The 129374-nt window shown below is 40.9% G+C and overlaps 2 protein-coding genes, 1 long non-coding RNA gene and 1 pseudogene across 3 annotated transcripts; 1 reads left to right on the forward strand and 3 right to left on the reverse strand.

The window, feature by feature from the left end:
* Positions 1-26998: 26998 nt before the first annotated feature.
* Positions 26999-32111, reverse strand: LOC100342303 (olfactory receptor 5V1-like). Its single transcript, XM_008265574.4, has 3 exons — positions 32100-32111; positions 30399-30702; positions 26999-27942 (listed from the first exon to the last, which is right to left on the reverse strand). The coding sequence occupies exons 1-3, from the start codon at positions 32109-32111 to the stop codon at positions 26999-27001; spliced, it is 1260 nt and encodes a 419-aa protein (XP_008263796.3).
* Positions 32112-64058: 31947 nt separating this feature from the next.
* LOC103350079 (protein lin-28 homolog A) lies at positions 64059-115495 on the forward strand. Its single transcript, XR_011390479.1, has 5 exons — positions 64059-65386; positions 74453-74546; positions 92923-94464; positions 108231-108434; positions 109329-115495. It is a non-coding gene; the product is annotated as a protein lin-28 homolog A (long non-coding RNA).
* Positions 64093-65108, reverse strand: LOC100342554 (olfactory receptor 5J3-like). Its single transcript, XM_008264564.3, has one exon. It carries the CDS (start codon positions 65100-65102, stop codon positions 64119-64121), a length of 984 nt encoding a protein of 327 aa, XP_008262786.3. The 5' UTR covers positions 65103-65108; the 3' UTR covers positions 64093-64118.
* Positions 73411-90869, reverse strand: LOC138850357 (olfactory receptor 5J3-like; annotated as a pseudogene).
* Positions 115496-129374: the final 13879 nt, after the last annotated feature.

Consider the following 129374-nt stretch of genomic DNA (forward strand, 5'->3'; position numbering starts at 1 on the left):
TAGAAGAGCTCTCTCTCTCTTTGTCTCCACCTCTCTGTAACTTTGCCTTTAAATAAATAATTAGATTTTAAAAAAAAGAAAAACTAGTAGGAGAACATGTTAGGAGCCTCAGTATGAACTGTCAGTGGCTAGGCCCTGGTTAGTGGTAGGGTAGATGAGATTGTCTTTGGAAATACGAGAGTAAGTCATAGATTGAATGCTAAATGTGCTTTGAGAATTGGTGAAAAATGAATATGGCATGGGAATTAATAATTTCATTTTGGACACAGTAGATTTGGGATTCCTAATAGACATCTATCTAAGTGGAGATATCAAATAGGTTGTAAGTCTTAAGTTCAGGAGAGAGATAAATTTGAGAGTTGTAGACATATGGGTTTCAAAGGTATAGGAATGGGAAAAGCACTCCTAAAAGGGTGGTAGGTGGTTAAAGTACTACCAGTTAGCATTCCCTGTGGTGGGGCATGGGGTGGATTTCTTAGTTTTAATTGTAACTATCTAACCCTGGAAGGTGAAAGAATGTCCAGCAGCTATTTGGTTGATATACATGGAGTGTCCAGGGTAGACTGTCATTGGTGGACAGGAAGCAGATGCCCAAGAAGCTCAGGTGGCTGAGGAAATAGACCATCGATGTGTAGAGGGCAGGGCTAACCTCGTAGCCATTATTGTGAGCATGTTCCCCAGGACAGCTGTCCAGTAAATGACCGAGAAGAGCAGGAAGAACCATCTCTGCAGGTTGGGTGGTTGGAAACGTCAAGGAGGTGAGTTTGGTGGCATTTGTTCGTTCGTTTCAGATGGTGTCAGGATTCTCAACCATCAGAGAAAAGGCATCATCATGAAAAAGTACAGGGAGCACAACAAACGTGTTTGTAAACTTTCTGGGTTATGTCCGGTGATTTTGGTTGCAAAGCAGCCTGGACTATGAAGAGAAGCGTGCTGGGTGGCCCTTAGCAACACCACCGCTTCTGACAGGTCAGACCTTGCTGAAAAGCTACCACAAAGCATACCAAACACCGGGGTTAAAGGAAATGTTTGTTGTTGGGAGGGGGGAAACCCGACAGGCTGGAGGGAGAGGGTGAGGGAGCGAAAAGAGGGCTTGGAGAGAAAACGGGTCTTCTTATAGCTTTGCAGAGGTGAGGAAGTGGAAGCAGCGAGTCCCGTTAGAGGGGGGGTGGAGTTGCCGCTTATGGTTGGCCATTTTGTTGCCTGATTCCTAGTAAGCCAGGCTGGGTCCTGGAGAGGCTGAACTCAGTATACAATGTGGTGGCTGGGTCAGAGCCCAAGGTGGCGTCTGGGGCTTGAGATGGCGCCTCAGATAAGACGGCACCATTTGACTAACACCAGCTCAAGGTCAGGCACCTTCCATGTGGGCTTCCGTGGCTGTGAGAGAATAAGAACAAACACACTAGGTCACACCTGCATTAGTGTTAGTTAGAAAGAGCTTGTTTCCAAGTAGCGCTGCAAAACCTTCCTCTTAGCATTGTCTTCTCAAAATTTATTTATGTAAATATCATTTTATTGTTATTCATGGAATAGGTGTTTATGAATAAAAATGATGTAAAAGGGGCTGGGGTTGTGGTACTGCAGGATAAGCCTCCACTTGCAGTGCTGGCATCTCACATCAGAGTGTCAGTTTGAGTCTGCTATTCCGCTTCCATCCAGCTCCCTGCTAATGTGCCCGCGAAGGCAGCAGAAGATGACCCCCATACTTGGACCCCTGCTACCCACATGGGAAACCCAATTGGAGTTTCTGGCTCCTGGCTTCAGCCTGACCCAGCCCCAGCTGTTGCAGCCATTTGAGGAGTGAATCACTCTCTCACTGTCTCACTGCCTTTCAAATAAATAAATACATAATTATTTAAAAATGTTTAAAATTATGGTATTAAAGATGTTTAGCCCACATAGAATATACATTGCATTTTAGTGTATTCTTTATTTTTAAGATTTTATTTATTGAGAGGTAGAGTTACAGACAGAGAAAGGGAGAGACAGAGAGAGAGGTCTTCCATCGGCTTGTTTACTCCCCAAATGGCTGCAATAGCCAGAGCTGAGCTGATCTGAAGCCAGGAGCAGGGAGCTTCTGCTGGTTCTCCCACACAGGTGCAGGGACCCAAGCATTTGGGCCATCTTCTTCTGCTTTCCCAGGCTACAGCAGAGAGCTGGATCAGAAGAGGAGCAGCCAGGACACGAGCTGGCACCCCTAGGGGATGCCGGCGCCGTAGGCAGAGGCATAACCTACTATGCCACAACACCGGCCCCTAGTGTAATTTTTTCTTTTTTCTTCTCCCCTCACTGGCCCCCTCACCTGTACTCTTTGTGTCTCTTTCCATATATTTCTATTTGTATATCTTTTTTTTTTCCACAAAGGATCTTACTTTTTAGTCAGCGCTGTATTTTTTAAAACTAATATCATAGCACACACATTTTCCCAAAGTGTTCAATAGATTTGAATAAATACTTCCCAGTGGCTGTGCAGTATTGCATTATGTAGAAATACATATAAAATGCATTTTGGGGTAGGCGTTTGCTCTGGCTGGTAAGATATCAGTTGAGGCGCCCTTGTCCCACATCGCAGTGCCTGGGTTTGAGTCCTGGTTCCAGTTCCTGATTCCAGAGTCCGGATGGGAGAGGCCCTGGAGGTAGTGGGGATGGCTCACGTGGCTGGGTCCCTACCACCCACATGGGGACTGGGACTGAGTTCATGGCTGTGGCATCAGCTGTCGTAGGAATTTGGGGAGTGAATCAGCAGATTGGAGTTCTCTGTAGTTCTGTCACTCTCTGCTTCTGAATAAGTAAATAAATAAAAATTTAAAAAGATTCTAAAGTATATTTAATTCATCGTGTGTTGTTGAACATTGTGTTCAGCCGGCGCCGCGGCTCACTAGGCTAATCCTCCGCCTAGCGGCGCCGGCACACCAGGTTCTAGTCCCGGTCGGGGCGCCGGATTCTGTCCCGGTTGCCCCTCTTCCAGGCCAGCCCTCTGCTGTGGCCAGGGAGTGCAGTGGAGGATGGCCCAGGTCCTTGGGCCCTGCACCCCATGGGAGACCAGGAAAAGCACCTGGCTCCTGGCTCCTGCCATCGGATCAGCGTGGTGCGCCGGCCGCATCGCGCTGGCCATGGCGGCTATTGGAGGGTGAACCAACGGCAAAGGAAGATCTTTCTCTCTGTCTCTCTCTCTCTCACTGTCCACTCTGCCTGTCAAAAAAAAAAAAAAAAGAACATTGTGTTCATAATGTTTGAATCATAGAAGTATTGTGAGGAAAATCTTTCACGTAGTTATATATGACCCTTTGCTAATTTTTTTAAGACAAATGATCAGGCTTTGGGTTTTCTTTCTTTTTCTTTTTAAAAGATTTATTTATTCATTTGAAAGTCAGAGTTACACAGAGAGAGAAGGATAGGCAGAGAGAGAGAGAGAGGTCTTCCATCTTCCATCTGCTGGTGCACTCCCCAGTTGGCCGGCAGGAGCTGTGCCAATCCGAAGCCAGGAACCAGGAGCTTCTTCCTGGTCTCCCACATGGATGCAGGGGCCCAAGGACTTGGGCCATCTTCTATTGCTTTCCCAGGCCACAACTGGATGGGAAGTGGAACAGCCAGGACTTGAACCAGCGCCCATATGGGATGCCGACACTTCAGGTGGCAGCTTTACCCACTGTGCCACAGCAGCAGCCCCTGGCTTTGGGTTTTCTAGCAGATCTCTTGAGAATGGCTTTTTGAGGAAATGTTTTTCTTTTGTATAGACATTATTCTTCTCAATAAAACTATTTTTCTTTTCAGAGTAATTCAGATTTCTGAGGTATCTCCATACTGTCTTCCACAGTGGCTGCACCAGTTTACATTCCCACCAACAGTGGATTAGGGTACCTTTTTCCCCATATCCTGGCCAGCATTTGTTGTATGTTGATTTCTGTAGGAAAACTATTCTAACTGGGTGAGGTGAAACCTTATTGTGGGGTCCAGCACTGTGGCTCACTTGGTTAATCTTCCACCTGCAGCGCCGGCATCCCATATGGGCGCCAGGTTCTAGTTCGGTTTCTCCTCTTCTAGTCCAGCTCTCTACTGTGGCCCAGGAGGGCAATGGAGGATGGCCCAAGTGCTTGGGCCCCTGAACCTGCATGGGAGACCAGGAAGAAACACCTGGATCCTGGCTTCGGATTGGCACAGCACCGGCTGTAGCGGCCATTTGGGGAGTGAACCAATGGAAGGAAGACCTTTCTCTCTGTCTCTGTCTCTCACTGTCTATAACTCTACCTGTCAAATAAATTAAAAAAGAAACCTTATTGTGGTTTTATTTGCATTTCCCTGATGGCTAGTGATCCTGAGCATTTTTCATGTGTTTGTTGACCATTTGAATTTGCTCTTTTGAAAAATTCATGTTCAAGTCTTTGCCCATTTCTTAACTGGATTATTTTTGTTGTTGTTGAGTTTTTTGAGCTCTTTACAGATGCTGGATATTAATCCTTTATCAGGTGCATAGTTTTCACTCCCATTCTGTTACTTCTTTACTTTGCTGAATGTTTCTTTTGCAGTGCAGAAGCTTCTCAGATTAATGTAATCCCATTTGTCAATTTTGGCTTTGATTGCCTGTGCTTCTGGTGCCCTTTCCAAGAAATTTTTGCCTATACCAGTGATGCCAATGTCTTGCAGGGTTTCCCCAATGTTATATAGTAATTTGATGGTTTTGGGTAGTAGATTTAGGTCTTTGAGCCCTATTGAGTGGATTTTTGTGTAAAGTGTAAGGTAGGGGTCTTGCTTCATACTTCTGCATGAGGAGTTCCATTTTCCCAGAACCATTTGTTGAAGAGACTGTCCTTGCTTCTGGAATTGATTTTAGATCCTTTGTCAAAGATAAGTTGGTTGTAGATGTGTGGATTGATTTCTGGAGTTTCTATTCTGTTCCATTGGTCTGCACATCTGTTTTTGTGCCAGTACTGGGCTGTTTTGATTATAACTGCCCTGTAGTATGTCTTGAGATATGGTATATGATGCCTCCGGCTTTGTTTTTGTTGTATTAGATTATTTTAGCTGTTCGAGATCTCCTGTGTTTCCATATGAATTTTTGCATTATTTTTTTCTAGATCTGAGAAAAATGTCCCTGGTATTTTATTTGGTATCACATTGAATCTGTAAATTGCTTTTGGTGGTATGGACATTGATGATATTGATTATTCCAATCCATGAACATAGAATACTTTTTTTTTTTTGGTATCTTCTTTCTTTAATGTATTATAATTTTCATCATGCAGATCTTTGACATCTTTGGTTAAATTTATTCCAAGGTATTTGATTGTTTTTGTGGCTATTGTGAATGGGATTAATCTTAGAAGTTCTTTCTCAGCCATGGCATTATCTGTGTATACAAAGGCTATTGATATTTGTGTGTTAATTTGATATCCTGCTGCTTTACCAAACTCTTTTATGAGTTCCAGTAGCCTTTTAATGTAATCTTTTGCTTCCTCTATATAAAGAATCATGTCATCTGCAACTAGGGATAGTTTGACTTCTTCCTTCCCAATTTGTGTCCCTTTGATTTCTTTTTCTTTGTCATAGATTGCCTTGATTGTCTTGAGAGATGTTCCTTCCATACCCAATTTGCTTAAAGTTTTCATCATGAAAGGCTGGTTTTGTTTTTTTTTTTTTGATCAAATGCTTTCTCTGCATCTACTGAGATAATCATATGGTTTCTGTTCTTCAGTTTGCTAATGTGATGTATCAGATTTATTGACTTGTGGATTTGAGTCATTCCTGCATACCAGGGATAAATCCAAGTTGGTCTGGGTGAATGATTTTTCTCATGTGCTGTTGGATTCAGTTGGGAGGATTCCCTTCTTTTCAATTGTTTTGAATAGCTTGAGAAGAATTGGAATTAGATCTTCTTTAAATGTCTGGTAGAATTTGATAGTGAAGCTGTCCTGTCCTGTGCTTTTCTTTTGGTGAGCGTCTTTATTACTGATTCAATTTCCATTTTGTTTATTGAGCTGTTTAAGTTTTCTGTGTCTTCGTGGCTCTGTTTTGGTAGGTTGTGTGTATCTAGCAATCTATCCATTTCTTCTTGTTTCCCTATTTGTTGGAATATGGCTCTTTGTAGTAATTCCTAATGATTCTTTTTATTTCATAGTAAGGGTTTTATAAGAGTGAGGCAGGTGGGTCAGATTTGGAAGGGGTGAATGTGGATGATAGAAGCAGAGGTTGGAAGGAGGGATATTGAAGAGAAAGGAAGAGGAAATTGAGTCAAGATGGAAGCAGACCCTAGAAATTACAACAGGCAAGGAAACAGATATGGCCCTAGAGTCACCAGGGAGAAGACAGCCCTGATGACATCTTTGCTTTGGGGCTCAGAACTTCCAGAACTGGAAGATACTAAGTTTATGTTGCTGTAAATCACTAAGTTGGTGATAGTTTGTTTCAGTGTATCTGGTAAACAAATGCAGTTACTATCACACAGACTGCCTGGCTAGTTATATTTCACCCAGCATCTCCACCTTGAGTTTATTGAATTCTCTTGCAATTTACCAGGATGTAGCTCTGAAATTTGTGATTAATTGCTGCCCAGAGGTTCATGGGTGCCAGCATAGGGGAGTGTATTAGCATGTTTTATAACTAAATCCTACTTTCGGGCTGTTCAAAATGATGTTTCATGTAAATACGTTGTTTGCTGTGTTTCAGAGCCGAGGGACATCATGGTACACTCAGTTGATAAGGACTTATCTGGAAGGCTGTGTCCAGTCTCTGGATGAAGAGGAGGTTAAAGCTATCCTGACATCTGATTTCATGAAGAGTGCTACTGCAGAAAAGACCCTGAAGGCTGGAGCTTAGGGGATCAGGAAATAGTCCCCCAAAATGACTGGACTGTGGCCAAGGATTCCTGGCAGGGACTTGAATCTCATTATTTTTCTATATGAAGAGCAGCAGGGTATCCAGATTTATTTGTGTAAGGCCTGACATCTCTTTCAAAAGCAGGAGTAGTGAACCTGTTTGGTGGATCTGTGGTGGCTGGACCATAGCTGATTGCAGAGCCACAGGCAGGGGAATACAGGAGCATGTGAGTAGGTAGGTAAGTGTGTATTTGTGGTGATGAGTGTATTTGTGGGGTGTTCTTTAGCTTCTATGTCTGGGAACCCTTGTCTATAGGTGAGGGGCTAAGGTCTGAGGTTGAATGGTAGACAAATAGCCTTCAGGTTATGTCAGTCATAAACCATCGATGGCAGGAGTAAAAGGGAGTTAAGGAGGATTTAGCATAAGTATTGCCGTAGCATAAGGGTCCTCAGTATCCCCAGGACACTGCTGAACATCCTCAAGGCTGTGTAGCTTCTGAGATCAGAAGGGCGCTTAGGCTGAGCCTTGAGGGCACCAGCTTATGGGCAACTGCATTGTTTTCCCTGAAGGTCTCTGCCAGGCTGCGGGCTCTGGTGCTGCAACTCCAGATGGCTCTGTCAGGCTCCCACAGCACGTTCCTGCAAGACCAGGTGAGGTGGCCAGGGATCTGCCTCTGGGGTGTAATACTGGGCTGTGGGAACTGCGTGGGGAATCAAGCCCCTGGGTTCTCCTGTACTGAGAACCTCCGAGAGCATTTTCCCACCCTTTCTAGATCATCATGGGCCCTAACGGTCTTCTTGGAAGTCAGGCTTGGGGATGGACGTGAGCAGAGCCGGCTGTGGGGCGTGTGCAAGGAGATTAAGGACCACGCTGTGAGGACATCTGCAGGAGACTGTTCTGGGGTTGCCAGTCTCTGCTGGATCGGGATCTTTCCTGACGACCCGATGAAGTCCAGGGACAGAAAAACGAACTTTCCAGCCATCACAGCACTCTGCACGTGATTTTCAAAGAAGGTCAAAGCTAAGAAACCCTTCAAGTGTTCACTGTGGCCAGTGGACTCTGAGGTTCAAACTTCCTCTTTTACAACTAGAGAGTGGGTAGGCCTAGGCCATATTTGGAGGGGCTGGCCCAAATGTGAAAATAGTGACTTTGGAGTTTGGAGAGGGCCCCTGAAGCTATCGTTTATAAGGTGTCTGTGTGTGTGTGGGGGGGGTCATTTTTTGAGCATCCTGAAATCCATGGGTGGATCTGAATCTGATGACCCAGTTTGGACAACCTTGGAGTAAGGAGGGAATGCCATCAACTGATACAGGGAGTGATTGAGGAGGAACAGGTGTCGGAATGGAGAGGATGGGTTTTCAGAATTGAAGGTGTTGCATAATATCCATGAGGAAATGTCCAGTCGTCACTGACAAATACAGGACAGGCGCTCAGGGGGAAGGCTAGCGATAAATTTAAGAGTCATTGGTATAAAGGTGGGAGTTTCAGTCATCCGAGAAAGTGGTTAGAATGTGAAGCGGAAGCTGAGAACGGAGCCCCTACACATTTGAAATATAGAAAACCTCATCAGAGAAGGACCCAAGTCAGGCTCCCAGCTGCTCACTCCAGTCTCCACAGTAGGCTGCAGGCTTTGAAATCCCCAAGGCTTAGGTACTGATATTTCAGTAAATTCACATCTGAAGTGTTTTTTTTTTTTTTTTTTTTTTTTTTTTTTTTTTTTTGACAGGCAGAGTGGACACAGAGAGAAAGTCTTCCTTTTTTCCGTTGGTTCACCCTCCAATGGCCACTGCGGCCAGTGCATTGCGCTGATCCGAAGCCAGGAGCCAGGTGCTTCTCCTGGTCTCCCATGTGGGTGCAGGGCCCAAGCACTTGGGCCATCCTCCACTGCCTTCCTGGGCCACAGCAGAGAGCTGGACTGGAAGAGGAGCAACTGGGACAGAACCGACGCCCCAACCAGGACTAGAACCCGGGGTGCTGGCACCACAGGCGGAGGATTAGCCTAGTGAGCCACGGCGCCGGCCAGACATCTGAAGTTGATGAGAAATCTCTGTGTAATTGTGGCAGATCCTCTGCAATGAGGATGCTGCTGTTTTGGTCCTTATCTCTGCAGATGAACTGCAAGTTCTTCCTACCTCAGACGCTGGTATTTTACTTTATCTTAGGATATAGGAAATCCCAAGTTACTATCCCAACTTGATCTAAGTGTATTTGTAGAAAGAAAAGAAATCCCTTATGAAAGGACATTTCAGACAGTTACTAAGAGAGATGCTTGCCTTGTTTTTTAAAATTAATTAATTAGTTAATTAATTTGAAAGGCAGAGTTACAGAGAGGCAGAGGCAGAGAAAGAGAGAAGTTGGGAGGAGGAAGGGAGGGAGAGAGGTCTTCCATCCACTGGTTCACTCACCAAATGGCTTCAATGCCTGGAGCTGGGCTCATCCAAAGCCAGGAGTCAGGAGCTTCCTCTGGGCCTCCCACATGGGTGCCAGGGTCTAAGAGCTTAGGCCATCTTCTACTGCTTTCCCAAACCATAGTAGAGAGCTGGATCAGAAGTACATCAGCCAGGACTCGAACCAGTGCCCATATGGGATGCCAGCACAGCAGATGGCAGCTTTACCCACTATGCCACAGTGCCGGGCCCACCTCGTTCTTACATAACTGAATTAACATTCAGTGGTCAAAGATGGTTGGCTTTTGGAATTAATCACACTGCTTATTTCAAATGCCTTTATTTGTGTTTTTTACTTATGTAAAGGTAGACCCTGAAAAATAATAATAGGCCTAGCAATGATGGAAGTAAACCCTTATATAGAACTCACTGTTCTGAATAGCAATATGAATTCAGTTAGCCTTCACATCAATAATAGAAAATAAATAAATCATGACCCTCATTTACAGATGAGAAAAATGACACACAGAGAAATGGAAGAAGGCACCCATGTTCACTTGGCTAGTGTTAGGGCAGGGAAATAAACCTCACTCGTCAGGCTCCAGCATCTGTGCTGTCAATGGATCCTCTGTTAGACTTGTCACCTCTAGATCAAGTTCATTACAAACCCCCAAATCCATGAGAAAATAAAACCTAGACCATTGCTTTGAAAACATACATTTTCAAGTGCCTGAATTCAGCTGAGTTCTTCCAAATTGTGCTGTAAGCATGGATGCATGTTAGACAGTATCAACAATATACTAGTGGAGCACTTGCAAGGTGCTAGGATGTTCTAGTTCCTTCACATGTATTAACTTGTTAATCCTGTGACAATCTCAAGGTTGATTATTATTATCCTGAATTTGTGGGTGTGGAATTCAAAGTATAACAATGTTATTAATAATAATAATACCTTATATTGTTCGATTATAAAATGCTGTGCTTTAAAAGTACTTTGAAATATTCAAATATTCAAATCAATTATATAATAAGGCATGCTTTCTTATCACTTACTCTAAGCACTCAGCATACACAGTTAATAGGCAGATATAGCTTTCATTAAAAACTCCAAGTCTTGGGGCCAGAACTGTGCTGTAGAGGGTAAAGCCACTGCCTGTGACTCCTGCATCCCTACGGGCACCAGTTCGAGTCCTGGCGGCTCCATTTCTGATCTAGCTCCCAGCTAATGTGCCTGGGAAAGCAGCAGAAGATGGTCCTGGTCCTTAGGCCCCTGCACCCATGTGGGAGACCCAAAGGAAGTTCTTGCCTTTGGCCTGGCCCCGCCCTGGCCATTGTGGCCATTTGTGGAGTGAACCAGCAGACGGAAGATCTCTGTCTCTGTCTGTCTCTCTCTCTCTATTTATAACTCTGACTTTAAATAAATTTCAAAAAAAAAAAAAAATCTCCAAGTCTCAGAACCTTGAGAATCTAATTCACAATTTAATAGAAACTTGATTCTGAAGTGAGAATTAAATAATTCTTAAAAATAAATTTAAATGGCAAGTATACAGTAAGTCTAGAGGCCTTAAGGAAGAAATTAATAATTTGTCAAAATATGAACTATCTGGTGAGTAACCTTGAGGGGTTACTCCACTTATTGATGTCAGTATGTTCAGGTTCCCAGTCACAGCTTATTTTATTTGTAAATCCACAAGTTTTCTCAACTTATCCATTGCATGATTACATTATTTGGAAAATCAGCAAATTATTATTGAATTGTAATGACTTCCTCATCCTCATATTTGACTGAGGCAAGTATGTGTTGGAATAGAAGCTTTTTTATTGTTGCTTTTTTTTTGCTATTCAATTTCTTATTAATTTGAGCAAGCATTTTATTCGTTTTAGGGAGTCATGAGCTCCTCATTACTAAGTTGATAAAGTAGACGCTGTTCTACCACATCTGGTGAGATCACTCCTAACAGTTCCTACCAACCGTGAGTTTTTGTTGTCATACTTAGATGCTCATGTAATATAAATATAGTGTTATTTATAATACCGTAAGAGTCTGAAAAATTCATTTCTTCTGAGTAGATCAGGCCAATCAGTTATTCATGATGAGCAGCCAGAGGGCTCCTGACACTGGTTTCAAATCATCTTATGAACTGGTATTTTTAGGATTAGGAATTCTCTGATAAACCCATACATCTGTAAGAAGCACAGGGATTTTCTTGAGCTGTGGTCATCCTAACCACCTGTGAACAGACCTGGCTCTCCATCTCGGTGCCCTGGAGATCTCTTCTGTGCTCTGATATGGCACATTGCTACAATGGATCACTCTCCTTAATGTGGGTATCAAATCAGACTCTGGATGGTTGGCTGTTGAAATTCTCTAGTACAACCTGGGTTGGCTACTTGCCTTATCACCATTTCTTGATTCCCCTCCTAACTTAGGCAAACTTGCTCCCTACCAGCCTGTGGCTGACAGTGGTTACTGAGCCAAAGTCAGTCTGCCCTGTGAGCTGTGGTCTCCAGCTCTAGTGACCTACAGAGTCAAGCCTCTCTCTGGAGATCTGTGTACAAACATCGGCCCCTAGACAGCCACACTAGAAAGTGCTGCAACTATGTCTAGGAGAAGACAGTCTGAGTGTTTATTTGTTCATTCATTCAACAGCATGCACTGAACACCTGTTTTATGTCAGGCCCACTTTAACCACTGGAGTAGTAAAATGAGAGAATTCCTGGCCTCTGGAAACTCACAGATGTAATGTTGATTATGCCGCTGTGTGGTTCTGTATCCCACGACGCTAGTGTCTGTGTTTCTGGACTCTGCTCCTTACTGTTTGTTGAAGGCTGGTCTGAGCACCCTTCATGTTGTTCCCATGCTGTGCATGCTACAGCCCTCTCTTTGAGGCTCATTGAACCAATAGCATATTTTGGTGCCGTGTCTGGATTTCTGGACACTAACCACAGCCCACGTGTTTACTTAGACTCTGCCCATGGATGTGCTCCTCCGTTTGGACAAGAGTACTTTGATACAAACTTTGTTCCTGGGCTTCTTATCACACCTTCTCTTTCCTTTTGCCTTGCCAACCTAAACTGACCTGTGCATGTCATCAGAGCTATGGTTCTAACAATACAGCACCTGCTCGGTGTCAACCCACGCTCTGACTGCAACTGCTTTCCTGAAAGCTGTGCCTTCTGTCTTCCCTATAGCTTCCTGTAGTCCACAGTTCCCCTGGTATTCTGCTTGCCATTACCCACCACCTGGTACTAATACCAGTTCCCTCTGGCGTATAAGGAAAGAAAAAGAGAAAACCAGCAACTCTTCGGGGCATCTTGTGCCTTCAGGACAGAGGGAAGGCAGTAGGCTTGGATAATCTTGAAATGTCTCACTGCAACAAAACTAGGACAAGAGCATCTGACAGTTTCAGATTTAGATGTCAAAAATATAGACACCATTAATAATTTATGTTATTTCTGCTCACTAAGGAACTGTAGTGCTTTTTAGGAGACCTTAGAAATGACATAATGGAGGCATGTAAATTGTATGAAGTCTGGGCACAGCCAAAAGGAATTGAAAATAGAAATGTGGTGAGATTTGACTTCTGTAGCTAGCTATTTTTTAAATGTCTGAACCTAGCAAAAAAGATATCTTTTACTAATTCATAGAATTACCAGTAGATTTTGTGAGGGAACATACCTTTCCCCTGCCCCCCAAACAAAAGCACCAAGGCAACTGCTTGATATGTTCCCAGTTAATGTCAAAGTAAACCTTGTGTTATTCAAAACATGTGTTACAGGCAGTTCCCAACTCACAAATGGGTTTTGTTTACAAAACCTCATTTATAAAATCTGTAAAATATTAAAAAAGAAACCCTCAGAATGGAGTATAGCCCTAACTGTAAGAGCTAAAACTTTACAACTCTTAGAAAAAAAAGCATAGAAATAAATCTTAATGACTTTGGGTTAAGCAGTAGTTTTTTAGGTGTGATACCAAAAGAATTTACAGTAAAAGAACAAATAGATAAATTGGACTTCATAAAATTAAAATATTTTATGCTTTGGGGCCAGTGCTCTGGCCTATTGGACAAAGTCACGTCCCATATAGGCACTGGTTTATGTCCCAGCTGCTCCACTTCCAATCTAGCTCCCTGATAATAGAAGAGAAGCGGAAGATGACCCAAGTGCTTGAGCCCCTGCACTCATCTGGGAGACCTGAAAGAGGCTCCTGGCTTCAGCCTGACCCAGTCCTGGCTGTGGCAGTCATTTGGGGGAGTGAATCAGCAGATGGAGGACCTCGCTCGCTCTCTCCTTCTGTCTCTCTGTAATTCTGCCTGTCAAATAAATAAAATAAATCTTTAAAAAACAACTTTTATGCTTCAAGGGACACCATCAAGAAAGCAAATAGACAAATCACAGAAAGAGAAGAAATATTTGTCAACACATATCTGATAAGGAACTTGTATCTAGAATATATAAAGAAAAATTTCTGGTATACATGTCTCCAATGAAGATATACGAATAGCCAATAAGTATATAAAGAGATGTTAAACATCTTTACCCTCAGATAAACAAAAAAAAAAAAACTACAATGAAATGTCACTTTACACCTGGTAAGATAGCCATGGTATAATCAAAAAGAGAAGTAGTAAGTATTGGTGAGGACAGGGAGGAGTTGGAACACTTGTATATTACTGGTGGGATTGGAAAATAGTGTAGCTGCTTTGGAAAAATAGCTTGGCAATTCTTCAAAAGAATACAATCCAGAAATTTCACTCCTGGGTATATAATGTCCCCCATAGAAATGAAAATATATCTCCAAACATTTTTTTAAATAAAGATTTATTTATTTATTTATTTGAAAGTGAGAGAGGAGAGAGAGAGGGAGAATGAACAAACAAGCTTCCTTCCATTGGTCCACTCCCCAAATGGCCACAATGACTGGGGCTGGGCCAGGCCAAAGCCAGGAGCCAGGAACCTCTTCTGGGTCTCCCATGTGGGTGCAGGGGCCCAAGCACTTGGGCCATCTTCCACTGCTTTCCCAGGTGCATTAGCAGGGAGCTGGATTGCAAGTAGAGTAGTCAGGACTGGAACCAACACCCATATGGGATGCTGATACTGCAGGTGACAGCCTAACTCACTATGCCTTAGAAGCATTATTCTTGCTAATGTCAAAGTGGAAACATCCAGATGCCCATTAATAGCCTAATGGATAAACAAAATGTGGTAACCTATGCAAGGGAATATTACTTGGCAATAAAAAGGAATGAAATAATGATATGTGCCACAGTGTGGACTTTGAGCACATCATGCTATGTGATAGGCAGACACAAAAGGCCTTTGTTGTATGATTGCATTGACATGACGTCTAGAATAGCTGTTGCCTAGGGCTGAAGGTGGGAATGGGAATTGATAGTAAATGGAAATCAGGTGTTGATATGATGAAAATGTTGGTAAAATTGGATTCTAGTAATGTTTGCACAGCTCTGCAAATTTACTAAAAAGCATTGACCTGTATTAGTTCATAAGGGTAAATTTTATAGCCAGAGTTGTTTCAGTGAAACCATTAAAAAGTCACATCCTTTTCTTCTAAATTTTATAAACAAATTCTCTAAAAAATCTAACTCTTTGAAATATAAATTTTGGCCATGTCTTAAAAATATGCATGTATTCAATCATACAGTTTTTTTCCCTAAAGATTTATTTATTTGAAAGGCAGAGTGACAGAGCCGGGGAGGGGGGGAGAGATCTTGCATCTGCTGGTTCACTTCTCAAAGGCCACAACAGTCAGGGCTGGGCCAGGCTGAAGCCAGTTTCAAACTATGTGAAGGAAACATTGATAGGCTTAAAGGTAATACAGAAAACTCAAAATTTACATGAAGGTTTGAGCAAATCGCTAGCTCTTCTGATATTTATATCCCACCGTACCTAATAACTGTGGAATAAACACTCTGAGTGCACATGAAACTAAGAACTTCCAGGGCCGGCACTGTGGCGAAGTGGGCTAAGCCTCTTTCTGTGGTGCTGGCATCCCTTATGGGTGCCGTTCCTGTCCTGACTGCTCCTCTTCTGATCCAGCTCTCTGCTACGGCCTGGGAAAGCAGTGGAAAATGGTGCAAATGCTTGGGCTCCTATACCCACGTGGGAGACTGGAAGAAGCTCCTGGCTCCCAGCTCCTCTTCAGATCAGCCCAGGTCTGGCCATTTAGGGAGAGAACCAGCAGATGGAAGACCTTTCTGTCTGTAACTCTACCTCTCAAATTAACAAAACAAAACAAAACAACAACTAAGAACTTTCCATTGTATCAAAAAAATTAAAGCCCAAAAAAATGAGTGGAAAAATATTTTCCAAGAAGAAACTTTCGATTTCCTTGGCCAGTTTTTTATTTCACTGGTTTCTGCCAAAATAGACCATATATTGGGTCATAAAACCAGTCTTAATAAATTTAAAATTATTGTAACCACATAAAGTACATTTATGACCACAGTAGAATTAATCTAGAAATGAATAACAAAAGTATAAGTAGAAAAATCACAAAATATTAGGAAATTAATATGCTTCTATAAACCCAGAGATCAAAAAATGAATAATAAATTTTAAATATTTTGTACAGAATGCTATACAAATGGTTATACAAGTAAAATATATAAAAATTGTGGTGCTAAAACATTGTGTTTAAAATATTTCTTGGAAAAACATTGAAAGTTTTAAATGCCTATTCAGTAGTCCCCCTTTACCTGCAGTTTCATTTTATGCAGTTTCAATTACTTATGGTCAAGCTTACCTGAAAATACTAGATGGAAAATTTCAGATTGAAACAGCTTATATGTTTTAAATTATACACCATTTTGAGTAGCATCTTGAAATTTCACAGCATCTCACTTGGTCCCATCCAGGACATGAATCATCCCTGTGTCTAGGGTATCCATACTGTATGCACTACCCACCTGTTAGTCACTTAGTAGTTGTCTCAGTTTAGCTTGACTGTTTCTATATTGTACTGCTTGTGTTCAAGTAAGCATTATTGGACTTAACAATGCCCCCAAAGTGCAAGGGTGGTGACACTGGAGACGGGGATATGCCAAAGAGAAGCTGGCATAAGTAAAAGGTGAGAATACAAGGTATTTTGAGAAGGAGTAAGAGACCACATTCACATAATGTTTATCATAGTATATTGTTCTGTTCTGCTATTATTTATTTTTCCCATCTTCCTGTGTTAGTTTATAAATTAAATTCTATTGTGTAAATGGATATATAGGAAAAACCTAATATATACAGTTTGGTACTATCTGCAGTTCAGATACACACTTGGAGGTCTTGAAACATCCCTAGTGGATAAGGGATAAGGGATGTACTGCATCTTGTTTGAAGTATCAAAATTTTGTAAAATTCTTACCCAGCTGGGGTTACTCAGCAGTCTTTAATTGGCCATTCCAACCTTCTATCAGATTATTTAACTGTGGTTAATAAGGCACATGATAAGAACTTTGGCTGCAAAGGATTGTAATCCAGGTCCTTTGCGTTTTGACCCTGCCTGGTAACTGAATGCCAATCTGATTGTCAAGTTTTTTTTCCTTCAATATTGTACTTAAAACCCCTAGTGCCACAAGGTTCTTTGGGTTCTTTCTCTCTTGGAAGCACCCCTCTCCATGCTGCTCTGGTGGAGGTCTTTGACTCTAATAAATCTTTTTAAAACTCAAAAAAAAAAAGAACTTTGGCTGCAATAATTTTTCAATGCAATGAGATCCTGGTCCACTAAACTGTGTCATGTGTGATAATATCATGACAACTAAAGCATTCCACAAGTTCATGCAAGGGTACTGATGGAAGTAAAATGTCTATTTCACTATGAAAATCTCTGCCCTTTCTATGATGGAAGTGGTCTAATATAATCAATCTTCCACTGGTGAGAACAGGGTCATATGAGGGACTGTAGGTTGGTTTCCACTATTGGCAAATTGTGCATTCAACCTTGGTGGTAGTCAGCCTTGATGAAGGGAAGCCAAAGCATGAGCCTGTGCATCCTATCTCTCTTTGTCATCATGACTGCATCTATTGAGCAAGCACTGTGTGGGTTAGGAAAAATTGATTTCTACAAAGCATGCTATATTTTCCATTTGATTATTGAGAGAACGGTGCTCTATAATTGCACTTTTATGAGTTTTCCCGTGAGAGGCATAAGTCATCATAATCAGTACTCATTCCGAGAGGTTCTTTCACCTCTCTCTCTCTCTTGAGATCCTCCTGCTGGGAACATTCCATCCTTATTCTCTGACCATCAATACAAATCATTGGTTACTCCCTGTGAAGTGCATCAATTCATATTTCTGATAACTGCTCTTTCTAGGGAGGAGAAATCACCATTACTGCTTAAATTCTGCCTAATGGGAAGATTTGTTTCCCATCATCCTTCAAGGCCACTCCTAAGTGTGATCACAATGCCATATCGTTCATCCTGGCTAGTATCAGAGTATCCTGTGGAACTATCTGTAAACCAGTTCCCAAATTATTTTCTTCCATAAGCTGCCTTTAGAGAACTCCCTGTAAGGCCATTGGTGAATATTGGATGAAGTGCCAGTGCAGAAGAGTACGTAAAGAATGTGGAAATCTTTTTTTCTTTAAAAATTTTATATTTTATTTAAAAGAGAAATATATATGTATGTGTATGTGTGTGTATATATATATATGTATATATATATAGATGGAGAGAGAGAGAGATCTTCTATTTGCTGATTTACTTCCCAAATGCTTACAGCAGCCAGGACAAAAACCAGGAACCTGGAACTCCATCCAGGTCTCCCATGCTGGTGGCAAAGATTCAAGTGCTTGAACCATCACCTGCTACCTCCCAGGATTGCATTAGTAGGAAGCTGTATGGGAAGTGGAATAGCCACTCTGATGTAGGTCCTTGATATAGGATGAGGGCATTCCATGTGCTGAAAACTGCTGTACCAAATGCCTGCCTCAGGAGTGAGGAAATCTGAACCAGTTGCTCATGTGGCTAATTTATGAATTTAGGTATATTTTGTTTGTTTTTTAATTTATTTTTTAAGGAATACAAATTTCAGAAGTACAACTTTAGGGATTTAGTTATTCTACTCACCATACCTACCCTCCCACCCACACTCCCAACCCACCTCCTCTCCCTTCTCCCTTGCCAGTTCCATTCTCCATTAAGATTCATTTTCAATTAACTTTTTACACAGAAGACCAACTCTGTACTAAGTAAAGATTTCAACAACTTGCATATACACAGACACATACATACACACACAAACTGTTTCAGAACAAGTTTTTCAGTTAACTCTCATAACTCATTGAGGACAGAGGTCCTTCATGGGGAGTTAGTGCACAGTGACTCCTGTTGTTAATTTAGCAATTAACACTCTTATGTATGACATCAGTGACCACCTGAGGCTCTTGACATGAGCTACCTAGGCTATGGAAGTTTTTTGAGTCCATAAACTCTAGCAGTATTTAGACAAAGTCATAAGCAAAGTGGAAGTTCTCTCTTCCATTTAGAGAAAAGTACATCTTTCTTTGATGGCCACTTCTTTCCACTGGGATCTCACTCAGAGATCTTTCATGTAGAACATTTTTTGCCAGAGTGTCTTGGCTTTCCTTGCCTGAAATGCTCTCACTGGCTTTTCAGCCAGATCAGGAAGCCTTAAGGGCTGATTCTGAGGTCAGAGTGTTACTTAAAGCAATTGTTATTCTATGAGTGTGCTGTGTGGACTGCTTTCCATGTTGGAACATTCTTTCCTTTTTAATCCTATCTATTATTATTACCAGGCACATATATTTATATGATCACTTTAACACTTAATCCTATCTATATGTTCACTTTAACACTTAATATGATCACTTTAGCAATTAAGATGGCATTTTTACCACCAAGCTTAATGAGATTTGGAATCCCATGGAAAATTTTTAACTGTACCCTTAGAAGTAAGTCTGTAGGAACATATGCAGAACTATACAGCTTTACAGTTGCAAACTTCTTCCTCCCTTTCTTATTCCCACTCTTATTTTTTACTGAGATCTATTTTTCAATTGACTTTATACACATATGATTAATTCTATTATAGTAAAGAGTTTAACAAATAGTATGAAGGAAAAAAAAGAATGAAGAAAGAACAACAACAGCAACAAAAAACCCAAACTGTTCCTCAACAGTCAAGACAAGGGCAGCTTAAGTCATTCCTTCTCAAAGTGTCAATTTTACTTCTATGGATTTCATTTTAGGTGCTCTGTTAGTTCTCACAGATCAGGGAGAACATATGGTATTTGTCCCTTTGGGACTGGCTTATTTCACTAAGTATAATGTTTTCCAGATTCATCCATTTTATTGTAAATTACTGGATTTCTTTCTTTTTTCTTTTTTTTTTTTTTACTACTGTGTGGTATTCCATGGTGAACATATCCCATAATCCCATAATTTCTTTTTCCAGTCTTCTGTTGATGGGCATTTAGGTTGATTCCAGGTTTTAGCTATTGTGAATTGGGTTGCAATAAATATGGAGGTGCAAATAACTCTTTTGTTTGTTGATTTCATTTCCCTTGGGTAAATTCCCAGGAGTGGGATGGCTGGGTTGTATGGTAGGGCTATATTCAGATTTTTGAGAAATCTCATAATGTCTTCCATAATGGCTTTACCAGTTTACATTGCCACGAACAGTGGATTAGAGTACCTTTTGCCCACATCCTTGCCAGCATTTGTTGTTTGTTGATTTCTGAATGAAAGTCATTCTAACTGGGGTGAGATGAAACCTCATTGTGGTTTTGATTTGTATTTTCCTGACATCTAGTGATCCTGAGCATTTTGTTCATGTGTCTGTTGGCCATTTGGATTTCTTCTTTTGAAAAATGTCTGTTTAAGTCCTTGGCCCATCTCTTATGTGGGTTGTTTGTTTTGTTGTTGTGGAGTTTTTTTTTTATCTCTTTGTAGGTTCTGGTTATTAATTTTTTATAGGTTGCATAGTTTGCAAATAATTTCTCCCATTCTGTCGGTTGCCTCTTAACTTTTCTATTTCTTTTATTTAAAAAATGATTTATTTATTTATTTGAAAGTCAGAGTTACACAGATACACAGAGAGAAGAGAGGCAGAGAGAGAGAGAGAGGTCTTCCATCTGATGGTTCACTCCCCAGTTGGCCACAATGGCCAGAGCTGCGCCAATCTGAAGCCAGGAGCCAGGAGCTTCTTCCAGTCTTCCACATGAGTTCAGAGGCCCAAGGACTTGGGCCATCTTTTACTGCTTTCACAGGCCATAGCAGAGAGTTGGATCGGAAGAGGAGCAGCGGGACTAGAACCAACACCCATATGGGATGCCAGTGCTTCAGGCAAGGGCATTAACCTGCTGCACCACAGTGCTGGCCTCTCCTGACTATTTATTTTGCCATACAGAAACTTTTAAATTTGAAGTAATCCTAGTTTTTAATTTTGGCTTTGATTGCCTGTGCCTTTGGGTCTTTTCAAGGAATTCTTTGCCTTTGCCAGTGTCTTACAGAGTTTCCCCAATGTTCTCAAATAATTTGATGATATCATGGTGTAGATTAGATCTTTAATCCATCCATGTTGAATGGATTTTTGTGTATGGTATAATGTAGGGGTCTTGCTTCATCATTCTGTATGTGGAAATACAGTTTTCCCAGCACCGTTTGTTGAAGAGACTGTCCTTGCTCCAGGGATTGGTTTTAGCTCCTTGATTAAAGTTTTGTAATTCTCACTGTAGAGATCTTTGATATCCTTGGTTAAGTGTATTCCAAGGTTATTGATTTTTTTGTAGCTATTGTGAATGGGACTGATCTTAGAAATTGTTTCTCAGCTGTGGCTGTGTCTGTGTATACAAAGGCTGTTGATTTCTGTGTATTGACTTTATATCCTGCTACTTTACCAAACTCTTCTATGAGTTCCAATCTCTTAGTGCAGTCTTTTGGATCCCCTATATATAGAATCATGTCATCTGCAAATAGGGATAGTTTTACTTCCTCCTTTCTAATTTGTATTCCTTTGATTTATTTTTCTTGCCTAATGGCTCTGGCTAAAACTTCCAGTACTATATTGAATAGCAATGGTGAAAGTGGGCATCCTTGTTTAGTACCAGATCTCAGTGGGAATGCTTTCAACTTTTCCCCATTCAATAGGAGGCTGGCCATGGGTTTGTCATAAATTGCCTTGATTGTGTTGAGGAATGTTCCTTCTAAACCTAAGTGGCTTAGAATTTTCATCATGGAAAGGTGTTGTATTTTATCAAATGCTTTCTCTGCATCTATTGATATAATCATATGGTTTTTGGCCTTCAGTTTGTTAATGTGATGTATCACATTGATTAATTTGTGAATGTTGAACCATCCCAGCATACCAGGGATAAATTTCACTAGGTCTGGGTGGATGATCTTTCTGATGTGTTGTTGGATTCGATTGACTAGAATTTTGTTGAGGATATTTGCATCTATATTCATCAGGGAAATTGATCTGTAATTCTCTTTCTCTGTTGCATCTTTTTCAGGTTTAGGAATTAAGGTGAAGCTGGCTTCATAGAAAGAATTTAGGAGAATTCCTTTCCTTTCAATTGTTTTTAATAACTTCAGAAGAATTGGAGTTAGTTCTTTAAAAATCTGGTAGTATTCAACAGTGAATCCATCTGGCCCTGGGCTTTTCTTTGTTGGGAGGGCTTTTATTACTGATTCAGTTTCCTTCTTGGTTATGGGTCTGTTTAGGTTTTTTATGTCTTCATGGCTCCATTTAGGTAGTTTGTTTGTGTCTGGGAATCTATCCCTTTCTTCTAGGTTTTCCATTTTGTTGGCATACAGCTCTTTGTAGTAATTTCCAATGACTGTTTTTATTTCTGTGGTGTCTGTTGTTACATTTCTTTTTTTCAGCTCTAATTTTATTGATTTGGGTTTTCTATCTCCTTTTTTTTGTTAGTTGGGCAATGGTGTGTCAATTTTGCTTTTTTTTTTTCAGAAAATGAGTTCTTCATTTTGCTGATCTTTTCTATTTCTTTTTTTGTCTCAATTTTTTTAATTTCTTCTCTAATTTTAGTTATTTCTTTCTCATACTAGTTTTGGGTTTGGTCTGCTGCTGTTTTTTTATATCCTTGAGATGCATTGATAGCTCAATTATTTGGTGTCTTTCAAATTCTTGATGTAGGCATCCATTGCTATAAACTTTCCTTTTAACACCACTTTTGCTTTATACCAAAAGTTTTGATATATTGTGTTGTCATCTTCATTTCCAGATTTTTTTATTTCTCTTTTGATTTCTTCTATGACCCACTGTTCATTCAGGAACATATGGTTCAGTCTCCATGTGTTTGTATATGTTCTAGAGATTCCTGAGTTGTTGATTTCCAGCTTCACTCCATTATGGTCTGAGAAGATGCATGATATGATTTTGATTTTTTTTGAATTTGCTGAGACTTGCTTTATGGCCTAGTATGTGGCCTATATAGGAGAAATTCCCATGAACTGGTGAGAAGAATGTGTATTCTGCAACTGTAGAATGGAGACTTCTGTAGATATCTATTAGGTCCATTTGGTCTATAGTGTCGATTAAGTCTGCTGTTTCCTTGCTGATTTTCTGTCTGGTTGATCTTTCCATTGCTGAAAGTGGGAGTACTGAACTCCTCCATTACTATTGTATTTGAGTCTATGTCTCCCTTTAGGTCCCTTAACATTTCTTATAAATAGCCAGGTGCCCTGTAATTAGGTTCATAAACATTTATGATGGTTACATCTTTATTTTGAATTGATCCCTTAATCATTACATAATGCCCTTCTTTGTCTTTTAATCATTTTTGTGTTAAAGTCTATTTTGTCTGATATTAGGATGGCCACACCAGCTGTTTTTTGGTTTCTGTTAGCATGTCCAGGTTTGGCATAGTAAATGTCTTTTTTTTTTTTTAAATCAGAAGAGAAGTTTATTCTGCTCAGCTGAGCTCCTCTCCTCGAAGGAGACCAGTACCTGAGCACGTCCCAGTGGATATATATTCATCCACTATGTCCCAAGGACCACACAAAGAATCTGTGTAGTCCTTAGTGTAAGCTCTGATTCCCCAGCGATGTCCTTCACCAGGTAACCAGGAAGCCCTGAGTGTGTAGTCTCCCACAGTGACTGCCCAAAGTCCCAGCCACAGCACGAGTCCTCCCACACAGCATCAGTTTTTTTCACAGTCCTGGAACACAAGCCTCCCACATCCATGAGCTCCCAGCACCCTGTTAGTTCTCCCCACCAAAATCAGGAGTCTCCACTTGGCTGGTTGCCAGGTGTGGACATGAGCTGGCACAGCTGTTACACATGTCCAAAATGATGCTGTTCTATCGACTTGTTACAGGACACTGTTGTGATCAGGGAGAGAGAAACGTGTCCCTCCTTTTTTTATTCACTAGTTTGGCAGGTACATCATCTCTCAAGGGCTCCAAGCTGGGTTCCCTCTAGGTTCTTCCTGCAGCTTTATTGGTCTGGTCTCACCTCACTTTCCAATGCTGGTGCATAGGCTCTTGGCTGCTGGAGTCCTGAGTTGTGGGCATCCATACATTCCACATAGATTCACCATGTCCCTCTAATTTGCCCAGAGTTTCCTTTGCTGTTTTCTCTCTAACTCTTCCCTGAGACTGCACTCTCTCCACTTTTTAAAAGCTATCTTCTAGACTAGAGCAGTAAGCTCCCTCCCTACTCTGCCATCTTGGAACTCCCTTTAGGCATAGTTTGAGCCTATTGTACATACCACTTCACTTGATTTTGTTGTGCTGCTTCACTCAGCCCTATCTGTGGTTGGTGGGTCAGAGAACATGTAATTCATATGTACACCTCAGATAATTTTGTCACTTTGTATCCCATGGCCAGGTGTTTAGTATCTTTGATGCCCCAATAGCAGCCATGAGCTGTTTCACAAAAGAAGTGTATTTGCAGAAAAGGACATGACTTTGCTCTAAATTCTAGAAGTGTATTTGCTTTAAACTCTACAACTCCCTCCTGGGCTCTGGGAAGCTTTGTATGGCATTCCACATGCCAGAGACCCTACAAACATCGTTGGATCTGTGAGTTCAAGGGACCTGAGGTGAGAACTTACTCTGGGGGTAACTTCTTCTTGGAACGACTGAAGCAATGATTGTAGTCATCAGACTTAAGAGCTTTTCACATTATATAGAACAGATACTACTTTAGTGGGGCATCCATTTCAGTCATGCACCTCATAATGATGTTTTGCACATATAATAGTATGTACCATGTAGTGTAGATGAATAGGAGGCTATACCACTAGGTTTGTATAAGTACAATCTATAATGTTTGCACAGTGATGAAATCACCTAATGAAGTATTCCTCAGGACATATCCCCATTATTTAGTCAGACACGACCGTATTTCAGATCTACAGACACCATGATCATTTAGCCACTGCCAAGGATCTCTGCAGATTAAAATGTTCTGGTTACTGCTCAGCCACATGGCCTCTACCGCTTCAGAATCCCATCATCCCCACAGCACTCAGGGGGCCCACTTCAGTGATGGCCTCTCTAGTGCCACCCCCAGTCTGCAGAGGATAGCTACTGCAAACCTTACAAGGAGACTGCTGCTCCCTTGACCAGTGCATTTGAAGCCTTGGTATAGGGTACATGCTCTGGTCCCTCCTTGAGTACTTTGTTCGTGGGACTAGGGTAAGGGTGGGGTCATATAAAATATCTCCAATCCGATGTTCTTATTTCCTGAAACCTTTGGATCTCACTCTTTGCCTTAGACCAAGGATGCTCTGGTGTCTGAATTTTATTGAATGTAAGTCACCACTGATTCTAGATTTCAGTCAACCAATGAAAGAAACTGTTAAATTGAACTCAACAATTGTAGTAAGTGCACCCACTGAATATATTGATGACTCAGCAATATGTTCTGTTTTCTTTGATCTAGCACCCTTATGACCTGTTGTCATACATATGCTTAAGGCTTCTATCAGTGAAAAATAGTAAAATGTTGATTTTTTTTGTGTGAGCCTTATTATCTTCAGGGCTATTCCTTGTGCCATTACCCTTGGGTAGTCTGGGATTAGATCCCTACCAGGAGTCTGGTAGCAATGAGGGATGATGGATGAGGATCTTAAAGAAGGGCAGGCAGTACAGTGCAGCAGTTTAAGCTGCTGCTTCAGAGCCCTTCATCCCATATCAGAGTGCCTAGCTCAGGTCCTGGCTATGCTGCACTTCCAATCCTGCTTCCTAAAAATGCACCTGAGAGGCAATGGATGATATTCCAAGTGTTTGGGTTCCTGGCCCCCATGTGGGAGACCCAGATGGAGTTCCTGGCTCCTGGATTTGGCCCAGCCCAGTCCCAGTTGTTGTGGGTCCTTGGGGAACGAATCAATGGAAAGAAGATCTCTTTGCCTTTGTCCTTCTCTCTCTGTCACTTTGCCTTTCAAATAAAATATTTTTTTTAAAAAAGCATAAGCATTACTTATAATTGCCTCAATGAGGTCATTGTAGTTTTTTCAACTTGGAGAAAGATGATGTCCTCAGATAGGAGAGGATTGTCTGCTTATGAGGGCAAGGAAGCTTAGGGAGACTAAGGCTTCAAGATTATAACATCTGTCCAATTTTAATTAGGGTTCCTTTCATTTTCCAGTCAATTGACACTTCAGAGACCTGGAGAAACTGTGGATTTACAATTTACTTGGTAATTCTGAAATCCACAGAATCAGATTTTTATTATGATACTAAGCTTTATCAGTTTCAAGAGATAAAAGATTTTTTGATTTTTGGCTTTGACTTGAGGGAAAAATTTAATGCTGAGCCTGTCATTTTCTTCCTGTAAATTTCTCATCGTCATCAGTAAGTAATCATGTAGTCTTTGTTCCCACCGTCCAAGTCTATTGCAGCAGTGCCTGGGTCTTCCAAAGCTTGGGTTGCAGTGGACATTTTATTTCAGATAATGAGTGCTGATAATTTTAAGTATCTGTTTTGTTAGTGCACACCACTAACTCTAGGATTTCCATTGCCCATTTGCTGCGATGTCATCAATACATTCCAACTGTCTCAGGTCACACAGCCAATCCCACCTTTGAAAATCTGTTTCCTAGAACCACTCCTGTTAAAAGTGCTACAACAATGAATGTCCAGAGAGGACATACAAAAACTACTCCAGATATTTCAACCAATGGGGATTTAGCACAGGAAATGTAATATTGTTGGGAGGACTAGAAGAGAGAAAAGGTAGAGATCATATTACCCTCTATATGGAAGTGTCTAACTTCTCTATAGGAAGACATTCATCCCTTACTTTTGCGACCTTTCAGGGACAGCAGTGGAAGGGGACCACAGACAATAGCAGTCGCCACCCTTGAGGTCTGTCCTTGTACCTGCAGTACCACTGCTGCTAAGAAATCAGAAAATGACAATTTCATCTCTTCCTCCTCCTCCTCTGCTACCTTCTCCCCCTCCACCTCTCTTATCTCCCACCTACCTAAAATGCAACTCTTATTTATTCCATTCTCTTTCTGCCCTCAACCATATGATACCTATTGGCAGAATCTGAGCTGGAAAACTTCTGGAAAGGGAGTTTGGGAAATAATGATTCTAGGCTTTCTACTCTTGTGTTGTGGGCAGAATGCAGGATATGGACGGTATTGAAAATCAACCCAAAAGAGCTGACACGTCTTGATTTGGCAAAATGAGAAAAGGGTACTTGGAAAGATCAATCTGAGGAATGGGTTATAAAGTAACTGAAAAATGTAGACATAGTCTTCCCAAAACTATGTACAAATCCCTTGGATGTTTTTTCAGCTTGTTATATATCTCAATTCAAGGGCTATTGTCCTAGGCACTGATGGTGTCAGACAATGTGCACTCTAGCCAGCTTCCTCAGGGCACCCTTGACCTCCTTGTTCCTCAGGCTGTAGATGATGGGGTTCAACATGGGGGTCACAACACAGAAGAGCACAGAGACCAAGATGTCCATGTCCAGGGAGTAGCCTTCACTGGGTTTGTCATAGTTGAAGTTGGCTGTTCCAAAGAAGACCACCACCACAGTGAGGTGGGATGCACAGGTCGAGAAGGCCTTGCTCCTGCCCTGAGCAGAGGGAATCTGAAGGATGGCAGAGACGATGCGTATGTAGGACACCGCCGTGAAGAGGCAGGGGCTCAGGCCGATGGTGGCGCTGGCCACGTGCAGCACAGACTCATTGACAGAGGTGTCTGAGCAGGAGAGCTTCAGGAGCAGGGGGATGTCACAGAGGAAGTGGCTGATGTGGTTGGGCCCACACAGAGTGAGTGAGGCTGTCAGCACGGTGTGCGTCACAGAGTTCACCAGCCCACACATCCAGGATGCAGTCACCAAGCAAACACAGACCTTCGCATTCATGAGAACTGGGTATTGGAGAGGGCGGCAAATGGCCACGTAGCGGTCATAAGCCATAGCAGCCAACAAGACACATTCGGTGCCAGCACATGTCACGAGGAAGAACATCTGGGAAAGGCAGCCCTCATAGGAGATGGTCTTCTTTTCCCGGAAGAAGTTCACGAGCATGACTGGAACAGTGGTAGAAGTGTAGCAGATGTCCAAGAAGCTCAAGTTGCTGAGGAAATAATACATTGGAGTATGGAGAGCAGGACTGAGCCTGGTGGCCATTATTAGGAGCACGTTCCCCAGGAGCGTTGTCAGGTAAATGACCAGGAAGACCAGGAAGAGCAGGCCCTGTAGATCAGAGTGGTTGGAAAATCCCAAGAAGATGAACTCGGTGACAGATGTTTGGTTGTTCATCTCAAATGGTGTCACAGCTATGAAACAAAAAACAAAAAACAAAAACAAAAACAAAACAAAGAAAAAACCATGTTGTGAATGCATTGAAAGCACTCCAAATGGGCCAAGTCAGATACTGTGTACAAAGTGGCCTGAACTATGGAGAGAGGGGAGTAGGAGTGTCTTCAATCGTAACTACTCACAGTTTTGCTTGGCTGCTCGTTGGTAAGAATAAACGAAAACCTGGTCAAAACCTACAACAAGCTACTAATTCCCATCTTAGAGTAAGCTCGTTGCTCACTGGCTCTGCAGTATATTCTGCTAACGTTAAACTTCACTGTTTAATTGTTTTTGGTAAATATCTAACTTTATAGTAACATTTTCATTGTGAAAAATTAAGAAAACGCAGATAGATGGAGAATAGAATTATGCATAGAACCTATGCCATCTTCCAGTGTATTCTATCCTAGCTTTGCTTCACCCTGTGAATCTGGAACTCTGTTTATAGGTTTGTAATATATAAGAAAAAATTTCCATGATATCATTGTATTCTATAGTACCAAATAAATTTATTGTCTCCATTTCGATTGAATATTTAGATGGCTTCCATTCTTGTTACTATTATAACACTAGAATGAAAATTTTTATATATAAGTATCTATGAATATATCTGTTTATTCAAAAATTTAGAATTTTGTTTATTTGCATTTTATTTGAAATACAGAAAGAAAGGGTGAGATACGAGAGAGACACAAGGAGATCTTTCACCTACAGGTTCACTTCCCAAATGCCCACAACAGCCAAGCTTGTGCCAGGCTGGAACCAGAAACTCAGTTAAGGTCTTCCTCATGAGTGGCAGGTACTCAACTACTTGAGTTATCACCTGCCGCCTCCCAGGGTGCACATTTGCAGGAATCTGGGATTGGAGTTGGAGCTGGGACTTGAGCCAGGCACTCCAATGTGGGATATACCAAATGCCCATCTCCAGAATAAAATTCTAAGTCAGCCCATTTTAAAATAAATGGATACCATTTTTTAATAGGAATTTTTATGTTGTGGGGATTTATAAGATATAAGATCTATTTTAAGCAATACTTATATGTTTTTTATCAGTAAGATAAATTTTAGTAGTCTTAAGATTTGACTTCAAAAAGAAAAAGATTTGTTACTGAAAAGGGAATTGATATAATTACCAATTTTCTATAAGTTATCTAATCTCTGATCCATTTTTCTGAACTGCAATTTCTGTTTCTTTTCAATCTTGGAGGCAAGATAAGTTAGCAGAAACAATGGGCTCTTGAGCTAGGTCTGTGTGGATTGAAATCCTACAATCGCTATTTACTATATGTGGTTGATCTCTGTTCCTTACCTTGCACATAGTATTGTGATATTAGTGGTATGTATCTTACAGTTGTTGGAAGAAGAAACATGAGATAATGTAAGTTACGTGGTTAGCTCATTACCTATGCTCAGTGCTCCTTATCAGATTGGAAAGTCCCCTTTTATCCCAATGTTACTAATAGTTGTCTTTTTTTTTAAATCATGAATAGATATTGAACTTTGTCATGATTTTTCTGCATCCATTGAGATGATATTATTCCTTTTTTAGTTTATTAATATGAGATTATATTGAATAACTTTTTGAATTTTGAACAAACCTTACTGTTCTTAGATCAATTTCAATTGATTGTGATGTTATTCTCTTTATATATTTCTTGATTCATTTTGCTAACATTTTTGTTGAGGAGTTTTTAGATCTATTTTCTTGAGGGATGATATTGGCTTATGACTTTCTTTTCTTGTGATATCTTTGTCTACTTTCATTCTCAGTGTGACGCTGGCCCTACAAAATCTGTTGGGAGGTTTCTCTTAGGTTTTCTAGGAGATTTCTAAGTATAGAATTGTTATTATTTCTTTCTTGAATGGTAAAAAAATCAACAATGAATACTTATGAGCTTGGGCTTTTCTTTTATGGAAGGGTTTAAACTAGAAATATATTTTTTCTTTTTTTGCCAGTCATGTGTTATTGGGTGCTAACGCACAGTTAGGATATGAAAGGATTCAACAATGATGGGGTTCCTCACATGTGGGTGTGTGACCAAGGAGGTCATGATCGGCAAGACAGAACGCACCCTCCATTCCAGCCACTCCACTGTGGGGCTTGTGTGGCCACTCATATGTGAGTTCCTTGTTAAGAAAGACAGAAGCTGAAAAATCATGTTAGCTACAGGAACTGTATACTCCCTCTCTTCACAGTGATGTAGTAGTTGTAATAATAGTAGTAGCCACATAAACCTTCTTTAGGAGTGAAATCCTGCATCCATATTCAGCCTGCAGCTCCTGAGTTTTACATCTATGAGTTTTTTTCTCCTTGACTTGTACCATCTTGCTGTCTACAAATTCATATATCTGTGTGTGTGTTGTGTGTGTGTGTGTGCGTCCATGCATGTGTGTTTAAATCTCCACATTGTTCCATCTTGAGTAGTTTTGGTACCTTTGATGTCTTTCAAGTACATTTCATCTATGTAGTTGAATTTATGAGCATAGAATTGCTTGTGGTATTCCATAATTATCCTTTTAATATAGGATAGGTATTGATCGCTCTTATTCTTAATATTTATAATTTGTATCTTCTTGCTTTTTTCCTTAGTGAGTCTGACTAAAAGTTTATCAGTTTTATTGATCTTTTCAAAGAACAAGATTATTTTCATTGACTTTTCTCTATCTTTTTCAATTTCATTGATTTCTACTCTAATCTTTATTATTTCTTTGCTTTTGTTTGCTTTGGGTTTAATATTCTGTTAGTTTAAAGTGAAAGTTTAGGTTACTAAATTTAGATATGTCTCTTCTAATATAGACATTAAATGTTAACAAATTTGTTTACAGACTGCTAATGCAAGTTTTGGATTATTATGTTTTTATTTTCATTCAGTTCAAAATATTTAAAAATTTCCTTTGAGACTTTCTCTTTGCCCCATGTGTTATTTTAATTTTTAAAGAATTAATTTAAGAGGGAGAGGGAGAATTAATTAAAGAGGAACGACAGAGAGTTCCTATCTGCTGATTCTCTCACCAAATGCCTGTGATGGCCAAGGGGCCAAATCCAGAAGCCAGGCACTCACTTCAGGTCTCCCGCATGGGTGGCCAGAACTCAATTACTTGAGTCATCACAGCTGCCTTCCAGGGTCAAAATTAGGAGACAGAGCCAAAACTTGATCGCCATTGTGGGTCACAAGGTTCCAAAAGGCATTTGATAGCCCTGAGTTATTTTAAAACATTGTTTAATATGCAAATATTAGGGATTTTCCAGGTATCTTTCTATTACTGTGATTTTGTTATGACTGAAGAATAAGCTTTGTATGATACTCATTATACATGAGAAGGTAGTGCTGACATTTCCAACTGTACTTGTGCATCCATTTATTTCTCCTTTCAAATCTGGCAGTTTTGACCTTGTGTAAGTTTAAGCTCTTTCTCAATTGGATACACATAAAGGATTGTTGTCTTCCTGGAGCACTGATTTCTTTATCATTGTGTAATGTTTCTGTTAATCCGTGAAAGTCTTCCTTCTTCTGAAGTCTATTTTCTCTGAAATTAATGTAGCTATCCCCTATTTACTCAGTGTTTATGTAGTATATCTTTAATACTCTTCTACTTTTAACCCTTACATCTCCTTATATTTATTTATTTTTAAAGATTTTATTTTATTTGTTTGAGAGGTAGAGTTACAGACAGTAAGAGGGAGAGACAGAGAGGTCTTCCATCCACTGGTTCAATCCCCAAATGGCTGCAGTGGCTGGTGCTGGGCAGATCCAAAGCCAGGAGCCAGGAGCTTTTGGGTCTCCCATGTGGGTGCAGGGGCCAAACACTTGGGCCATCTTCCACTGCATTCCCAGTCCACAGCAGAGAGCTGGATCCGAAGAGGAGCATCTGGGACTACAGCCAGCACCTCTGTGGGGAGCTGGCACCCATATGGGATGCTTGTGCTTCAGACGGAGGATTAATCTACTGCACCACAGTGCCAGCCCCCATCTCCTTGTATTTAAAGTGGAATTCTTTTAGATGCTATGTGGTTGGAAGCTGCATTTTAAAACACAATCTGGAGGCTCTACAGAAGAACTCTTTTCTACCTCTTTCTAGCTTCTTGTCATTCCAGGTGACACTTGTGATACTGCCTAGCTTGCACCTGCCTCACCTTTGCCTCCATGTTTACCTGATCTCTTCCCTGTATGCACCCTTGTGTGTCCTCTCCTTTTAAGGACACCACTCGGGGCTGGCGCTGTGTTGTAGTGGGTAAAGCCACTGCCTGCAGTGCCGGCATCCCATTTGGGCACCAGTTTGAGTCCTGGCTGCTCCGCTTCCAATCCAGCTCTCTACTATGGCCTGGGAAAGCAGTAGAAGATGGCCCAAGTCCTTGGGCCTCTGCACCTGTGTGGGAGACCCAGAAGAGGCTCCTGGCTTCAATTCGGTGCAGTTCCAGCCATTACCACCAATTGGGGAGTGAAACAGCTGATGGAAGACTAACACTCACTCTCTCTCTCTCTCTCTCTCTCTTTCTCTCTCCTTCCTTCTCTCCTTCTCTCTCTGTGTAACTCTGACTTTCAAATAAATACATAGAATCTTAAAAAAAAAATAAAGGACACCACTCAATGAGTTTAGTGCACACCCTAATCCAGCATGGTCTCATGTTAACTTAAAAAATTAGAACTTCAAGGACTGTATTTCCAAGGAAGAATACAAACTCAGGTTCTGATTAGGCATGGATGTTGAGAATACTATTCACCCCAAAGCATTTATATTTTAACATCCTTCATGCCTTTGTATAGATCTAAGTTTCTGTCCTATCTCATAGTCCTTGTACCTGAAGAGTTTTTACATTTCCTGTAGAGTATTCTGCTGGCAGTACAGTTTTTGTTTAAGAAAAATACTTATTTCTCTTAATATTTAAGAGATATAATTTGTATTAACAGTTTTTGTTTTCATTTAGCACTTTAGACATTTCACACAATTATCTTTTTGCTTCTGTAGTTTTAGATGAAAAGTCTGCCGTTATTCTTAGTTGTGGTGCTCTGTCATTTTTTTTTTTTTTTCAGCTGCTTTCAAGATTTTCATTTTGTCTGTACAAAAACTTGAATATGTGCTTTGGGTTCTTTTTTAAATTATTATCAATCCTCCTTGGTGTTCCCTGAATTTCTGGATCTGTCATTATAGTGGCTTCTTGCTCAGTTAAAAAGAAAAGACATGGGTCTTCATAGCTGTCTGTTTCTTCCCAGATTTTTGTTTAGTGTTTGCTTTGTAACCTCAATTCTCTAATTTGAGAAAAGTCATTAATTTTCTGTTTTTAAATTGCTGTAATGATGGAAGCAGCATGTTTTCTAGATCTGAGACATCCAAGCTGAAACCAGAAGTCTATTTAATCACTTTTAGAAAATTTTTTAGAATTTCTAATTAAACATGCAGTTATTCCACAATTCCATTCCTAAACATGTTCTCAAAATGCCTCACTCTTCAGAAAATATTTGTATGAGAATTAATAATGGCTCAAACAGTATGCCTATCCACAGAACAATGGATTACACATTATGGTTTGTCATATAGTGGTTTAATGCACAATTATTTTAAAAGAACACAAGTTACTGATACATGCAATAACACTGAAAAATCTCAAAATAATTTGTTGAGTGAAAGAAGCCAGATGTAAAAGAATATATTTTATATGAACCTCATTCTTTAAATAAAGTTTAAGAATAGGCAAAACCACACTATAGTGATCAGGTAATAATAGTGGTTACTTCTGGTAGTTGGGGATGGAATTAGTTGGAAAAGAGTATAATGTAATTTTGTGGGGTGACAGAAATATTCTATATCTTGATTTTGGTAATTTATGTAGATATAAAACTTTATCAGTCTGTACACTTAAGATTTGTATATTTTATTGAATGTGAATTATAATTGTTTTAAAAAATGAATTACAATGAAGTTTTAAAAAGATTTTTTAAAAATAATAAGAGTAGGATACATATTTTCAATTCAATTTTCATCTCCAAATTAGTCAGAACCAGACCTAAGTATCTTTTGAATCATTAAGACTTAAATAGTTTTTCCCATTATTGCATTTCTCTGCTGCTTCTCTACCACAATTATAGTTCAGTTCATAGCACATTATACAAATAATTATCAAATGATTTCCTGACAATGATTTATTTAGAGGAGTACATGTGATAGGTGGTCACATGATATGTGGACCACAGATACAAAGCCATCACAATGGATGCATAAGCATACTTCAAGAAGTACATGATGTATAAATTTAATTAAAAGTGTATCTTAATGAAGAATGGGACTGGGAATGGGAGAGAGAGGAGGAAAGGGGGAGGGAGTAGGGGTGGGGTGGCAGGTAAGGTAGGAAGAATTGCTGTATTCCTAAATATGTGCTCATGAAATTTATACTCATTAAATAAAAGGTTTATAAAAAAGTACATGGAAAATGGAATTAAAAGATGAAATTATTTTGATGCCATACAATTTTTGAGATCCATGCATTTTTTTATAGTATACATTTTCTATGAAACTTTTGGAGACCCCTTGTATGCATGAATTTCAAAAGTTCTTTTGTGATAAACTTATCTTTAATTTTGTTTTCCATAAGCCTTTTGAAGTACTCTTATAGGTGTTTTCCTCTCTGTATATTTCACTGGGAGGAGGACCATGTCTAAGAAAGCTATCTCATAGGTAATGAGGTGGCAAACTGGCATGCCAGACAACATTGTTGGTAAAAATACCAAGTAAAATACCATTGATGTCCAGCCATAGTCAAGAAAAGTCAGAAGACTTGTGTTGTCCTGACCTTATAGGAGAAAGGACCCTGAAGTCTCTAGGCCACTGGTGATCTTCTCAGAGACCTGCATCACTGTTAGAAGAAGCAAGACAGCCAGATTCTGAGTCTTGGAGGTCCCTAGTCTCACAAGCACATCTCCTGTTCCCAGAAATTCCTGCTAGGTTGCAAGGAGCTAGTGGGACAATTCTAGATAGTTGCTGCCAAACTCTAAAAAATTAATTGTGAGAACTCTAAAAAAATTAATTGTGAGGAGCTTGATGATTTTCCTCTTTATGCTGAAGCTCATTAGATGCCCAGGGGCGGGGGCGGTGGGAGGCAGGGAATTGGCTGCCTTTGGGGCATAGGACTAGGTTTTGTGAAGCTGAGTCAGGCCTGCCTATGTGGGCAAGTCCTTGGAGACAAAAAGAACTGAGTGATCTTGCAATAAGGACCTCAGAACATGCACTCCCCCTCTGCATGGGCCAGAGAGAGCCAAGATGTCTCCTAGAAGCCAGGCTTAAGTATGAAAATGGCCATGGATGATCACAGAGGATCAAAAATGGGAACCACAGACTCCATTCTACACAAGGGCAGACTGGAATCAGGGCACTTCTGAGGGGAATTGCCTGTTTTAGAAAATCATGAGAACTGAGCAACTGAAAATAACCATAGATAGCAAACGTACATACACCAATGCACAGGAGCTGCATACAGTGTTGGGTGGTGGGACATACAGTTGTGAAGCCACCCTCAGAGTCCCTTAGAGTTCACGTGCCTCCAGTTGTAGCACTTTTGCTTAGCCCAAGAGAGTAATCAGAGTGCTACAGCCAGATACCAGTGACATGGTGGGTAACAGAGGATGAGGGCTTTGGAGAAAATTGCTAAAGCAGTAGTCCATGGAGAAGGAGCTGAATTTGGAGCACTTTAAAGTTGGTGAGGAAAGTCCAAGTGGATGCTCATTAATTATAATCATTAATTAAAATACAAAATGCATGTGGTATCCTAGATTTAGGAGGAGATAGCTGGTTAAATTTGAGTAATGTTGAATGCTAGGTGCCTGTGAGACATCTGTTTAAAAATCCCAAACAGGCAGTTGAAAGTACAAGATTTATCCTTGGGACACTGGATAGAACTGGATACAGGTTTGGGAATAATTGTCTTGAATGCAACCTTTGCAGCTACAGACATAAGTGAAATCTAGCAAGAACAGATTGAGGGGGAAAGGCTAAGGTGGGACCCTCACAATCCTTTTTTATGGAAAAGCTTGCATGTATAGAGAAAGTATTTAAAAATAATCACCATCCTAACCAGAGCTGTAGGCACTACTTTCCCTAAGCAATTTCCCCAAATAATAAGCATTTCTCTTATTAGTGTTGTTTACCATAAATCAATATTGGATGTGAGCTAAGAATCTACATGTACTCTTCTTTTATAAGTGTGCTTTTTTTTTCCTGTTTTCTCTATCAGCTGCATAGATGAACTTCAAGTCATTCAAAACTCAGTGACATGTACTTTCTTTTAACTCCCCATATCAAAAAGGTAGAAATGACAACTTCTTTTATAGGTAGATGTGCAAATATATTTATAGAAAGAAATGAAATTCCTCATCAAAGGCAGCACCAGGAGAGTTTACTCTGGGGGAACTTAGGCGTAATCCACAGATATCTAAATTGGAAAACTGAGTGTAAATGTTCAGAAATTTAAAAAGCTATGGTTTTGGAAGTTGTACACACTATCTATTGTAAAGATCTTGAATGTGACTTTTAATTACTTCAGTTCCTGAAGCCCATAATTATGGGGCATTACACAGAAACCTCTCTGTACGTGTCTATATGTCTATACTTATTTGTCATTTTTCCCTTGGTCTGACTAGCTAATCTCACTTCTTGTGGGTCTAGGGGATGAAATGGAATAAGCAACAAGATCCATCCCATTTTTCTTCTCCTTGATGCTCATTCTCTGGAGACAGGGCAACTATGTTGCATCGCTGTCATCATCATCATCACCATCACCATCTTCAAAATCCATCAGCAGTCACTACTAATGACACTTTGTATGATGCAATATAGACATGCCCCTTGAAATTTACATGCTGCTGCATAAATATAGGCTGTTTCAATAATAAGCCCTCTGCTATGTAACAATGATCTAATTTTCCACAATCACAGGAGGATACATTTTATAGGAAAAATAGTGTGGGGATGACTGTTCTAAGGCCAGTTCTGTACACAGAAGTGTCTGGCTTTTAAAAACTTGTTTAGAACCATTTAAAAGAGGTAAGTTTTTTCCTTAAGAAGTAAATTGACTCGGGGCCAGTGCTGTGGCTCACTTTGCCGGCATCCCATATGGGCGCCGGATTGTAGTCCCGGTTGCTCCTCTTTCTGTCCAGCTCTCTGCTGTGGCCCGGGAGTACAGTGGAGGATGGCCCAAGTGCTTGGGCCCTGCACCTGCATGGGAGACCAGGAGGAAGCACCTGGCTCCTGGCTTCGGATCAGCGCAGCGAACCAGCTGTAGCGGTCATTTGGGGAGAGAACCAATGGAAAAAGGAAGACCTTTCTCTCTGTCTCTCTCTCTCACTGTCTATAACTCTACCTGTCAAATACAAATAATAATAATAAAAAAAGAAAATATCCTGCTTTTTTTTAAAAAAAGAAAAATAAATTGACTCAGTATAACCAATCTAATGAAAACTCTTTGTTTGAAAAGACATTTTAGCATACCTAAGTTCAGTTAAGAAATACAAACTGAGTAATGTATGGAAATGGATAATAACGGCTGACATTTATTAAATGCCCATTATGCACTGATGTTTTATTGTGTTACATCTAAGCTTTTTACGTGTAATGACTTTTGGTTCTTACAACAACCTGTAGAACAATCTGCTTTCCCCAGAATTGTAAGAATTCATGACACACAATTAATAGAGCAACAGAGCATTTATTAAAAATTCCAAATCTCAAGGCTTTGAGAAGCTCAGATTACTTAAATTTCAATAGAAAGTTGGTACTGAAGTTGAACATAAATAATTTTAAAATTTGCACATAAACTGGAAAATAGAGAAGCCTAAAGGTCTGAAAAGAGGAATGTTCTTGTTCTTGTTCTTTTTTTTTTTTTTTGCTTTGACTGAGAAAAAAAAAATGCTTTGCTGACTAAACTGAAGGAGTTTATTTCCTCAAAGGAAACAGAATGGGCATAAACTAAAGCCAGGGAAACTGGTATAATTTTGAAAACCCTTCTAGTACATCAGGGAAACATCTATTCAAATTTGATTTCGATAGCATGAAGCAATGATTAAAATTTTTAAATCTAATTTTCTTTCTTTCTTTCTTTCTTTCTTTCTTTCTTTCTTTTTTTTTTTTTTTTGTTTTGACAGGCAGAGTGGACAGTGAGAGAGAGAGACAGAGAGAAAGGTCTTCCTTTTTCCATTGATTCACCCCCCAGTGGCCGCTGCACTGCAGCCGGCGCACCGCACTGATCCGAAGCCAGGAGCCAGGTGCTTCTCCTGGTCTCCCGTGCAGGTGCAGGGCCAAAGTACTTGGGCCATCCTCTACTGCACTCCCTGGCCACAGCAGAGAGCTGGACTGGAAGAGGGGCAACCGGGACAGAATCCGGCACCCCGACCGGGACTAGAAGCTGGAGTGCTGGCGCCGCAGGCGGAGGATTAGCCTATTGAGCCGTGGCGCCAGCCTAAATCTAATTTTCATGTTGCCCAGTAAATTCCTGATCTACTCAAACATTCGCATGTTTTTTGCTGAAACACACAAGCATACACAATTGCATATTCCCAATCCCAACACACAGGGCAATTTATTTAAAAGAAAATCTGTTATTTCAGGTGCTTGTGGCAGAATTCATTTGTTTCTATGGCATATGTGAACTATTTTCACCTGGCCCACATTTTTATGTGTTTATTTCCTGATAGCATGGGTGGTGCCTAGGATCAAATGGAGTACTCAGAAGTGCTTCATGTCTACCCTTCATATCCATGTAAGTCACCTGCATTTCCAGTGAGCTGCTGGGGCGGGGGGCATTGCTTCTGGTGCAGGGACCTTGCCTTGGTGGTGAGTTCAGGCTGTTCCCACCTAACAGGCAGAGCTGCATTTACACCTAACTAGCAGGTTAAAAGTCTTAACTAATTCACCAAGAAAATCTGCCCATTCTGTTTCAGAAATTCACTCCAGCATTTTGTATTTGTCCAATATGTCTCACCTATGCTTTTAGTGGGAAGACTAAAGGGAGACAAATTATACATCTGATACATGGAGCCTGCCAACTACACAATTCTTCAAATGATGAAACTCATTTGTTTTTCAACATTTCCAACAACCTTTTCTTGGTAGTGGCTCATGTTCAATTTAAACCCGTTCAGTTCCCCCATAGCTTCTAATTCAGCACTATGCTAGATACTCCGAAGGAGCTCAAAGGGGAGTCAGACCTGTTTCTGGTCTTCAATAAACTCACAGTCTAAATGGAAGATGAACTACAGTATGAGGGAGAATGCTTGTAACATTCAGTCTACTTTCTAAAATATTATTTCTTCAGTCAGACGACTTGAACACCTCTAGAATTAGGACACTTGTTACTTTCTCAATGCCCCTCATTCCATCTTGACTACACCTGAGATTACAGTCTGAGTCTTTCAGTTCTATGTTAAAAACCAGCCCAGACCCTCCTGCATGTGTGCACTCAATAAATGATTGATGAGTGAAGAAGTGCCATCAAGAATGTCCACGAGAGTAGAGATAAGAATATAGTGTTTCCTTAAAGATACATCATGGTGGTGGGCCCTACAAGGTTTAAATAGACACAGATGCAGGGATGGGCATTTGGGTAGAGAGAGCAGGGGAGCCAAGGCAGGAGGCTGGGTGCCCCAAGTTGGCTTTTTCTGTTTGAATTGCTCCAAGTGTTGTCCCAATAACATTTGTCCCAAATCTCTCATTCCTTTAAAAATAGAAAGAGTAGTAGGCATTTGGCCTTGTGGTTAAAACACTGGTTAATTTGTCCATGTCTAGTACCAAAGTGCCTAGGCTTAATACCCACCTCTAGCTCCTGATTCCAGCTTTCTGCTGATGCAAACCCTGGGGAGGCAGTGGCAATGGCTCAAGTAATTGGGTTCCTTCTAACTATATGGGAGATCTGGATTGGATTCCTGGCTTCTGACTTCAGCTTTATCCAGTCCTGGTCATATGAATACTTTGAAAAGTGAAGCATCAGATAGAGTTTCTCTCTCTCTCTCTCTCTCTCTCTCTCTCTCATTCTCTCTCTTTTTCCCTATCCCTTTCCCTATCTCTTTCCCTTTCTGTGTTAGTCAATAAGTAAATCTACAAATTCGCCCCTGTTAGAGCATGATTTAGGTGTCTCTTTCATTATTTCCAAAGCAAAGATCTAGATCCAGACAAGTTGACCTCTGAGGCCCCTTCATCTCAACATCCTGTGATGATAAGATGACTTTGTCTTGCCTATTCAGCATTGAGCACTTTCCTGGAAAATGTGTGATTATTAGTCAAGCCAACCTCCAAGAGGACACTATGTCTTCCCAGCCTCTTGTACACGTTAACAACACCATCGCTGTGCCTTCATTTAACACTTGTTGAGTACATGCTGTATGCCAGGCAGTCTTCATGATTACTTCATTCATTCTCAAAGCAGCTTACAAATGCAGTCCTTGTCATTAGCCCATTTTTGCAGATGAAAGAACTGAGTCTTCAAGGGGTTACCCTGGTAGTCTGAATCCAGAGTCTCTGCAAAGCTTCTTTTTCATACTAATGTATGAATATTCAAGTACCTGCTTGCTTCATTCCAAGTATTTCTCGGTAATCCACTCAGCATATTGAGCTGTCACCCTTTACCTCTCTAACTTAATTGAGTATCCAGGCCTGGTGTTCATTCTTTCTTTGTTTTTTAACCTTGCAACTTCTTGTTTGACTAGTGAATTGGATAGATAAGCAAGTATTTTATCATTTATAGGGAATATTAAGATTCCAGTACAGGAGATATTTAAACAAAAGCTGGATTGCTACATCTCCTGCAAAGATGATTGATTCAAGTCTCAAGTAGAAAACGAGTGGACTCTTGTAATTCCTTTCAAACCTGGGATTCCATTATTCTATCAGTGTGGAAGCATGTCATTTCTAAGGCCATGATTTCATTTTCCATGTGCTCTGATCAGACTCAATATAACAATTCACTACCTAGTATTCACCTACCTTAACGAGATTACCTTGTAGTATTTATGAACACCATGACTGAGAGTGGACTTTAGTTTCAATATTATGTAACATAATATAAGAGTATTCAAACACTTAGTGGTAAAAGGAATTAAAAGTTTATTTTGTTGCCAAAAAGTTAAAATCCATACTTGGACCCCTGCCACCCATGTGGGAAATTTGAATGGAGTTCCAGCCTTCTGGGTTCAACCTGGTCCTGCTGTGGCCATTGTGACCATTCAGGGAGTGAACCAGCAGATAGAAGGTTCTCTCTCTCTCTCTCTCTCTCTCTCTGTTTCTCACCACTTCTTTGAAACTCTGCCGTTCAAATAAAATAAATCTTTTTTTTAAAGCTACATTATTGACTATTTACTCTCTACTAATTGAATTAGCCCAGGCAACCCCAGCTTGACAACATGTATTATTTGGAGTGGATTTCTCAGTATCAGATCCATCTGAAATATGACATAGGTCAGCATTCCATAACCCATGTGTTCAGTCACAAGTTAGGCAGTGGGTGGCTCTCTAGAGATTCCACAGGGAATTGCACCCCTTCCTCAGCCTATGCCATGGACAGCTTGGAGCCGCTGTCAAATGCTGAGTCCCCTCCCACAAATGTGACAGAGTGGAGAAGGACTGGTGACCTCTCCCTGAGAGGGCGCCATGGGCCCTTGCCTCTGGCATCATGGAGCCTGATAGCCACCAGCAGCTAATCTCCCTGCCTACGGAGGTGAACAGGAAGCCAAAGCCTGGGCCACAAACACTGCTCACTAGCAGCCCAGGGTTGAAGTCAATGGAACAGGAAAGAGAAAAAATTCAGTGTTTTATTCAGGCTTACAGAGACAGAAAATCTTGAAAAAGGACATCTTAGCCAAATTCTGGGGGACATTTAAAAAAAAAGATGTATTTATTTGAAAGGCAAAGAGAGAGAGAGAGAGAGAGAGAGAATGAGAATCTTCCATCTACTTGTTAACTCCCCTAAAGGCTACAGAAACCAGGGCTGGGTCAGTCTGAAGCCAGGAGCCAAGAATTCCATCCAGGTCTCCCCCAGTGGTGGCAGGGGCCCAAATCATCTACTGCTTTTCCAGGGACATTAGCAGTGAGCTGGAAACACAGGTGATGCTGGTGTTGCAAAAAGCAGCTTCCCTGCTGTACCACAAGCTCCAGCCCCTCTGGGGGACATTTCTGTTCAGCAGTTCTGTTGCAAACATCTTACGACCTGAGAAAAGTAACAACTTGTGGGAGCAAAAGTGGCACTCCAGCCCCTTGGCCTGTGGGGGACTGAGTTTTGTCCTTTCTCATAGAAGCATGGTTCCAATGGAAACCCTGTGGCATTGGCTCCGTGCCCAACCAGGGAACAGCAGCTTGGCTTCTTTCTTTCCAAATCAGTAAATCATTTCAAAAGACAAATGCCTGAGAATGGACTGTTTAGGAATAGCCCCAAATATATGATATTTCCAAGGAAGGGATTTTGGGGGGAAGTAAATCATTCCTATGCTTCAGGGCAGTTAATAAGTTGCTTGCAACACACCTCTCAAGCATCAATATTTTGTGTTGCACAGATGAGAACCTCTAGTTAGCAAATAAATATTTTAACGCATATGTTTGGTGCAAATTTAATTACATTTTATTGAAACAAGTATATTGTTGGTACCCTATGTCATATTGTCATGCATCAAAGGAGAAATGTGTCCTCATACTTTCTCCCTGAAAATTATTTTTTCCTATCTTACTTGTCAGAATCAGAAGACCAAAAGTTTGCTTTATGTATTATTTACCATGAATAAATTTGCCACGTACATCATCTCACTTAAATAATGCAGGCATCCCTCAGCTTTTGTAGTAGATAATCTCTGAAGCAAAATTTACTCAGATTCTATGTATACTTTTACAGAAATTCACACACACAAACACACAGAAGATATTTTAAAAGTTATTACATGATTTTCATCAAATTGATAATGAAAATACGTATGATTTTTTAGAATATCTTCTTAGGGGGTAGGTAGATATTGACACTGGACAGATTTTTCAGTTGTGGTGGTAAACAAATAAGCTACTTACCACTGACTCCCACTGAAAGCCCTTGGACTTCTGGACTTGGGGGTGGAGCTTGCTGCTCTCCACACTAGCACTTCAGCCAGAAAGAACGCTCCATGGTGGAACTAGTTGTTGACCTCCATGTATTATAAGGGGCACCTGCCATTCCAGGGGCCGCAGAGAATGCAGTTATGGCATGAGGCAGAGCAAAAACCCTCTTTGATCTCTCCACACTTCACTTTCCTAGGGTGGCCATTTATAAATGCCTGTGGACCGACCTTTTGGGAGTATCCATGTACTCTCTCTAGGCTGCTGTTCTGGGACTCCTCGGAGAGCAAACACAACTCATGGGCAACAGCCTGAGTAGAAACTGGAAATGATGAGCAATTAATTCTCTCTTGGATTCATTAGGGTCGTGACACTTGTCTTTTCCCAGCATTCAATGGGGAGATCAGCTTCCTAACCTTTGGAGCCATTTGTGAGTAAAGTGTACTGAGTTTGTTTTTAAAGATTTATTTATTTTGAAAGTCAGAGTTACAGAGAGGGACATGCATACATACACACACAGAAAGAGAATTTTTCATCTCTGGTTCACTCCCCAAATGACTGCAACAGCCAGCACTGGGCCAGGCCAAAGTCAGGAGCCAGGAGCTTCAGTTGGGTCTCACACATGGGTGGCAGTGGCCCAAACACTTGGACCATCCTCTGCTGCCTTCCCAGGCACATTATTAGGGAGCTGGACCAGATGTAGAGCAGCCAGGACTCAAATCAGCACCCATATAAGATGCCAGCATTGCAGGAGGAGGCTTCACCTGCTATGCCACAACATGAGGCCCAGTTTTAAGGCTTTTCGAAAGTTTTATTTAATATATACAAATTTTGTGTATTTCTTATATACAGATTCAGGAACATAGTGATTCTAATACCCTACCCTCCCTCCCACCCATGTTCCCACCCTTTTTTCTCCTCCCTTACCTATTCCCATTCTTAATTTTTCAAATATTTATTTTTAGTTAACTTTATACTAATAAGATTAAGCCTACACTAAATAAAGAGTTCAACAAATAGTATGAAGAAAAAAAAAACACTGTTCCTCAACTGTTGAAACATCTGTAAACAATCATTGAATCTCAAAATGTCAATTTCACTCCAAAGATTACTTTTTAGGTACTCTACTAGTTACTGCAGATCAGGGGAAAATATGGTATTTGTTTACTTGGAACTGGCTTATTTCACTAAGTATAATGGTTTTCAGTTGCATAAAACAGGATTTCATTTTTTACTGCTGTATAGTATTCCATAGTATATACATACCATAATTTTTTTTATCTAGTCTTCAATTGATGGACATCTGAGTTGATTCCATATCTTAGCTATTGTGAATTGAGCTGCAATAAACATGTGGGTACAGATAACTCTTTCATTTGCTGATTTCATTTTGTTTGGGTAAATTCCCAGAAGTGCAGTGGCTGGGTCTGTTTTCAGATTTCTGAGGTATCTCCATACTGTCTTCCACAGCGGTTGACCTGTTTACATTCCCACCAACAGTGGATTAAGGTATCTTTTGCCTCACATCCTCACAGTGTTTGTTGATTTCTGTATGAGAGCCATTCTAACTGGGAAGAAGTGAAACCTCATTGTATTTTTGATTTGCATTTCCTTGATGGCTAGGGATCTTGAGCACTTTTTATGTGTCTATTGGTTATTTGAATTTCCTCTTTTGAAAAATGTCTATTCAAGTCTTTTGCACTATTTCTTTTTTCTTTAAGATTTTATTTATTTATTGGAGAGGTACAGTTACAGAGAGAGGGAGAGATGGAGAGAAAGGTCTTCCATCTACTGGTTCACTCCCCAAATGGCCACATGGTTGGAGCTGAGCTGATCTGAAGCCAAGAGCCAGGAGCTTCTTCCAGTTTCCCATGTGGGTACATGGGCCCAGCCACTTAGGGCATCTTCTACTGCTTTCCCAGGCTAAAGAGCTCAATCTGAAGAAGAGCAGCCAGGACTAGAACTGGTGCCCATATGGGATTCTGGCGTTGCAGGAAGAGGCTTAGCTTACTATGCCACAGCGTCAGCCCATGCCCATTTCTTAACTGGATTGTTTGTTTTGTTGCTGTTGAGTTTCTTGAGCTCTTTATAGATTCTGGATATTAATCCTTTATCAGTTGCATAGTTTGCAAATATTTTCTCCCATTCTGTCAGTTGCTTCTTCATTTTTCAGTGTGTTTCTTTTGCAGTGCAGAAGCTTCTCTGTCTGATGCAATCACATTTGTCAGTTTTGGCTTTGCCTATGCTTTCATGGTCTTTTCCAAGAAGTCTTTTCCTATGCCAATGTATTGCAGGGTTTCCCCAATGTTCTCTAGTAATTTGATGGTATTAGTCCATAGATTTAGAACTTCAATCTATTTTGAGTGGATTTGTGTATAAGGTCAAGGTAAGGGTCTTATTTCAGACTTCTGTACACAGAGATCTAATTTTCTCAGCACCATATGTTGAAGAGACTGCTCTGCTCCAGGGATTGATTTTAGCTCCTTTGTCAAGGATAAGTTAGTTGTAGAGAGAGTGAGTTGATTTCTGGAGTTTCTATTCTGTTCCATTGGTCTACAATCTATTTTTTGTGCCAGTACCAGGCTTTTTTGATGATAACTGCCCTATAGTATATCTCTTTTTTTTAAACAGGTAGAGTGGACAGTGAGAGAGAGAGACAGAGAGAAAGATCCTCCTTTTCCGTTGGTTCACCCCCCAGTGGCCACTGCGGTCAGTGTGCTGCAGCTGGCGCATTGTGCTTATCCAAAGCCAGGAGCCAGGTGCTTCTCCTGGTCTTCCATGTGGATGCAGGGCCCAAGCACTTGGGCCATCCTTCACTGCCTTCCCAGGCCACAGCAGATAGCTGGACTGGAAGAGGAACAACCAGGACAGAATCTGGCGCCCTGACTGGGATTAGAACCCGGGGTGCTGGCGCCGCAAGCAGAGGATTAACCTATTGAGCCGCCATGCCAGGCCAATGTAGTATATCTTGAAATCTGGTATTGTGATGCCTCTGGCTTTGTTTTGTTATATAGGATTGCTTTAGCTATTTGAGGTCTCCTGTGTTTCCATATGAATTTTAGCACCATTTTTTTCTAGATCTGAGAAGAATGTCATTGGTATTTTGATTGGGATTGTATTGAATCTGTAAATTGCTTTCGGTAGTATGAACATGTTGATGATATTGATTCTTCCAATCCATGAACATGGAAGATTTTTTCATTTTATTTTGTTTTATTCTTTAATGTTTTGTAATTTTCATTGTAGAGATCCTTGACATCCTTAGTTAAATTTATTCCAAGATGTTATTTTTCGGCAGCTATTGTGAATGGGATTGATCTTAGAGGTTCTTTCTCAGCCATGGCATTGTCTGTGTATATAAAGGCTATTGATATTTGTGTATTAATTTTATTTCCTGCTACTTTACCAAACTCTTCTATGAGTTTCAGTAGTTACTTAGTGGAGTCTTTTTGCTTCCTCTGTATATAGAATCATGTCATCTGCAAATAGGGATAGTTTGACTTCCCTCTTCCCAATTTGTATCCATTTGATTTCTTTTTCTTTTTTTAAAGATTTATTTTATTTATTTGAAAGGCAGAGTTACAGAGAGTGTGACCTTCCATCCACTGGTTCACTCCCCAAATGTCTATGACAGCCGGAGCTGAACCAATTCAAGCCAGGAGCTTCTTCCAGGTCTCCCACATGGGTGCAGGGGTCCAAACACTTAGGCCATCTTCTACTGCTTTCCCAGGCCAGAGAGCTGGATTGAAACTGAGCAACTAGAACTGGAACTGTAGCTCATACGGGATGCCACTGCTGCAGACTGGGGCTTTAACTTGCTGTGCCACAGCGCTGTACCCTTATTTCTTTTTGTTGCCTAATGGTTCTGGCTAAAACTTCCAGGACTATACTGAATAGCAATGGTGAGCGTGCGCATACATTTCTGGTTCTGGATCTTAGTGGGAATGCTTCCAATTTTTCCCCATTCCATAAGATGCTGGCTGTGAGTTTATCGTAAATTGCCTTGATTGTGTTGAGGAATGTTCCTTCTATACCCAATTTGCTTAGAGTTTTCAACATGAAAGGATTTTGCATTTTATCAAATGCTTTCTATGCATCTATTGAGATAATCATATGGTTTTTATTCTTCAGTTTGTTAATGTGATGCCTCACATTTTTTTTTTTTTTGATTTATGAATGTTGAACCATCCTGGCATACCAGGGATAAATTCTACATGGTTCAGGTGAATGATCTTTCTGATGTATTGTTGGATTCAATTAACTAGTAGTTTGTTGAGGATTTTTGAATCTATGTTCATCAGGGAAATTGGTTGATAGTTCTCTTTCTCTTATATCTTTTTTCTGGTTAGGATTAAAGTAATGATGGCCTGAAATAAAGGGATTTGGAGTATTCCTTCACTTTCAGTTGTTTTGAATAGCTTGAGAGGAGTTGGAATTAGTTCTTCTTTTAATGCCCAGTAGAATTCAGCAGTGAAGTCATCCAGTCCTGGGCTTTTCTTTGCTTGGAGTATCTTTATACTGATTCACTCTCCATATTGGTTATTGGTCTTTTTACATTTCTATGTCTTCAATGTTAATAGATTGTATGTGTCTAGGAATCTATCCATTTCTTCTACAGTTTCCGATTTGTTGGCATACAGCCCTTTGTAGTAATTTCTGATGACTCTTTTTATTTCTGTAGTATCTGCTATTACATTGCCTTTTTCATCTCTGATTTTATTGATTTGGGTATTCTCCATCTTTTTTTTTGTTAGTTGGCCCAATGGTGTATCAACTTTGTTTTTTTCAAAACCAGCTCTTCACTTATTTTTTGTATTTTTATTTAAATTTTATTTCTTCTCTAATTTTTTCTTTTCAACTTTTATTTAATAAATACAAATTTACAAAGGACAACTTTTGGATTATAGCAGCTTTCCCCCCCATAACCTCCCTCCTACCTACAACCATCCAAACTACCACTCCTTCTCCCATCACATTCTTCATCATGATTCACTTACAATTATCTTTATATACAGAAGATCAATTTAGTATATATGAAGTAAAGATTTAGGCTGGCACCGCAGCTCACTAGGCTAATTCTCCACCTGCGGCGCCGGCACCCCAGGTTCTAGTCCCGGTTGGGGCGCCGGATTCTGTCCAGGTTGCTCCTCTTCCAGTCCAGCTCTCTGCTGTGGCCTGGGAAGACAGTGGAGGATGGCCCAAGTGCTTGGGCTCTGCACCCCCATGGGAGGCCAGGAGGAAATACCTGGCTCCTGGATTCAGATCAGTGCAGCGCACCAACCGTAGTGGCCATTTGAGGGGTGAACCAACGGAAAAGGAAGATCTTTCTCTCTCTCTCTCTCTCTCTCTCTGTCTGTCTAACTCTGCCTGTCAAAAAAGAGATTTCAACAGTTCACACCCACACAGAAACACAAAGTATACAGTACTGTTTGAGTACAGTTATACCATAGTACAACACCTTAAGGACAGAGATCCTACATGGGGAGTAATTGCACAGTGACTCCTGTTGTTGATTTAACAATTGACACTCTTATTTATGATGTCAGTAATCACCCTAGGTTCTTGTCATGAGTTGCCAAGGCTATGGAATCCTCTTGAGTTCGCTGACCGATCTTATTTAGACAAAGTGGAAGTTCTCTGCTCCCTTCAGAGAAAGGTACCTCCTTCTTTGATGGCCTGTTCTTTCCACTGGGATCTCACTCACAGAGATCTTTCATTTAGGTCTTTTTTTGCCACAGTGACTTGGATTTCCATGCCTTAAATAATCTCATGGGCTTTTTAGCCACATCCAAATGCCATATGGGCTGATTCTGAGGCAGAGTGCTGTTTAGGACATCTGCCATTCTATGAGTCTGCTGTGTATCCACTTCCCATGTTGGATTGTTTTCTCCTTTTTAAATCTATCAGTTAGTATTAGCAGACACTAGTCTTGTTTATGTGATCCCTTTGACAATTGATCTTATCATGATGATCAATTATGAACTGAAACTGATCACTTTGACTAGTGAGATGGCATTGGTACATGTCACCTTGATGGGACTGAATTGGAATCCCTTGGCATGTTTCTAACTGTACCATTAGGGGTAAGTCTGATTGAGCATGTGCCATACTGTACCTCTCCTCCTTCTCTTATTCCCACTCTTATATTTAACAGGGATCACTTTTCAGTTAAATTTCAACACCTAAGAATAATTGTGTGTTAATTAAAGAGTTCAATCAATGGTATGAAGTGGAACAAAAAATACTAAAAATAATAAAGTATTAAGTTGTTCCTCGACAGTCAGAGCAAGGGCTGATCAAGTCACTGTTTCTCATAGTGTCCATTTCATTTCAACAGATTTCCTTTTAGGTATTCAGTTAGTTGTCACCAATCAGGGAGAAAATATGATATTTGTCCCTTTGGGACTGGCTTACTTCACTCAGCATAATGTTTTCCAGATTCCTCCATTTTGTTGCAAATGACCGGATTTCATTGTTTTTGACTGCTGTATAGTATTCTATAGAGTACATATCCCATAATTTCTTTATCCAGTCTTCTGTTGATGGGCATTTAGGTTGATTCCATGTCTTAGCTATTGTGAATTGAGCTGCAATAAACATTGAGGCATAGACAGCTCTTTTATTTACCAATTCAATTTACTTTGTAAATTCCAAGTAGTGGGATGGCTGGGTTGTATGGTAGAGTTATATTCAGGTTTCTGAGGAATCTCCAGACTGACTTCCATAGTGGCTTTACCAGTTTGCATTCCCACCAACAGTGGGTTAGTGTCCCTTTTTCCCCACATCCTCGCCAGCATCTATTGTTGGTAGATTTCTGAATGTGAGCCATTCTAACTGGGGTGAGGTGAAACCTCATTGTGGTTTTGATTTGCATTTCCCTGATTGCTAGTGATCTTGAACATTTTTTCATGTGTCTGTTGGCCTTTTGGATTTCCTCTTTTGAAAAATGTCTATTGAGATCCTTGTCCCATCTCTTAAGTGGGTTGTTTGTTTTGATGTTGTAGAATTTCTTGATCTCTTTGTAGATTCTGCTTATCAACCCTTTATCTGTTTCATAGTTTGCAAATATTTTTCCCATTCTATTGGTTGCCTCTTCACTTTCCTGACTGTTTCTTTTGCCATGCAGAAACTTCTCAAATAGATGTAATCCCAAATGTTAATTTTGGCTTTGACTGCCTGTGCCTTTGGGGTCTTTTCCAGGAATTCTTAGCCTGTGCCTACATCTTGCAGGGTTTCTCCGATGTTCTCTAATAATTTGATGGTGTCGGGTCGTAGATTTAGATCATTAATCCATGTTGAGTGTATTATTTGTGTAAGGTGTAAAGTAGGGGTCTTGTTTCATGCTTCTGCACGTGGAAATCCAATTTTCCCAGCACCATTTGTTAAATAGACTGTCCCTGCTCCAGGAATTGGTTTTAGATCCTTGATAAAATATAAGTTGGTTGTAGATGTTTGGATTGATTTCTGGTGTTTCTATTCTGTTCCATTGGTCTATCCATCTGTTTCTGTACCAGTACCATGCTGTTTTGATTACAACTGCCCTGTAGTATGTCCTGAAGTCTGGTATTGTGATGCCTCCGGCTTTGTTTTTGTTGTACAAGATTGCTTTAGCTATTCGAGGTCTCTTGTGCCTCCATATGAATTTCAGCATCATTTTTTCTAGATCTGCGAAGAATGTCTTTGGTATCTTGATTGGGATTGCATTGAATCTATAAATTGCTTTTGGGAGAATGGACATTTTGATGATGTTGATTCTTCCAATCCATGAGCATGGAAGATTTTTCCATTTTTTGGTATCCTCTTCTATTTCTTTCTTTAAGGTTTTGTAATTTTCATCGTAGAGATCTTTAACGTCCTTAGTTAAGTTGATTCCAAGGTATTTGATTGTTTTTGTAGCTATTGTGAATGGGATTGATCTTAGCAGTTCTTTCTCAGCCAAGGAATTGCCTGTGTTTACAAAGGCTGTTGATTTTTGTGCATTGATTTTATATCCTGAATAGCTATGGTGAGGGTGGACATCCATGTCTGGTACCAGATCTCAGTGAAAATGCTTCCAATTTTTCCCCATTCAATAGGAAGCTGGCCATGGGTTTGTCATAAATTCCTTTTTTTGTATTGAGGAATGTTCCTTCCATACCCAGTTTGCTTAGAGTTTTCATCATGAAAGGGTGTTGTATTTTATCAAATGCTTTCTATGCATCTATTGAGATAATCATATGGTTTTTCTTCTGCAGTCTGTTAATGTGGTGTATCACATTGATTGTTTTGTGAACATTGAACCATCCCTGCATACCAGGGATAAATCCCACTTGGTCTGGGTGGATGATCTTTCTGATGTGTTGTTGCATTCTATTGGCCAGAATTTTATTGAGGATTTTTGCTTCTTTGTTCATCAGGGATATTGGTCTGTAATTTTCTTTCAATGCTGCATCTTTCTCTGGTTAGGGATTAAGGTGATACTGGCTTCATAGAAATAATTTGAGAGGGTTCCATCTTTTTCGATTGTTCTGAATAGTTTGAAAAGAATTGGAGTAAGTTCTTCTTTAAATGTCTGGTAGAATTCAGCAATGAATCCATCTGGTCCTGGGCTTTTCTTTGTTGGGAGGGCCTTTATTACTGATTCAATTTCTGCCTCAGTTATGGGTCTGTTTAGGTTTTCTTTGTCTTCATGGTTCAATTTAGGTAGGTTGTATGTGTCCAGGAATCTATCCGTTTCTGATAGATTTCCCTGTTAGGTGGCATACAATTCTTTGTAGTAATTTCTGATGACTCTTTATTTCTGTGGTGTCTGTTGTTACATTCCCCTTTTCATCTCTGATTTTATCGATTTGGGTCTTTCTCTTCTTTTTTTAGTTAGTTGGGCCAATGGTGTGTCAATTTGTTAATTTTATAAAAAAAAAGAATCTTCATTTTGCTGATCTTATGTAATATTTTTTTGGATTCAATTCTGTTGATTTAATCTCAAATTATTTCTCTTCTCCTACTTGTTTTACGTCTGGTTTGCTGCAGTTTTTCTAGACCCTTGAGATGCATTGAGAGCTCATTTATTTGGTGCCTTTCCAATTTCTTGATGTAGGCTCCTATTGCTATAAACTTTCCTCTTAACACTGCTTTTGCTGAATCCCATAAGTTTTGATACATTGTGTTGTTAACCTGATTTACTTCCAGAAAGTTTTTGATTTCTCTCTTGATTTCTTCTTCTTTTTTTTTTTTTTTAAACTTTTATTTAATGCATATAATTTTCCAAAGTACGACTTATGGATTACAATGGCTTCCCCCCCATACCGTCCCTCCCACCCACAACCCTCCCCTTTCCCACTCCCTCTCCCCTTCCATTCACATCATGATTCATTTTCGATTATCTTAATATACAGAAGATCAGCTTAGTATACATTAAGTATGGATTTCAACAGTTTGCTCCCACACAGAAACATAAAGTGAAAAATAATAGATGATTTTTTTAAATGATGATGAAATCAGAGCAGACCTATTGTCATGTTTAATCCCAGTGAGAGTCAAGTTGGGAATTGATAATTTCTTTTTTTTTTTTTCTTTTTTTTTTTTTTTTTTTACAGAGGATCAGTTTAGTATGCATTAAGTAAGGATTTCAACAGTTTGCACCCCCATAGAAACACAAAGTGAAATATATTGTTTGAGTACTCGTTATAGCATTAAATCTCAATGTACAGCACATTAAGGATAGAGATCCTACATGAGGAGTAAGTGCACAGTGACTCCTGTTGTTGACTTTACCAATTGACACTCCTGTCTATGGCATCAGTAATCTCCCTATGCTCCAGTCATGAGTTTCCAAGGCTATGGAAGCCCTCTGAGTTCTCCGACTCTTATCTTGTTTAGACAAGGTCATAGTCAAAGTGGAGGTTCTCTCCTCCCTTCAGAGAAAGGTACCTCCTTCTTTGATGACCTGTTCTTTCCACTGGGATCTCACTCGCAGAGATCTTTTGCCAGAGTGTCTTGGCTTTCCATGCCTGAAATACTCTCATGAGCTTTTCAGCCAGCTCCGAATGCCTTTAGGGCTGAGATTTCTCTCTTGATTTCTTCTATGACCCACTGTTCATTCAGGAGCATGTTGTTTAGTATCCATGTGTTTGCATATGCTTTTGGGATTCCTGAGTTGCTCATTTCCAGCTTCATTCCATGGTAGTCTGAGAAGATGCTTGATATGACTTCAGTTCTTTTGAATTTCCTGAGACTTGCTTTATGACCTAGTATGTGGTCAGTCCTAGAGTAGGTTCCATGTACTGCTGAGAAGAATGTGTATTCTTTAAGTGTAGGATGAAAAGTTCTGTAGATATCTGTTACATCCATTTGGTCTATATTGTTGATTATGTCTGCTGTTTCCTTGTTGATCTTCTGTCTGGTTGATCTGTCTATTGTTGAAAGTGGAGTGTTGAAGTCCCCCAGTACTATTGTATTGGAGTCTAAGTCTCCCTTTAAGTTCCTTAACACATCTTTTAAATAAACCGGTGCCCTGTAATTAGGCACATATACGTTTATAATAGTTACATCTTCCCATTGAATTGATCCCTTAATCATTATATAGTGCCCCTCTTTGTCTCTCTTAACAGTTTTTGTGTTAAAGTTTATTTTGTCTGATATTAGGATGGCTATGCCAGCTCTTTTTCGGTTTCTGTTGGCATGGAATATCTTTTTCCAGCCTTTCTCTTTCAGTCTGCATGCATCTGTTGGAAAGATGTGTTTCTTCTAGCAGCAAATAGATGGGTTTTGTTTTTTAATCCATTCATCCAGTCTGTGTCTTTTAACTGGAGAGTTGAGACCATTTACATTAAATGTGACTATTGATAAGTAGTGACTTTTTCAAAGTAGTGCCATTTTCAAAGATATATATATATATAATATATGCTTTGAACTTCCTGTGATCTTTTACTGGGAGATTTTCTTCCTTTACCTTCTTTTGTATTGATGGCCGTGTTTCTGCGTGTAACACATCTTTCTTTTTTTTTTTTTTTTTTTTTTGACAGGCAGAGTGGACAGTGAGAGAGCGAGAGAGACAGAGAGAAAGGTCTTCCTTTTGCCATTAGTTCACCCTCCAATGGCCGCCGCGGCCAGCGCGCTGCGGCTGGCATACCGCGCTGATCCAATGGCAGGAGCCAGGTACTTATCCTGATCTCCCATGGGGTGCACATCTTTAAGCATCTTTTGCAGACTGCTCAAGTGGTAACAAATTCTTTCAATTTCTGCTTGCTATGAAAGGTCTTTATTTCACTTTCATTCACAAATGAGAACTTTGCAGGGTATAATATTCTGGGATGGCAGTTTTTCTCTCTTAGTACCTGGGCTATGTCTCGCCATTCCCTCCTAGCCTGTAGGGTTTCTGCTGAGAAGTCTGCTGTGAGTCTAATTGGAGATCCTCTGAGAGTAATCTGATGTTTCTCTCTTGCACATTTTAGAATCTTTTCTTTATGTTTCACTGTGGTGAGTTTGATTACAATGTGTCATGGTGAGGATGTCTTTTGGTCATGTTTACTGGGGGTTCTGTGTGCTTCCTGTACTTGGATGTTTCTTTCTTTCTCCAAACCTGGGAAGTTTTCTGCTAGTATCTCACTAATCCTTTCTCTCTCTCCATGCCTTCAGGAACTCCTAGAACCTGAATGTTGGGTTTTTAAATAGTATCCTGTAGATTCCCAAGAATGTTTTTTAGATTGCTAATTTCCTCTTCTTTTCTTTGGTTTGATTGTATACTTTCCTGTGCTCTCTCTTCTAAGTCTGATATTCTCTCTTTTACCTCAATGATTCTGTTTTTAAGGCTCTCAAATATGTTTTTCATTTTTTTATTGAATTCTTCATTTCATTTTGATTTCTCTTCTATATCTCAGTTTCATGTTCTACTAAATTCCTCATTTAATTTTGATTCCTACTTAAGATTTCATTTTCACAAGGGAGATTTTCTGTCCTATCCTGTATGGATTTCTGTAGTTCTTGCATTGTTTTTGATAATTTCTTAATGTTCTTATCCTAAATTTTTTGAATTCCGTTTCTTGCATTTCTTCTATCTCATTATCTTCATAATCTTGTATTGGAGTGTCATGTTCATTTGGGAGCATCATGATGTCTTCCTTGTTCTTGTTTCCTCAGTTTTTCTGTTTGTTGTTTGGCATTGTGGAAACATTCTTTGGTTTCTTCTTTTTTTAGATGACACACCCAGGTTTGGCATGGTTAATCTCTCCATCTTTTCTTTAAATTCAGAATAGCAGTTATTCTGCTCAGCTGAGCTCTTCTCCTTGATGGCAATCAGTGCCTGAGCGCTAGCCCCAGTGGGTATAGTATTGGTCTGCTCTGTCCCTAGGACCACACAAAGGATCTGTGCAGTCCTCAGTGTAAGCTCAGATTCCCCTGCAATGTCTCTCACTGGGTAGCCAAGGCTACCAAGCTTGTGGCGTCTCCCACCAAGACTACTCTCATCTCAGCCACACTGTGAGTTCTCCCACACACCCTCAGTTGTTTTTTTTCTTTTCACAGTCCCAGTTCATAAGCTCCACACATTCACCAGGTCTTAGTCTCCTGTTATTACTCCTAGCCAGAGTCAAGTTTTTCTGTTTGGTTGAGGGCAGGAACGGCTCCGAGCTGACGCAGCTGTTATGGATGTCCAAAATGGCTCCTGCTCTGTTGTCTCACTCACCTTTGAAAGGTGAGTGTAGAGAGAGACTCGTGTCCGTACTGTCCCTTTTGTTTTTTTCTCTCCTCTGGTTAGGCTGGTGTACTTTCCTCCATGGGGCTTCAAGCCTCGTTCCCTCCAGGCTCTTCCTGCCGCTTTTCTGCCAGTGCTCGGGCTACTGCGGTTTTGCCTCACCTCCAATTCTAGCTCTGGTGTGGGGGAGAAGATTCTCCATAGCTGGGCTCCTGAGCCATGGGTGCCCGTGCCCTCCATGTAGATCCACTGTGTCCCTCTATTTCCAGAAGGTTCCCTCTGAAGTTTTTTCCCTAACTCTCCCCTGAGACTTCACTATCTCCACTTTTATTAAACTGTCTTTTCCTGGACTATCAGTGAGCTCCCTCTTTATTCTACCATCTTGGAGCCACTCCCATTTCTTCTCTAATTTTTATTATTTCTTTCCTCCTACTAATTTTGAGTTCAGTTTGTTGCCATTTTTCTAGGTCCTTGATATGCATTTATTTGGTACATTTCCAACTTCTTGAGGTATGCACCATTTTCTATAAACTTTCCTCTTTTTTAAATTTTGTTTAAGGAATACAACTTCAAGCATTTAAAATATACAGATTTGGGAACATGATGTTTCTTCCCCCCACCTCCTCCCACCCATACTCTGGCCTTTCTTTCTCCTCCCTCTTCATTTTCCATTCTTTTTTTTTTTTAACAGAGATCAATTTTCAGTTAACTTTTATACTCATCAGATTAACTCTACACTCAGTAGAGAGTTTACTGATTAGTATCAATAAAAAATGAAGAAAAAACCCAACCGACCAAGCAAGTAAACAAACAAACAAAATATTGTTCCTCCACAGTCAAGGCAAAGGTTGTTCTAAATCATGGCATCTCAAAGTGTCAATTGTTTCACTCCCATAGATTGCATTTTAGGTACTCTATTAGTTACCACAGATCAGAGAGACCATAAGGTATTTGTCTATTTGTGACTGGCTTATTTCCCTAAGAATAACAGTTTCCAGTTGCATCCATTTTCTTGTAAATTGCAGGATTTCATTTTTACTGCTGAATAGTATTCCACAGTGTGTATATACCATAATTTCTTTATCTAGTCTTCAATTGATGGACATCTGCATTGATTCCATATCTTAGTAATTGTAAATTGAGTTGCAATGAACATGGGGGTACAGATAACTCTTTCATATGCTGATTTCATTTCCTTTGGAAAAATTCCCAGGAGTGGGATGGCTGGGTTATATGGTAGATATATATTCAGATTTCCAAGGTACCTCCATACTGTCTTCCACAAAGGCTGTACCAGTTTACAAACCCACCAACAGTGGATTAAGGTATCCTCCCCACATCCTCACTAGCATTTGTTGTTTGTTGATTTTGTATGAGGACCATTTTAGCGGGGGTAAGGTGAAACCTCATTGTGATTCTGTTTTGCATTTCCCCAATGGCTAGTGATCCTGAACATTTTTTCATGTGTCTATTGGCCATTTGAATTTCCTGTCTGTTCAAGTCCTTTGCCCATTTCTTAAATAGGCTGTTTGTTCTGTGGTTGTTTAGTTTCTAGAGTTCTTTATAGATTCTGAAAGTTAATCCTTTATCAATTTCATAGGTTGCAAGTATTTTCTCCCATTTTGTCAGTGGCCTTTTCACATTGCTGAGTATTTCTTTTGCAGTGCAGAAACTTCTCAGTTTGATGTAATCCCATTTGTCAATTTTGGCTTTGATTGCCTGTACTTCTGGGGTCTTTTCCAAGAAGTCTTTCCCTATGCTAATGTCTTGCAGGGTTTCCCCAATGTTCTCTAATAATTTGATGGTATCATGTCATAGACTTAGGTTTCTGATCCATTTTGAGTAGATTTTGTGTAAGCTGTAAGGTAGGGATGTTATTTCATGCTTCTGCATGCAGAGATCCAGTTTTCCCAGCACCATTTGTTAAAGAGACTGTCTTGGCTCCAGGGGTTGATTTTTGCTCCTTTGTCAAAAGTAAGTTTGTTGTAGATGTATGGATTGACTTCTGGACTTTCTATTCTATTCCATTAGTCTGAAATCTGTTTTTGTGCCAGTTCCAGGCTGTTTTGATTGTAACTGCCCTGTATAATGTCTTGATGTCTGGTATTGTTATACCTCCAACTTTGTTTTTATTGTTTAAGATTGCATTAGATATTTGGCATCTTTTGTGTTTCCATATGAATTTTAGCATCATTTTTCTATATCTGAGAAGAATGTTGTTGGTATTTTGATTGGGATTGAATTGAATCTATAAATTGCTTTCAGTAGTATGAAAGATGTTGATTCCACCAATCCATGAACATGGAAGATTTTTCCACTTTTTAATGTTGTCTTCTATTCTTTCTTTAATGTTTTATACTTTTCATCATAGAGATCTTTGACTTCCTTGGTTAAGTTTATTCCCAGATATTTAAATTTTATTGTAGCTATTGTGAATGGGATTGATCTTAGAAGTTCTTTCTCGGCTATGGCATTGTCTGTGTATACAAAAGCTATTGAATTTTGTGTGTTGATTTTATATCCTGCTGCTTTACCACTCTTTATGAGTTCCAATTGTCTCTTTTTGGAGCATTTTGGGTTCCCTACAAATAGAATCATGTCATCAGCAAATAGGAATTGTTTGACTTCTTCCTTCCCTATTTGTATCCCTTTGATTTCTTTTTCTTGCCTGATGACTCTGGCTAAAACTTCCAGGACTATATTAAATATCAATGGTGAGAGTGGGTATCCTTGTCTGGTTCCAGATCTTAATGGGAATGTCTCTAGTTTTTCCCATTCATGAGGATGCTAGCTATGGGATTTTATAAATTGCTTTCATTATGTTGAGACATATTCCTTCTATACAAAGTTTGATTAAGGTTTTCATCATAAAAGGATGTTGAATTTTGTCAAATGCTTTCTTTTCATCTATTGAGAAAATCTAATTGTTTTTGGTCTTCAGTTTGTTAATGTGGTTTATCACATTTATTGATTTTTGGATTTTGAACCATCCCTGCATACCAAGGATAAATCCCACTTGGTCTAAGTAAATGATCTTTTTGATGTGTTGTTGGATTCTGTTGGCTAGTATTTTGTTGAGGATCTTTGCATCTATGTTCATCAGGGGAATTCATCTATAGTTCTCTTTCTCTGTCACATCTTTTTCTGGCCTAGGAATTAAGGTGATGCAGGCTTAATAGAAGGAGTTTGAGAGGATTCCCTCCATTTCAATCATTTTGAATAGCTTGAAAAGAATTGGGATTAGTTCTTCTTTAAATGTCTGGTAGAATTCAGCAATGAAGCTGTTGGGACCAGGACTTTTCTTTGTTGGAAGGGTCTTTATTACTGATTCAATCTCCATCTTGTTTATTGGTCTCTTTAGGTGTTCTGTGTCTTCATGATTCAATTTAAGTAGGTTATATGTGTCTAGGAATCTTTCTCTATCTTCTAGGTTTCCTGATTTGTTGGCATACAGTTCTTTGTAGTAATTCCTAATGTTTCTTTTTATTGCTATGGTGTCTGTTGTTATGTTTCCTTTTCCATCTTGATTTTGATGATTTGGGTCTTCTCCCTCTTTTTTTGGTTAGTTGGGCCAATGGCGTGTCTATTTTATTTATTTTTTCAAAAAACCAGCTCTCTTTTCATTGATCTTTTGTATTTTTATTTCAATTTTATTTATTTCTTTATTAATTTTAATTGGCCTTTCCTCATACTAAATTGGGGTTTAGTTTGTTGTTTTTCTAGATCCTTGAGATGCATTGACAGCTCATTATTTGGTGGCTTTCCAGTTTCTTGATGTAGGAACTAAATGCTATAAATTTCCCTCTTAAACTCTACTTTTGCCTTTTCCTGTAAGTTTTGATATGTTGTATTATTGTATTTATCATTTCCAGAAATTTTTTTGACAGGCAGAGTTAGACAGTGAGAGAGAGAGAGAGAGAGACAGAAAGAAAGGTCTTCCTTCTGTTGGTTCACCCCCCAATAGCCACTACAGCTGGTGCACTGCACCAATCCGAAGCCAGGAGCCAGGTGCTTCCTCCTGGTCTCCCATGCGGGTGCAGGGCCCAAGTACTTGGGCCACCCTCCACTGCCTTCCTGGGCCACATCAGAGAGCTGGACTGGGAGAGGAACAACTGGGACAGAACTGGCGCCCCAACTGGGACTAGAACCCGGAGTGCTGATGCCGCAGGTGTAGGATTAGCCTAGTGATCCGCAGCACTGGCCTCCAGAAATATTTTTTAAAGACTTATTATATGTATTTGAAGGAGTTACAGAGAGAAGTAGAGACAAACACAGAGAAAGAAGTCTTCCATTCACTGGTTCACTACCCAATTGGCCACAATGGCCAGAGCTGAGCTGATCTGAAGCTAAGAGCCTGGAGATTCTTCTGGGTCTCCCACAAGGGTGCAGGGCCCCAAGGACTTAGGCCATCCTCTACTGCTTTCCCAGATGCATTAGCAGGGAGTTGATGGGAAGTAGAGATTCTGAAACTCAAACCGGTGCCCATATGGGATGCCAGCCCTGCAGGCTGGGGCTTTAACCTGATGCGCCACAGGGCTGACTCCTCCAGAAATTTTTTTTTTAATTTCTCTTGATTTTTTCTATATCCCACTGTTCATTCAGGAGCATGTTGTTCAGTCTCCATATATTTTCATGTGGTCTAGAGTTTATTGAGTTGTTAGTTTCCAGCTTCATTCCATTGTGGTCAGAGAAAATGCATGGTATGATTTTGATTTTTTTGAATTTTCTGAGACTTGCTTTATGGCCTGGCATATGGTCTATCCTAGAGAAAGTTCCATGCACTGATGAGAAGAATGTGTATTCTGGAACTGTGGGATGAAAAGTTCTGTAGATATCTATTAGGTCCATTTGGTCCATAGTGTTGATTAGCTTTGTTGTTTCTTTGTTGATTTTCTGTTTAGTTGATCTGTCCATTGATGAAAGTGCAGTACTGAAGTCCCCCAATACTATTGAATTGCAGTCTATTTTTCCCTTTAGATCGATTAGAATTTCTTTTCATTGAGGAGTGTGAATCTTTTCCTGTGATAAAAATCCCTGGATCATATGTGTGCTTAATAGCCACTGGCTGTAGCCCTACTCATTTCACAATCATGCGTACACCCCACTGATTTCTAGGCATGTGCAAGAGTCTCTGCATCTCGTACTAATGTTGGAAATACTCCTTCTCCCCACCCATTGCTGAGTGCATGCACCTGAGCTGCGGCAGGTGGCTCTGCTGACAAGATGGCGTCTGTCTCACCAGTTGCTGGGTGGGCACACAAGAACTGTTGTAGCAGCTACCTACTTATTTCCAAAATGCCACCCGCCTTCTCTTAGATGGTTGCCAGGCACCATTGTGGGGGTGATGGGGAGAGAGAAATCTGCCCCCCCCCCATTTTTTTCTCTGAGTGAGTGGGCACTCTGCTCACATCAAAGCTCTGGACTGGACTCAAAGACAGTATAGTCCACTAGGCTCTCACTCCAGCTGTATCACCCGTGGCACAGGCCACTGCAATCTGATCTCACCTTGCTCTCCAAAGCTGGCGCTTTCTCTGGCTCAAGGCTGCCAGGATTGTGTCTTATGTCCTTGCTCTTTGCTACATGTCTACACAGACCCATGGCATCTATCCTCCTGCAGAATCCCCACTGCAGTTTTCCTTCCACCTCTCCCTTGAGAATGCACTTTATCCTTTTTTTTTTAACTATTTTCCCTACCCTGGAGCAATCTGCTGTATCCCTACTCTACCATCTTGGAATCCTCAGTTTTTATTTTTGAAGTTATGGTTGCCTGAAGCCTTGAGACTGGCCTCCCTTTCCCATTAGGGAGAGATGGACTAAGGGTGCATGAGTACTTATATGGTTGAATTTCACACAGCATGAGGAGTTTCCCTTCACTTGTGGACTCTGCAAGTTGGATGCACTGCCAGTGGACCTGTACCTGGAACCCCAGCACTAACAGCATAGCTTCCACTTTCACTTGCAGCCACTCCTGGTTAGTGCTGCTCACCCAGAGGAGGTGCTTCCTTCTTTCCCCACCAGTACCCTTTGTCCTTCATCCCTTCTGGATTCTAGTCCTGTCATTGCTCATCACCTCATGATGACACTGCTAACTGTACAGTTAAAAGGAAAAAAAGCAAAGCCGTTGAACAGCTCTATAGGGCACAGATGGAGAGAAGGCTGTAAAATCTTGCAGTATTTTACTCTATCAAAATTAAGATAGAAACATTAGAGAGTTTCAATGGTTAAATTTTTAAAGCTCATAGTCTACATAAGCAACATAGGCTTTTCTGTATATGAAAGAGAAGCACAGAAATCATGCTTATTAAAGAACTCAGGATCATTATCCCTCATGGAAATCTGGATGAAAATCCCATTTAATATAGCACCACATACATACTAGGATAGCCACGACAAAAAGGACAGGCAGTAGTAAGTATTGGTGAGAATATGGAGAAATTAGAAACCATATTCGGTGCTCTTAGAAATGTAAAATGGTGCTACCATTTTGAAAACAGTCTGCTGGTTCTTCAAGCAAATTTTTCCATGTGATCCAACACTGCCACTCCTAGCTATGAACCCAAGATAAGCAAAATGTCATCCATCACTAATTAGTACAAGGATGTTCATAGAAACATTAATAATTGTAGTAAAAAGTAAAAATGACCAAAATGTCATTGGTGATAATTAGGTCATATAATGTAAAAAAGGAAATTATTCAGCAGTAAGAAGGAATGATGGACTGGTATTTGCTGTAATATGGATGAATCTTGCAACATTGTATGAAGTGAAAGAAAGCAAACACAAGAGGCACATATTGTATTATTTCATTTCTATGAACTATTCAGAGAAAGGATAGCTATAGACAGAAATCAGACACAAGTTTTTCTCTAGTATATGAGAAGCACATAAATGGTGCTTTTTTTTTTTTTTTTTTGACAGGCAGAGTGGACAGTGAGAGAGAGAGACAGAGAGAAAGGTCTTCCTTGTCCGTTGGTTCATCCCCCAGTGGTCACTGCGGCCAAGCACTGTGCCGATCTGAAGCCAGGAGCCAGGTACTTATCCTGGTCTCGCATGGGGTGCAGGGCCCAAGGACTTGGGCCATCCTCCACTGCACTCCCAGGCCACATCAGAGAGCTGGCCTGGAAGAGGGGCAACCGGGACAGAATACGGCGCTCTGACCGGGACTAGAACCCAGGGTGCCAGCACCGCAGGCAGAGGATTAGCCTAGTGAGCCGCAGCACCGGCCATATGAGAAGCACATAAATGGTGCTTATTTTTGACCTGGCAGTCATTAACCAGGAAATGCAGTTCAATGTTGCATTTCATGCCTCACATTACATATGCTGTGATAGAGTGGTTGTCTATAGCTGAAAAGTGGAGGGAGTTTGGATGAGACAGCTACAGCTACACAGTTTTTATGGTATGAGGTTCAAAAATGTTCTGAATTATCAGGACTGGGGAACTCTGGGCATGTGAAATCACAATGTGTGAAATGCTCAGCATAGGCGTAATCTTGGTCCTGGTGGGATGGGGCACAACACTTTTCAAGAGATGCTATAATTGCAGCTGGGATATTCTTGCTTTCCTCAAATTAAGGAATTTTCCAAAATGAAAAATCTGTTTCTGGCCATCAAGGAGAGAGGCGCCTTTCTCTGAAGGGAAGAAGGAACCTCCACTGTGATACGGCCTTGACTAAACAAGTTCAGAGTCGGTGAACTCAAGGGGCTTCCATAGCCTAGACAGCTCATAGCAAGAGTCTCGGGTGATTGCTGACGTCATAAATAAGAATGCCAATTGTTAAATCAACAGTGGGAGTCACCGGGTACATGCTCCCCACGTAGGATCTCTGCCCTTAATGTGTTTAACTATGAAACTTAAAAACAACACTACTAGTCGAACAATACCCTATACCTGGTTTGGTTGTGTGAGTGCAGCCTGTTGAAATCCTTACTTAGTATATACTAAGTTGATCTTCAGTATATGAAGGTAATTGAAAATGAAACGTGATGTAGGGTGGGATGGGAGAGGGAGGGGGAGAGGGGAGAGCCACGGGAAGGAGGGAGGTTGGGGGGGGGAGCCACAACAATACAAAAGTTGCATTTTATGGTCTACTTAAAACTATTGGTTGAACTCTGTAATCAATACACAATTACTCTTAAGTGTTTAATTAATGCTATAACTAGTACTCAAATAGTATTTTACACTTTGTGTTTCTGTGTGGGAGCAAAATGTGGAAATCTTTACTTAATATATGCTAAATTGATCTTCTGTATATAAAAAATAATTGAAAATTAATCTTGATGTGAAGGGAAGGGGAGAGGGAGTGGGAGAGGGGAGCATTGTGGGTGGGAGGGAAGTTATTGGTGGGGGAGCTAATGTAATCCATAAGCTGTACTTTGGAAATTTATGTTCATTAAATTAAAAAAAAATCTATCTGTTTCTGATCTCAACAAATTATCCAATTAGCTTCCTCAGGGCACCCTTGACCTCCTTGTTCCTCAGGCTGTAGATGATGGGGTTCAACATGGGGGTCACAACACAGAAGAGCACAGAGACCAGGATGTCCATGTCCAGGGAGGAGCCATCGCGGGGCCTGTCATAGTTGAAGTTGGCTGTTCCAAAGAAGACCACCACCACAGTGAGGTGGGATGCACAGGTCGAGAAGGCCTTGCTCCTGCCCTGAGCAGAGGGAATCTGAAGGATGGCAGAGACGATGCGTATGTAGGACACGGCCGTGAAGAGGCAGGGGCTCAGGCCGATGGTGGCGCTGGCCACGTGCAGCACAGACTCATTGACAGAGGTGTCTGAGCAGGAGAGCTTCAGGAGCAGGGGGATGTCACAGAGGAAGTGGCTGATGTGGTTGGGCCCACACAGAGTGAGCAAGGCTGTCAGCACAGTGTGCGTCACAGAGTTCACCAGCCCACACATCCAGGATGCAGTCACCAAGCAAACACAGACCTTCGCATTCATGAGAACTGGGTATTGGAGAGGGCAGCAAATGGCCACGTAGCGGTCATAAGCCATAGCAGCCAACAAGACACCTTCGGTGCCAGCACATGTCACGAGGAAGAACATCTGGGAAAGGCAGCCCTCGTAGGAGATGGTCTTCTTTTCCCGGAAGAAGTTCACGAGCATGACTGGAACAGTGGTAGAAGTGTAGCAGATGTCCAAGAAGCTCAAGTTGCTGAGGAAATAATACATTGGAGTATGGAGAGCAGGACTGAGCCTGGTGGCCATTATTAGGAGCACGTTCCCCAGGAGCGTTGTCAGGTAAATGACCAGGAAGACCAGGAAGAGCAGGCCCTGTAGATCAGAGTGGTTGGAAAATCCCAAGAAGATGAACTCGGTGACAGATGTTTGGTTGTTCATCTCAAATGGTGTCACAGCTATGAAACAAAAAACAAAAAGGAAACTGTAATGAGAACATACTGAGGACATCCCCGGATGAGGTGATAAATCAGTGTGAAATAATATTGGACAGAAAATAGCCTTGGCAGCAGTGACCTGCAGGGCTGACTTCAAGGAGATCATGACTCCTCACTTAACAGGCCTAGCCAGCTCAGGCCCTGCCAACTCCCTCAAGTTTGCATAGCTGCTGATGTGTGAGAATAAACAGACTTGCTTAAAGCCAACAATGAGCCACTAACCCTTGCACTGGTGCAAGTTCATTTTTCACTATCTCAGTAATAGTTTCCACTATTCATCTTCCCCTCCCATTTTGGGTATCTAAATTTTTTATCGCAAAACAATAAAAAAGTGTAAAAGACAACAAAGAACTAAATATCTGCAGAATTAGAGCCAGTGCTACCTTTTAGTTTATTCATTATAAGTTTCTTATTTTATATAAATCTTGATATCCATTTATATCTGTAAAGTAGCAGAAGCACTATTTTACAAATTGAAAAGGAAGATGCTAAATTTTTAAAAATATTTTATTTATTTGAGAGGTACAGTTACAGACAGAGAGAAGGAGCGACAGAGAGAAAGGTCTTCTATCTGCTGGCTCACTCCCTAAATGATCGCAATGGCTGGAGCTTGGTCAGTCCAAAGCCAGGAGCCAAGAGCTGCTTCTGGGTCTCCCACCTAGATAGCAGAGGCCCAAGCACTTGGACTACCTTGTACTATTTTCCCAGGCCTTAGCAGAGAGCTGGATCAGAAGAGGAGTAGCCGGGACACAAACCAGCACTCATATGGGATGCTGGCACCACCTACTACACCACAGCACTGGCCCCAAGAAGAGGCTAAGTTATCTTTATTCAGACATAACATAATCCCATGTCTAGAAAACACCAGATTATCTGAAAAAGTTATTAAAGCTAATAAAAAATTCAGCAAAATTGCACAAAAATCAATTGTTTCTATGCACTAGCAATGATGACCCCAAACGTTAAGAAATAAATTCCATTTATAATACCTTAAAGAATTAAGCGTTTAAAATTAATCTTACTAAGGCAGTGAAAGACAAATGCACTGAAAACTACAGAACATGACTGAAAGAAATGAAAGAAAACCTAAATAAATGGAAAAATATCCTGTGTTCTTTGTGAGAAATACCAACATTGGTAGGATATCAATACCAAGAAAAAGCAGCTACAGATTCAGTTCAATCCCTAATATCTCCAGCAGCATTTTCACAAAACAATGGAAAAGCCAATCCTCAAATCCATACGGAATTCCAAGGTATCCCAATGAGTCAAAACAGTCTTCAAAAAGAATAGAGTTGGAGTACTAACCCTTCCTGACTTTGAAAGTTACTATATAGCATTGGTATTTAAAGGAGCACTCCAGTGCTAGGAATAGGCATTTGATGCAGTTGTTAAGTTACTGCTTGGGATGCCCACATCCCATGGTGGAGTGCTTGCCTCTGTTTTCCAACCAGCTTTCTGCTGATGTGTACTCTGGGAGGTAGTGAGTGATGGCTCAAGTAGTTGGGCTTCTGCCTCCCACTGGGATACCTAGATAGTGTTCCCAGCTCCTGGCTTCAGCCACTGTGGACATTTAGGGGATTGAATCAGCAGATGGGAGCTTACTTGCACTTGTTTGCTCCCTCCCCTCCCCTCCTGTACTAACGATTAACACTATCTCTGCCTCCTATTTTTCCTATTTTTGAGCACATCCTAATTGCCAGGCAATCTCTATGGATTAACCCATTAATTCTCAAAGCAGTGTGTAAGTAAGTACCTTGACCAGTCCTGTTTTGCCAGTAAGGAAGCTGAGGCTTCCAGGCTTATTCTGGCTGTCTGAATTCAGAGCCTCCTCCCTCTCCATTACAATGTGTGAGTGCTCACCTCTACTTATTTGCTTCATTCCAAGTATTTCTTGGTAACTTATTTGGCCAAATTGTCAAATTCACCTTGAAATAAAATCTCCTTAACCTTGGGCATAATGGGCCTGATATACACTCTTCCTTGATGGCTTTGCAACTTCTGTTTCACTAACTGAATTTAAGCTGGATAAACAAGAGTTTTGCAGTCATGTGCCACATATGTTTTGGTCTATAGCAGGCCTCATATACTGCAAAAGTCCATGATATTATAACAGAGCTGAAAAATTCCTATCACCCAGTGACATCGAAGTCATGGTAATCTCATAGCCCAGTGCATTCTCACGTGCTTCTGGGGATGCTGCTGTACCTACTGTATTGCCAACTGTGGAAATGTGTAGCATTACAATCACATAATACATAAAACTGGATAATGAACAGCTGTGATACAGGTTTGAGTATTTATTATTTTTAATCATTTTTGTGCTCTCCTGCTTTTCAAAAAGTTGCTGTAAAGCATTTGCTGTTTATGCAAAGAGGTGATGCATCTTGTGTTTACTGCATCTCTTGATTGCATCAAGAAGCCACACCGAGAGATTGACCTAAACCATCTAGGTTTATGGAAGGACACACTATGATGCCTCCATGAAAAAGTTACCTAATGCCTAATGAGGTACTTCTCAGTGTGTAGCCCCATCGTTAAGCAGCCCGCGAGATCCTGTCACTGGAGATCCTCAAGCAAGGTTAGGTCTCTGACCCAAATCTCATGTGACTATCATTTGAATTGATGCTTAGAGTTTCTTTCAGCCCTAGGATTCTGTTGTTCTGTCAAAGTCATTACACAGGAGAAAACAGCATTATTAAGACCGTGGAAGTGTCTTGTAAACATGGTATAAGACTGAAAAGTTTCTTTGGTGACATATTTTGTCAGAGCTAGAGAGCTATGTTCCATATTTTACTTGTTAACCTTTTACAGTTTAGTAAAATTTTTATTTTGAAATGCTTGCAGAATCATAGGAAGTTACAAAGAAATGTACAAGGAGTTCTCATTATTCTTAAATATTTTATGAGATTTTAAACTTAAAAATAGCACATGCTCACTGAAAAATTTAAGTGAGTCAAAGGCATATCAAATGAGAATGAAGTATCTTCACCTTCATACCACAGTTCAGCCCAACACCACTGGCACTGCGTGATAGGAATTTTTCAACTCCGTTATAATCTCAGTTACATATGCGGCCTGCTGTAGACCAAAACATTTTGTATTGCTTGACTGCAAAATGCTTGCTTATCCAGCTTAAATTCAGTCAGTGAAACAAGAAGTTGCAAGGCTATCAACAAAGGAACAGTTTGGTGTGTGTCCTTATTTGCAATTTATTTATATGCATTTATGATTGACAAATAAAAGGCAGCTTAAAAACATCCCAAGTCTTTCCATCGCTTCAAAGACCTCTCCAGAAGTCCTGTGGTTTTTGATAATAGTAGCCAAAGTATAACACTTGGCTGTTTATTGAGTACTGTAATCATGATATCCCAGACACTATGCAAGGTGTTTGAGCATAGACTATCATGAACCTGTTACAGTTTATACAGTTTATTGGGATTTGCAAACAAGGAAACTGATACTCAAGGTTGCACAACTACTATTACCAGTTGCTGGAATTTAATCGAGGATATTGACTTGAAGGCCACAGCCTTTCTGTGTCAGTTTCCTGCAAAGAACAATCTGTGGATAATAAACAGATGAAAAGAAATGGCCAAGAAGGGAAAATATCTAATTTTTAAACAATTTTGAAATTCAGTCAACTCAGCATAAAGAATTCGCCAAAGCCAAAAATGTTACTGGTAACATCAGTCCAGCCAGTTTCATGGATTTATAATTTTAAAGCACAGTTAAATGATTGACCATTTGACTTTTCCACCCATTGTCCCTACCTGTGAGCAGCACCCACAGCAAAACATCTAGCATTTGTCAGGCACAGATTCTCAACATCTATCTCTGCCTCAAACATGACCATGTTTGAGAAGTGAGGGGGTCTGTAGGGACTTCACAGAGAATTGCACGCCTTCCCCAGCCTATGCCATGGGCAGCTTGGAGCTGCTGTCAAACACTGGTCCCCCTCTCAGAACACACATGTCAGAGTGGAGAAGGACTGGCCTCCCATGACCCCTCCATGAGAGGGTGCCTCAGGTCATGACGCTGGCATCACGGAGCCCGATAGCCCACGGGCAGCCCATCTCCCTGCCCATGGAGGTGAACAGGAAACCAAAGCTTGGACCACATACACTGCTCACTAGCAGTACGGGTTGAAGTAATAGAACAGGAAATACACAAAATACAGTGCTTCATTCTGAACCGCAGAGAAGGGACATCTCGGCTAACCTCTGGGGACATTTCTGTTCAGCAGTTTAGATGCAAACACCTTACAGACCTGAGAAGAGTAAGAGTGAGTAAGGGCGCGAGTGGGGCGCCCTGGCTCTTGGCCTGTGGGGCACTCGGTGTATATATACCTCCCTCATAGTAGAGTGGTTCCAAAGGAAACTGTGCCAGCATTGGCTCAGTTCCCAACCTGGGAACGGCAGCTCTACTTCTGTCTTTAGTATTAGTAAATCATCTCAAAAGGAGAATGAGAATGAAATGATTTAGGAATAACCTCAAATCTGCACCACTTCTTTTTAAAAATATTTATTTGTATTTATTGGAAAGACAGAGTGACAGGAGAGGGACCCGCCATCTGCTGATTCACTCCCCCAATGTCTGCAACAGCGGGGGCAACACCAGGCAAAAGCCAGGAACCTGGAACTCAATCTGGATCTGCCACGTGGGTGTCAGGGACTCAAGTAATTGAGACATTACCTGCTGCCTCCCCAGTTGTGTTAGTGAGAAGCGGGATCAGAAGCAGAGGGGCCAGGACCCAAATTGGCAATCCTATGTGGGAGGTGGGCTGCAAATGGCAGCTTACCCTGCAGTACCACAACACTCTTGCGCCTCTGTGGTATTTCTTTAAAAAGGGACCAGAGGAAGTCAGTCATTTACAAGCTTCAAAGCTTTGTTAGGGTTGACACGTTGCTTGCAACAGACTTATAAAGATGAGAACTTCTAGCTGGGTGAACATAAAAGTTTCCAAATACAAGTGTTTTGCAAATTTAATTACCTTTTATTTAAGCAATTTTTTGTGTGTGCCCCTACTGTCATTCTATAAAGTTTAAAGAAGAAATGTGATTATATGTATTCCCTTTGAAAATTATTGCTGCTGTCCTGCTTGTCCAAATTAGGAATAATACTTGTAGTGCATACTATTTATCTTGAACATATTCTCCCCTCCTGTTATCTCACTTCAAGAATTCAGGCACCCTAGGCCGGCGCCGTGGCTCAATAGGCTAATCCTCCACCTTGCGGCGCCGGCACACTGGGTTCTAGTCCCGGTTGGGGCGCCGGATTCTGTCCCGGTTGCCCCTCTTCCAGGCCAGCTCTCTGCTATGGCCAGGGAGTGCAGTGGAGGATGGCCCAGGTGCTTGGGCCCTGCACCCCATGGGAGACCAGGAGAAGCACCTGGCTCCTGGCTCCTGCCATCGGATCAGCGCGGTGCGCCGGCTGCAGCGGCGGCCATTGGAGGGTGAACCAACGGCAAAGGAAGACCTTTCTCTCTCTGTCTCTCTCTCTCACTGTCCACTCTGCCTGTCAAAAATAAAAAAAAATAAATAAATAAAAATTTAAGAATTCAGGCACCCTTCAGGCTTTCAAGAAGATAATCTGTAAGGCCATTTCCATTCTGGCTTTATGATTACTATTTTAGGAATTGATATGCATAAAATTGCAATGAAAGTCTAAGTCATGAAAATGGTAAAGAAAAATTTAACCATGTTTTTTTAAGTACACTTTTAATGGGTAGGTATATCCTGTTACTGGGCAGAGATTTTCTCAGTTGTGAGGGTAAACGAGCTACTTACCATACACTCCCACTGAAAGCCTTGGACTTCTGGCTTTGGGGGCGGAGCTTGCTGCGCTCCATACTAGCAGCTGAGCTATGGTGAAACTGGCTGCTGAGCTCCATGTGTCGTGTGGGGGACCTGCCTTCCCCATGACTGTGCGTAGAGCACAGTCATGGCCTAATGCAGGAGGCAGAAATCCTCTTTGATCTCTCCACACCTCACTTTCCTAGGATGGCCATTTACAAATGCCTGTGGACCAACCTTTTGGGAGTATCTATGTACTCTCCCTCTAGGCTGCTGTTCTGGGACTCCCCAGACTCAAACACAACTCACAGGCAACAGCCTGAATAGAAACTGGAAATAATGAGCAATTAATTCTCTCTTGGATTCATTAGGGTTGTCACACTCCTATTTTCCCAGCATGCACTGAGGGGGTCAACTTCCTGCCTCTTTTGGGACATTCATGAGTAAAGTTCATTACTGGATTTGTTGTTAAGAATTGTGGCTAGAGCCTGAAAGCTTTCTCTCTCCTCACCATCAAGGAGGGGAGGGGTCTGTTCAAATGTAGGCTTCTTTAATTGGAGTCCAAAACATATGAGGGCATTTTCCCCATTTGTTCTGCTCACCGTGGCTGTGGGCCATGGACCTAGACTCTTTATGCAGTTTGTGTCTGGAACCACAGAACTGACAGCGAATCTGCTATCATAGCTTTAAGCCCCTGCTGGTTAGTGCTGCTGGCCTGGACGTAATGCCCTTCCTTCCTCAGTAGCACTCCCTGTGCTTTCATGCCCCCTGATTTCTGGTTCTGAAGTGCTCTTGACCTGGTGATGCCACTGCTTACTGTAGAGTTCGAAGGAGGAAAAGGACAGAGCCATCAGATAGCTCTGTGGCAGACAGATGGAAAGAAGGCTATAAGTTTGAAAACCTTGCAGTATTATACTGTGCTAAAATTAAGATTAAAAACTTAAGTCTTGAAACTTCAAAAATCATTTTTGCAGGATGAAGATTTACATATGTGAAGGAGAAGCACAGAAATGTTGCTTATTAAAGACCTTAGGGGCTGGCGCTGTGGCTCACTTGGTTAATCCTCCGCCTGCGGCGCCGGCGTCCCATATGGGCACCAGGTTCTAGTCCTGGTTGCTCCTCTTCCAGTCCAGCTCTCTGCTGTGGCCTGGGAAGGCAGTGGAGGATGGCCGAAGTGTTTGGGCTCCTGCACCCCATGGGAGACCAGGAAGAAGAACCTGGCTCCTGGCTTCGGATCGGCACAGTGCTGGCCGTAGCAGCTATTTGGGGAGTGAACCAATGGAAGGAAGACCTTTCTCTCTGTCTCTCTCTCTCACTGTCTACAACTCTACCTGTCAAATAAAAAAATAAAGACCTTAGGAGAATACAAATCAAAAACAATAAGATACACTTTACATTCTAGGATGACTTCATCCAAAAGTGGATAACAAGCATTAGTGAGGATGTGGAGAAATTAGTGAGGAGTGCATGAGGAAACCCCATGCACTGCCGGATGTAATGTAAAATTGTGCACTTGGAAACAATATGGCACTTCTTCAAAAGACCAAGCACAGAGTTACCATATGATCCAACCATTCCATTCCTATGTAAACACCCAAGAGAAGAAAATACAACTTCACCAAAAAGCATGTACAGATATTATTAGCAACGTTATTTATAATAGCTAACAGTGGCAATAACTCATATGTTTATTAGCTGTGAAGAGACAATATGTGATACACTCATATAAGGGATTATTATTTATCATAAAAGGTGTAAAATACTGATACATGCTAAATATGTGTAAAGCAGGGAAACTTCATGGGGAAAAGCAAGACAGAACAGAAAAGACCACAAATTATCTATTTCCACTGATGTTAAATGCCTAAGATTGACAAATTCTGAGGTAGAAAATAGATTAATAATTGCTTAGAGGGGCTGGCACTGTGGTGCAGTGAGTTAAAGCCCTGGCCTAAAGTGCTGGCATCCCATATGAGTGCTGGTTCAAGACCTGGCTACTCCACTTCCGACCCAGCTCTCTGCTATGGCCTGGGATAGCAGTAGAAGATGGCCCAAGTCCTTGGGCCCCTGCACCCACGTGGGAGACCCAGAGGAAGCTCCTGGATCCTGGCTGCAGATTGGTACAGCTCCGGCTGTTGTGGCCATCTGGGGAGTGAACCAACAGATGGAAGACCTCTCTCTCTCTCTGTGTGTCTACCTCTTTTTGTAACTCTGTCTTTCAAAGAAATAAAATAAATCTTTAAAAAAATAGTTGCCTAGAGTTGAAGACATTCATAAGAATGATAAGTGATTGCTCGGTGGACGTGTGGCTTCATGTTTGGGTGATGAAAATGTTCTAAATAATTGGCTCAGTGAAAAGAACACAATGCATGTGAGATTCCGATATGTGAAATGCTCAGCACAGGCATTGATCAGACTGGGACCACACTTGTCAAAAGATACTAGACAGAGAGTGAGCTCTGTTATAACTGCAGCTGTAATGTTCTTGTTTTTCTCAAATTAAGGAATTTTCCAGAACACTAAACATTATCCAGTTGCTGACCTCACTAGAGAACCCTGTTTTCCAGTAAGCTTCCTCAGGGCACCCTTGACCTCCTTGTTCCTCAGGCTGTAGATGATGGGGTTCAACATGGGGGTCACAACACAGAAGAGCACAGAGACCAGGATGTCCATGTCCAGCGAGGAGCCATCGCGGGGCCTGTCATAGTTGAAGTTGGCTGTTCCAAAGAAGACCACCACCACAGTGAGGTGGGATGCACAGGTCGAGAAGGCCTTGCTCCTGCCCTGAGCAGAGGGAATCTGAAGGATGGCAGAGACGATGCGTATGTAGGACACGGCCGTGAAGAGGCAGGGGCTCAGGCCGATGGTGGCGCTGGCCACGTGCAGCACAGACTCATTGACAGAGGTGTCTGAGCAGGAGAGCCTCAGGAGCAAGGGGATGTCACAGAGGAAGTGGCTGATGTGGTTGGGCCCACACAGAGTGAGGCTGTCAGCACGGTGTGCGTCACAGAGTTCACCAGCCCACACATCCAGGATGCAGTCACCAAGCAAACACAGACCTTCGCACTCATGAGAACTGGGTATTGGAGAGGGCGGCAAATGGCCACGTAGCGGTCATAAGCCATAGCAGCCAACAAGACACCTTCGGTGCCAGCACATGTCACGAGGAAGAACATCTGGGAAAGGCAGCCCTCGTAGGAGATGGTCTTCTTTTCCCGGAAGAAGTTCACGAGCATGACTGGAACAGTGGTAGAAGTGTAGCAGATGTCCAAGAAGCTCAGCTGAGGAAATAATACATTGGAGTATGGAGAGCAGGACTGAGCCTAGTCGAATTTCCCAGAAAAGTTATCAGATAAATGACCAAGAATACCAGGAAGAATGGCCTTTGTAATACAATGGTTGGGAAAGCTACGTAAATTAATTTAGTGGTGACCACAATTTGACTTTTCATTTCCTTGAATTCTTTCCAACTATAATGAAAGTTGAGAAATAAATAAAAGAAATAGATAAGTGGACAAACCTGGGAATAAGTGACTAACTCTCGCCCATGCTTTGTTTATTGGATTAGGAGACAAATCTTCTAGGTATTTACTCTTTTACCTCTATCTTCTGATGAAGAGGCAGGACTATTCATGAGCTAGAAGGAGAATTCTGGGAATAAGGTGAGGTTTTCCTGGAATAGCACTGTCCCCTCTTTTCTTTCCCAATAAGGCTCTTTCCAGTCTGTCATGGTGATGTTGAAGGTGGGTCACAGCTGATACTGCAATGCTAATGTTATAATAAGCCGAGAGTTAATTAAGGTAACAGTGTGGCTGACAATATGGCTGCCTTTTCTGGGATACTTGCCCAACCTGTAGATTCTGAGTTATTAATGATATGGAAAGTCCTTGAGACTTTGTGGGACATCAGGGTTCTGCTCACATTTAGCTGTCTGCCTACTCTAACATTCCCCCTGAAGGAATCTGGACACTTAAATCTTATAAGAGGAAGCAGAATGAGGGAGAGCCTTCTGTAACTTCTTTAGGCTGAGATGGAATGTAGGTCCTTCCTTTCCAAGGAGTCAAGATTGCCTTGCCTTGGCTCAACAGAGCCAAGAGTCCCTTTCTGCTCAGATGAGCGTTGGATTTTAATGAATGATAGGAGTCCTGTATCTAAGTCCCACAGGCAGATAGATACTGCCATCAGGCTATTTATTGATAGTCATTGTGTGGTATCCCCTCAGGGTCATCGTATTGGCGTGGATCTGTTGAAGCTTCTGTTATACTTGTGTAGCCACTCAGCCTCCTTGTAAATGGCTTGAATATTTACTTCAGCTTGACCTGAGGTATTAACCCAAGTGCAACAGGATGAGTTGATAACTGCATAAACTCCTTCTTGCTTGGCTAATAAAAAGTTTAGAGTTCTCTAATTATTCCATATTGGCTAGGGAATCCAAGAGATCTGAATTTTATCAGGGCCATTGGCCATGTTATATGCAATGACCTCAGCAATTTTGTTAGCAAGTTTCAGATGTGTTTGTGATATGTAAAGCCTTCCCATGGGTTGAAGCTGCAGTAGTTTCAGTAGCCTTAGCCATCATGAATCCAGACTCTTCTCTGGGGAGAGGGAGTCTTGGTGTCATTGAAAAGTGTGATTTCTCTTGGAAAAAGTTACCCCAGTGTGTAAGCACCCATAAAGTGGACATTGTCTATACACTGGTAAGCAAGAATCAATTCAGAGAAGAGCATTGTTAATGTAGAAGCCCTTTTGCAGAGGGTTTATACAGAGCCAAGGGTGGCCTGAGGGAGTACAGAGAGCAGTTGGTGAGACTTGTCATAGTTAGCTAAGCTTCTAGAGGGAATGGAGTGCAGTTGCATTCATGGGCCCCAATTCTGTAAGGGGGTACTTACATGTCTGTCTGGTGGTCTTCAAGATATAGGTGGCTTTTCCTGAAAAGGATGTCTTCCTTTCTATCTTCTGCAGTAGTTTTCTAGTTTCTCTCTGTTGTGGCTTCTTTTGGGGTCCTTTGACAAGTCTGGAAATGCATGAGTCAAATTGGGTTGACAATTAGAGAGTGGGTTATTATACTGCTTCAATAAGAAACTTGAGAAGTCTTCCATGTAGGGGATTGGTATTTGTAGAGAGGCCTGTTAAGGCCTGGAAAGAGCCTATTTTTGCTGTATGGGTCTCATTTTAGCAAGGAGGGCATCCAAGATCATTACATGGGAGACTGGTGGTAGATTTATGGAAAGATTCTCTTTCTGGAGTGTTAAGTCTAAAACATAACCAGGAGCTTGCAAAGGTTGGGCTTCCTAAATCTTAATTTAAATCAGGGTTTCATTTAAGGTCTTTGTTGTTTTATGTGAGCTGAGAGTGTATTCCAATAAGATATCTACCCTGGATTGGATTTTTGGGTCTAGCACGGTTTATCCAGAAGCTGGTGAGGTTCTCCCTGTGTGCTATAGTACAGAAGACATTGACTGAAAGATTAAATCTCTATTAGTCTCCTTGTGCATAAATCAGGATCCCAAAATGTAGACTGTAAAGAGGAGCCCCATGGTGAGTTTTTCTTTACAGTAAGCTGTTTAAGAAATATAAGAATGAATATAACCCTACCATTCAACCCAGCCATCCCACTCCTTGGAATTTACCCAAAGGAAATGAAATTTGCAAACAAACAAGCTGTCTGCACATTAATGTTTATTGCAGCTCAATTCACAATAGCTAAGACCTGGAACCAACCCAAATGCCCATCAACAGTAGACTGGATAAAAAAATTATGGGACATGTACTCTATAGAATACTATACAGCAGTCAAAAACAATGAAACCCAGTCATTTGCAACAAGATGGAGGAATTTGGAAAACATCATGCTGAGTGAATTAAGCCAGTCCCAAAGGGACAAATATCATATGTTCTCCCTGATTGGCGACAACTAACTGAGCACCAAAGGGGAAACCTGTTGAAGTGAAATGGACACTATGAGAAACAGTGACTTGATCAGCTCTTGTCCTGACGGTTGATGTACAATGTAATACTTTATCCATTTTAGTATTTTTTTTGTTCTAGTACCATTGGTTGAACTCTGTAATTAACACACAATTATTCATAGGTGTTTAAATTTTAACTGAAAAGTGATCCCTGTTAGGAACTTGGAAAATATTATGTTGAGTAAAATAAGTCAATCCAAAGGGACAAATACCACATGTTCTCCCTTATAGGTGACAACTAACTGAGCACCAAAAAGGAAACCTGTTAAAGTGAAATATGAACACTATGAGAAACGGTGACTTGATCAGCCCTCGCCCTGACTGTTGATGAACAACTTAATATGTTATCCCTCTTAGTATTTTTTTGTTTGTTTGTTCTACTTAATATTTTTGGTTGAATACTGTAATCAATACACAATTATTCTTAAGTGCTGAAACTTAACTGAAAAGTGATCACTGTTAAATATAAGAGTGGGAATAAGAGAGGGAAGAGATGTGCAATTTGGGACATGCTCAAGATGACTTACCTCAAATGGTAGAGTTAAAAACATACCAGGGGATTCCAATTCAATCCCATCAAGGTGGCATGTACCAATGCCATCTCACTAGTCCCAGTGATAATTTCTGTTCACAATTGATCATAATGATAGGACTAAGAACCAAAGGGATCACATAAACAAGAAAAGTGTCTGCAAATACTAGCTGATAGAATGAAAAAGGGAGAGAATGATCCAACATGGGAAGTGAGATACACAGCAGACCCATAGAATGGCAGATGTCCTAAACAGCACTCTGGCCTCAGAATCAGCCCTTAAGGCGTTTGGATGTGGCTGAAAAGCCCATGAGAGTATTTCAGGCATGGAAAACCAAGACACTCTGGCAAAAAAAAAAAAAAAAAAAAAAAAACTAAATGAAAGATCTCCACGAGTGAGATCCCAGTGGAAAGAACGGGTCATCAAAGAAGGAGGTACCTTTCTCTGAAGGGAGGAGAGAACTTCCACTTTGACCATGGCCTTGTCTAAATATGATCAGAGTCGGTGAACTCAGGGGGCTTCCATAGCCTTGGCAGCTCATGACAAGAGCCTAGGGTGATTACTGAGGCCATAAACAAGAGTGTCAATTTGTTAAGTCAACAACAGGAGTCACTGTGCACTTACTCCTCATGTAGGATCTCTGTCCTTAATGTGCTGTACATTGAGATTTAATGCTATAACTAGTACTCAAACAGTATTTTTCACTTTATGTTTCTCTGTGGGAGCAAACTGTTGAAATCTTTACTTAATGTATGCTAAACTGATCTTCTGTATATAAAGAGAAACAAAAATGAATCTTGATGTGAATGGAAGGGGAGAAGGAGTGGGAAAGGGGAGGGTTGCAGGTGGGAGGGACGTTATGGGGGGGGGAAGCCATTGAAATCCATAAGCTGTACTTTGGAAATTTATATTCATTAAATAAAAGTTAAAAAAAAAGAAATATAAGAAGGGGAAGTAAGCAGGAACGGGTATAGCTTTAAAAAATTAAGTTAGGAGGGGCTTTCCTCTGGGAAAACAAATCAACACTAGGGCAAGAATTATGAGGGTTCCTACTAAGAGACAAACACCTAGAATGGGAGAAGCAGTGATGCCGAAGGTGATGCTTAGTCAATCTGTTGTATTAACATCTAGATTACAAATAGGCTAAATAAACAGCAGGGTGCAATAGCAATGTGACAGGGAGGCTAAATAAATGAGAGCTAAAGCACCACTTATATCAAGGAGTTGTTACTTATCTCGAATCTTCTAGAACAGAACCTTTAGTCCTTCCAGTGGAGTTGCAGTGTGTGCAGGAGCTAAAGTCTCCCTGAAGTCCAGTGGCCTTTCCTCAGGTAGGTCATGGGACCGAGCTTAACCCTGGAAAGGTGTACCCAGCCAGGGACTCCTTGGAGCTCAACTACTTCCATCTTTGTCGCTCCCCCTCTTCGTGGAGGAACGACACAGGACCCTGCGCTGTTCTTTTGTCTGCTCGGCCCTCCCCGGGTTTGCTGCTGGTTCTTCCCGGGTTGGCTACCATCCCTTCCACCTCCGTGGAAGGGCGGTTCCCCCTGCCACTTTCCCCACTTCCGCGGGGGAGCGGCACACCGCCGGCCGGCTCTCTCGGGGGCTGCACAGGTGTTCCTTCAGATAGATGTTCCCCTTAGATGTTCCTGGTACATGTTGTCTCTCTCCTCCTTTATAGTCCTCTTCCTCCAATCCCAACTCTGCTACCCACATGCCAAGTACGCTGCTCTCCTCCAATCAGGAGCAGGTTCTACAGTTTATTGGTTGAACTGGAGGCAGCTGTGTAGAAGCTGCTTCTCCCTTCTCAGCGCCATATTGTGGGAGAGCAAATGCATAGAATAAGTCTTAATTCCAGTAACTTAGTCTAGTCCGGGTTGCTCCCCACAATCTTGTGTTCAGTTAGTCAAAAAGTGAGCCTTCCTTCCAGGTGTTAAGCAAAAGTCTCAGACACTGCTTGAGGCAGGAACTCGTGGGTATGTATTGGGATGATAAGATCTAATTTCCATAATCAGGTAGGCTTTCTGGACCTGCCCTCAATTAATAATACACTGGAGACAGTTATGGGTCTCAGAACCAGATAGAAAGTCCAAGGTGAGGGAAGGTTTTTCATAGGTCACCTCATCAGGCCCGAGTTGTAATTTGTCCTTTGGGGTGATTTTTGTTCTAAGGAGAGTTATAAGTAATAGTATTAACCAAGTTTCTGAGGTCTCTTGGCAAAGTTTAGCTAGCGTCATCTTACAATTGATTTGCCCTTTCAAACTTTCCTGAACACTGAGGTATCCAAGCAGATGGAAGGGGATAAGTGATTCCCACCGCAAGGGCAACCTGTTGCCTGTACTTCACTGTAAAGCATGGCCCATTATTACTTTATAAGGAAGTAGGAAGTCTAATATGAGGAATGATTTTCTTTAGAAGGGCTTTTGTTAGTTCCTGTGTCAGCTCAGTTCCAGTATAGAAGGCTGTTATCCACCCATTAAATGTATCTATAAAAACTAGGAAGCACTTAAACCCATGTGAACAGTGTATTTGAGTAAGTCAGTTTGCTAGTCTTCCACTGGATGTGTTCCTCATCTCTGAATTTGTTGATTTGTTGGAGTAAGGCAGGGGTCTAAGGTCTGCCTCCAAGTTTCTTTTTTCTTTTTGTTACAGAGGCCACATGCCCTGACTTGTCTGATAGCATATTTTAGGCCCTTTCCTTTATTTTTTACATCATTATTTTAACTTATTTAATTCTTATGATAATCTTTAAAAATTTTTAAGGTATACAAATTTAATGTATTTCTAATGTATGTATTTCTAATGTAGATTCAGGAGCATAGTGACATTTCTCACCCTACCCTCCCTTCCACTCATGCTTCCACCCTTCTTCCTCCTCCCTCTCCTATCTCCATTCTTTTTTTTTTTCTTTTTAAAAATTTTATTTATTGTTTTATTTGCATGTATTTTTTAAAATTTATTTGAAAGACAGAGTTACAGAGAGAGGTAGAAACAGAGAGAGAGGTCTTCTATCCGCTGATTCACTCCCCAGATGGCAATGGCTGGAGCTGCGCCAATCTGGAGCCAGGATCCAGGAGCTTCCTCCGGGTCTCCACGTGGGTGCAGGGGCCCAAGGACTTGGGCCATTTTCCACTGCTTTCTCAGGCCATAGCAGAGAGTTGGATTGGAAGAGGAACAGCCAGAACTAGAACCAGCACCCATATGGGTGCTGGCACTTCAGGCCAGGGCTTTAACCCACTGTGCCACAGTGCCAGCCCCTGCATGTATTTTGTAAATGCAACTTTAGGAACATATTAATTCCTCCCATAGTACCCACTGCCTCCTCTTCCCTCTCCTGTTCCCAGACTTGTTTTTTACAAACATCTATTTTCGTTTAACTTTATACACAGAAGATTAAGTCTATTCTAAGTAAAGAGTTCAAAGAAAAAGAAGGACAAAAAGACAAAAAAAATTAACGAAGAAAAACTGTTCCTCAGTAGTTTCCACAATGGCTGTTCAAAGTCATTGCATCTCGAAGGTGATTTTGCCTTTTTTTCTTTAGGAACTTAATTATCTCCAAAGAGATAATAAAAGATGATACATCTTAGACTTAATTTTCACTTACAGGACATTAGAGTATCCTCCATTTAATACATTAAAATGAAGTAATTATTTGAGAATAAGTTCTACTTTTAAGTCTCATAATACAGCTCTTTGAGGAAAGATGTCCTGCATAGAAAGTTAGTGCACAGTGATTCCTGTTGTTAATTTAACAATCAACACTCTTATGTATGACATCAGTGATCACCCATTGCTCTTGAAATGAGCTGCCTAGGCTAGGGAAGCCTTTTAGATCCACAAACTCCATCAGTATTTTGACAAGGCCATAAGCAAAGTGGAAGTTTGCTCCTCCCCCCTCCTTTGATGTCCACTTCTTTCCACTGGGGTCTCACCCACAGAGGTCCTTTATATAGGACAGTTTTTTGCACAGTGTCTTAGCTTTCTATGCCTGAAATGCTCTCCTGGACCTTTCAGTCAGACCAGAATGCCTTAAGGGCTGATGCTGAGGTCAGAGTGTTACTTAAGATGATTGTCATTCTGTGAGTCTGCTGTATGAACTGCTTCCCATGTTGGAGCTTTCAGTCCTTTCTAATTCTATCCATTATTATTACTGAATATTTGGTTCTATTTATATGATCACTTTAATACTTGATCCTATCTATATGATCACTTTAACAATTAATCCTATCCACATGATCTCCATAATACTGAAAATGCTATTTTTACTACCTAGCTTAATGGGATTTAGGGTCCCATGGCAGGTTTCCAAACTGTACCCTTAGAAGTAAATCCGTAGAAATGTATGCAGAACTCTACAGCTTTATGGTTACAAACTTTATACATTTCACAGTTACAACTTTAGGTTCATGGTAATTCTTCCTTCCATGCCTGCCCTCCCCCCCCCCCACACTCTCACCCCCTTTCTCTTACATATCTTATTCACATTCTTTTTACTAAGATCTATTTTTACTTAACTTCATATACATATGGTTAACTATATGTTAGGAGTTCATTGATTAGTATGAAAGAAAAAAAGAAAAGTAAAATAAGATAAAAGAAAAGAAAAAAAAACCTGTTCATTAACAGTCAAGAGCTGTTCAAAGTCATTGCTTCTCAAAGTGACAATTTCACTTCTACAGGTTCTCTTTTAGATGCTCTATTAGTTATCACAGATCCTCATTCTTAATTTTTACAAAGGTCTATTGCCAGTTTACTTTGTAATCATAAGATTAAACCTACACTAAGTAAAGAGTTCAACAAATAGTACGAATGAAAAAAGCATTGTTACTCAACAGGCAAGACAGCTAAAAACAATCATTGAGTCTCAAAATGTAAATTTCACTCATATAAATTACTCTATTAGTTACCACAGATCAGAGAAAATGTATGGTATTTGTCTTTTTGTGACTGGCTTATTTCACTAAGTATAATGGTTTCCAGTTGCATCCATTTTGTTGCATAAGACAGGATTGCATTTTTTAAACACTTGGTAGTATTCCATAATGTATATATCCCATAATTTCTTTATTCAGTTTTCAGTTGATGGACTTGGTTGATTCCATATCTTTGCTATTGTGAATTGAGCTGCAATGAACATGGGGGTACAGATCACTCTTTCATATGCTGATCTCATTTCATTTGGGTAAATTCCCAGGAGTGGAATAGTTGGTTCATATGGTAGGTCTATTCATATTTCTGAGTTATTTCCATTCTGTCTTCAACAGTGGTTGCACAAGTGTACATTCCCACCAACCATGGATAAGGATATTTTTCCCCCACATCCTCACCAGCATTTTTGTTTGTTTACTTCAGTATGAAAGCCATTCTAACTGGGTGAAGTGAAACCTCATTGTGTTTTTGATTTGCATTTCCCTGATGACTAGTGATCCTGAGCATTTTTTCATGTGTCTATTGGCCATTTCAATTTCCTCTTTTGCAAAATGCCTGTTTAAGTCCTTTACCCGTTTCTAATCTGGGTTGTTTGTTTCCTTGTTGTTGATTTTCTTAAGCTGTTTATAGATTCTTGATATTAATCCTTTATCAGTTGCATAGTTTGCAAATATATTCTCCCATTCTGTCAGTTGCCTCTTTACTTTGCTGAGTGTTTCCTTTGCAGTGCAGAAGTCTCTCAGCTGGATGCAATCCCATTTGTCAATTTTGACTTTGATTGCCTGTGCTTCTGAGGTCTTTTCCAAGAAGTCTTTGCCTATGACAATGTCTTGCAGAATTTCCCTAAAGTTTTCTAGTAATTTGATGGTATCTGGTCGTAGATTTAGGTCTTTGATCCACTTTGAGTGGGTTTTTGTGTAAGGTATAAGGTAGTGGTCTTGTTTCATACTTCTGCATGTGGAGATTCAGTTTTCCCAGTATCATTTGTTGAAGAGACTGCTCTGCTCCAGGGATTGATTTTAGATCCTTTGTCAAGGATTAGTTGGTTGCAGATGTGTGGGTTTCTTTCTGAAGTTTCTATTCTGTTCCATTGTTCTGCACATCTATTTTTGTGCCATTGCCAAGCTGTTTTGATTATAACTGCCTTACAGTTGTGTCTTGAAATCTTGCTTTGTTTTTGTTGTTTAGTATTTCTTTAGCTATTCAGAGTCCCTTTATTTACATATGAATTTTAGCATTGATTTTTCTAGATCTGAAAAGAATGTCATTGGTATTTTGATTGGGATTGTATTGAATCTGTAAATTGCTTTCAATAGTATGGGCATTTTGATGATATTAATTCTTCCAATGCACAGACATGGAAGACTTTTCCATATTTTTGGTGTCTTCTATTTATTCTTTAATGTTTTTTAATTTTCATCATAGAGATATTTGATTTCTTCAGTTAGATTTATTCCAAAGTATTTAATTTGTTTTGTAGCTATGGTGAATTATATTGATCTTAGACATTCTTTCTTGCACTTGTTATTGTCTGTGTATACAAGGGCTATTGATTGATTTTTGTGTGTTGATTTATATATTGCTACTTTACCAAACTTTTTATAAGTTCCAATAGTCTTAGTGGAGTCTTTGCTTCTCCTATATATAGAATCATGTCATCTGCAAACAGAGATTATTTGACATCCTCCTTTTCAATTTGTATCCTTTTGATTTATTTTTCTGGCCTAATGGCTCTGGCTCAAACTTCCAGGACTATATTAAATTGCAATGGTGAGAGTGGGCATCATTGCCTGGTTCCAGATCTTAGTGTAATGCTTCTAACTATTCCCCATTCAATAAGATGCTAGCTGTGTGTTTTTCATAAATTGCCTTGATTGTGTTGAGGAATGTTCCTTCTGTACACAATTTGATTAAGGTTTCCATCAGGAAACTATGTGTAATTTGTCAAATGCTTTCTCTGCATCTATTGAGATAATCTTACTTTTTCTTCAGTTTCTTTATGCGATGTATCACATTTATTGGTTTGTGAATGTTGAGCCATCTCCGCATACCAAGGATAAACCCCATTTGGTCCAGGTGAACGATCTTTCTGATGTGTTATTGGATTCAGTTGGTTAATATTTTGTTGAGAATTTTTGGATCTATGTTCATCAGGGATATTGATCTATAGTTCTCTTTCTCTGTTGTACCTTTTTCTTGCTTAGGAATCAAGGTGATGCAGCCTTCATAAAAGGAGTTTGGGCCGGCGCCACGGCTCACTAGGCTAATCCTCCGCCTAGTGGCGCCGGCACACCAGGTTCTAGTCCCGGTTGGGGCGCCGAATTCTGTCCCGGTTGCCCCTCTTCCAGGCCAGCTCTCTGCTGTGGCCAGGGAGTGCAGTGGAGGATGGCCCAGGTGCTTGGGCCCTGCACCCCATGGGAGACCAGGAAAAGCACCTGGCTCCTGGCTCCTGCCATCGGATCAGCGCGGTGCGCCGGCCGCAGCGCGCTGGCCACGGCGGCCATTGGAGGGTGAACCAACGGCAAAGGAAGACCTTTCTCCCTGTCTCTCTCTCTCACTGTCCACTCTGCCTGTCAAAAAAATAAATAAATAAAAATTAAAAAAAAAAAGGAGTTTGGGAGGTTTCCATCCTTTTCAATTGTTTTGAATCACTTAAGAAGAATTGGAATTAGTTATTCTTTAAATGTCTGGTTGAATTCAGCTCTGAAGCCATTTGCTCCTGGGCTTTTCTTTGTTGGGATGGTTTTTATTAGTGGTTCAATTTCTGTCTTGGTTGTTGGTCTGTTTAGATTTTCTATGTCTTCATGACTTCATGTTGGTAGATTGTATGTGTCTAGGAATCTGTCCATTTCTTCTATGTTTCTCAGTTTGTTGACATACAGATCTTTGCTTAATTCCTGATGATTCTTTTTATTGCCGTGGTATCTGCTGTTACATTTACTTTTCATCTCTGATTTTATTGATATGGGTCTTCTCTCTCCTTGTTTTGGTTAGTTGTGCCTATGGTGTATTAATTTGGTTAATTTTTTTTCTCAAAAAACCAGCTTTCATTTCACTTATCTTTTGTATTTTTGTTTCAATTTTGTTTTGTTTCTTCACTAATTTTAATTTTATTTGTTTCCTCCTAATAATTTTGGATATAGTTTGTTGTTGTTTTTCTTTTTAAAGATTTGTTTATTTGAAAGGCAAAGTTACACACACACACACTCAGAGAGAGAGAGAGAGAGAGAGAGTCTTCCATCTGCTGTTACACTCCCCAAATGGCTGCAACATCTGGAGCTAGGCTGATCTGATCTGAAGCGAGGAGCCAGGAGCTTATCTTGGTTTCCCGCATGGGTGCAGGGGCCCAAGGACTTGGACCATCATCTACTGCTTTCCCAAGCCATAGCAGAGAGCTGAATTGGAAGTGGAGTAGCTGGGACTCAAACCAGTACCCAAATATGTTGCCACCACAGCAGGCAGTGGCTTTACCCAGTACACCAAAGCACAGGCCCCTGTTGTTTTTTTAGGTCCTTGAGATGGTTCACTGATAGCTCATTTATTTGGTACCTTTCCAATTTCTTCATGTAGGCACCAATTGCTATAAACTTACTGCCTATCACTGCTTTTGCTATACCCCATAAGTTTTGATATAATGTATTGTCTTCATTCGTTTCCAGAAATGTTTTGATTTCTCTTTTGATTTCTTCTGTGACCTACTGTTCATTCAGGAGCATGTTGTTCAGCATCCACGTGTTTGCATTTTATGGAGAATTTTGAGGTATTGACTTCCAGCTTTATTCCATCATAGTCTGAGAAGATGTATGGTATGATTTCAATTTTTTTGAATTTTCTGACTTGCTTTATGGCCTAGTATGTGGTCTACCCTAGAGAAAATTCCATAAACTGATGAGAAGAATGCCACTGTGAGGTGAAGGGTTCCGTAGATATCCATTAGGTCCATTTGGTCTATAGTATTGATTAGCTCTGTTGTTTCCTTGCTAATTTTCTGTCTGGTTGATCTGTCCATTGCTGAAAGTGGGGTATTGAATTCCCCCTATTATTACTGCATTGGAGTCTGTGTCTCTCTTTAGATCCATTAACATTTCTTTTAAATGGGGAGGTGTCCAGTGATTAGGTGCATACACATTTATTATAGTCATATCTTCCTGTTGAATTGATTCCTTCATCATTACATAGTGCCCTTCTTTGTCTCTCATAACAGTTGTTGTGTGAAATTATATTTTGTCTGATAATAGGATAGCTACACCAGCTCTTCTTTGATATCTGTTAGCATGGAATATCATTTTCCATTCTTTCACTTTCAGTCTGCATGTATCTTTGTTGGTGAGATGTGTTTCTTATAGGCAACAAATAGATGGGTTTTGTTTTTGAATCCATTCAGCCAGTCTGAATCTTTTAACTTGAGAGTCGAGGCTATTTGCCTTCAAGGTGACTATTGATAAGTAATGACTTGGCCCTGCCATTTTTCCATAAATACTACCATTGTTTACTTTGGATTTCTTTTGTACTTCTATTGGGGAATTTTCTGCCTTCTCATTCTTTCATCATGATGGCTATCTTTCTGTGTTTTTAGCATCTTTTGTAAGGTTGGAATAGTGTTGACAAATTCTTTCAATTTCTATCTTTATTTCACCTTCATTCATAAATGCAAGCTTTGAGGGTACAGTATTCTGAGTTGACAGTTTTTTTTCTTTTAAGACTTGGACTATATCTCACCATTCTCTTCTAGCCTGTAGGGTTTCTGATGAGAAGTCAGCTGTAAGACTAATTGGAGATCCTCTGAAATTAATCTGACATTTCTCTTACACATTTTAGAACCTTTTCTTTACATTTTACTGTGGGGAGTTTGATACAATGTGTTGTGGTAAAGATCTTTTCTGGTCATGTCTGTTAGGAGTTCTATGTGCTTTCTCTAGTTGGACATCTGTTTCTTTCTCCAAACTGGGGAAGTTAATTATTTCAGTAAATAGACTTTCTTGTCTATTCTCTCTTTCCATACCTTCAGGAACTCCTAAAACCCATATGCTGGGTCATTTGATGGTATCCCATAAATCTCCAGCACTGGTTTTAAGTTTTCCATTTTCTTCTTGTTGTTTTTGGTCTTACTGTAGTATTTTCAAAGATTTATATTCTAATTCGGTTATTGTTTCTTCTGCCTTACCAAGTCTGCTGTTAAGACTCTCCACTGCATTTTTTATTTGATTTATTAATTTCATTATTTCAAATATTTCATTTTGACTTCTCTTCAAAATCTCGATTTCACAGGAAAAATTTTCACTCATGTCACATACAGTTTCCTTTAGTTCGTAGATTTGCTTCTGATTGCTTTTGAGTATTCCTATTATTTATTTTTTGAATTATATTTCTGAAATTTCATTGATCTCTTCATCTTAACATTCTAATATTAAAATGCTGTTGTGTCCTTTGGGGGGTCATGATGTCTTCCTTATTGTTGTTTCTTGAATTTCTGCTTTTATTTTTAAGCATTTGTGGAGTTAATTGTTGTTTTTTCACTCTGATGTTTTTTATCTTTGAGCTGTGTCTCTGTAGCTTAGTAGAATATTTGTGCTTTCAATAAATAACAAGAGGTATGTGGGGGTATGTTCAGTGAGCTCTAGTCAGTGCTGCAGGGTAGAGTGAGTATCCAGGGTAGCACCCAAGTTGGAGGTGGTGGCTCTCCTCATGAACAGAAAGGGAAGATGGTCATGTCTGTTGGTGTGATCACTCCATCACCTCCTCTTCTTCAAGCTGAGCAAGGCCCAGGTGTTAGACCCCAGTGCGTTCAATACACATCCGTGCACATGATCTGCGCAGTCCTCCCTTTGAGCGTGGTTCCAGCTGCTGTGCGCTTTCCTGGCAACCAAGGTGTTCCAAGAGTATGGCTCTGCACCCAGAGCTTGCCCAGAACCCAGCTATACCCTGTCCCCTCTCATGCAGTCAGTGTTTTCACAGTTGCAGCACCCAGGTCTCCCATGGTCAAGGGGTGCAAGAGAGTCTACTCTCTTCCACTAGCCTGTCCTATCCACAGATACTGAGGAGTTCCCAGAGCCACTGCCCTGTGTTTCACCTGGTCAGATGGAGTTCAGTTCCCCCAGCTAGACTCAGACTCAGTGGGGAACAGAGATTATTCCCCCTGGTAAAATCCCTGTGTCAGACACGTGCACTATACCCACTGGCCACAGCCCTACCCCTCTCATAATTGCACTGGGCAGGTACAAGAGACCCTACGGCCTGTACTTTCCTTTGGTGGGCTGGCTCTCCCTCCCTGCCTCTTGCTGGGTGGGCTAAGTGGAGCTGGTGTTTTTGCCCTGATAACTAGGTGGGGGCAGACCCCACAAGTTGTTTCAAACTGCTATGGTTTCCCCTGCTGATAGTCCCCTTTAGCTGCTGTATGTACATGGAAGAGCCGGAGCAGCTGCTCCTGTTTGTGTCCAAAATAGCTTCCACCTTTTCACAGCTAGCCACAGGGCACTGGTATGGAGCGAAAAGAAGTGCAGAGAGAGAGACATGCTGCTTCCCTCTCCTCCCCACTCCCAGTCAGCAGTTGCCCAGCTTCCTTGAGGGTCAGGGCTGGACTCAAACAAGGTGCAGTCTACTAGACTCTCCTTCCAGCTATATCAACAGTAGTGAGGGCCAGTGAAATCTGACCTCCCCTTGCCAGCCAGTGCGAGCTGATGAGTTCTTTGTTGTGTTCGTTCTCTGTGCTCTATGCTCATTGCTGCATGTCTGTGCCTTCCCCTTAGCTCTAGGCCATTTCCACTGCTTTCATAAGACCTCCCAGTGCAGTTTCCCCTGCAATTTTTCCCTGAGAGTGTACCTTCTCCACTTTTTTTCCTGCTAAGTTCACAGAGCCTAGAGCAGACCTCCCTGTCACTATTTCACCATCTTTCTTCCCCCTCCTCCAACTCTGTTTTTAAAATTTTTCTAATTTCTTCATCTTTTTTTTTTTTGGTCTGAATAAAAAAGTTCAAGTGATTTGTCTTCTGGCTCAAATATCCTTTTTTTCTGACTCACCAAGTCTGTTATTACAGCTTTCAGCTGCATTTTTTTTATTTGACCTATTGAATTCTTCATTTCTAATTTTTCATTTTGATTTCTCTTTAAAATTTCAATTTCATGGGAAAATTTTTCATTCATGTCATATATGGATTTTTTTATTCATGAATATGCTTCTCATTTCTTCTGAATAATCCTATGATTAATCTTGTGAATTCCATTTCAAGCATTTCATCAATCTCTTCATCTTCACATTCTAATATTGAAATATTGTTGTGTTCCTTTGGAGAGGATCATATTGTCTTCTTTACTCTTGTTGCTTATATATCTTCATTTATTTTTAGGCATCTGTGGAGATAGTTGTTGGTTTTTCCCTCTGGTGGCTTTTATCTTTGAACTATGCATCTGTGGCTTAGTATAGTGTCTACTCTTTCAGTGAATATCCAGAGATGTGTGCTGGGTGTGGCTAGGGAACTTTAGTCAGTGCTCCAGGGTGGGGTGAGTATCCAGGGTGACACCCAAGTTGGGGGTGGTAGATATTCTGTTGTTAAAAGAAAGGGTGGGAGCATAGTCACCTCTGTTGGCATAACCACTCCCTCTCCTCCTGTCTTCCAAGGTTATCAATGCCTGGGTGTTAGCCCTCAGTGAATACAATACTGTGCAGTCCTCAGTGTGAGCATGGACCTTGCTACAGTGACTCACCCCAGGCAATCAGGGAGCTCTGGGCATGTGAAGCCACACACAGTGATTGCCCAGAGACCCAGCTACATTCCCACAGTCTCATCACACAGGGCTCCCACAGTCATGGGGTGCAGAGGATCCTCTCTGCCCCACTAGACTGTTCCATCCATGGAGAGGCTGAAACGTTTCCAGAGCCAACTGCCTGCAAGTACTCTGCCTAGGCAGTTTGAGCCCTGGAGCCTGTGAATGTTAATCGGCTGGGGGCATCTCACAGTTCTACACGAGTGCCCAACCAGGCTCAGTCAGCGGGAAATGTGGATATTTCCCTCTGTTAAAATCCCTGGATCATACACACGCACAATAGCTGCCGGCCACAGCCCCACTTATTTCACAATCACGCCTTCACCTCACTGTTTGCCAGATGGGTACATATAAGAGTCTCTGCAGCTGGTACTGATATTGGAATGGCTCCTTCTCCCTGCGCATTGCTGGGTGTGTGCACCCAACTTGCTGCAGGTGCCTCTGCTGAGAAGATGATGTCTTATCTCTGCCAGTTGTTGGGCATGTGCACAAGAGCTGCTGCACCTGTTACCTACTTATATCCAAAATGGCACCCACCTTCTCTCAGCTGGTTGCCAGACACTGTTGTAGGGGGATGTGGAGAGCGAAACGTGCCCATTTAGTTCCGCTGTGGTTAACAGGCACCCTGTTCCCTTCAGGGCTACAGGCTGGACTCAAAGATAGTGAAGTCTTCCTAGTCTTTCCCTGCAGCTGTATCACCAGTGGCATGGGCTGCTGCAGTCTGATCTCACCTTGCTCTCCAAAGCTGCACTTTCTCCAGCTCTAGGCTGCTGGGGTCGTGTGTTGTGTCCATGCTCGTTGCCACATGTCTGCACCTTCCACACAGATCTGCAGCATCTCTCCTCCCTCAGGATCTCCACTACAGTTTCCTCTCCCAATGTCCCCTGAGAATACACTTTTTTTAAAAAAATATTTTCCCCTATCCTGAAACAATCCACCCTTTCCTTATTCCACCATCTTGGAATCTCCAAGCCTTTTCTTTAGAAACCTTGGTTGTAAAAGAGGTCAAGGCCCCCCACCTTGTAGGGTGAAACATGAATCCCTTGACAACTTTCCATAGGCAGTCCTGGAGGAGTGATGTCTGATCATTTAATCACCATCTCCCATACTTTAATAGAAATCCTCTTGTTCTGGCTCATAATTGTTTCTTTGTAGTGTAGTGTGATGTGGTATCTGATTAGAAATATCTAACTAAGGCAGAAATGCCCTCGGAAGGGGAATTTTTAAGGCTACCTTTTTTGCCACCCTGTTGACAAAATTTTTTACTTTGATGATGTATAAATCTCCTTTTTGGTGTGCCTGGCAATGGACCACAGAAATATCTATGGGTACCTAGATAACTTGCAAGATACTTGAAATCTCTGAGTAATGTCATATAGGGGAGTTTTGAGCCATCAGCAGTGCCCTTTCTTTCCAACTGGCTGCATAGATGTGCAAAACCATGAAAGTACAGGAAGTCAGGATAGGCAGTGATCTGTTTTCTTTTACCTAAAAGAGGAGCTCAATTAAAGCAATTAATACAGCCTTTAGAGTTGAAGGGTAAAGGTGCAAGAATTGAGCCTCAGTTATCTGTTGGATGCTCACTATTGGGTATCAGCTATTTTGACACCTTCTTTGATAAAACTATTGCCATCAGTAAATCAGACTTCCTTGGAGTTTTTAAAGGGGGAATCTTTTAAATCTGCTCTGCTGTTCTGTCAACACATGAGCTAATCAATTTATTCTCTTCCTTATTTGGCATGAGGGTTGCTGGATTTAGGATTTGGCAGACTTTTAAAGGTTACTTCTGGGGAAACTAGAGGGAGGGCTTGATATTTGGTCCGACATCTTCCATCAGCCATCAGTGATCTTTTATCTCTAGAACTACTTACAGGTGGTGAGGTGTCTGGACCTCCATAGGTTAGCCTAGAGTAAGCTTAGAAGCTGCTTCTACCAGCAGGGCAGTAGCTGCTACTGTTCAGAGATGTTGTTAACAGCTGGCAGTGAGAGGATCCAGTTGTTTAGAGAAAGAGGCCACAGGTCAGGAAAGCTCTCCTAGTTTTGGGGTCAGTACCCAAAACCAACTCTTTGTCTTTCAGCCACATAGAGTGTGAAGGGATTTTCTAGATTAGGAAGGCATAATGTAGTTGTGGTTAAAGCTAGTTTGATTGTGTTCCAGTGCACTGCAACAGCTCAATGTCAGGCCTTTTATAACCTCACAAAGGGGTTTTGCCAGGATTCCAAATCCTAAAATACAGAATCTACAAAAACTGGCCATTTGAAGGAGAACCTAAGCGGTTCCCTGGTGGCCAGTCACTCATTTAAAATAACCTCACAAAAACGAGTATAGCTTCCTAGGATTAGAGTATCTCCTAAACATTTGTTCTCTTGTTGAGTGGTTTGGGACTTTGATGAAAAGACTCAATACTGACTTCCAAGAAGTTTGAAACCTGAATGACATTTTTGAGGCCCTTTTGAAGGGAACCACAGCTAAGGCTGTCAGCAACATATTGTAGGATGGCTCCAGTCTGGAATTTAAGTTAACTTAGCAACTTAGCAAGAACATTTCCATAAAGATGAGGACAGTCTCTAAATCCTTGAGGAAAGGCTATTAAAATATATTCTTGTGTTATATTGGTGGATGGGTTTGTCCATTCAGAAGCAAATTGGTGTTGGGAGTCTGGGTAAAGGGGAATGCAGAGGAAAGCATAGAAAACATCCTTTAAGTCTAAGACCAAAGCAGGTGGTGTCCTCAGGTATCCAGGCTAGGATAGTAAAAGTGTTTGGAACAGTGGGGTAAAAGGGAATTAAAGCCTAACTTATGGACACAAGATTTTCAACATATGATATGCTCCATTTGTTTTTAGGCAGAAAGAATGAGAATATTACAAGGGATGGACTTGGCACCCCATGGGAGACCAGGAGAAGCACCTGGCTCCTGCCATCGGATCAGCGCAGTGCGCCGGCCACAGCACGCCGGCCGCGGCGGCCATTGGAGGGTGAACCAACGGCAAAGGAAGACCTTTCTCTCTGTCTCTCTCTCTCACTGTCCACTCTGCCTGTCAAAAAAAATCCCATTAGCAAGTAATTTATCATTTAGGGGTCAATTTCCCCATTTGGCCTTAGGTTTTAAGGGATATTAGGATTGATGGGGAAATTAGTGACATCTTTTAAAGGGATCTTGTTAGGGATAGCATGGGTGACTCACTCAGGAATGTCCTGATCCCAGACCTGAGTTTTTACTTCACATTGAACCTCAACAGGGAGGTTTTTGAGGCAAGGTGCTGTCTTGGCTAAAGGGTTAGAAAATAACGAATTTCTGCCAAGCAGAGATGTCAGACATTCTGGCATCATCAGAAACTGGTGAGAGTCCAAAACATTTTCTATTTGACAGGCAAGATGAAATATCAGGAACAAGGCTTACCACAGATTCTCATCATGGTGGAACTTCAGAGAACAGAGGTCCTGTGTGGGAAATCAAAACAGAAAAAGTGGCTGCCTCCCAATGACGAAATCAGTGTTCTTACCTGCAGCACCAAGGTCACTCAGGGCTCCAGAGTGAGACAGTTATATGAGCCACCTACGTTCCTAAGCCCCTTCAGTCCTCAGACAGGGATCAGACAGGGACTTAAGGGAACCAAGAGTCTTCTCTCTCCTTTGGAGTTAAAGGCAATCCTGTTTCCAGTGTCCCTCTTGTCATCCAGGACATGGGTGGGGTGGCCCTTTTAAGTGAGGACATTATTTGCACCAATGTCCTAGCTTACCACATCTGAAACATCCTCCCTGGGTTTTCTTACCCATGTTGAAATGCCCTTCAGGGTGGCCATGGGGTTTCAGGGCGCTGGTTACAGCAGTTGCTTTGTGGAGCATGCTGCTTGAACTGCTGCTTCCTGAAGCCGCTCTCCCTTCATCTTGCCTCCATTATTAAATATCCCCAAAGCTATAGCTCGTATCTGTGCATGGGAGTTTAGGGTCAAACTACTTACTTTTGAAGTCTTCTCCAAAAATCTGGGGCTGATTGATGAAATAGGTACTGAGCAAGACCTGTAACTCAGAAGTGCTGGGATCCATTAGTATGTTTCTTTAAGTCCACTCACTATGAGTTGTCCCTGTAATAGTGCTAGATTTTCTTCATTATAATGGGTCCACTTGCCTAATTTTGTCACAATTTATAGATTTGATAATACGTTTTTTCATGCCAGCCACCATGCAGGTGACCACATGTTGTCAACATCCTGGTTCATAATGACCTCTTTGATAGTTTCAGGTAGGGTCTGTTGTTGGAAACACTGTAGCTCCCACAGCATTTTCGTCAAATTGGTGAGCTGCCAAGAATTCAGCATTGGCTTCAGCCTCAGCCCAGATTTACTATTTCTCCTCTGGAGTGAAACAGGAGGATATAACAATATGTAAGTCAGCCCAAGTTAGAATAAAAGCTAAAGTCAAGGTCTGAAATTCTTCACTTAAATGGGATCCTCTGAGTATCTCCCCAGCTTTTGTTCTCATTGGTTTAAATCAGAATTGGAGCAAAGGACTTGTACTCTTATTATCTTGGTGTCTTCATTGACTACTTCCTGCAAAGTGCAGAGTCTATTTACATCTGTATGAGAGTAGGTGCCACTGAATGACCCCAGATGGACTGTCCTTTGGCAGAGGAGAATAGACTGGATTATAGGATGGAGGTTGGGGGCTGATGAGGTTGAACAAGAATAAGAACTTGAGAGAGCAGAAGACTTATCATTCCCTATTGGAAATCCTGGCAACAAGGCAGGCTGAAGTGAGGTAGTTGGACCCTTGGTGGTAGAAGGTCACTTAATAACATGTCATTTATAAAATCCACTTATTGTTCCTTGGAACCTGGTATCTCTAGAGGAGTGTGAACATAATAGAGCTAACAATGTCCCTTTGAGGGTTGGTTTTGGAAGAGAGCCATGAAGATATGCACACAGGAATTTTTGACTAGTTCTTCTGTCTTGTACAGGGTCCCATTTATTGGCCAGGTTTCCCCATATTCTAATTTATGTTATGGCTAAGGGATGTAAGAAAGAAAAGATAAGCTTTTTCTTTTGGAGGCTATCTGGGTCAAGAGTCCTACTTAGACAAAATACAACCTAGGTTGGAGTCTTTGAGGGTGAACAGGAATTCCCATATCAGGGTATTCAAAGAAAATCTTCTTACCCTGTAAAAAGAGACAGAGGAGGACTAAACCCTTAATTACTTCCCTCATGTAGGGTAGAAATAGCTATCAAATGGGTGTTCCCATTCAGGATACCCTCCCTGAGAGTGTCCAGTTCCTTGACATCCCAAAGGAAATGCTGCTTTCAATCTACATTATTGCAATCTGGGGGTCCTGGGGGTCTGTTATGCTGAAAGACCTGATAGGCACAATAACAGATTAATAAATCTGGAACGTCATAGTGGATCCCTCAGGACATGGCATCCATGTTTTCCCCACTAAGGCGGGATAAATCTTTGAGATACAAAAGAAGCTCTCTAGGTTAGATAATTTGGATTATCACCTCTAATTTATGTTTTTTTCCCAAATAAACCTTTTATTTAAGGGATACAAAATTTATAAGTACAACTTTAGGAATATAGTGATTCTTCCCACCATATCTGCCCTCCTACCCACACTCATACCCTTCATCCCCCTCCCTCTCCCAATCACAGTCCCATTCTCCATTAAGATTCATTTTTAATTAACTTTATACATAGAAAACCAACTCTATTCTAAGTAGATTTCAACAATTTGTGCACGTACACACACACACACGCACACACACACACAGAGTTTGAGAACAAGTTTAACAGTTAACTCTCATAATACAATTGATTGAGGACAGAGATCCTGCACGGAAAGTTATTGTACAGTGGCTCCTGTTGTTAATTTAACAATTAACACTCTTATGGGTGATGTCAGTGATCATCCAAGGCTCTTGACATGAGCTGCCTAGGCTGTGGAAGCCTTTTGAAACCACAAACTCCATCAGTATTTAGAGAAGGCCATAGCAAAGTGGAAGTTCTCCCCTCCCTTCAGCGAAAAGTACATCCTTCTTTCATGGCCACTTCTTTCTACTGGCGTCTCACTAACAGAGATCCTTCATGTAGAACATTTTTTGTCATAGTTTCTTGGCTTTCTATACCTGAAATGTTCTCATGGGCTTTTCAGTCCGAGCAGGAAGCCTTAAGAGCTGACTTTGAGGTCAGAGTGCTATTTAAAGTGATTGTCATTCTATGAGTCTATTGTGTGGAATGCTTCCCATTTTGGAACGTTTCCTCCTTTTTAATTCTGTTTACTATTATTACCAGACACTTGATCCTATTTATATGATCCATTTAACACTTAATCCTATCTATATGTTCACTTTAACACTTAACATGATCACTTTAACACTTAAGATGCCATTTTTACTGCCGAGTTTAATGGGATTAGGGGTCCCATTGCAAGTTTTAAAACTGTACCCTTAGAAGTAAGTCTGGGGCCGGCGCCGTGGCTCAATAGGCTAATCCTCCACCTTGCGGCGCCGGCACACCGGGTTCTAGTCCCGGTTGGGGCGCCGGATTCTGTCCCGGTCGCCCCTCTTCCAGGCCAGCTCTCTGCTATGGCCAGGGAGTGCAGTGGAGGATGGCCCAGGTGCTTGGGCCCTGCACCCCATGGGAGACCAGGAAAAGCACCTGGCTCCTGGCTCCTGCCAGGATCAGCGCGGTGCGCCGGCTGCAGTGGCGGCCATTGGAGGGTGAACCAACGGCAAAAGGAAGACCTTTCTCTCTGTCTCTCTCTCTCACTGTCCACTCTGCCTGTCAAAAAAAAAAAAAAAAAAAAAAAAAAAAGAAGTAAGTCTGTAGGAATGTATGCAGAACTATACAGATTTACAGTTACAATTTCCTCCTCCATCTTTTATTCCCACTCTTATTTTTTTACTGAGATCTATTTTCAATTGACTATATAAACATAGACTAACTCAATGTTGAGTTCAACAAATAGTATGAAGAGGAAAAAAAATTCCTCAACTGTCAAGACAAGAGCTATTCAAGTCATTGCTTCTCAAAGTGTCAATTTCACTTCTGTGCATTTCCTTTTAGGTACTCTTTTAGTTATCACAGATCAGGGAAAACATATATTTGTCCCTTTGGGACTTGCTTATTTCACTAAGTATGATTTCTAGATTTATCCATTTTGTTGCAAATGACCAGCTTTCATTTTTTTTTACTGCTGTGTAGTATTCCATGGTATACATATCCCATAATTTCTTTATCCAGTCTTTGGCTGATGGGCATTCAAGTTGATTCCATGTCTTAGCTATTGTGAAAAATGCTTCAATAAACATGGTGGTGTACAATTGGCTGATTGGGTTACGGAACAAAACCCATCTATTTGCTGCTTACAAGAAACTCATCTTTCCAACAAAGATCCATACAGACTGAAAGTGAAAGGCTGGAAAAAGATATACCATGCCAACAGAAATGAAAAAAGAGCAGGCGTAGCCATCTTAATTTCAGACAACATAAACTTTACCACAAAAACCGTTAAGAGAGACAAAGAGGGACACTACATAATGATTAAGGGATCAATTCAACAGGAAGATATAACAATTATCAATGTATATGCACCTAACTACAGGGCACCAGTTTATCTAAAAGATTTGTTAACGGACTTAAAGGGAGACTTAGACCCCAATACAATAGTACTGGGGGACTTCAATACTCCACTCTCAGAAATAGACAGATCAATAGGACAGAAGATCAACAAGGATACAGTAGATTTAAACGACACTATAGCCCAAATGGATCTAACAGATATCTACAGAACTTTCAATCCTACAGCTAAAGACTTTATATTCTTCTCAGCAGTACATGGAACCTTTTCTAGGATTGACCACATACTAGGCCATAAAGCGAGTCTCAGCAAATTCAAAAGAATTAGAATCATACCATGCAGCTTCTCAGACCATAGGGGAATGAAGTTGGAAATTAGCAACTCAGGAATCCCTAGAGCATATGCACACACATGGAGATTGAACAACATGCTCCTGAATGAACAATGGGTCATAGAAGAAATCAAAAGAGAAATCAAAAGCTTTCTGGAAGTAAATGAGGATAACAGCACAACATACCAAAACTTATGGGACGCAGCAAAAGCAGTGTTAAGAGGAAAGTTTATATCAATAGGTGCCTACATCAAGAAATTGGAAAGGCACCAAATAGAGGAGCTTTCAATTCACCTCAAGGATCTAGAAAACCTACAGCAAACCAGACCCAAATCTAGTAGGAGAAGAGAAATAATTAAACTCAGAGAAGAAATCAACAGGATTGAATCAAGAAAAACATTACAAAAAATCAGCCAAACGAGGAGCTGGTTTTTTGAAAAAATAAACAAAATTGACACCCCATTGGCCCAACTAACTAAAAAAAGAAGAGAAAAGACCCAAATCAATAAAATCAGAGATGAAAAAGGAAACGTAACAACAGACACCACAGAAATAAAAAGAATCATCAGAAATTACTACAAGGACTTGTATGCCAGCAAACAGGGAAACCTATCAGAAATGGATAGATTCCTGGACACATGCAACCTGCCTAAATTGAACCAGGAAGACATCGAAAACCTAAACAGACCCATAACTGAGACAGAAATTGAAACAGTAATAAAGGCCCTCCCAACAAAGAAAAGCCCAGGACCAGATGGATTCACTGCTGAATTCTACCAGACATTTAAAGAAGAACTAACTCCAATTCTTCTCAAACTATTCAGAACAATCGAAGAAGAGGGAATCCTCCCAAATTCTTTCTATGAAGCTACCATCACCTTGATCCCTAAGCCGGAAAAAGATGCAGCACTGAAAGAGAATTACAGACCAATATCCCTGATGAACATAGATGCAAAAATCCTCAATAAAATTCTCGCCAATAGAATGCAACAACACATCAGAAAGATCATCCACCCAGACCAAGTGGGATTTATCCCTGGTATGCAGGGATGGTTTAATGTGCGCAAGACAATCAATGTGATACACCACATCAACAGACTGCAGAAGAAAAACCATATGATTATCTCAATAGATGCCGAGAAAGCATTTGATAAAATACAACACCCGTTCATGATGAAAACTCTAAGCAAACTGGGTTTGGAAGGAACATTCCTCAATACAATCAAAGCAATCTATGAAAAACCCACAGCCAACATCCTATTGAATGGGGAAAAGTTGGAAGCATTTCCACTGAGATCTGGTACCAGACAGGGATGTCCACTCTCACCACTGCTATTCAATATAGTTCTGGAGGTTCTAGCCAGAGCTATTAGGCAAGAAAAAGAAATTAAAGGGATACAAATTGGGAAGGAAGAAGTCAAAATATCCCTCTTTGCAGATGACATGATTCTTTATTTAGGGGACCCAAAGAACTCTACTAAGAGACTATTGGAACTCATAGAAGAGTTTGGCAAAGTAGCAGGGTATAAAATCAATGCACAAAAATCAACAGACTTTGTATACACAGACAATGCCATGGCTGAGAAAGAACTTCTAAGATCAATCCCATTCACAATAGCTACAAAAATAATCAAATACCTTGGAATAAACTTAACCAAGGACGTTAAAGATCTCTACAATGAGAATTACAAAGCCTTAAAGAAAGAAATAGAAGAGGATACCAAGAAATGGAAAAATCTTCCATGCTCATGGATTGGAAGAATCAATATCATCAAAATGTCCATTCTCCCAAAAGCAATTTATAAATTCAATGCAATACCAATCAAGATACCGAAGACCTTCTTCTCAGATCTGGAAAAATTGGTGCTGAAATTTATATGGAGGCACAAGAGACCTCGAATAGCTAAAGCAATCTTGTACAACAAAAAGAAAGCCGGAGGCATCACAATACCAGATTTCAGGACATACTACAGGGCAGTTGTAATCAAAACAGCATGGTACTGGTACAGAAACAGATGGATAGACCAATGGAACAGAATTGAAACACCAGAAATCAACCCAAACATCTACAGCCAACTTATATTTGATCAAGGATCTAAAACCAATTCCTGGAGCAAGGACAGTCTAGTCAATAAATGGTGCTGGGAAAACTGGATTTCCACGTGCAGAAGCATGAAGCAAGACCCCTACCTTACACCTTACACAAAAATCCACTCAACATGGATTAAAGACCTAAATCTACGATCTGACACCATCAAGTTACTAGAGAACATTGGAGAAACCCTTCAAGATATTGGCACAGGCAAAGAGTTTCTGGAAAAGACCCGAGAGGCACAGGCAGCCAAAGCCAAAATTAACTATTGGGATTGCATCAAATTGAGAAGTTTCTGTACTGCAAAAGAAACAGTCAGGAGAGTGAAGAGACAACCGACAGAATGGGAAAAAATATTTGCAAACTATGCAACAGATAAAGGGTTAATAACCAGAATCTACAAAGAGATCAAGAAACTCCACAAAAACAAAACCAACAACCCACTTAAGAGATGGGCCAAGGACCTCAATAGACATTTTTCAAAAGAGGAAAATCCAAATGGCCAACAGGCACATGAAAAAATGTTCAAGGTCATTAGTAATCAGGGAAATGCAAATCAAAACCACAATGAGGTTTCACCTCACCCCAGTTAGAATGGCTCACATTCAGAAATCTACCAACAACAGATGCTGGCGAGGATGTGGGGAAAAAGGGACACTAACCCACTGTTGGTGGGAATGCAAACTGGTCAAGCCACTATGGAAGTCAGTCTGGAGATTCCTCAGAAACCTGAAGATAACCCTACCGTTCGACCCAGCCATCCCACTCCTTGGAATTTACCCAAAGGAATTTAAATTGGCAAACAAAAAAGCGGTCTGCAGCCTAATGTTTATTGCAGCTCAATTCACAATAGCTAAGACCTGGAACCGACCTAAATGCCCATCAACGGTAGATTGGATAAAGAAATTATGGGATATGTACTCTTTAGAATACTATACCGCAGTTAGAAACAACGAAATCCAGTCATTTGCAACAAAATGGAGGAATCTGGAACACATCATGCTGAGTGAAATAAGCCAGTCCCAAAGGGACAAATACCATATGTTCTCCCTGATCGGTGACAACTGACTGAATACCAAAAAGGAAACCTCCTGAAGTGAAACGGACTCTACGGGAAATGGTGACTTGATCAGCATAGCCCTGACTGTTAATGAACAGCTTAATACATTATCCCTCTTAGTAGTTTTTTTTGTCTGTTCTACTTAATATGACTGGTTTAATTCTGTAATTAATACACAGTTATTCTTAAGTGTTAAAAATTAACTGAAATGTGATCCCTGTTAAACATAAGAGTGGGAATAAGAGAGGGAAGAGATGTATAATTTGGGACATGCTCAAGCTGACTTGCCCCAAATGGTAGAGTTAAAAACATACCAGGGGATTCCAATTCAATCCCATCAAGGTGGCATGTACCAATGCCATCTCACTAGTCCAACTGATCAATTTCAGTTCACAATTGATCATAATGAAAGGACTAAGAGTCAAAGGGAGCACATAAACAAGTCTAGTACCTGCTAACACTAACCGATGGAATAAATAAAGGGGAGAGTGATCCAACATGGGAAGTGAGATACTCAGCAGACTCATAGAATGGCAGATGTCCTAAACAGCACTCTGGCCTCAGAATCAGCCCTAAAGGCATTCGGATCTGGCTGAAAAGCCCATGAGAGTATTTCAGGCATGGAAAGCCAAGACACTCTGGCAAAAAGATCTCTGTGAGTGAGATCCCAGTGGAAAGAACAGGTCTTCAAAGAAGGAGGTACCTTTCTCTGAAGGGAGGAGAGAACCTCCACTTTGACTATGACCTTGTCTAAACAAGATAAGAATCGAAGAACTCAGAGGGCTTCCATAGCCTTGGAAACTCATGACCGGAGCATAGGGAGACTACTGATGCCATAGACAGGAGTGTCAATTGGTAAAGTCAACAACAGAAGTCACTGTGCACTTACTCCTCATGTAGGATCTCTGTCCTTGATGTGCTGTGTATTGAGATTTAATGCTATAACGAGTACTCAAACAATATATTTCACTTTGTGTTTCTATGGGGGTGCAAACTGTTGAAATCTTTACTTAATGCATACTAAACTGATCCTCTGTTAAAAAAAAAAAAAAAGAAAGAAAGAAATTATCAACTCCCAACTTGACTCTCACTGGGATTAAACATGACAATAGGTCTGATCTGATTTCATCATCATTTAAAAAAAATCATCTATTATTTCTCACTTTATGTTTCTGTGTGAGAGCAAACTGTTGAAATCCTTACTTAATGTATACTAAGCTGATCTTCTGTATATTAAGATAATCGAAAATGAATCTTGATGTGAATGGAAGGGGAGAGGGAGTGGGAAAGGGGAGGGTTGTGGGTGGGAGGGACGGTATGTGGGGGAAGCCATTGTAATCCATAAATCATACTTTGGAAATTTATATTCATTAAATAAAAGTAAAAAAAAAATGGCGGTGTAGATAACTCTTTTTGTTTACTGATTTCATTTCCCTTGGGTAAATTTCAGGAATGGCATGGCTGGGTCATATGGCAGGTATATTTTCAGATTTTTGGGGTATCTCCATACTGTCTTACATAGTGGCTTTACCAGTTTACATTCCCACCAACAGTGGATTAGGGTACCCTTTTGCCCACATCCTCACTACATTTATTGCTTGTTGATTTCTGTATGAAAGCCATTCTAACTAGGATGACGTGAAACTTCATTGTGGTTTTGATTTGCATTACCCTGATGGCTGATGATCCCAAACTTTTTTTCATGTGTCTGTTGGCCATTTGGATTTCCTCTTTCGAAAAATGTCTGTTTATGGGGCTGGCACTGTGGCATAGCAGGTAAAGCTGCCGCCTACAGTGCCAGCAGCCCATATGGGCGCCAGTTTGAGTCTCGGCTGCTCCACTTCTGATCCAGCTCTCTGCTATGGCTTGGGAAAGCAGTAAAAGATGGCCAAACTCCTTGGGTCCCTGCACCCATGTGGGAGACTTAGAAGAAGCTCCTGGCTCCTGACTTCGAAATGGCACGGCTTCAGCCATTGCAGCCAACTGGAGAGTAAACCAATGGTTGGAAGACATTTCTCTCTCTCTCTCTGCCTCTCCTCTCTCTGTGTAACTCTGACTTTCAAGTAAATTAATAAATCTTTAAAAAAAAGAAAAGAAAAATGTCTGTTTAAGTACTTTGCCCATTTCTTCACTAGGTTGGTTGTTTTGTTGTTTGGAGTTACTTTCTCTCTTTATATATTCTGGTTATTAATCTTTTATCAGTTGCATAGTTTGCAAATAATTTCTCCCATTCTGTTGGTTGTCTCTTCACTTTCCTAAGTGTTTCTTTTGCAGAACCGAAGCTTCTCAATTTGATATAATCCCATTTGTCAATTTTGGCTTTGATTGCCTGTGCCTCTGGAGTCTTTTCCAAGAACTCTTTGCCTGTGCCAATGTCTTGCAAGATTTCCCCAATGTTCTTTAATAATTTGATGGCATAAAATCATAGATTTAGGTCTTTAATCCATGTTGAGTGAATTTTTATATAAGGTGTAAGGTAGGGGTCTTGCTTCATACTTCTGCATGTGGAAATCCAGTTCCAGGATATATTGAAAAGTAGTGGTGAATGTGGGCACATTTGTCTGGATCCAAATCTTAGTGGGAATGCTTCCAACTTTTCCTCGTTCTATAGGACACTGCCCGTGGATTTGTTATATATTGCTTTGATTGTGTTGAGAAATGTTCCTTATATTCCCAATTTGCTTAAGGTTTTCATCATGAAGGGGTGTTGTATTTTGTCAAATGCATCTCTGCATCTATTGAGATACAACCATGGTTTTTGTTCTTTGGTTTGTTAATGTGATGTATCACATTGATTTGTGAATGTTGAGCTATCCCTGCATACCAGAGATAAATCCCACTTGGTCCAAGTGAATGATCTTTGTGATGTGTTGTTGGATTCCATTGGCTAAAATTTTGTTGAGGATTTTTGCATTTGTGTTCATCATGGAAATTGCTCTGTAGTTCTCTTTCTCTGTTGTATCTTTTGCAGGTTTAGGAATTAAGGTGATGCTGGCTTCATAGAAAGAATTTGGGAGGAATCTCTCCCTTTCAAATGTTTTGAATAACTTGAGAAGAATTGGAGTTATTTGTTCTTTAAATATCTGGTAGAATTCAGCTGTGAAGCCATCCAGTTCTGGGCTTTTCTTTGTTGGGAGGGACTTTATTACTGAATCAATTTCTGTCTTGGTTATTGGTCTGTTTAGATTTTGTGTGATTTTCTGGTTCAATTTAGGTAGGTCATATGTGTCAAGGAATCTATCCATTTTTTCTATGTTTCCCATTTTGATGGTGTACATCTCTTTATAGTAATTTTGATGATTTGTTTTATTGCTATGGTGTCTGTTGTTACATTTCCTATTCAATTTCTGATTTTACTAATTTGGATATCTCTCTGTTTTTAGTTAGCTGGGCCAATTGTGTGTCAATTTTGTTTATTTTTTCAAAAAACCAGCATTTTGGTTTGCCAATCTTTTGTATTTTTTTTTGTTTCAATTGTGTTGATTTCTTCTCTAATTTTAATTATTTCTTTTCTCCTACTAGTTTTGGGTTTGGTTTGCTGTTGTTTTTCTAGATCCTTGAGATGCATTGATAGCTTATTTATTTGGTGTCTTTCCAGTTTCTTGATGTAGGCACCAATTGCTGTAAACTTTTCTCTTAACACTGCTTTTGCTGTATCCCATAAGTTTGATATGTTGTACTGTCATCTTCATTTGTTTCCATAAATTTTTTGATTTGTTCAATGACCCACTGTTCATTCAGGAGCATGTTGTTCAGTCTCCATGTGTTTGCATATGTTCTAGGGATTCCTGAGTTGTTGATTACCAGCTTCACTTCATTGTGGTCCAAGAAGATGCATGGTATGATTCTAATTCTTTTGAATTTGCTGAGACTTGCTTTATGGTCTAATATTTGATGAATCTTAGAGAAAGTTCCATGCACTGGTGAGAAGAATGTGTATCCTGCAACTGTAGGATGAAAAGTTCTGTAGATATACATTAGGTCCATTGGTCTATAGTGTCAATTAACTCTGCTGTTTCCTTGCTGATTCTGCCTGGTTGATCTCTTCATTGCTGAAGGGGATATTGAAGTCCCCCATTACTACTGTATTTGTATTTGAATCTATGTCTCCCTTTAGGTCCCTCAGAATTTCTTTTTTTAAGAGATTTATTTTATTTATTTGAACATTGGAGTTAAAAAGAGAAGGAGAGGTTGAGAATAAAAGGACTTCCATCTGCTGGTTCACTCCCCAATTGGCTGCAACGGCTTGAGCTGCACTGATCTGAAGCCAGGAGCCAGGAGCTTCATCCGGGTCCCCCACATGGGTGCAGTGGCCCAAGGACTTGGGCCATCTTCCACTGCTTTCCCAGGCTATAGCAGAGAGCTGGATCAGTAGTGGAGCAGCTGAGACTTGAACTGATGCCCATATGGGATGCTGGCACCTCAGGCGGCAGTTTTAGCTGCTACACCACAGTGCCGGCCTCTCTCAGCATTTCTTTTAAATAGCCAGATGCCCTATAATTTGGGCATATATGTTTATAATAGTTACATCTTCCTGTTGAATTGATCCCTTAATCATTACACAGTGCCCTTCTTTGTCTCTTTTAACAGTTTTTGTGTTAATGCTTATTTTGTCTGATATTATGATGGCTATACCAGCTCTTTTTTTGGTTTCTGTTAGCATGGAGTATCTTTTTCCATCCTTTCATTTTCATTCTGTGTGCCTTTTTGTTGGTGGGATGTGTTTCTTGTAGGCAGTAAATGGATGTTTGTTTGTTTTTTAAATCCATTCAGCCAGTCTGTGTCTTTTAACTGGAGAGTTGATAAGTAACAAGTTCACTCTGCCATTTTCCCATAAATATTCCTGTTTTTTACTTTGGATTTCCTTTGTACTTTTACTCTGCAATTTTCTCTCTTTACCATATTTCATAGCGATGTTCCTGTTTCTGTGTTTCTGTGTGTAGCACATCCCTGAGCATCTTTTGTAGGGCTGAGTGAGAAGTTACAAATTCTTTCAATTTCTGTTTGTTATGGAAGATCTTTATTTCACCTTCATTCATAAATGAGAGCTTTGCAGGGCACAGTATTCTGGATTGACAATTTTTTCTTAGGACTTGGAAAGTACCTCGCTATTCTCTCCTTGCCTTTAGGGTTTCTGATGAGAAGTCCACAGTGAGTCTAGTTGGGGTTCCTTTGAATGCAGTTGTCAGTTGTGGTGTTTCTCTCATGCACATTTTAGAATCTTTTCTTTATGTTTTACTGTGGATAGCTTTACTACAATGTGTTATTTTGAAGTTTTTTCTGGTCTTGTCTATTGGGAGTTCTGGATGTCTCTTTTTTTCTCCAAATTAGGGAAGTTTTCTGTTATTATTTCATTAAGAAGGCCTTCTAATCCTTTCTCTTTTTCCATGCCTTCAGGAACTCCTAGGATCTTTATGTTGGGTCGTTTGATAGTATCTTGTAGATCTCCAATAGTGTTTTTTAATTTTCTAATTTCTTCATTTTTTCTTTGGTCTGACTATAAAATTTCCAGAAGTTTGTCTTCTAGTTCTGATATTCTTTCTTCTGTCTCACGTATTCTGTTGTTATGGCTGTCCACTGCATTTCTTATTTGATCTATTGAATTCTTCATTTCTAGTATTTCATTCTGACTTCACAATTTCATGGGAAAACTTTTCATTTAGTTCATGGATTTGCTTCTGATTGCTTGTAAATATTTTGATGATTAATTTTCTGAATTCCACTTCTGGCATATCCTCTATCTCTTCTTCATCTTCCCCTTCTACTATTGAAATGTTGTAGTGTTCCCTTGGGGGACCCATTGTGTCTTCATTGTTCTTATTTAGCATTCTTCCCTTGCCTTTTGGCATTTATGTATTTTTTTGTCTGGTCGCTTTTCTGAGGTGACTTTCCTGTGGGCACAGTTTCCTTTGTTAGGAGCTTTGCATTGCAATCACTGGTGCAGAACCCTGCCTGCTGGAGCCCAGCTCACTTCTTAGTGCTAGTGTGTGTGGGTATGAGCTCAAGTGCACTGAGCCCTGCCTACTGAATCCCAGATCACTTCTCAATCGTAGTGTGGGTGGGTACATGCTTGGATGGAGCCCTGCTTACTGGTGCCCAGCTCACTTATCAGTGTTGGTGGGAGCAGTTTTGAGCTTCCAATAGATAGAGCTTCCCCTGGCTGCTCAGCCTGCATGGTGGGGAGGAAATTCTTCTGGATTGTTGTGGCCCTCATTCTTGGGTGGGGGAGGAGATGGGATGACCCCCACAATTGATGGGCATGTGCACAGAGGTAACAGTGGCAGGCCCCTACTTGTGTAAACAAACAATGGGGCAAGATGGCTTCTCCCACCAGCTGCAAGTCCATGTTGGGGGAGGAGAGAGGTGGGCAGGGCAATGCCCAACCTCTCCACCTGTTCAATATTTACCCCCTCCTTTTTCCCATGTGGAACTTCAAAAGCAGTTTGCCAAGCTCTCCCTCCTATTGCTATCCAAAGCTCCATGGACCCACAAATTCCTGTCACACCTGATCCATGGTGAGCTGGTGCCAAACTCCCTCATCCGAGCCACCACTTTTTCCCCTTCACATTCGCTCTCTTGGTATGGACCTGTCCAGCCTCTGCTGCTCTCCTGGGTTTTCTGCTGCAAATTTCCCACAGCCTTATCTCAGGCATATATCTTATCTCCTCCTTAATTATTAATTTTGCCCAATGTGATTTGGATAGTCCTGCCACTATTCTGCCATCTTGGTTCCCCCTAATTTATGTTTATACCAGGTAGTACCAAGGATTATGCCCCAATGGGGTGAACAAGAATAGGTGGTGTGACATTTCAGGAAATGATAAAACAAACAAACTCAAAGGCAAAACTATTCTGTTTGGGATAATTTGTGTTCTGAACAAATTAGTGGGTCCCATAAGGGAGATGCAACAAAGATAGAGTTCATTGCAATGCTATTGGCATGACAAGTGACAGGAAAGTGAACAAAGATTAGGACCCCATTTCCAAGTGAGAAGAGTTGAAAAATATTGATTTTGACAGAAAGTGTATGCTAGACATGGTAGTGCAATAGAGGGAAAATTAAAGTAAACTTTATTAACTTCCTACTTTGCACAGGTTGTAAATTCTGCCAGTTCCTCCGAGACAACCATCAGCTTGAAATTGGAACCACTTGAATCTGTACAAACGAGAGGAAGCATAACATCACCCTGAGACTAGGGGAACCGTGTTACTCAATCTGGAGCAACATTGCAGCCTTCCAAGAAGAGAGACAACAGAGGTTAAAGTGCCTGGCAGAGAAGCTGCTCCAACACAAGCGAGGTGAGAGGCTGTCACTCCCTGGCTCCCCAGTTCCTAGCTGGTTCTCCAAGAAAGAGGTTACCCTAAAGTGTGTCCATGTTCTTAATGCTGCTGCAAAAAAGTATACTATGACACATCAGGGCTGAATTGGGCAAGCAAGCAGACTTTCTTATAAATCAAAGTACCCTCTTAAGATAGGGAGAGTCTCTCGGGTGGGAAAGAGAATCTGCCCAGAGGAACTTTTCTGTTCTCTGTACTGATGGGGCAGGAATATCTATGAGATGGGGAGGAGAGTTCTGATAACGCAAGATTTTCCTGGAATAGAGATACTGCCATTTTCTTTCCAATAAGGTCCTTTTGGATCTGTTATGGTTGTTTGGGAGGTAGGTTGTAACTGAAACCACAATGCTAATGATAAAATGAGCCTAGGTTTTATTAAGGTAATGATGTATCTGACAATATGGCTGCCTTTTCTGTGACATTTTCCATTCCTTTAATTTCTACATTATTGATGTGCAAAATCCTTGATATTTTCTGGGACATCTGGGCCACATTCAAGTCTAGCTGTCTGTCTATACTAACAGTGTTATTTGCATTAGCATGTTACATTACATAGTGGAGGGGAATTTCCAGATGTAATTAAGGTTATTAATCACATGACTTTAAAATATAGAGATTATCCCAGATTATTTTACTGAGGCTAATGCAATCATCAGAGCCCTGAAAAGATTGAAGATAAAGTCAGAGATAAAATTGCAAATAGGATTCAACATGTCATTGTTGGCTGGAAGATGAAGGGAACACATGTTAAAGGAAAGTTAATCTTGATCTTAAAAACACAAGAAACAATTTAGCCAACAACTTGCATAAACTTGGAAGTGTAATCTTTTTTTTTTTTTTTTTTTTTTTTGACAGGAAGAGTGGACAGTGAGAGAGAGAGACAGAGAGAAAGGTCTTCCTTTGCCGTTGGTTCACCCCCCCCATGGCTGCTGCAGCCAACGCACTGCGCTGATCCGAAGCCAGGAGCCAGGTGCTTCTCCTGGTCTCCCATGAGGGTGCAGGGCCCAAGCACTTGGGCCATCCTCCACTGCATTCCCGGGCCACAGCAGAGAGCTGGCCTGGAAGAGGGGCAACCGGGACAGAATCCAGCACCCCGACCAGGGCTAGAACCCAGGGTGCCGGCGCTGCAGGCGGAGGATTAGTCTATTGAGCTGCGGCACCAGCCAGTGTAATCTTCTCTAGAGTCTCTAGATCAAAATTCAGCCCACATGGCACCTTGTCTTCAGCTGAGTCTTGTTGCACCCAGATTTCTGACCCACAGTGTTATGAGATTTAAAAAAATGTGTGTTCATACTGTAAATCTCAGATAATCTGTTATTCCAATAGAAAATGAATTCAGCAAGCATCCCATTTGATACAAGAAACTGCTGATTATTTAGTACTAATTATGATGGACTACCAATCTAGAAGTCTCAGAAATTTTATTGTTGTTGTTATTATTATTGTTAGAACAGGTTTCATGTAGTTCATAGATAAAATTCTAAGAACATAAAAAAAGAACACAGTGGTATCCTGTATCTTCTTAAATCTGTGACCATCCCTCTGCATCTTGGCATTTTCCTTCATGCTGCTTGAGGTCAACTCATTCCCAGATAAAGAAAATACAAAATAAAAGGACAAATTTATGTTATTCAGTTTTATACCCATTACCTTCAGTAAAATGTTGAGAGAAAGACAAAATTTGAAGCTGTTGAGTAGTGTGATGTTTCTGGATTACTTTAAGATTTTAAATTAGTTGCTTCCCATTCTGCTTTCCCATAAACAACCAATGTGTGCTAGGCTGCAACATTGCAATCACAAAATCTAGGAATTGTGAGAGCTCATTAGCTTACATCTGAAAGTGTTTTCTTGATAGATTTCTGTAAAGACTTTTTAAGTGTCCCGTCTCTTTTGTGTAAGTCAGTGGTCAGCAGCCAAATCCAGCACACTACCTATTTTTATAAAGCTTTATTGTATCACGCCTCACCAATTAATTTCTTTGTTGTGTATGACTGTCCCCTTGCTGCAGTGGCAGTACTGAGTAGTTGGCAGAGGGTCTCTATAGATCCCAAAGCCTAAACTATTTGTTTTCTGGTCCTTGTTAACCTTGACCTGGGACACTCTACTTAGCTTCTATAATCCTCAGTTTGCTCATGTGTAACATAGGATAATTCTTGGATTACTGAGTTTTTGTAAAGATTAAATTAAGCAGTGATTAATGGAGCGATGAATATAGACCAAAACATATTAAGTCTCTCTGTTAGGCCATTGACCCCACTTCTCTTTAAATATATTGCTTTCCCTCCATATTTCTCCAGCTTGACTCAAATCCTGTTTTCTATCCTTCATCTCTACCAGCTCTACTTGTAAGCAACAGGCATATTTCTCTCCCATAAAAGAAATACTTATGATCCATCTTTAAAATTGTATCTTTTACAGTTGTATCTGCTTTTTTGATATATAACTATACGTTCTGAACATATTTTCACAAGAAAATGAAAATATATTTCATTATCAATAATTTCAGATAGGAAGGTATCTTCTGACACTAGCCAAATATCTTATGAGACTGCAAATAACATGACAAGTAGTTGATAAAATTAGACTTCTGCCTCTAAATTTCCATCTTACAATACTCCTTTACTCCCTTTAGAAACCTGGGCCTTCTCATCTTTCATCCCCTGCCTCTATGAAATTCTTCTACAAATTCTGCTGGTTCTCTCTCTCAAGTGTATTTCAAACTTCTGTGTTTATTTCCATCTCCATGACCAAACATATGAACACTCTCCGCACAGTCTGTTCCCTCTCGTCCTTTGGTCTCAGCTTGAGTATCACTTCTCAGAAAAGACCTCTGACCACAAATCCAACACAGTCTTTTAAAAAAACTTCTTGTAGCGTCCTATTATTTTCCTTCAAGAATTTATAATGATATTTAGATTTGTTTATTCATTGACAATTAGTTTCTCCCCAGTGAATAACCTCTGTGTGAGCAAGAACATGTCTCTTTTGTTCACTTCTCTATATATTCCCTGGCTCATAATTGACACTCAATAAACATTCGTCTTGGGAGTGAATTAAAGACCAGACTTATTTAAATCAAGAATGAAATGTGATTACATGCTGCTTTATCGCCTTAAAATAAAAATTCACTCAAGGTGGTAGAACTTGCAAATCAGTCAAGTAGAAAAGTATCATGTTGGAAAAAGTAGTGATATAACGCACAAGTCTCAGATTCACAATTACCATAATTAAATTATTCAGTTAACTGAATCGACTCAATCAAAAGAAGGGCCCATGTGTTGATGCAGCCTTGACTTATGGAATATTAATATGAGACTGATAACAGTAATAACAATTAATATTTCTGCACCTGCTAAATGCAACATACAGTATATACCAAATGTTTTACATAAATTTGCTTCCTTTAATTCTCACAATACCTTTAAATATTATATTTCCATTTTGATATGAGAAGCTGAAGCTTAGAAAGAGTTAAATAAATTCCCAGAGAGATATAATAAATAAAAAATTTGGCAGTAGCTGGCATCGTGGTATAGCTGGATAATCTTCAGCATCCTCCACTTCCAATCCAGCTTCCTGCTAATCTGCCTGAGAAAGCAATGGAAGATGACCCAAGTGCTTGGGCCCTTGCCACCCACATGGGAGATCCAGATGGAGTTCCAGGCACCTGGCTTTGGCCAGCACAGCCTTGGCTATTGAAGCCTTTTGGGGAGTGAACCAGCAGATAGAAGATCTGTTTCTCTCTGTGTAACTCTGCATTCTAATTAAAATAAAATAAATAGATAATTGGGAAAAGATTAGGGGACCCACAGCAAATGTTCAGCTCTGTTATCTAGTCAAAGCAGCTTCCTGTACCTGGACATTAATTTTCTCATCAGCAAAGTAGTACCAGACTAGGTGCTAACACCCCTTCACCTCTGGTATTTTGGGACTGTGTTTGGCATCTGCTTATTTCTCAGTTCCCAAGGTGAAGCCACCTAACAAAACAGGGATGAGAAAGTCCAAGTTCTCAGGGGCAGAAACAGTGGCTTATTCATCTGTCTTCAGGCGTGAAGGTCAAGGAGAGGGTGGGGATTTGAGTCTGCACACTGGTATGGGAGACTAAATAATGTACTCTGCTCCATCCCCAGAAAGAGACCCATACCCTACTACCTGGATCCTGAGAATATGTTATGTTACATACAAAAGTGACTTGCCAAAGTACTTAAGACTATAAACCTTATATAGGTTACTGTCTGGGTCAGCCAGGTCTAATCATTGGAGCCCTTAAAAGCAGACCGCTCCAGCTAGCATGAGAAGAGATAAGGTAGAAGGAACAGAGACAGAGAGATTCAGATCACAAGATGCTCAGTCTTCTGTAGCTGTCTTTAAAGGGGACAGAAGCAAGGGAACACAGGCAACCTCTAGAAACTGAGAATGAGCCCTGGCTGACAGCCAGATGGGAAATAAGGTCTATGTTCCAAACAAACAGAACCGAGTCCTCCCAACAACAGGAAGGCGCCTCAAAAAGGGATTCTCCTGTAGCAGCTTCGGAAATGAATACAGCCCAGCTGCCACTACGATTTGATTCTGGTCTATGGAGACGCTGTCAACAAACCAACCAAGCCAAGCTGTGATTGGATTTATGACCTCCCGAGACACGAGATAAACTTCTGTTGTTCTAAGCTTCTAAGTTTCTGGTAATTCATAATTCCCCAGTTGGGGTTCTCAGTACACACTTAGCCTTTGTAGTCACAGACCTGAGTTTGAGTTCTAACCACACTCCTGTTGTTGGAATTTCTGAACATTGTATCCAGGTGGAGGATTGATAATTCAATTCTCTTTTCATTTAAGTGCACAAGCAAAGTTCCTGGCTCTTTACTTTCTTGTCAAACCTCTTGACTACCAGTCTCGGTGACCACCTGTGCATGTTAAGCCTCTGGCTTTTAGATTTCTGCTTCCAAAATATAAGCAACCAGATTTGTCGTCATGCCAACCTATATAAAAGATTGAAAAAGAAGCGAGAAAAAAGTAGTTTCAGATATTAAGCAATACATGCGATGGGACAGGGATCGCCAAGAGAAGGGAAACAAGTGAAATAAAACTATGAATGCCCCAGATCACTGCGTGGAAGGGTTTCAAGGCCAGAGCACAGGAAGCAGTACACCAGCAGAGCCCAGTGGTCTCCTGTTGTTGAAGAGACAACATTCAGAGTTTGGGGAGACCGAGTCAGCTAGAATTTGTGTGCCAGGGTCCTGGAGAGGACAGACTCATAAACAGAGAACATCACAGATCCACAAAGATCCCCCCTTCTTCAGCAGAAGGCGACTCAGAACATAAGGCCCTGGCAACCTCACTGGAGGCGACCAAGGAGAGTAATCTCTGGAGCTCACAGAGCTGGAGCGATTGGAGTCCTCACCAATCAGAGCACAAAGAACGCCTACCACAGAGAAGGCAGGCTCATCAGGTTAGCATTGCCTTGGTAGAGAGGCAAAATTAACAGTAGGCAAAAGGCAGCTCTGGACCTACCCGATAAAGCTTACCTTACCTTTGAAAGGTCAAAATATTTCTGAGTAGCTTAACTGTGTTCAAGAGCAAAGACCAAAAAATACTGAGGAATATTAAAAAAAAAAAAAAAAACCTCATCAGTCATCCACTGTAAAATTCATGATCTCTGCCACCGATTAAAAAATTATCAGACACAGGTGCGGGGAAAGATGTAGCTACCTCTTTTCCGAACGGCCCCCTTTGCCTCTGGACTTCTCTGAGGAGAAGCAGCCGCCTGACTCGGGCCCGAGGCCACGGGCTCTGCTGGCGAGCATGGGTTCCGCGTGGGACCAGCAGTATGCGGGTGGCTGCACCAAGGCGGCGGTAAAGGCACTGGAGGACGCAGCCTGGGGCCATGGACGAGTCGCAGCTGCTGCACCGTGCTGGATCTGAAAGCGGTTCAGCGCGCACCAGGGGTTAGGCTTCTGGTCCATGACCACCCGCGTTGGGGTCTCTCTCAACGCCCCCACACCCACCCCTTCCCGCAACGGTGGACCTCTTTGTGCACCAGAGTAAGCTGCACACGGAGGGCTTCCGGAGCCTGAAGGAGAGTGAAGCAGTGGAATTCACCCTAAGAAGTCCACCAGGGGCCTCGAGTCCATGCGTGTCCCCAGGCCTGGGGGTAAGGGGGTCTGTACTGGGAACCAGCGGCGGCTAAAGGGGAGGAACACGCAGAAGCGCAGCTCTAAAGGAGACAGGTGCTACAACTGTGGCGGTCTAGCCCATCGTGCCAAGGAGTGCAAGCTGCCTCCCTCACCCACTTCTGCCAGAGCGCCAGCCCTATGGTGGCCTCGTGCCCCGGAAGGCCCGGCAGGCCCCCACCTCCCAGGGGGAAGCCAGCCTACTTCCCGGAGGATGAAGAAGAGGGCCACAGCCCTGCCCTGCTCCCCGCGACCCAGAGTGGAGTGGCTGGGGGCTGTTCTTGTGCTATCGGGAAGTTTCAAGGAGCAGGCTTCAAGAGAGGAGTGGAGAAAGTGGGGGCAGGGTGGGCTGGGGGGAGCTGGCACTGCCGTGTGTCTCAGATTGGGGCTCACAGCATCACCCCTTTAACCGTCTTGCTGGGAGGAAGGAGTGAGGCAAGGAATTCCAGCCATGCTGCATCCAAATGCAAATAAGGGGTTGGGGACATCACCCTGTAGCCTGCATGCTTTGTCTGAGACCTTGTATGCAAAACCTCCAGCTTTAGGAGGTCCCTGGATGGGAAAGTTGTTTTCCTTTCAAAGAAGGACATGGAATAATATTCCCCTCACCAGGATGAAAAGATGGGTTGTGGGACCAGAACTGGACCCAACCCCCAAACCACTACATCATGTGGGAGGGACTCTCTCAGGAGTAGGCAGGGTTTTCCACATCTTGTGTTCTCAAAACTCCATCCTGGGACAGGGTGCTGGGAACTGTCCCAACTGCCACTTTTGCTTCATATAGCAGATCCAGTCTTCATCGGATTAGGCCACTATGCACAACTGTGTGTGTGTGTGTGTGTGTGTGTGTGTGTGTGTGAAAAATGTGAGCTGGTAAGGATGCGTTTGAAGACCAATACCCCTGAACCCATTCTGTGCTGTCCAGGAATAGAAACATGAAACAAGGACTAAAATCCTTAACCTTCCCAAATTCTTGGCTTCCAGGGAGAGCTTGGTGGTGTCCGGAGCCAGTGGCCCACCCTGTGACAAGCAGTGATTACTAGTGCAGTGATTAAAGGAGAAAAAGGGGGTTTCAATTACATGCTGAGAGGTCACTGCAAACCTACCTCCCTGTGTTGATAAGGGACAAACGCAGTAGAATGCACTGGGTGATGTGTGTCTGGTCCTGGGTTCCCGTCTCCCCCTTTGGTTACTGTATTTGTCTCGGCTTTGTAGGACTTCACTGAGACTCTGAGTTGGTGATTGCTAGGTGGCCCAGTTTGTGTAAATGTAGCATGTGGGTCTTTCTCCATGTTCTTTTGTGGTTTTATTGTTCACAAACTTCTCTGTGTTTTGAGAGAAAAACAGCTGAAACACCTTGGGCAGAAGAGTCTGCACCAGGCAAAAGGCTCTGAAACATGAGTTTTGGGGAGCTCACTTCTTGAATGGGGATCTTAAACCATCTTTTCTTTTGTGTTCCCCTTCCTCTATCCTATTTTGAACCTTCTGTCCTTAAAATTTGACTCCTACCCTATCTGTTCTCCATCCCTCCATCCACAAAAGTAAACCCACACATGAACATCTAATTCTTGGAGTGTCTCCACACATCTAAAGGATTCATGCAACAATCCTGAAGAAAATGGGAAACCTCCACCCCTCGTTCCCAGCCTCCTGATTCAAGACCACTTCCTGATGTGATTCGTGCCAAAGGCTTACCACACTGATGTGTTGGGATGGATCAGTCCCCTCAATTGTCTCCTAAAGAAGAGGTGCTACTGGGAAACTTCTGTGTGCAAAGTGGGGTGTGGAGACCAAGGAGGAGATGATGAATGTGCATCCAAGTCACGCAGGAGCTTTTAAGCAGGTGCGAGAAACTTCTGTCAAAGCGACCACAAGACTGTTTGATAGGAGACGGGTGACTGTCACTCCCTTCACTGCTAGAAACCAAAGCTGTGTGTGGAATCTTGAGTTCATGGGGTGGGGGTGGGGGGCTGCGTGTCTGTTCTTTCTCTGACCCCTTCCCCTCGTTGCCGAACTGCAGGATACTAAGCTCCTTGGGCTTTGGAGACCCCATCACTGGGGTGTGTTTATTTGAAGGTTCATTGTTGCTGTATTGGGTACTTCCTTACCCACTTTCTAGTCACTTTGTAATACATATGCTGATTCTCCCCATGTTTTCTCCTTTGCCTTGGAAAATATAATGAATAAATCAAGATTTATTGGTACTGAACAAAAGTTATCAGACATAAGAAGCAGGAAATACAACCCATATTAAAAAGAAAAAAATCATTAATTAAAAACAGATTCAATAACTATGCAGATTTTAGATGTCTTATACAAGGACATTAAAACAATATTTTAAATACATTTTTATGGACAAAAAGAAGGGAGTTGGCATTATGGTGTAGCTGGTACAGCTGGCATTTTTAATGCAGGCATCCCGTATGTGTACAACTTCAGGTCCCTGCTGGCCACTTGTTCTCCATCTTCCTGCTAGTGGCCTAGGAAAAGAAGCAGAAGGTAGCTCAAGTGTTTGGGTCCCTGCCACACATGTGAGATACCTGGATGAAGCTCCTGGCTCCTGGCTTTGGCCTGGCCCAACCCTGGCCATAGCAGCCATTTAGGGAGTGAACCAGTGGATGGAAGACCTCTCTCTCTCTCTCTCTCTCTCTCTGTCTCTCTCTCTAATTCTGCCTTTCAAATAAATCTTTAAAAAAATTCAAAAAGAAGGGCTTCATCCTATTTTATGGCTGAATAATATTCCATTGTGCATATGTACCACATTTTATTTATCCATCTGTCAGTGGATGTACACTTAGGTTGTTTCCATTCTTAGCTATTGCAATAAACATAGGGGTGCAGTTATCTTGTCAATAAACTGATTTCAATTGCTGGATCATGCGGTAGTTCTACTTTTTGGTTTTTGGGGGAACTGCCATCATGTTTTCCACAGTTGCCATATTAATTTCCATTCCAACCAGCAGTGTGCAAGGGTTCCCTTTTCTCTGCATCTTCACAATATTTGTTATCTTTTGTCCTTTTGATGAGAGCCATTCTAACTGGGGTGAGACAGTAATTCACTGCGGTTTTGATTTGCATTTCCCTAATGGATAGTGATGCTGAGTGTCCTTTCACATACCTGCTGGCCATCTGTGTGTCTTCCTTTGGGAAATGTCTGTGTAAATCTGCTAATCATTTTAAAATTATTTACTTATTGCTATTGAGTTGTTTGAGAAGATGTATTCTGGTTATTAACTCTTTGCCAGATGTAAAAATTGTAAATATTTTCTCAAATTCTGCAGGCCGTCTCTTTGCCGAGTGCTTCCTTTGCAGTACAAGGCTCTTTACTTTGATAATATCCCATTTGTCTATTTTTGCTTGTTTCCTTGCCTTTGGGGTTTGGTGCTAGAAATCCTTACCCGTGCCAATGTCTTGAAGCATCTTCCCTATGTTTTCTTCTATTAGTTTCAACATTCCAAGTCTTACATTTAGGTTTTTAATCTATTTTGAGTTGCAAGTCAAGTATTTTAAAGTTATGGAAATTAACTAAAGGTAAAAACCATATTGGAAAGCATTCCTTCAAGAAAATCGTTGCATTTCGTAAGGAGAGTGGGGATCTGTGGCGTTTTAACTCAGAGCTATTCCCACCCGCACACCGCAGCAGCACCAGGGTCCAGCTGTGAAGCGCTGGAAGCCGCCGAAGGGGATTGACCTGTTTGAAGCTTTGTGAGAAGCCTCACTCTCCGAGCACTGTCAATATTTTGACACTGTTTGCTTGACTTGAAGATCACTGTCTTTGCATCGTCTTCCCCACGGGCATGTCTCTTACAGATTTCCTTTTCTTAGAAGAGGAGCAATCATGTCGGATTAGGGCCAGCTAGAATGACTGCGTTTCTGTTTAGTTACCTCTTCAGAGACTGTTTCCAAATACAGTCACAGTAGGAGTATTAGGAGGGGTTAGCATGTCACCATATGACTTTTATTTGGAGGGGATGCAGAGGTAGAATTTAGCCTATAACCAAGACCCTGGTCAGAAGCCCGAGAGGAAACTTTGGAAAACAGAAATTATGACCGCAGGGAGCTTTAAGCTCTGACATGTTCCTGGTGATCTAGAAGGCTGCACATACTACACAGGGCCAGGGAAAACCAGAGGGGGCCCCAGTCATTCATATTTGGAAACCTTTCAGCCCTGTGCAGTAAGATGTGAACGCTAAGGCAGACTGCCTCAGATTTGAAGATGTGCCTTCTCACAAATCGCCGTGGCAAAAGGCAGATGACATAGTGCGTCAAGACACTAAGGCAGTCTTTTTAAAAAAAGATTTATTTATTTATATGAAAGGCAGAGTTACAGAGAAGCAGAGGCTGAGAGAGAGAGAGAGAGAGAGAGAGAGAGCGAGAGAGCGCTTCCATTTGCTTGTTCATTCCCCAGATGATCACAATGGCCAGAGCTGTGGGAGCTGAGCTGATCTAAAGCCAGGAGCCAAGAGTTTCTTCTGGGTCTCCCACGTGGGTGCAGGGGCCCAAGCACTTGGGCCATCTTCTACTGCTGTCCCAGGCCACAGCAGAGAGCTGGATCGGAAGTGGAGCAGCCAGGACTAGAACCGGAGCCCATACAGGTGGCAGGTTTTATCTGCTGTGCCAGAGCGCTGGCCCTCCCCCCCCTTTTTAAAAATCAATGTCTGATCACTAAACAATGCTGACCAAGGACTGGTCCCTAAGAAGATAATCTTGAGGATAAAGACAAGAATTTTTAAATAGTGATCAGAGAACCAGAGAACTCAGATGCTGCACATTTCAGTAAATACAGAATATACAGAACTTGTCCAGGAACGTCAAGAAACAAAGACCAACCATAAGGATTTTTGTAAAGCTAGCTAGATCAAGTGATTCTGCAATGCACACATATTTCAAAACATCATATTTACATGATAAATAGACACAGTTTTATTTGTCAGGTTTAAACCAAAACCAATGCTGGTTTTGAGTCCCAGTTCTGCTTCTGATTCCAGTTTCCTGTTAGTGCACATGCTGGGGGGCAGAGGTGGTGGCTCAAATGCTTGGGTCCCACCCACCCACATGGGAGACCCAGATTGGGTTCTGGATTTCTGGCTTTGGCCCGGCCCAGCCCTAGGTGCTTTGGGCATTTAGGGAGTAAATCAGCAGCCAGAAGGTTTATGTCTGTCTCTGTCTTGTTCTGTCTCCCTGTCTTTTAAAGAAATTTAAAATAAATAAATTTTTAAAATAAAAGATGCCATGTTAATTGGTCAAAGAAAAGTATAAAAACTATGTCTCGAGCCGGCACTGCGGCTCACTAGGCTAATCCTCCGCCTTGCGGTGCCGGCCCATTGGGTTCTAGTCCAGGTCGGGGCGCTGGATTCTGTCCCGGTTGCCCCTCTTCCAGGCCAGCTCTCTGCTGTGGCCAGGGAGTGCAGTGGAGGATGGCCCAAGTGCTTGGGCCCTGCACCCCATGGGAGACCAGGAGAAGCACCTGGCTCCTGCCATCGGATCAGTGCAGTGCGCTGGCCGCAGCATGCCGGCCACGGCGTCCATAGGAGGGTGAACCAACGGCAAAGGAAGACCTTTCTCTCTGTCTCTCTCTCTCACTGTCCACTCTGCCTGTCAAAAAAGAAAAAAAAAAAAAACAATGTCTCATTAAATAGAAATGATTGTAAATGGAAACAAATTTAAAAAGCACCAAATAGTGTTCATTGCAGCACAATTCACAATAGCTAAGATATGGAATCAACTCAGATGTCCATCAACTGTTGACTGGATAAGGAAACTATGGTATACATACACTACAGAGTACTAATCAACTATAGAAAAAAAAAAGAAAGAAAGAAAAGAAACGAATCCTGTCTTTTGCAAGATGGACACAACTGGAAACCATTATACTTAGTGAAATAAGCCCGCCCCAAAAACACAGATATCATATGTTTTCCCTGATCCAATGTAATAGAGCACCTGAAATGTAATGTACTGGAGTGAAATAGACATTTTTGAGATTCAGTGATTGTTTATAGCCCTCGTCTCTCCTGTTAAGGAACAGTGTTTTATTTTTTTTTTTTCTCTTCATACTATTTGTTGAACTCTTTTAATTAGAGTAGGGTTAACTACATATGATCACTAAGTATACTGAAAGCAGGTTTTTATAAAAATTGAGTGGGGGGGCCAGCACCGTGGCGCAGTAGGTTAATCCTCTGCCTGCAGTGTTGGCATCCCATATGGGTGCTGGTTCTAGCCCTGACTGCCCCTCTTCCAATCCAGCTCTCTGCTGTTGTCTGGGAAAGCAGTGGAGGATGGCCCAAGTGCTTGGGCCCTGCACCCACATGGGAGACCGGGAGGAAGCTCCTAGCTCCTGGCTTCAGATCAGCGCAGCTCTGGCTGTTGCAGCCATCTGGGGAGTGAAGCAATGGAAGGAAGACCTCTCTCTCTGTCTCTACCTCTCACTGTCTGTAACTCTACCTCTCAAATAAGTAAATAAAATCTTTAAAAAAAAATTGAGTGGAATGTGAGAGGGAGGAGAAGGAAGGGTTGGAGGGAGGGTAAACGGAGCATTGTCACTGTGTTCCTAATCTGTATATATGAAATATATGAAACTTGTATAATTTAAATAAATTTTTAAAAAGCACCAAATAGAATTTTTAGAATTGAAAAGTACAATACAAAATCACCATATGAATTAAACAGTAGTTTTAGCTGAGAGAAGAAAGAATCAGGAAACTTGAAGATAGGTCAGTGGTGATTATGAGTCTGAGGAACAAAAAGAATAAAAAATGAGGAAAGGGGCCAGCACTGTGGCATAGTAGGTTAATCCTCTGCCTGTGGTACCAGCATCCCATATGGGCGCCGGTTCGATTCCTGGCTGCTCCTCTTCTGATCCAGCTCTCTGCTATGGCTTGGGAAAGCAGCAGAAGATGTTCCAAGCGCTTGGGCCCCTGCACCCATGTGGGAGACACGGAAGAAGCTCCTGGTTCCTGGTTTCAGATCGGACCAGCTCCCACAGCTCCGGCCCTTGCAGCCTCTGGTTAGTGAACCAGCAGATGGAAGACCTCTCTCTCTGTCTGTACCTCTCTCTGTAACTCTGCTTTTCAAATAAATAAGATAAATCTTTTTAAAAAAAGTTCTAAAGGAAACACCAATGACTGTGGTGAAACAAACTTCATAATATGACACAAAATATGAGCTATTAAAGAAAATATTCATACTTATATATTTGCCTTTATCAAAATTTAAAAGTACACGCTTCAAAAAGTCACTTAAAGGAGAAATTATCTCAAACATATATCCAAAAAAAGGACTTATATCTAGAATATAAAAGGTATTTAATAAGACAGATGACTAATTTTTTAAGTAAAAAATATATATAAACAGATGTTTCATCAAGGAAACTTACAGAGAGCAAAGCAGAGCATGAAATATGCTCACCATCATTTGTCTTTAAGATAACACAATTAAAATGAAAATGAGACACACCAATATAACTCCACTAGGATAGTTAAAATTTAAAAGACCAAACCAAGTGCTGACATGGATCTGGAGCAACTGGAGGTCCCATACATTGTTAGGAATGTAAAAAGCAATCTCTGTAGAAAACCCTATGACTCGGTAAGTCTATTTTTGGATATTTACCCAAGAAAAAGTATCCGTCCACCTAAAGACTAGCACATGACTATTTCTAGCATCTTCATTTGTAAAGCCAAAAAATCATACACAGCTCAGATGTTGACCAATAGGTTAATGGTTAAACAAGTCATGGTATATTATATGAGGATACTTTAAAAGATTTTAGAGGGGGCAGCGCTGTGGCACAGTGAGTTAAAGCCCTGGCCTGAAGTGCTGACATCCCATATGGGCGCCGGTTCTAGTCCCGGCTGAACCACTTCCAATCCAGCTCTCTGCTATGGCCTGGGAAAGCAGTAGAAGATGGCCCAAGTGCTTGGGCCCCTGTACCCACGTGGGAGACCCAGAAGAATCTCCTGGCTCTTGGCTTCAGATTGGCGCAACTCCGGCCATTGTGGCCGTCTGGGGAGTGAACCAGCGGATAGAAGACCTCTCTGTCTCTATATCTCTCTGTAACTCTGTCTTTCAAATAAATAAATTAAATCTTTAAAAAAAGATTTTAGGAAATGAAATTATACGATGTTTATTTTGATGCAAAAATTTGAAAGCCATGCATATTTTTTCATAAATACATTTCCATGAACTTTTTAAAAACCATACATATACATGGATTTCAAAGTTTTTTGTACCAAAATAACTTACCTTTTAATTATATTTCCATGTGCTCTTTGAAGTACATTCCTACAACAGAACGCTATTATAAAAAAGAAGGAGAAAAAGGAAAGTACAAACTATATATGCAACAACATGGATGAATCTCAAAATAATTTTTGTTGAGCGCCAGATTTTCAAAAATATAAAGTGGTACATGATTCCATTTATTTAAAATTCTAAAAGAAGAAAAATACTAATATATTGTGGCAGAAAGATCGGGGTAGGCACTGTGGTGCAGTGGGTTAAACCACTGCTTGGGAAGCTCACATTGTGCACGTTAGAGAGCCTGGGATCGAATTTCACCTCTGCTGCTGATCGGCTTCCTGCAGTTGACCTGGGAGGAAGCCAGATGAAGGTCTAATTGTTGGGTACCAGCCATGTAGAAGATCCAAATGAAGTTCCTGGTATCTGGCTTCAGCCTGGTCTATCCCTGGTGTTGCAGGCATTTGGGGAATGAACCAGCAGACAAAAGAGCTCTGTCTTTGTCTCTCCCTCTCTCTGTCACTCTGCCTTATAGATAGATAGATATTAAAAGAAAAAGGAGGTTTGTGGTTGCCTGTGAATTGTGGAGAATGATTGGGGCACAAGGAACCCTTCAGTGATGCTGGAAATATCCACTATCTCAATGCAATGATGACTTCATTGGTCTATACATATTTTAAAATTCAGTTGTTCACTTTAAATGCATGCAGCTTATTGTATATCAATTTACTTCAATACAGCTATTAAATAAAGTTCCTTCCTTTGACTTGAAAGCCAACTTGAAAAGGCTGGTGTAGTGACAGTGGAAATAAGTAGCCATTTAGCAAATAAGCAGTATCCTGAACCCCTGAGCTGTGTGATAGTGGTGTGGTGTAAAGTAGAAAAGAAATCTTGCCATGAAATTCATTAGTGTCCAGAAACTGACAAAGATCCAATACAGAAGACTCACTAGAAGAAGTAAACAATATACACAAATTAATATCACCTTGCAGGAAAGTACTGAACCCAGAAAAATGCTTAGACCAGACAAGTAGCACACAAGACTGGCTGGGGAAACAGACAGTATTTATCCACACTATGTGACTTCAGATACACCAAGTCGCATAAATATAACCTGCCTCAACTCAAATTTTTTTTAACTTTTATTTAGTAAATATAAATTTCCAAAGTACATTTTATGCATTACAATGGCTTCCCCCCATAATTTCCCTCTCACTCGCACCCCTCCCATCTCCTGCTCCCTCTCCCATTCCATTCACATCAAGATTCATTTTCAATTATCTTTATATACAGAAGATCGATTCAGTATACATTAAGTAAAGATTTCATCAGTTTGCACCCACACAGAAACACAAAGTGTAAAATACTGTTTCAGTACTAGTTATAGCATTACTTCACATTGGACAACACATTAAGGACAGATCCCACATGAGAAGTAAGTACACAGTGACTCCTGTTGTTGACTTAACAATTTGACACTCTTGTTTATGGTGTCAGTAATCTCCCTAGGCTCTAGTCATGAGTTGCCAAGGCTATGGAGGCCTTTTGAGTTCACCAGTTTCGATCTTATTCAGACAGGGTCATAGCCAAAGTGGAAGTTCTCTCCTCCATTCAGAGAAAGGTACCTCCTTCTTTGATGGCCCCATTCTTTCCACTGGGATCTCACTCACAGAGATCTTTCATTTAGGTTTTTTTTTCCAGGGTGTCTTGGCTTTCCATGCCTGAAATACTCTCATGGGCTCTTCAGACAGATCCGAATGCATTACGGGCTGATTCTGAGGCCAGAGTGCAGTTTAGGACATCTGCCATTCTATGAGTCTACTGTGTATCCCGCTTCCCATGTTGGATCATTCTCTCCCTTTTTGATTCTATCAGTTAGTATTAGCAGACACTAGTCTTGTTTGTGTGATTCCTTTGACTCTTAGACCTATCAGTGTGATCAATTGTGAACTGAAATTGATCACTTTGACTAGTGAGATGGCATTGGTACATGCCACCTTGATGGGATTGAATTGGAATCCCCTGGCACATTTCTATCTCCACCATTTGGGGCAAGTCCAATTGAGCATGTCCCAAATTGTACATCTCCTCCCTAACTCCCTCTCCTATTCCCACTCTTATATTTAACAGGGATCACTTCTCAGTTAAATTTAAACACCTAAGAATAATTTTGTGTTAATTAAAGAGTTCAACCAATAGTACTAGGACAAAAAAAATACTGAAAGGGATAAAGTATTAAATTGTACATCAACAGTCAGAACAAGAGCTGATCAAGTCACTGTTTCTCATAGTGTCCATTTCACTTCAACAGGTTTCCCCTTTGGTGCTCAGTTAGTTGTTGCTGATCAGGGAGAACATATGATATTTGTCCCTTTGGGACTGGCTTAATTCACTCAGCATAATGTTTTCCAGATTCCTCTATCTTGTTGCAAATGACTGGATTTCATGGTTTTTGACTGATGTATGGTATTCTATAGAGTACATGTCCCATAATTTCTTTATCCAGTCTACTGTTGATGGGCATTTGGGTTGGTTCCAGGCCTTAGCTATTGTGAATTGAGCTGCAATAAACATTAAGGTGCAGACAGCTTTTTTCTTTGCCAGTTTAATTTCCTTTGGGTAAATTCCAAGGAGTGGTGTGGCTGGGTTGTATGGTAGGATTATATTCAGGTTTCTGAGGAATCTCCAGACTGACTTCCATAGCGGCTTTACCAGTTTGCATTCCCACCAACAGTGGGTTAGTGTCCCTTTTTCCTCACATCCTCGCCAGCATCTATTGGTAGATTTCTGAATGTGAGCCATTCTAACTGGGGTGAGGTGAAACCTCATTGTGGTTTTGATTTGCATTTCCCTGATTGCTAGTGATCTTGAACATTTTTTCATGTGTCTGTTGGCCATTTGGATTTCTTCTTTTAAAAAATGTCTATTGAGGTCCTTGGCCCATCTCTTAAGTGGGTTGTTTATTTTGATGTTGTGAAGTTTCTTGATTTCTATGTAGATCCTGGTTATCAGCCCTTTATCTGTTGCATAGTTTGCAAATATTTTTTCCCATTCTGTCGGTTGCCTCTTCACTTTCCTGACTGTTTCTTTTGAAGTACAGAAACTTCTCAATTTGATTCAATCTCAAATGTTAATTTTGGCTTTGACTGCCTGTGCCTCCGGGGTGTTTTCCAAGAAGTCTTTGCCAGTACCTATTTCTTGCAGGGTTTCTCCAATGTTCTCTAGTACCTTGATGGTGTCAGATCGTAGATTTAGATCTTTAATCCATGTTGAGTGAATTTTTGTGTAAGCTGAAAGGTAGGGGTCTTGCTTCATGCTTCTGCACTTAAATATCCAATTTCCCAGCACCATTTATTGAATAGACTGTCCTTACTCCAGGGATTGGTTTTGGATCCTTGATCAAATATAAGTTGGCTGTAGATGTTTGGATTGATTTCTGGTGTTTCTATTCTGTTCCATTGGTCTATCGATATGTATCCATTCTGTACCAGTACCATGCTGTTTTGATAACAACTGCCCTGTAGTATGTCCTGAAATCTGGTATTGTGATGCCTCCGGCTTTGTTTTTGTTGTACAAGATTGCTTTAGCTATTCGAGGTCTCCTATGTCTCCATATGAATTTCAGTATCATTTTTTTCAGTTCTCAGAAGAATGTCTTCTGTATTTTTATTGGTATCACATTAAATGTATAAATTGCTTTTGGGAGAATGGACATTTTGATGATATTGATTCTTCCAGTCCATGAGCATGGAAGATTTTTCCACTTTTTGGTATCCTCTTCTATTTCTTTCTTTAAGGTTTTGTAGTTTTCATCACAGAGATCTTTAACGCCCTTGGTTAAGTTTATTCCATGGTATTTGATTGTTTTGTAACTATTGTGAATGGGATTGATCTTAGAAGTTCTTTCTCAGCCATGGCATTGCCTGTGTATACAAAGGCTGATGATTTTTGTGCATTGATTTTATATCCTGCTACTTTGCCAAACTCTTCTATGAGTTCCAATAGTCTCTTAGTAGAGTTCTTTGGATCCCCTAAATAAAGAATCATATCATCTGCAAAGAGGGATAGTTTGAGTTCTTCCTTCTCAATTTGTATCCCTTTAATTCTTTTTCTTGCCTGATGTTTCTGGCTAAGACTTCCAGAACTATGTTGAATAGAAGTGGTCAGAGTGGGCATCCCTGTCTGGTACCAGATCTCAGTGGATATGCTTCCAACTTTTCCCCATTCAATAGGATGCTGGCCGTGGGTTTTTCATAAATTGCTTTGATTGTATTGAGGAATATTCCTTCTATACCCAATTTGCTTAGAGTTTTCATCATGAACGGGTGTTGAATTTTATCAAATGCTTTCTCAGCATCTATTGAGATAATCATATGGTTTTTCTTCTGCAGTCTGTTAATGTGGTGTATCACATTGATTGTTTTGTGAACATTGAACCATCCCTGCATACAAGGGATAAATCCCACCTGGTCTGGGTGGATGATTTTTCTGATGTGTTGTATTTTATTGGCCAGAATTTTATTGAGGATTTTTGCATCTATGTTCATCAGGGAGATTGGTCTGTAATTTTCTTTCAATGCTGCATCTTTCTCTGGCTTAGGGATCAAGGTGATGGTAGCTTCATAGAAAGAATTTGGGAGGATTCCCTCTTTTTCGATTGTTCTGAATAGTTTGAGGAGAATTGGAGTTAGTTCTTCTTTAAATGTCTGGTAGAATTCAGCAGTGAATCCATCCGGTCCTGCGCTTTTCTTTGTTGGGAGGGCCTTTATTACTGTTTCAACTTCTGTCTCAGTTATGGGTTTGTTTAGGTTTTCTATGTCTTCCTGGTTCAATTTAGGCAGGTTGCATGTGTCCAGGAATCTATCCATTTCTGATAGAGTTCCCTGTTTGCTGGCATACAAGTCCTTGTAGTAATTTCTGATGATTCTTTTTATTTCTGTGGTGTCTGTTGTTAAATTTCCTTTTTCATCTCTGATTTTATGGAATTGGGTCTTTTCTCTTCTTTTTTTAGTTAGTTGGGCCAATGGAGTGTCAATTTTGTTTATTTTTTTCAAAAAACCAGCTCCTCGTTTGGCTGATTTTTTGTAATTTTTCTTGATTCAATCCTATTGATTTCTTCTCTGAGTTTAATTATTTCTCTTCTCCTACTAGATTTGGGTCTGGTTTGCTGCAGTTTTTCTAGATCCTTGAGATGAATTGAAAGCTCATTTATTTGGTGCCTTTCCAGTTTCTTGATGTAGGCACCTATTGCTATAAACTTTCCTCTTAACATTGCTTTTGCTGAATCCCATAAGTTTTGGTTTGTTGTGCTGTTATCCTCATTTATTTTCAGAAAGTTTTTGATTTCTTCTATGACCCATTGTTCATTCAGGAGCATGTTGTTCAATCTCCATGTGTTTGCATATGCTCTAGGGATTCCTGAGTTGCTAATTTCCAACTTCATTCCCCTATGGTCTGAGAAGCTGCATGGCATGATTCTAATTCTTTTGAATTTTCTGAGTCTTGCTTTATGGCCTAGTATGTGGTCAGTCCTAGAGAAGGTTCCATGTACTGCTGAGAAGAATGTAAATTCTTTATGTGTAGGATTAAAAGTTCTGTAGATATCTGTTAGATCCATTTGGGCTATAGTGTCATTTAAATCTACTGTATCCTTGTTGATCTTCTGTCTGGTTGACCTGTCTATTTCTGAGAGTGGAGTATTGAAGTTCCCCAGTACTATTGTATTGGGGTCTAAGTCTCCCTTTAAGTCCGTTAACAAATCTTTTAGATAAACCAGTGCCCTGTAATTAGGTGCATGTACATTGATAATCATTATATCTTCATGTGAATTGATCCCTTAATCGTTATATAGTGCCCCTCTTTGTCTCTTTTAATAGTTTTTGTGTTAAAGTTTATTTTGTCTGATATTAAGATGGCTACACCTGCTCTTTTTTCATTTCTGTTGGCTTGGTATATATTTTTCCAGCCTTTCAATTTCAGTCTGCATGCATCTTTGTTGGAAAGATGTGTTTCTTGTAAGCAGCAAATAGATGGATTATGTCCCTTAAACCAATCAGCCAATCTGTGTCTTTTAACTGGACAGTTAAGGCCATTAACATTCAATGTGACTATTGATAAGTAGTAACTTTGCCCTGCCATTTGCCAAAGATAAGTTCTAATATATGCTTGGAACTCCCTGTGATCTTTCGCTGTGAGATTCCTTCCTTTACCTTCTTTCATATTGATGACCGTGTTTCTGTGTTTCTGTGTGTAACACATCTTTAAGCATCTTTTGCAGGGCCGGATGAGTGGCCACAAAGTCTTTCAATTTCTGTTTGCTGTGAAAGGTCTTTATTTCACCTTCATTCACAAATGATAGCTTTGCAGGATATAATATTCTGGGCTGGCAGTTTTTCTCTCTTAGTACCTGGGCTATGTCTCGCCATTCCCTTATAGCTTATAGGGTTTCTGCTGAGAAGTCTGCTGTGAGTCTAATTGGAGATCCTCTGAGAGTAAT

The sequence above is a fragment of the Oryctolagus cuniculus genome, chromosome 7, assembly GCF_964237555.1.
Source record: "Oryctolagus cuniculus chromosome 7, mOryCun1.1, whole genome shotgun sequence".
In the NCBI taxonomy this organism is placed as follows: Eukaryota; Metazoa; Chordata; class Mammalia; order Lagomorpha; family Leporidae; genus Oryctolagus; species Oryctolagus cuniculus.

Bases quoted from the DNA above. Each gene is read 5' to 3' on its own strand.
- LOC100342554 (XM_008264564.3), bottom strand. From the start codon at position 65,102: ATGTCCTCAGTATGTTCTCATTACAGTTTCCTTTTTGTTTTTTGTTTC.
- LOC100342303 (XM_008265574.4), bottom strand. The intron at 27,943-30,398 runs GTACCAAAACTA...TTTGTTTCATAG, and splicing joins GTACTTGAAAGACATCAAAG to CTGTGACACCATTTGAGATG.